At 41.7% G+C, this 126,351-nt stretch overlaps 1 protein-coding gene across 8 annotated transcripts; it reads left to right on the plus strand.

Annotated features, from left to right (window-relative positions):
* The first annotated feature begins 9,444 nt into the window (after positions 1 to 9,444).
* LCORL (ligand dependent nuclear receptor corepressor like) lies at positions 9,445 to 120,479 on the plus strand. Of its 8 annotated transcripts, none has more exons than XM_081960265.1 (9): positions 9,515 to 9,587; positions 60,376 to 60,441; positions 61,132 to 61,389; positions 67,589 to 67,668; positions 67,847 to 67,976; positions 71,494 to 71,748; positions 79,218 to 79,305; positions 87,659 to 92,292; positions 112,298 to 120,479. In XM_081960265.1, exons 3-9 carry the CDS (start codon positions 61,386 to 61,388, stop codon positions 112,420 to 112,422), a joined length of 5,316 nt encoding a protein of 1,771 aa, XP_081816391.1. In that variant the 5' UTR covers positions 9,515 to 9,587; positions 60,376 to 60,441; positions 61,132 to 61,385; the 3' UTR covers positions 112,423 to 120,479. The 8 variants fall into 8 exon arrangements, with proteins under 8 accessions (XP_081816389.1, XP_081816393.1, XP_081816395.1 ...); XM_081960266.1 differs by having other exon boundaries at positions 9,538 to 9,583; XM_081960263.1 differs by lacking the exon at positions 61,132 to 61,389 and having other exon boundaries at positions 9,445 to 9,587.
* Positions 120,480 to 126,351: the final 5,872 nt, after the last annotated feature.

Consider the following 126,351-nt stretch of genomic DNA (forward strand, 5'->3'; position numbering starts at 1 on the left):
GGAGGGGAGCAAAGGAAGACGATCGAGGGAATCCTCTGTTCTTGGAGGCAGGAAGGTTCCGAAGTGGTTTGCGGGGGGGGGGGAGGAACTCTAGTCGGAGGCAGAATCTTACTGTGTTGAGAACCCATGTGTCCAAGGTGATAGTCTCCCATAAGTCTGCAAAGAAGGCGAGGCAACCACCTATGGGACGACACACTGTTGAGTCACTTGCCCTGGCGGAAGAGATGGCTGCCAGTCCCACAAAAGGGCCGCTTGCCCTGGGATTGGAATCTAGACCTGTCCGGGATGGAAGTTCTATCCGACTGTTAGTTTGCTCATACCTGAAAGTACTGCTGCTGCTGAAAGTCATTATCTGAGGCATGAAGGGAGGGCCTACAAAAATATGGTGAGGGGCAGTGATCTGCCTGTCTGCTTCAGTTGTGGGTTCCGGATCCCGTCGCAACCAGTATGCTGCAACGGGGCTGGGGGTCCACAAAGTGCACACGCACTGCACGTGCATGCGCACCCACTGCCCGTGGCACTCCAGTTGCTTGGCGGAGTATTGCACAGGTGCCGTATGCTCTGTGCGCATGTGCAAATGGCTCAGTTGGGTCAAATACAGGTAAGGAGGGCAGGCAGGCGGGTAGGCCCTCCGAAGTACCATACCAGAACGGTACCTGGTGCTCCCAGCAGGCACCAGTATGTCTGTACTGGGATGTACCGGCCGTAACCCACCACTGGTCTTCAGAGTGGTGTCTGTGGAAAACTGGGTGGCTGCCAGCAACTTATTTATATCCTGCTGAAGCTGAACATTCTGAGGAGAAATGCATTCCTGTAATTGACATAGGCATAGCAAGGTGGTGCGATTGAAGAAAGAGGCCAAAGCAGCCACCTTGATGGCCCGACACGAACTGAAAGGTCTTACGTAGGGTCAGCTCTGATTTTTTTGTCTTCTGCCCTCAAATTGTCAGCAATATCCCCTGTTACTAGTGAGGAAGAAGATGCCAGAGCTGCCAGAGGAGCATCTATGGATGGTACCTGAAGGGCCTGGGAGAATGGGCATTGGTCTTACCTAGGAATGCTCTTTCTTATGACGATCGACGGGAGAGTCCATGATGGGTTATTGTAGCCTACTAGCTTGTTGACTGAATTGAAATACTGAAGACACGCCTCCTTACCAATGGTCCTCAGTCTTGAACAATGAAGACGAAGCGAGCAGAATCTTGTACTCTGTCCAGTCCACCATGGCTGAAGGTACAGTGCTTGGGTTGGAGGCTGTGGGCTTGGAGGAGTCTGCCATGGCAACTGATTCAACTGTGCTGGAGGCTGTGTCAGAGCCAGCAGGAGAGGCACCATTGGATGTAGGGTCTAAGGACCACTTGGTGGCGTGGAAGCCTACAGCAGAACCTCTACAGGCCGATATGGGCCAAGCCCATGCAGGGGATTGGTGTCTGGGCTTGCCAGTGGCTCAGGACCACAGAGGCTTACCACACCATGCTCCCCAGCTCACCTCTGACCTTTGGTCAGTTCGTGCCGAAAGAAGAATGCAAACTGCATTTACAAACCATTTCTGTGTTTGGCTGGTTTCATTAACCCTTCAGAACCTGACACATAAGGGATTTTGACCAAGTCCCTTGCCGATTTATGTGAGCCTTTGTGGCCAATTGTCTGTTAGAATCAATACATGACCCCCTGGGATCTACTGATGAAAGGCTCTGAGAGCTAGACATGTCATCCTCAGTTCCAGCCAGTTTATACTGTGATTCTTGGGGAGTTCACTGACCCTGGGCTAACTGATCTATGAAATGTGCTCCCTAGCCGAATAGACTGGCATCTGTCGTAATGGTCAATCTGTCCATCTCCCTGAACATACAACCTTTGGTTATGGCCCTGGACCCCCACCAACAAAGTGATCTTAATACTTTTGGTGGCACCCGCACTTTCGTTGGAGACATACTCCAATGTGATTTCTGGTATGGCAGCATGAACCACTGTAGTGGTCTGCTTTGGAACCTTGCCGCAAGAAAGGACACTACAGCAGTCATAATACATGCCAGTTACAAGTGTCTGAACTTTGATCATATGACCAAGGGGATGCTACAACACTCAAGTGTGAAAAGCAGTCATAAATTATTTTTTCAGTGCCACTGTAACTTCAAATGGTCACTAAAAAAAATGCTAGTACTACCTGTAAATGGTATAATTAGTGAACTGATGATAGATTATGTCACCTTTTGGACATTCTGTGCAACTATATAATATAACGATATTTAAATTAATATTGGAGGCCATTTCTATTCTGGAAAGAACTGAAATAAGATGTAAAATCCAATATACTTGGGCTTTAGTCTCCTAGGTATTAAAATAGACTGAATAGTGCTGTAACCTGAAGATTCAGCTTCACACTTTGGACCCCCCCCCCCCCCAAAATCAGTTGCAGCAAATAGACTCAAGTTCCCAGAAAGCAGATTCAGATGGGATATTAGGAGAAACGTCTTAATGGTAATAGTCATGTGATAGTAGAATCTATTACATTATGAAGATGATGGATTCCTCTTCATTGATGTGTTGAAGAAAGGTTGGACATTCTTCTGTTTGCTTTGAGCTGGATGCCTACTAAGGAGGGGGATGGTGGACTTAATGATCTATTCCAACTCCATGATTCTGTGAAAAATGGCAGAAAATAGTGGGGGATGGAGAAGGGTAATAGGGACATTATTTGGTTAAACATATAAACATGAATTGTGGCCTTCCCTTCTCCAGTGGTTAGACAAAGTTAGCTGGTATATATCATATTTTCCGAAGTATAAGACACACTTAGATTTTGGGGAGGAAAACAAGAGAAAAAAAATCTGCCTCTGCCTCCCAGCAATTTGCCTCCTTGCCCCAAACAGCAAACAGTACAGAAGATATACACTGTTTGTGGTGTTACATTTCAGACTATATTTGTACAAATGCTGTTAAAATTGATGTGACTTTCTGGAACTATATATTATTATCTGCTATTTAAAAGAAGATACAATAGCACTGGGCCTCTTCAGATCAAGCATTTATTTAAAAAATCTTCTTCATTTTGTTAAGTTGTCTAGAACAATAATAAAGCAGTTTTTAAAAAATAAGTCTAATAATTAGAACATTCTATAGGCATTTATAGTTATTGACTTACCTCCTTGCAGCAAACAGCCTGTTTCAGTTTAGCCTGATTAGAAGGGAAAAAAATCTGCCTCTGCCTCCAACAATTTACCTTGTTTCAGCAATCAGCAAGTTTAACTTTCAATTTCAGTTTAAGCACGGGGCTTTCGATCATCAGCTGTTTCAGGCTGCAGGGATTGCCATAGCCTATTGCCGCCTCCATAAGTCCCATTTTCTCTGTTTGCTGCATGGAGGTAAATTGCTGGGAGGCAGAGGCCAAAGGGTGGGTTGGTGTACATTCGGTATATAAGACACACCCAAATTTTCACCCTCTTTTAGGGGGAAAAAGGTGTGTCTTATACTCCGAAAAAATACGGTATATGCTTATGTACATATTCAGAATGCTTTCTCTCTCATATGGCTATCTTGGAGGGAAAGATTATGGCATTATAGGTTTGGGAATGAAAACATAATGATAAGGACTCTGTGCTGGCCAATGCCCATAATAAAGATTTGATTTGATGAAGTTATTATTCCTCTTAGAGGTCTAACCAGATCTGTTCTTGGATCTGAGAAATAGCATTTTTAAGAAGGAAACTCTTGCACCAAGCTAAAGTAGTGTGGAGTCAAGGGACCAAGGACGGTAGGACAGGACAGGACAAACTATTCCATGGAGTGCTTTTCTTTCAGCGCATTGCAGGGCAAATGCCATTCCTCAAAGCACTGAGGTAGCAGCATCTTCCCAAAGGATGTTCAGCACATCTGTTTCTTATGTTACTGAATGAACATAAACGGAAAACTTGTCTGCTGGGATTACTACCATTAATGTGGTGATCTGAAGGATCAGCACATTATTGCATGATGCATGCTATAAAAGTAGGTTTGGACATTTATGTTTGACACAAGAAATACAAGGGGTTTTGTTATTAACTGCTGGAGATGGTTTTATTCTGAGCACCTCCTCAGACTTTATTTGGGACAGTAATTTTACAATGGCAGAAGGAGGTACTCAGGATTGAAGAAACATAAACGCAGCATACAAGAACTGTCTTGGAAAGCAGCTTACGTTTTGTTGTTATTCGTAACATGGCAATATAAGAGACTTTGGTTTCTCCATGTGTGACTTTTACAGCTAAAATAGCTCTGTAAGGGGCATGAAGCTAAAATGAATAAATGAACAGGTTTTCGGATCTCTGTCTTGTTTTGACAGAAGTATTTTAAAATGGTTAGAATGCAATAAAAAGAGTGAAACACGGAAGATGATAAATGGATCCTCTTCAGTGTGGTCCTTATCGATCTCTGGTGATCTTCAAATAATCTCTTTGGTGGTCTTGAGTCCATCCTGAAACATGTGGTTCTTCAACCGTCAAAGGTGCCTGTGTTCCATTTGGTTTGCTTGCTATTACCTTCTCCATCTATGTAACTCCCATCACAGCCATTTCCCTGCTGGTCATTAGCCGATTTCAACTTCCTCTCCCCCAACATCCCTTGCCATGACAAATTCTGCATATTACCTCACCTTACATTTTAGGCTCTGGAAAAACCCAGCTCCAAGCTATTTCCCCAGACCTGTTAAAACCGGAGCACACCTCTTTGTTTTGTCCGCCTCAGCCTTCACCTCCGGTCCCTCTTCTTATTGAGGGAAAGCAACATTTTGAAGTTAAAGAAATCTTGGACTCCAGAAAGCATAGGGGTCGCATTCAGTATTTGGTCTCCTGGAAACATTTTCCCCCTTCCCAGGCTGAATGGGTTGACAAATCTCATGTTAGAGCTCCCAGACTTTTGCGGAAGTTCCACACCAGTTATCCTGATAAGACTTGATTTTATAATAGATGTATATGCTATATTGTTATTTTGTATTGTTTTTCCTCCCTCTTTTCCTGCAGGGATGATATCTCTTCCTGAAGGAGGGCAGGATGTCAGCCTCTATTTTGGTTACTTGCTTACGGCTGCTTTGCTATGCTTGCTTACCATTGGCTGCCATAGGAACGGGGGGGGGGGCATGGTATTGGGGAAGGGAATATTATTGTACTGGAGGAGTCTTGTTCTCACCATCTCCTGCGCATGCTGGTGGCTGATATTTGGACTTGGTCAAGGCCAACTGTCTCACATACCAACTTGATGAGGCTGTTTGAAGATGCACCCCACATGACACCTTAGGGAGTTGCAGATTGGACACTGGGTTGGGGAATTGGGGGGAAGGTGCTGGGCAAACGTTTGATATGTATATGTTCCCGCCTTTTTGGCTCAGATCTTGCTTTCCTTTTAGCTGCTTTCACTTCATATCTAGTAAAAGTACTTTATCTCTATTAACATGGAGTTGAGGTTTTTCTTTCTTGGATATTGAAGGAGGCATGCCTGACATGCAGCTTCATCTACAGCAGGGGGGTTAAATTCGCAGCCCACGGCCCAGATGTGTCATGTGCTGGCCATGCCCACCCCCCGTTTAGCAAAGGGGAAAAAAGTCACAATATATCACATGATGACATGACAATGTGAGTTTGACACCCCTGATCTAGAGCTTATTGTAGAGGTTTAATTACATGTTAATAAAGATAATAATTTCTGTTAAAAACAGAGCATGGGCACAACTGATGTACAGGTATTCCTCGACTTATGACCACAATTGAGCCCAAATGAGTTCTGCCCCATTTTGTGACTTTTCTTGCCCCAGTTGTTAGTGAATCACTGCAGGTATTAAGTTAGCAACATAGTTGTTAAGTGAATCTGGTTTCCCCATTGACTTTGCTTGTCAGAAGGTCGCAAAAGGGGATCACACGACTCTGGGACATTGCAAGCATCATAAATGTGAATTGGTTGTCAAGCATCAAAATGTAAATCACATGACCATAGGAAATGCTACAATGGTCATAAGTGTGAAAAATGGTCACAAGTTACTTTTTTCAGTGCCATTGTAACTTTGAACGGTCACTAAAGGAACTGTTGTAAGTTGAGGACTACCTGTACTAGGGTTCTTTAGCCATGGTTCTACCGGCTCCTGAGCAGAATGATGAGCCAAAGAAACCATTAAATCATGAACCAGTTTTATCAGTAAAATTGCAACTCTGTTCATGGCTAAATGTGGAATCAGAAAAGGGCAAGGGGACTTCTCTACAAATAATTCTGCCTCATCACATAAAAGAAAAGCATCCAATGGTTAATTTTTCTAGCAGTAGGTAACACTTAATAGGAAAGGGAGTGGAACCAGTGAATTCACTAACTGCTATTCTTATGTAATCTGCATCAAAGTTATAATAAGAGCACTGCTTGCTGGTCTCATTTGTGAGACAGATTAGAATTTAATTACAGGGGCAACACAATTTATGTCAGCACATCTTTCTGCTGACTCAAGGTCTGGAGGAATAGATGTTAGCATGGCCATTTATCTGTGACCCAAACCTCCTTCCAGATTCATTCCACTCCCTTCTTCCATGCCAGCAGATTAAAAAGGACAGACTAGAGGGAAAAGAAGAGTTTTGGAAAACATCTGTCAGATATTATGGATGACAGGTGGCTCTACAGAAAACTGATGTCTGGTTTCTTCTGCAGTCCAATTTACAATGACTATGGAAGGCAGCACCTAGAAAATGGAGGGCAGAAGGTATCCTTGTAATATACTGAAGTAACTATAGTAATATGAGCTGATCACAATGTTATCATTCATATCAAAAAAGAAACAGAAACTGGCATAGCTCAAACCCACTTTAACTGTCCTGCAATCGCTAGAAATAAGACAAAGACAATGTCATAAGGGCTCATTACAAAATCAGTTACTAGGACCTGTTACATAGGATTGTGAGGATGAGTCCCAATACTGTTTAAACAGTAAATAGTTTTACTGTTTACTGAAGCTAGAATTTTGTGCAAGCGAGAAGGTATTATTGCCAACACATCTCTGTTCTGACCCCCCTTCTTGTATATCAAAGCACTCCGAAACAAGGTCTCTGCAAGATGTTTTATTTACATAGTTTAAACCTTGGCAGCAATCCAGGTCCAGATAACACCTTGGCAGCAATCCAGCCTGCCGAGGTCCAGATAACACCTTGGCAGCAATCCAGCCTGCCGAGGTCCAGATTACACCTTGGCAGCAATCCAGCCTGCCGAGGTACGACACAGATTTGAGAGCGTCTCCAACTCTAATGATAAGTTGATTCCTGCAAAACAACTTTCAGAAAGTCCCTCCTTAAATAGCCTTAAGAGGAGCCTGATTATGATCACCTGAGTCCAATCATCTCTTGTAAATGCGTATATGTTCTCTACGTCTATCAGCTCTCCGTTGCCGGGCATCCAGAAACCACTCCCTTGTCTCCTCCCCACTGCTCCAAGGCATGATGTCAGGAGCACGCTCCCTTTGGCTTTCACGACTGCTCCATGCCTCAGGCGCCTCCTGGTGGCCAACAGGCTCTCTGATCCCTGCTCGGAGTTGGAACCCTGTCCAGGGTCCTCCACATCCTCCAGAGCCGAATCATAGGGACCCTCGCTGTCGGAGTCTGGTGGCAGCTCCAACGGCTCCTGCTGGGCCACCACACATCTCTATTATTGATCTAACTTGCCCTTGCTATTTTATAGTAATGGCTGCCTTTAAAAACTACCTAGAAACTGATGCAGAACATAGCAATCAGCTTGCTGGTTGGTGAAAGGCACTTAAGCTTCAAAAAATCAAAAAGTCTAGTTGCCTCTTGAAAAAGCAGTTTTGGGACAAACAAGAGAAGAGTTCTCATGTCAAAGCTACCAGCTTTAGAGCTGCAAGCAGTTGTTATGAATCCATTCCTTTTAGCTTCTTGGTTAACTTCATCCAGTGGTGCTTTCTGTTAGAGATTGATTTTTTTCCCTAATATTCAATCTCATCAAACAAGTGACCAGGCTCAAATTATCCTACTTTTGGACCTCATTATACACCGACTTAGCATGTCCTAGAAGAAATGAGAATATGATCAGCAGCAGCAAGGGAAACTAGTTTACAGCAGTAGTGAGTGAACCATTGGAACACACAAAAGACCAGATTAAGGATATATTATCCTATCAAATCTATGCCAGGGCTGTCAAACTCCCGGCCCATGGAATGCTGGATGCGTCATGTGCTGGCCACGTCCACGCCGTTTAGCAAAGGGGGGAAAAAAGTCCTGATAAGTTGCTGTGATGACATGAGTTCGACACTCCTGATTTATTGCATTGCAATTATTTTATTTATTTATATCCCAATTTTTTTTATTTTACAAATACTCAAGGTGGTGACCATATCCATCACATCTTCCTCCTGTTTTCCCCATAACTCCTGTGAAGCTGGTGAGAGAGAGTGACTGGGCCAAGGTCATCCAGCTGGTTTCCATGGCTAACATGGGACTAAAATTCAATGCTATTGCTCCAGGGAAGGCTCTAATGCTGGGAAAGATAGAAAAGGGGAGAGGATGACCACCAACAGCAGGGTAGATATATTCAGATACAGACACAATTAGGGCACAGTTGGAAGGTACGAAGGACCAGAATAGTGACAAATCATACCGGAGGAAAGCTAACTACATGGTCATTAAGAGTTGACCTCAAATTGATGGCATATAATCAATCCATAAGAAGTCTTAACTTTTTGGAGAAGTCCAAAATGCTGAGAAAGATGGAAGAAAGAAATGAAAGGGCAACTAGCAGCAAGGCGGAAAGATTCAATTATTGTGACCATAGGGCGTGTTAGGGACTGATTGCCTTGGACAAAATCCATGTGGTTGGTAGGTTACTAACACCAAATGACTTGGTGGCACATAATCAATGCAAAGAGCCAGCTCTCTGGGCAAGTCGACAGTACTGGGAAAGGTGGAAGTAAAGAAGAAGAGGATGAAGTGGATGGACTCAGTTACAGGGGTGATGAGTGCATTTTTGGGAGACCCGAAGGGCCAGATTAGGGATGGAGAAAATGGATCCCCTTGCTAAGAGTCGGCCACGACTTGACGGCACTTAAATCAGCACGGAGAAGCAGCTTATTTCCTGGGAAAGGCAGAAGGAAGGAAAGATGACTCACAGCAGGAAGGTAGACGGCTCAGGTGTCGCGGGCGATGGGGTTCACCTTGGAAAAGACTAGGCTGGGGAAAGATCCTCCCGCAGTGGCTGCGTCTACAGGGCAGGGAAAAGTCGTCTCTAATTAAGCGCCCCATCGACGAATGAAGCTTTCGCCAGGGTCTACCTGCCTCTGTTTGGCTCTCCTGCCAGCCTCCCCGGTCGTCGGCGCCAGCAGCCGGAACAGCGTCTCCCTCCGGGAGGGGGGGGGGGACGCGCGCGCTGGGCGGGGCCTGCAGGGGCGCGCGCGCTCCTGCATGCAAATGAGCGGGCGTGAGGTCAGCGGCAGTTGGAAAAGGGAACAAACGGAATGGCCGCCGCGGCTCCCGCTCCGGGCTCCTCGCAGTGCCGGAGCCCACGCTGCACGGCGGAGCGCCGGGGCGTCCGCCGCGAGCTCGACTCCTGGCGGCACCGGCTTATGCACTGTGTGGGTAAGAAAAGCCGGGCTGATCCCGGCGCGGGTGGGCGGACGCGGGCTGAGCATAGGGACTGACCCCCGCCGCCGCTGCGGTCATTCTCCGTAATCGGGCCGAGGAAGGCAGGCGGCCGTTGCCGATCCAGTCTACGCCACTCGGTTCGGCTGCCTCCGCTTGGGCGCCATCCCTTTTGTCCTGGGCGGCCGGACGAGAGTGCGCCGGCCCCTTTAAGAAGGAAAGCCACTCGGCGTTGACGGTTGGGATTTGAAGTTCCCCTCCCTCCCCTCCTCGGTGTTGCCATAACAACGGCTGTTCTCGGTCCTCGCCGTCCGCCCTCCCGCCAGCGTCCGGCGGGGCTCTTGCTCCTCCCTTCCCGCCGCTTCCAAAACTTTCCGGCCTGGAAGCGGATGGCGGCGGCAGCGGCGGCCCAAAGAAGTTCCTGTCCCGGCTCCCTCTCTTGCTATGCCTGCTTGTGTCTTCCCTAACGCGGGCGCGCTCTGGTCTTTCCGAGCGGTGGGGTGGGGGGAGGCTTTCCCCGAGTGGATGGTGGGCAGGCAGCCTAGGAAAGAGCCTAGTCTGGGTCGAGAGCTTCTGCAGAGACGAGCCGCGGGCATTTATGGCTCCCTTCCAGCCCACGGGCTTCAGAGCAAGTAATGAGATCGGCTGCAGAGAGCCGTCCCCGGATGAGAGGGAGAAAAAAAGGATCTGACTTGGTAAAGTTCCGGGTCCAGGGAAAACTTTTCGTCCAGCAGACTCGGCCAGAATGCAAGGGATGGGGAGCAGGAGAAGGCCACCGTCCTCGGTCTGTAACGACCGTCTCGGTCTCTAGCCGGAAGTCCGCTCTTGTTCCTTTCTTTTTCCACCTGCAGACTTTTCCCATCCCTCCAACACAATGGAGACGTCCCCACGCGCGTGGCCTGGGGGTTGTGTTTTCATCCAAACGCTCCCCAGGGCGTCCATCCTTGGGCTTATTTAATTGTAGAATGTAATCATGCCCAGCTGCATATTAGAGTCTGCCCTTCTTCTAGAGAGCATCATTATTCAGCACTCTGCCCTTGCCCGTTTTCAGAAAAGACATTTTTTAAGAGATATACCTTCCTCCTATATATCTGGCTGTGTAGGGTTTCTGGAATGACTTTATGTTGACAAATGGACTCTGCTTTGTAAAATCAGTAATGGTAGTACATCAATTATTTTGTGGCTAAAAACAAACATGCCCGCTTGATAGAATATTGGAAGGTATTAAAATAGCAATATGATAGGCATGGGGCAGAGCAGTGATCATCCTTTTTAGGGGCCTTTTTCAAGCTAACAAGTATGCAAGGTCTTTTTTTGCACATTTTGCAGATTCTGAGAGGGATTATATATGTGCCTAAAAACTCCAATATCCCAACTATTGCTTTTAGCATTTGCCTATCTAGTAGTCTTTTTTCTGAAAGAAAGACTACAGAAAGGGGGGGGGGGGGATTTTCATTCTCCAATCTGCTTCTGGAGATTTTTATCTCTTGCACAGTATGCTACTTAAAGATGAAAGTATAGATTTAGCATTAGAACCAATTCTGTGCAGGATGCAAATTTTACTTGATTTTTGTATATCTGACATTTTTATTTGAAGCTTTGAAAAGGCATGCTATTGTTATTTACAAGCAGAGAAAAACCATTTGTTTATAGTGAACTTTCTGAATGAGATGCCATATTCCTTTGACAAATGAGATGTGATGTGAATATAATTCACTATGTATATTCTACTACAGACTTCACAAATCTGGGAAAAAGTTCTAGTTCCAATTGTCTTCCAAGGAATGCTATATATTAACAGAAGATTTAGACTATATATTTAAAATATGTGTTGGATCATGTCATGATGTTTATTAAGTAAATGGGTATTTTTTCCAGTAGAGTGGAGGGAGGGGTCACAGAAGGGTTAACACAGCCTGATTGGTCCATTTGACTGAGAGAAAACTTCTTAACCTTCGCCTTCTCCCGTTGGTTCCCAGTTTCCTCTCAGTCAGGTCCAAGACACAGGTTTGGTTCCTAGTAAGAGTGTTTTATTGGGTTTTATTAGTCAGTATTAGTGTTGTTGGTACTTTGAATTCGGATTTTTTTATTTCAAAAAAAAAATTTTTTTGTAGTGGGTCCGCCTTGCAGGGCTGTTGTTCGGCTGCCCTCAGCAGGCTGAGATAGTCAGTGGGGGGGGGGGCGCTTCCTCCCCCCTCCTAAGGGATCGCTCCGGACTGGTGCCTGGGGTCTCGGGTGTGCCGGGCGTCCCTGCGTGCTTTAAATTACCTTTTAAAACTTTTCCTGTAAGGCTCGCAGCGCGCTGGGGCTTTTCGGCGCGAAAGCGGCTATTCGGCTTCTAATTCAAACCGCTAGCTTCCCGGGCCGGTTACAGCCCACGGCAGCAGCGCGGAGTCGTTTTTCTGGTATTGGAAGGCTCCTCGTGGCTTAGGAGCCCAGCAGTAATCTGGAGTGTTTGTTTGGAATGGCGACCATTGCAGCTTGCAGGCATTAGCAATTAAGGGCGAGATAGGCAGCCATTTTTAGGTGCGCTTTTGTAAGCTCCGCCCAAAGAAGCCGGCGGCCATTTTGAGTCACGTGTTTGGGGCTTGCAACACGGAGAGGCTGTGAAAAACGTGGCAGTGCTGTTTGCAACTTTGCCGGAGGCCCGGAGCAGGCGATTCTCACCAGCTGAAGGGCAATTACTACCAAAAACTTTGTTCTGGAGCACGTGAGTGGGGATGGCAGATAGAACTGAGTCCCAGCAGGCCGCGCCAGCTCAGGTAGGCGAAGATCAGGCTGAGCCCACTCCCCCAGTTAGGCCTCGGGTTTCTAGGCCTTCAGCTGAGGACAGGCCTTCGAGAGCTCTGCAAAGGGATGAGCTCAGGCGGTCCAGGGCTATTGAGAAGGTCATTGAAAGGGCTGAGAAGAGACAGGCCAGGGATCCTAGGCCCAGGTCCAGATCCCCACACGCGGTGGTTTCCTGCCCTCCCCCACCGGTGGCCAGGGGGTTCAGCCCTTCCTCTTCCTCTGCTTCTCCATGCAGTTCTGATAGGGGTCAGGAGCGGGGGGCGCCTCGCTCTCCTTCTGCTTCCCTGGGGACTAGAGAGGGAGATAGGGGGGATCCATTGGAAGGTACCTCTGCAGGTCCCGTTAGGGGTAGGAGATCCAGCAGGGCCTATGTGGCACCAGACTATGATTCAGAAGGTGATGAGGAGGATCTAGAAAACCTCCCTGAGAATCTCAAAAGGCTTATTTCTGCAGCCATTTCTAGGGGCATTTCCCAAAGGGATAGACCTTACCACCACAGTCGAGTTACTCCCTTTAGTAGGTCCAGATCTAGGGCTTCTTCTCCTTCCCTCATGAGTGAGGTCTCCTCTAGGGTGGAGGCACGGAGGGATGATTGGGGGTTCTCTGAGGAGGAGGATGCGGCTCCTGAGCCGCCTCGCTCTTCCAACCTTTTCCTCCAGGCCATGTTCAAACCATTGCTTAAGAAGGCTAGGAGGACCACCAAGGTGGGCACGGGGGACCCCACGGTCCCACCGCCCACGGATCCGGACATGGTCATGTTCTCAGCGACGGCCACCAATAAGGAGGAGATTCCTGCCCCTCCTCTTTTCTTAGAGGTGGCTACTAGCCAATGGGCCCGTCCTTCTAACTTTTCCCCACCTGGCAGCAACGACCGTCGTGCCTACAACATGGAAAAGTCCTTTGTGCAGGCTATTCAGCTTCCAGTTATAGATCAGCCCATAGCAGCTTTAGTCTCCTCTTCCCCAGTGGTCTCGGGGGACGCGGCTGACAAACTTAAGCCAGAGGACAAGAGGGCGGAGCTCACCTTACGTAAAAATTTTAAGGCCTCAGCATGGGCGGTGCGGGCAGCGGCTGCTGCCTCGTACTTCAACCGCACTACGGTCATGTGGCTCCGCCAGCTTCAGGATCGCATTCCGATCCAGGATGAGCGCGTACACCAGGATTTGGCTAAAATAATGGCAGCGTGTCAGTATTCGGCTGATGCGACCCTAGACGCTGTTAGGTTTGGTTCAAGTGCTTTGGCCACCTCTGTGGCCTCTCGTAGGCTCCTGTGGCTCAGGAACTGGCAGATAGACTATAAAGCCAAGTGGGATCTGGTAGCTGCCCCCTTTGAGGGTCCAAACTTGTTCGGGGCTTCCTTAGACCCGATTTTGGTGGAAAACAAAGATAAAAAGAAAGTTATGCCTACATCCAACAAGAAGGCGGAGTCCCGTAGTCATCCCTATCGCAGGCCCCAGTTCAAGTCCTGTGACAGGGATCAGGACCAGCGGTACCAACTGTACAGGCAGGACAGGTCATTCAATAGGCAGAGTTTCAGGACCGTTCTAGGTATCAGCCGCAGTCCAAGCGGCCCTTTCGTGGGGGGGGCGGCCGTCCCTTCCGCAGAGGGAAATGACTCGAACCCGAGTCATCCCATCGCAGGCCGCCTGGCACTGTATGCGGACGAGTGGGATCAGATCACGTCAGACGGTTGGGTCAGGGCGACCGTTCGCCACAGCTTAAGGTTAGAATTCCTCTCCAAACCCCCAAGTTTTTTCAAAGTTTTTCCCCCGGCTCGGGACCCGAAGCGACGTCGCCTCATGGACCTCGCGGTCGCCCATCTTCTAGAAATCAGGGCTGTGGAGGTCGTTCCGGAGCCGGAGAGGGGTCTGGGCTACTACTCCCATCTGTTCGTAGTTCCAAAATCCTCGGGGGGTTGGAGGGCGTTTCTCAACCTGAAACGCCTGAACCGCTACCTAGTATACAGGCGGTTCAAGATGGCGTCCCTGAAATCAATTCTGCAGGGCATTCGGAAGGGGGATTACATGGCCTCAGTAGATTTGACGGAGGCCTACCTCCACGTCCCCATCCTTCAGTCTCACCGGCGTTATCTCAGGTTCTCTCACCGGGGCAGGCATTACCAGTACCGGGCTCTCCCGTTTGGTCTGGCCTCAGCTCCGCGGACGTTCACCAAGGTCCTGGCAGCACTGGCGGCTTACCTGTGTTCCATTCCGGTGAGACTTCAGTGCTACTTGGACGACGTCCTCGTTCAGGCAGGGTCCCTCTCCAGAGCCAGGTTGGATCTTCGGCTGACGATCCGTTGGCTTCAGGCGTTGGGGTTTTCTGTGAACTTTCCCAAGAGCCACCTGTCCCCGTCCAGGCAGATCCTACACCTAGGGACAGTGATAGACTCCGAGTCAGGGAGGGTCCGCCTGTCCCCAGAACGCTTGTCCAGCCTCCGCCAGCTGGTCTCCTCCGTACAAAAAAGAAGGTCTGTTTCCATCCTGACCTTGTCTCAACTCCTGGGGAAGATGGTCTCTTGTATAGGGATTGTGCCCTGGGCCCGGCTCCACCTGCGACCTCTCCAGTGGGCCTTGATCCCGGTCCAGAGAAGGATGATGAACAACTCCTTGCGGCCAGTTCCTCTACCGGCGGAGGTGAGACTCTCGTTTCGGTGGTGGTTGTCCCCAGCGCTGCAACAGGGGGCTTGTTTTTGGGAGCCCGAGAGAGTCACAGTGACGACGGATGCCAGCCTCTTCGGCTGGGGGGCCGTGATGGACTCCGACATGACCCAGGGACGTTGGTCTGCCTCGGATCTCCGCCACAACATCAATTGGCTGGAGATGAAAGCCGTGAGACTTGCCCTACGGACCTTTCATCATCACCTGCGGGGGCGCCATGTCCTCCTGCTTACGGACAATGTGGCAACGAAGGCCCATGTCAATCGCCAGGGGGGCACCCACTCCCGTTCTCTCTGGCGAGAGGCGCAGTTGTTGGGCTTGTGGGCGGAGAGACACTTAGCCTCCATAGTGGCGGAGCACATCTCAGGAGTGTCCAATCTTCAGGCGGATTGGCTGAGTCGCACAACCCTGGACGATGGCGAGTGGCAACTGGGCCCGGAGTTGTTTCGGAAGATATGCAGCAGGTTCGGCGCACCTCGGGTGGATCTGTTCGCCTCCCCCGACAACGCTCAGCTGCCCCGGTTCTTTACCCAGTTCCAGTCTCCGTCGGCGGAAGGAGCGGATGCTCTCAGGAGCCGGTGGCCCCCGGGCCTTCTTTATGCCTTTCCTCCCCTTCCCCTCGTTCCCCGTACGATAGGGAAGATAGTCACAGAGAGGGCTCTCGTTATTCTGTTAGCCCCATACTGGCCGAGGAGACCCTGGTTCGCTTACCTGGTCCAGCTGTCGGTAGCAGACCCCTGGAGGATTCCCCCGGGGGAGGTCGTTCTGAGTCAGGGGGCTTTACATCACCCAGGGCCTCAGTGGCTTCATCTGACCGCCTGGCTCTTGAACGGAGGATCCTGAGGGGGCAGAGACTTTCGTCGGGAGTTATAGCCACCTTAGAGGTGTCTAGGAGGCCGTCCACGGTTAGGATTTACAATGCCACATGGAAAGCGTTTGCGAAGTGGTGTATTCCCTTGGGGTTGGATCCTTCTAGGGCTACCGTCCCAAACGTGTTGGAGTTCCTCCAGAAGGGGTTGGAGGACGGCTTGTCGCATAATACGCTCCGGCGTCAAGTGGCGGCTTTGGCCACCATTCTGGGGGGGGAGGGTTCCCCCACCCTTTCCCGTTCTCCCCTGATTAAGCGTTTTCTGAAGGGGGCGGCTAACATCCGTCCACCTCCGGTTCATAGGTTTCCAACCTGGGATCTGACCCTGGTTCTCCAGGCTCTGACGAGCTCCCCGTTCGAACCACTTAGGACGGTACACATGTGTCTGCTTACCCTTAAGGTGGTGTTTTTAGTGGCCATTACATCGGCCAGGCGCATTTCGGAGTTGGGGGCCCTTTCTTCACGCAGTGACCTGTGTGTAATACACCAGGACAGGGTGGTCCTTCGCTTGGATCCTTCGTTCATTCCGAAGGTGAATTCACAGTTTCACAGGGCCCAGGAGGTCGTGCTCCCGAATTTTTGTCCCAATCCTTCGAGGGAGCGGGAGTTGGTGTGGCATAAGCTGGATGTTCGCCGGGCTGTTCGCATATACCTGAAGCGAACTGAGGGCATTAGGAGGACGGAAGCGTTATTCGTTTCCTTTCGTCCAGGCTCGTTAGGATGCAAGGTGTCCTCTTCCACCATCGGACGATGGATTAGGTTGGCCATAGTTGAGGCTTACGGGGCTTCTGGGAAGATTCCTCCATCAGGAATCACTGCGCACTCCACCCGCAGTGCCGCTACTTCGGCGGCCTGGGCCACCAGGGCGCCCTTCGAGGATATTTGTAGGGCGGCTGCCTGGGCCTCCCCCACACCTTTTATTAGGCACTATCGTTTGGATGCTTATGCCTCGGCTGAGGCATCTTTTGGCCGGAGGGTCCTTCAGAGGGTGGTGGCCAATTTCTCACCTGGGACCCAGTCTGCCCGCCCGGGGACGTAGCGTGGGTATGTCCCTTCTGTGACCCCTCCCTCCACTCTACTGGAAAAAGAACGTTGGTCTTCCTGAACGTTTTTTTCTGGAGTAGTGGAGGGAGGGGTCACATTTCCCGCCCTAGTTAGTTAGACAGGGTCCGGGAGGTGTAGAATCGGGAGGCCCCGGGCGGGCTTGTCTTTGTTTGTGTTTAACTTGCAGATGCTGGCCGTGACATCGCGGAAACTGGGAACCAACGGGAGAAGGCGAAGGTTAAGAAGTTTTCTCTCAGTCAAATGGACCAATCAGGCTGTGTTAACCCTTCTGTGACCCCTCCCTCCACTACTCCAGAAAAAAACGTTCAGGAAGACCAACGTTCTTTCTGTGTGACTGGTAAATCTTAGTTTTGCAACAAATGATTCATAGCCCCTGATAAAAATATCTTTTGGGGGCAACTTGTCTGCTTCTCAAAGGAGGCTAGCAGAGCTTTTTTACAAATCAGAAATCAAGGCATAAAGTAATCTGGTTAAGCTTGACACCTGTTGATTACTATATATGGACTTGTTTGCTTGGTAACAATAATACCTTGATATTGCTAAAAATAGGAAGAAAGAATTCCATAAAGGGATGTACAACTAGTATATATATATTGCTGCTTACACAAATAATTGATGGTAATACGCATGATGAGGCTAATTCATCTTGAAATTCCAATAGGTCTTATTGTGACAGGACTCCTATTTCTGAGTGGTGTTTAATTAGAAAAGCATGAACTAGTCAAATTTGATTTCACTCAGTTTTTGTTTCTCTTCCTGTTAGATCATTTCATTGTATTTTTTTTTTTGCTGATAATAAAAATATTCCAAAATTCATTCACATCTTTGTAATAGTTATTGTCTGTATATGATTTAAGTTTGCACTTTTCCTAGGATGCAAGTTAGTTAAATTTGTAAACTGTCCCTATCTGTTTTGTTTTATATTCATTTCAGGGTGAATAAAAATCATTTTTAAAAAATCAGATTTTAAAAATTTTAATAGATTTTTAAAATTTTTATCAAATTTATTTTAATAAAATGCTTTTGGAGTAAAAATCTAAAGATAGATTTTTCAACATGAAATGGAGATTAGTTATGTAGCATGAGGCTGTATATTCTGCAATATTTACATTTTTGGTAAACTCATTCGATGAATGAATCCAAGCTCTGCAAGCTGAGATAACATGCACTGCATTGATGCATTCACACAATTTCACAGTAACTATGAGATAAAGCACAAAATAAAGTTCAGGAGCATTCCTTTATCCCATTGTTTTGCAAATTTATGTATACCACAAACTCTATGATTGTTTGAAGAGAAATGCATCTGTACCACCAGGCTCTAAGTGTGAGGAGGAAGGGCAAGTAGTAAAAATGAAAGTGAAACCTAAGCAGCTTATAAATATAATATTAAAGAACATAATATTAAAGAGTCATTTCAGATCCATCAGGGCAGCACCTGTTAGTGGCATCCACTCACCTGCTGCCTGCCACATCCCTCACCTTGTTGTTTCACTGCCACATAACCACCCATCCCAAGTGAATGGGTGAGTCAACAGTGGGTGAGAGGAGGAGCTGTTGTGGGACAGAGATGACAGTTGCTCTTTAAAAATTATGATTTAAACCGCGTTGATTTAAATCAAGCCTTTTTACTAGTGATTAAATCATGATTTAAATTGTGATTTAAATCCACTTGATTTAAATCAAACCCACCCTGATTCATTTAACTAATTGTTGTTTCTCATTTACCCCCCCCCCCCGCATTACTTCTTTTAACCCCTTCTTCATTTCCAATAGCTCAAGATTCAAATAGCTTTTCTTTCTATTTGAATGCCTCATTTCCTATGTATAAACTACCTTATAGTCCTATTTATCCTTTGCATCAGTATCTGTTGCCATTTTGTTCTTTCCTATCAAGGTGGTTTTCTCCAAAGTCCAAAGTCCAGAACTCCTTTCTCTTTTAGTCTGGAAACCTGCATTTCGGTTGGTTTATAAAGCTACACTTTATTTATCCCATAGTATTTTCTATAAAATATTTCAAATTGTGATTGAAGAGTTTGTGAATAAGATAACACAATCAATATTGGGACCTATGGTTTCATTTCATTCTACTTGTTCTCCAAGTAGAACTTATTAAATCTGTTTTATTGCATTATTTGCTTTTATCTGTCTTGGGGTCATAATGACTATGGTTGTCAATTCCTTATCTGTATTTGCTATATTTTTGCATATCTTTAACAGCTAAGGCTATAATAAGGAATTACATTTCTTTAAAATTAGAGTGGTATGCTGGCAGCTTATTGAATACTTCGGCTTTTAGATAAATTATATTGTTAAATTGAGCTTACATTAAATAATGGACTTGTTGCTATATTTGGAATCTTGAAACACTGCTCTTACTTTAATGCGTTTCTGCTAAATTTTCAGGAGTTTGAAAATTGAAATATTAGCAGAGAGTGCCATTTGATTAAACTAAAATATTGCAATTGTATTGATTTTTTTTCGCAATCACATCTTCATTTAGTATAATCTTTAATGTACACATCTCTAAAAATCCAAACACCAAAATAAACATGAACCACGAGAAGAAGACAATGAAACTTTGGGAAATAGAGATGTATTATAACAATGTAATTAAAATTTGCTTCACAGTTCACCTGAACACACACTGCACCTCCCCAAGGGAAGTACATCTCACATTTTGAGAAACCCTGGTTTAGTCATTGTCATTTTTTGTTAACATTCAGTCTTCATGGTCTCATGTTATCAAAGGTCCCCTGGTATAATGAGATTGGTATTATAGTAGATTCTGTGAATATGAGCTGCCCGAACCCTGATGCAGCAAAGCAGCTCCAAACTGTAACATTTCTACCACAATGGTTACTGTTGGTGTCAAGTTCTTTTGGTGAAATGCTGTATTTGGTTTTCACCCAATATATTCTATCTTCCTTGCTCTGGCCAAAGTATTGTTGCAGAAGTCCTGGTCTTTAACTGGGTATCAATGAGCAAACGTTAGTCTCTGGTAATAAAGCTTTCCTTCTGGCACACCTCCCATGTAGAATCTGATATGTGCAATTTCCTTCTAATAATACAGTCATGCATTTCAGCATCATAGTAGCAAAGCTACACATCATGAAATTCTGGGGTTCTGAGAGATTTATTTCTTAATCTTGCAATCTGTTCTTGGGCTGAATTTGCTGGAGTTGCTTGGCCTTGGAAAGTTGGCTATTTTTTGAACTCTATTTGCAGATAATTTTTCGGACAGATTGATATAATTTGTTTAGCAATATTGTTTGTTTAGAAGCAACGTTATTAATATTAATGTTGAGACTTTGAAAAAAGTGCAGAGAAGAGCAGCTACAATGATTAAAGTCTTGAAGATTAAAACGTATGTAAAACAGTTGCGGGATTTGAATTTGGCTAGTCTAGAAAAAAGGACTAGGGTGGACATAATAGCAGTATTCCAGTACTGTATTTGAGAGACTGATACAAAGAAGAGGGGGTCAACTTATTTTCCAAAGCACCAGAGGGAAGGACAAGAAACACTGAAGGGAAACTAATCAAGAAAAGCAACCTGGAATTAAGGAGAAGGGCACTAACTAACAGTGAGGACAATTAACCAGTGGAACAGCTTGCTGTCAGAAGTTGTGGCTGCTTCATTACTGGAGGTTTTTAAGAAGACACTGGACAGTCACATGTCTGAAATGGTATAGGGCAGTGATGGCTAACCTTTTTCGGATTGGGTGCCAAAAACGGGAGTGCAGGGGGATCGTGCCTGGGCGTGCCCACACCCATAATACTATGCGTGCGACCCCCCTGCGTGCATACGCACATGTGCACATGACCAGAAGTCTGGGTTCCCCGTAGGCCTGAAGCCTCCAGAGGGCGAAAAACAGCCCTATGGACAAACCAGAAGTCACTGTTCTGAACTTCCAGGTTGCCTGTACAGCTGTTTTTCACCCTCCGGAGTCTTTAGGAGGCTTCCCGAACTTCCGGTTTGCATGTTGGGTGGTTTTTCGCCCTCCAGAGGATTCCCTGAAGGGCGAAAAACGGCCGCAAAAGAAGGCTGAAGTCAGCTGGCCAGCGCACACATGCGCGCTGGAGCTGACAGGGCAACGCTTTGTGTGCCCTAACAAATGGCTCCGTGTGCCACTTGTGGCACACCTGCCATAGGTTGGTCATCATGGGTATAGGATATCCTGCTTGAACGGGGTTGAAGTAGAAGACCTTCAAAAACCAATCTCGTTGATTGATTTTTAAATCTGTTCCCAGACTTAGTGGTATTGATAGCCTTATTTGATCTAGACATAGTGATACCACACAGCGAAGGAGCAAATTAATGTCTGAGGTTTGAATTAGAGAAGTTCCTCCCAGATCCAGATCCTCTCTAATAATGTAGAAATCATCTACACCTGATATGTGCACCTCAATCTAATTCTAGTATTGGAGGTAGTAAAAATACAGCTATGTTCTTCTTTTTCCAAATGCAGCATTTGCATTTATATTTATAGGTAGTCCTCGGGTTATGACGGTAATTGGGACTGGGATTTCATCACTAAGCAATGAGGTGATAAATTGCAGTACCACATGACCACATCACTTGGCAACAGCAATCATGCCAATCTGAGTTGCCATAGTTACCAGTGGTAGTTAGGCAAGGGTCCACCTGATCTAATCCATTCCTACTTTGGTTGCTTGCAGCTCCAAGCTGCCATAAGGTGAGGGGCAACTTTCTCTTCAACTGCCTCCACATGTCTTCCTTCCCCATCTTTATCCTTTTGGGCATCTTGCACTTTCCCCCCCACTGCCTTTACTTCCCTCCACTCCGCGGACCTGCCACACCAGTTAGCCTTCTCTGTCTTCCTCTTGATATTGGTACACATCTGACTTGGCCCTTCATGGTGATTTGGACAAGTGTACATGGCCTTCAGAGAAAAGCCTGGCCCAGCCAGCTGCTGCACAGGAAGGTCCAAGCTATCCATGTCTTGTCGGCAGCAGGAAGAAGATGATGAACACCAGCTGAGGACAACAGGGCCAGTGGATCAGAGTGGCCAAATGGGCAGAGATGAGGGAGGAGATAGGTGGGGAGCAATTGAAGTGCCCCTGTAGTAATAACTGGGTAAGCTGCCAAAGCACCCAAATTTTGATCACATGATTGTGGGGATGCTTCAACCCCCATAATTTCAGGGACCAGGCATAACTACCATCTATTTGGTGTCACTAACTTTGAACAGTTGCTAAACAAAAGCTAGTTAAGTGAGGACAACTTGTATTTAAATTGCACAACGGATTACAAAATGTAAATAATGAATGATATCTCTCTATATAGCAACATTGTTGAAATGAAATCAAATATCTGCATGTAGAAAAAGTAAAAATCAATGGAGGTGGATTAACTTTTTCAAATGACTGGATGCAGACATATTTGTGTGCATGCGCGCACACACACACACACACACACACTTTATGATATAGTGTTGTGTTAAAGAGAAGTTAAGAATTCAACACTTTTATTAATTCTGTCCAAGAGTGGACAGGGGAGAGAAGATAGTTCCATGCAAGTGTGGACAAGCGTATGTGTGCAGCTCCATTTGTGTGAATGGTGCATGCCCATTTCTCGCAAAAATGGTGCGTACATGCATGCACTCGGTCCACTGCTCATAGAAATAGAGCATCTTTTTGTAGACTTCAGCTTGGCATTCAATACCATCATTTCAGAAATTTTTCCGTCTAAACTGATTCAGCTAACTGCCTGACCACACTTGTAGGTGGATTATAAGCTTTCTAACAGATAGAAAGCAGCAGGTGGAGCTAGGTAAAATTACATTGAACATATATTCAATTAGCACAGGTGCCCTGCAGGGCTGTTTGCTTTCTTCATTATTATTTTCTTTCTATACCAGAGATGAATAACCTTTTTGTCACATGCCGAAAGCGTGTGACCGTGCATGCGTTCCCACATCCATAATGCAATGTGTGCACGGCACAAATGCCTGTGCACCCTGCACATGTGCACGGTCCCTCCCGTGCAACCACCCAGTGCCCCGTTTTGGGCCTTGCAGGCCTCCCGGCAGCCTCCTGAGACCAAAACTGATGTGGGGGGGGGGCATGGCTCCATGTGCAACCTCCTTTTCCCCCATGCATGCATCTGAATGCGCCCCACCCCTTACACATGTGTGGTTGAGACCCAAAAATCAGCTGGCCGGCAGGAGGCGCATGCATGCGCAGCAAAACTGAGCTGGGGCAACAGCTCGCGTGCCCCAGAGAGGGCTCTGTGCCATAGGATCGCCATCACAACTGTATACTAATGACTGCATATCGAAGGAGCCCTCTATTAAAGTACGGAACTTTGCGGATGATACAACAGTCATTAGTTTCAATCATGCATATAGATGGGAGGTTGAATGGTTGATTGTGGATTAGCCAGAATAATCCAGAGCTGAACACTTAAATTATAGATATGTGAGTGGATTTTAGGAGGAGCCTTCCTATTCTACCACCTCTTACTATATTAGACAACACAGTATCAACAGTAGAGTCTTTCAGGTTTTTGGATTTTATAATCCCCCAGCATTTGAAATGGACACCAAACATTAGAATCATCATTAAAAAGGCACAGCAAAGAATTTTCTTCCTGTATCAGAAAATTCAGACTGCCCCAGGAGCTGTTGATAAGAGTTTTACAGAGGAATTATTGAGTCTGCCGTTTATACTTCTATAACTGCCTGGCTTGGTACAGCAACCAAACAGACTTCAAAAGATATTTAGGACTGAAAATAAATAAATAAATAAAACACAACCACCCTGTCTTCCATTGAGCATCTATGTACTACATAGATCAGAAAGAGATCTGAGAAAATATCTACAGAACCATCATACCTGGACATAAACAGCTTCAACCTTTCCCGTTGGGATATTGCTACAGAGGGCATTGCATGCCAAAACAACTAGTCCTAGAAACTCTTTTTTCCTTCATCGCATCACTCTGCTCAACTCCTAATTTCCATAATACTGTCTTATTTCTATTTATCCATGTAGTAGGCTGTATTACTGGGGTTTTTTTGTTTTTTTTACAAAAATACTTTTTATTATAATATAAAATGTAAAAGAAAACAGTAGGAAAGATGGGGAGGGAAAAGGGAAGGGAAAAAAGAAAGCAAAGGCGTTGATTTCCAACTCCATTTGTTGTAGTAAAATAAGATAATGACATCAAACCTCAACTTTGTACCTTTACATAATAGTATAAACCAGCCATTTCTATAACAAACCTATCTAATTGGTAAAACTCAAAACCCAAAGTTTCTTTCTTTTTTCCACTTCAAGCACAAAGTCCAGAAGTGGTTTACAAGTACCGTAGAAACAAAACTATTTTTTCTTCAGTCAAGGCAGTCAGTTTAGCCATCTCTGCTAACTCCATCAACTTTTGCAGTCATTCATCAATTTAAATCTTTCAGTTGTAAATATGCAAACCAATGGCAGACACATCCTTCTGATTCTAACTCCTCCTTAGACTTAAGGATAGGACCACTGAAATTAAAAGATATTATTTGACCATAAGTCCACCAGTCTGACTTTACCATTATTTCTTTTCTTAAAAAAGCTTCCTAGGGCAACACCCAAAGAGGCATCTTTACAGAAAGTCTTGTTTTTTATTTACTCCAAATTTGTAGATGGTACATGTAACAAAATAGTTATTAAAATCAACATTTACTTTAAACTTGTCATATCATAAATAACTGTGCCATCCAAATCTTAATTCATGACCCTTTAAGTCAAGTAGCCTCTTATTTTGGAGGTTCACCCACTCTTTTAGCCAGACCTAACAGCAAGCACCGAAATACAATTTCAAATCTGGTAAACCCAAACTTTCTCTTTCCTTTATACATAATTCTTGGGTATCCCCCCCCCCAATATAAATTTAGAAATATCCCTCTGCCATTGTTTAAATGGAGTGTCAGTTGCAAGTATTGGCAATGTATGAAACAAAAAAGCATCTTTGTAATACATTCACAGAAATTCTACCCAATAATGTTAATGCAGTAACATTAACATCCTTTTTTATATCATTCCAAACAGTCACATAATTATTTTGAAACAGTTTTGCATTTGTATTTGTCAATTTTGGCTTCAAGACTTTAACCTTTTCTCAACCTTAAACCTGACTTTTTAGTCAATATATCACTGTCCTGAGAGGTCATAACCTTAATAAGCATTGTTGTTTTCTGTTTATTTTAAAACCTACTAAAGCCCCAAACTCATTTGATTTCATCAAATATTCTATGTTGTATTTTGGGTTTTGCAAACATATAATCCAAGTCATCAGCAAAGGCCCTCAAATTACAAACTACTTTTTTTTATATTTATGCTATTTTCTCATCTTGCCTAATATTTCTGTTCGAGACTTCCAACATCAATGTAAATAACAAGGGAAATAAGGGGCATCCTTGTCTTGTAACCTTTTGAATTTCACATGAATGGGTTATATCTCCATTACCTTTGTTTGCTGTGATGTACAAACTACACTAACTGCTTGAATAAAATTCTCCCCAAACTAAACATAAAAGCTCAATTAAAATTGTCAAAGGCTTCTCTGCATCCAAGAATATTAAAGCTGCCTGTTTCTTGTTATGATTCTGTAAATATTCAATAATGTTGAAAACAGTCCTCACATTATCCCTTAACTGTCTTTTTGGCAGAAACCCAGATATATGAATATATGCCAAAATTTCAGCAAAAAGTTTATAGTTATTGTTTAGTAATGAAATTGGTCTATAATTCTTTATCCTTCTGATGTTTTGGCCAACCTTCAGTAATAACACTATATTAGCTTCTTTCCAAGTTGAGGTATTCCCCCCCCCACCCCCAGTAATATATCATTCATTATATCGTTTAATGGCTAAAGAAGTTCATCTTCAAAGCATATACAATATTGGCTTGAAAGGCTTTCTGGACTGGAGCTTTACCTGATTTCATTTTTTAATGGATTCTGATATTCAATAGGTAGTTATTGAATCATTCATAAGTTGGCTCTGAGTTTGTGAGAGTTTAGGTAACCACTGTCTTAACAAATATTCATCTACTTTAGACACATCTAGCTCTTGCTTTTTGTAAAAGTTGGAATTAGGGAAAGATTTTTTGATAAAGATTTGTTATATTATTACCTTCACAAATTTTCTCAATCATTCTCTTTTCCCTTTACAAGGTCCTCTTCGAACACAATGGATGAACAGCATTCTTTCTTAGTTTATATGCCAACCATTTTCCTGGGTTGTTGTTTTTTGTTTTTTGTTTTTTTGCAAACTCAAAATATCATTGCTTAAAATAATTCAATTTGGTTTCTATTTCTTGAGCTGTTAACATAGATAGTTGCTGACTTAGGAATTTAATTTGATGTAAGATTTTAGAGTCCATAGGGGTGTTTTGCAAATTCAATTTTTTAATGTTAAATTTCATCCAATATCTTTTAATCTCTGATTTTTTCTCCTTTGGGTAATTTGTATAAAATACCATGTTTTCCCGAAAATAAAGACAGGGTCTTATTTATTTTTTTACCCCTGAAATAAGCACTTGGCCTTATTTTCGGGGAGGTCTTATTATTTTTGAGGTGCAGGAGGCGGAGAATGTGGTCACCTCATGGCTGCTGCTGTGTTGCAATATTTTCGGGAAGAGCTTATTTTCGGGAGATGGCTTATTTTAGCGCATGCACTCAAAAGCCCGATTGGGCTTATTATCCGGGGAGGGCTTATTTTCAGGGAAACAGGGTAACCGCTTATAATTGCTTTGCTAGCATCCTAAACAGTTATTAAATTTGTCCCTTTGTCCACATTATTATCAGTATTCATTTAATTTCTTTTTACAGTCCTTTGCAATCATTTCCTTTTGTAAGATAAATTAATTTAATCTCTGCCTATAATTCAAATTCAAAATTTTCTAAGTACCAGGAGAACTAGATTATGAGCAGAAAAAGATTTAGGTAAAATATCAACCTTTAGAATTTTATTTGCAAGTTTTTAGAAGTCTATTTTATATCAATCCTTGAAAAACATTTACGTTGTTCTGAAAAAAAAAGTACATTCTCCAGCAAAGCCATTTCTTTGCCTATACGAATCCATTAGTGATAAATTATCCATCATCTAAAAAAAAGTGTTTGGTAGTTTACCCTGGGCAGATGTTTTATCCAAACTGGGGAAGTCACTCCATTCCAATCCACCAAAATAGCCGATTTTCTTAAGATAAGGGTAGTAATTATAAAATATAAGATATTCAATGGCCATAAGATAGTCAAAAATTTACTTTTATCATAATTTGGCACATAAAGTCAACTACCATTGATTTTATTCCATTAAGTTCAATTTCTACTGCTACAAACTTACCATGTTCATCTGATAAAAGTAACTTGGGTTTAAATTGGGGTTTTATATACAAAACAACTCAATCTTTTTTACACCAGCAGATATAAATTCCTTTCCTAATCTTTTGTTTATAAAATACTTTTTATTTTGTTCTTAATATGTGTTTTTTGAAAACAAGTTACATCAACATTAAGTTTCCTTAAATAATGAAACATTTTTTGAAGTGAAGTTATAAACTTAATCTCCATCCTTGGATAAAATAGTAAGTTTCTGTATGGACATCTCAGCCACATCTTCAGTATCAACTTTTTGAGATTGATTTACTTCTGAGTGCTTCCGGGAGAGTGCAAGAATGGGTTGTCTCATCTGTTCTGCCTACAGACTGAGCTGTCAACTTTGGCCATGCGCCATCGTCACCCTCTCTGGCCCAGGTTTGGCTCAGTCTAAGCCATAAACAGGCGTGTCAACTTGAACAGAACTTCTTGCACGGTCAGGAACAAGTTAAATTTCTCTTTTCTTGTGATTTGGTTCCATTGCAATAGCGAGTGGCAGCGGCTCACCGTTGCGCACTCCTTTCGCCTTGCTGGGCTTCAGCTTGTCAAAAAAGCCTCACAATTATCTCAGCGGCACATTGCAAAGCTACCTAGCTTGACAAGATCGCTGATTATTTCAATTAGTGCTGCCTGGCTCACCCAGTCCCCTGGATCAGCCGCACTACCTCTAATGCCAAATCGCGATAGCCTCTGGAGAGTCACGGAGTCCCTGCCTAGTTTCGGCTAGGCACACCGATTGTTGAGTGTCAAGACGCGACAGTATCCATTCTGCCAGACACTACAGCCTCAAGCCCTGCTGTCCTAAAAAGGCTCGGATTCTCTGCCTAGTCTCGGCATGCCCACGCAGCAGGCAGACCGCAGCAGCAGCAGCACCCATAGTTCTTTAAGCAAACAAAATGGATGATAGAGCTGCAGAACAGGGAGACAGGGCTCAGATCCCTGAAAGATCTTTCTCTTCTGTGGAAACTTCAGTTTCCAGAAAGGCAAAGCCTGTCTAAGGCACCCAATATTAATAAACACTCCAAGGCTTCTGAAAGGGATGCCAACGGAAGGCAAAAAGCTTTAGAAAAGCAATTTCTCAGGGCTGAGAGGGAACTGTCAGAACATCAAACACCAGACATCTTTGACAGAGGCTGCAACTTCCTGCCCTTCTCCTAGGCGCTGCTTGGAGTGTCCAAGCATGGGTTAACTTCAGCTTGCTGCCCAAGGACTGAGTTCAAATCTTTGTGCAGCCATGCCTCCTGTTCCCCTCAGGAGCTCAGTTTTAAAAACTCAGTCGCCCTAAAAGGATGCAGTTGGGTAGTTCCAGACCTTGAGCAGCAAATTGAACTCTCCGAACAGTTAGTGTAGCCTCTTTTCTTATTTTTGTGTTTAGCAGATAGTATTAGGATTCATCAAGGGCTGTGGCTTCAAATGTTACCACTCACTGTTTGCTGTGGTTACAACACTGGCAGGCAGACATGAAAGCTAAGTGGAAGCTGGCTTTGGCACCCTTCAAGGGTGGCAAGCTATTTGGGGAGGCCTTGGACTCTGTCTTGAGTGAGTCCAAGGACAAACGGAAGATTTTACCAGCGGTCACCAAGAAACAGGACCGCAAACGTCGGCCCTATTTTCGTAGGCAGTCCTTTCAGAACAATGACTCCCCTTCCACCTCGGGGAGCTTTGCCAGGTCCTATTCTCAATCACAGGACCGCACCCAGGATAGGGCGCCCTTCAGGGATAGACCCAGGCAGCAAGGGAACCGCAAATCCTTTCGAGGGAGGTTCTCTAATTACTCCTTCCATAGATCCAAGTGATCATCACTGGTCCCCTCCCATCGGGGGTTGACTACAGCTTTATGCCGACCGATGGGAGGAGACAATGACGGATGCTTGGGTACTGAACACCATCCGTTCACAGCCTCACCTTAGACTTCCTATCCCTTCCTCCTCGGTCCTTCATTCGTTGCCCCATCTCAAGATCGCCCCAAAAGCGACTAATGATGCAGGTGGAGATCCAGCACCTACTGGACATAGCAGCCATAGAGCAGGTGCCCCGGGGTCAGGAAGGCAGGGGGTTCTACTCGATCCTCTTTCTGGTCCCCAAAACATCAGGAGGGGTGAGAGCCATTCTGGACCTCAAGAAGCTCAACATCCACATAGCGTACAAGTGCTTCAAGATGCAGTCCCTCCAGACCATCTTGGGTTGCATCAGGCAGGGCGACTTCCTGACTTCAATCGACCTGAAGGAAGCGCACCTGCATGTTCCCATCCATCCAGCGCATCGCAAGTTCCTGAGGTTCCAGTTTGCAAAACAGCATTATCAATACAAGGCTCTCCCCTTCGCCCTATCTTCAGCCCCCAGGACTTTCACCAAGCTCCTGGCTGCTGTCACTACACACCTCAGGACTCGTCCGGTGAGGATCGTTTGCTACCTGGACGACATCCTGTTAATGTCGGCATCCAGACAGAGGGTGTTTCAGGATCTCAACGCCACCGTCCACGCACTACAATAGCACGGTTTCTCCGTCAACCTGGAGAAGAGCCACCTGGAGCCTACCTCCAGGATTCAACACCTGGGCACCGTAATCGACTCCAGAACTTGCAGGGTCTTCCTCACGCGGGAAAGAAAGGACAGCATCGCATCCCTCGTCCGCCACGTCAGAACATCCAGGTCAGCTCCCTAGGTGACTGTCTCAGCTACTGGGGAAGCTGATCTCTTGCATCTCTGTTGTTCCGTGGGCGCGGCTGCATGCACGAGAACTTCAGTGGTTTCTTCTCCCCATTCAACGACGCAAGGCCAGCAACTCCATGAGGGTAGTCACCGTCCCCCCGAGAGTGGTTCGGTCGCTCGGGTGGTGGCAATCCTCGGCACTGACGAGGGGGTCCCTCTTCAAGGAACCAGAGCGCCTAGTCATAACAGATGCCAGCTTGTACGGCTGGGGCGCCCACCTACAGACTCGTGGCGCAGGGCAGGTGGCCGCAGGCGGAGCTCGCCCACATCAACTGGTGGAGCTCAGAGCTGCCAGTCTTGCCCTGCGTCACTTCCGTCGGTTCATCGAGGGCCGTCATATCCTCATTCTGACGGACAACATCGCCACCAAGGCTTACATCAACATCAGGGTGAAAATCCACTTCTTATTCATTTTCTTCTTTCCCCCCATTCTCTTTGCTGCTGCTGCTGCTGCTGCTGCTGCTGCTGCTGCTGCTGCTGATGATGATGATTATTATTATTATTATGTTAATCTTTGGTGAGATTCACAGCCTTTGGGGCTGGTTGGTAGCCTAACAGCTCGAGTCCTAACCAAGGACCTAGGAACTGTTAAGGTAACGTCGGAGGATATAAGTTGTTGCAAGTAGTGTAGTTTTTTGTAGAGCAGTGACGTGCAGGCAGGGGAGGCAGAGCCTCACCGCTCTCATCATGAAAATAAAAAAAAATACTCTGGGAAGCCGCGAAAGTGGCTGGGAGAGGCGCGCGGCTTGGTTTAGCCTCCCTGGACATCTCAGCAGCAGCCCCAAGTGTGCCGATCTCGCCATTTTTTGCATTGGGCGAGCCCGGGATCCTTGCAAGGGGAATGGGACCACGTGTGCAGGCGGCTCCTCAGCAGCGCCCAGCCTCAGATTAGCACAGCCGCGATCCCCTTCCCCTGCACACATGGTCCCATTCCCCTCCTTCCTAAGCCAACATGAAGGGAACCGCGGCTGCGCTGATCTGAGGCTGCAGTCCCTCCAGGGCGGGGGAGGAGAAAGGAGAAGTTTCTCAGAAATGTCTTCTTAGTGAAGCTGCGACAGATTGTCTGTCCCTTTCTGACATTTCTGAGAAGAGAAACTTCTCCTTTCTCCTCCTCCTCCCTGCCCGTTCCCTTCTAGCACTGATGATGTTACCTAGGCATTTTTTGCATTGGGCGAGCCCAGGATCCTTGCAAGGGGAATGGGACCACGTGTGCAGGCGGCTCCTTAGAGCACAGCCTCAGATCAGCGCAGCTGTGGTCCTCTTCATGTTGGCTTAGGAAGGAGGGGAATGGGACCACGTGTGCAGGGGAAGGGGATCACGGCTGTGCTAATCTGAGACTGTGCGCTGCTGAGGAGCCGCCTGCACACGTGGTCCCATTCCCCTTGCAAGGATCCCGGGCTCGCCCGATGCAAAAAATGCCTAGGTAACATCATCAGTGCTAGAAAGGGGGGGGGAGGAGGAGAAAGGAGAAGTTTCTCTTCTCAGAAATGTCTTCTCAGTGGAGCTGCTGCAGCCTGCCTGTCCCTTTCTGACATTTCTGAGAAGAGAAACTTCTCCGTTTGGGCTGCGCCCGTGCGATCGGAGCAACCACGCGGTTTGATGACCAGCCTCACCAGTCATAAACATCACCGCATGTCACTGTTGTAGAGTCAGAATGTTCAAGTCAGGTAAATTTAGAATTTTCAAATAGCGAGGTAGCTCTTTAGGTATTGCTCCAAGGGCTCCAATTACAATTGGGACAACACATGATTTCTCTTTCCACAGTTGCTCAACCCCAATTCGCAAGTCCTGGTATTTCGTAATTTTTTTCTTGCTGCTTATCTTCAATTCGTGCATCACCAGGTATTGCAATGTCAATGAACCATATTTTTTTCTTTTCAATTATTGTTATGTCAGGTGTGTTGTAGGCCAAGTGCCTGTCAGTCTGGATTTTGAAGTCCCACAAGATCTTGACTTTCTCATTCTCTAAAACCTTCTCAAGCTGATGGTCCCAGTGGTTTTTGCTGTACTCAAATCCAAACATTTGGCACAATTTCTAGTGAATAATCTTAGCAACATGGTCATGGTGTTGTAGGTGGTCAGTTTGTGAAATTTTGCTGCACCTGCTGATCAAGTGGTCGACTGTCTCATCTTTCTCATTACAGAGGCGACATTTGCTGTTGGTGGTAACATGTTGAATTTTTGCCTTCATGCAGTTTGTGGCTAAGGCTTGTTCTTGAGCTGCCAAAATAAAAAGCCTTCTTTTTCTTTTTTCAGTACTCCTGATCTTAACCAGTTCCAAGTTAGTTTTTGGTCAACTTTGCCTTCAATATTTTTCAAGTATTGGCCATGCATAGCTTTGCTTTTCCAATTTTCAGCTCGCTTCTCAATTACTTCTTTCTTATATTCAGCTTTTAACTTAGTTGTCTTAAAGGCCTCCTTTATTTACTTCCTTAATCATTGGTTCTTCACTTTTCTGGATGTAATCATTCAAGCTGTGTCTTTCTTCTTCCACAGTCTGCTTTATTTGTAGGAGTCCTCGACCACCCTCTGCTCTTGGTAGATACAATCGGTCAACATCACTTTTAGGGTGCAAAGCATGATTCATTGTCATGAGCTTCCTTGTTTTTCTGTCCAAATTGTCCAGCTCCATCTGGGTCCAGTCAATTATTCCTGTAGAGTATCAAATTACAGGTGTAGCCCAGGTATTTATGGCTTTTATGATGTTTCCTCCACTCAGTTTGGACTTTAATATCTTGCGAATTCGTCGAATGTACTTGGCTGAGTTTAATTCCTTGACTTTATCATGCATTAAGTCAGTGGCCTCTAAAATCCCCAAGTACCTGTAGCCTTCTTCTGGTTTTACTGCCTTTATCATTTCTTCATTCTCAAGTTGTATTCCATCATCTTCTATGACCTTGCCTGCCTTGGTTGCCATTGTTGCACATTTGTCAATTCCAAACTGCATACCAATGTCTTGGCTAAATTCTTTTGTGCTTTCAATTAATAAATTCAGTTCAGCTTTTGTTTTACCAAACAGCTTCAAATCATCCATGTACACCAAGTGTGAAATTTTCAGTCCTTTCTTTGTAAGTTCTTATCCACAGTTCACCTTCTTCAAAATGATTGTCAGTGGTAGCATTGAGAGTATAAAAAGTAGGGTGAAAGGGAATCACCCTGGAAAATGCCTCGTTTAATTTCAACTTCACCCAGTTCTCCATTAGCCATAAGCTTTGTTTTCCAGAGGTTCATTGAAGTTTCCATGAATTTTTGTATGTTGCTGCTAATGCCAAAGATTTCCAGGCATTTCTTGATCCAGCTGTGGGGAACTGAATCAAACGCTTTCTTATAGTCTATCCAAGCAAGTCATTTCTTTCCAAGTATCCGTAAATTTGGTTTGCAATGATATCAGTAAGGAGCTTGTATGTTGTTGGCAAACAGGTGATTGCCCTATAGTTTCCAGGGTCCTTTCCTTTTTTTTTATCTTTTTGGATCAAAAATGTCCTTCCAGTTGTCATCCATTCATCATTGTCAGGTGTTTTTAAGATCTAGTTCATTTGGGCTGCCAATCTTTCGTGCATACTTGTAAGTGCCTTTAGCCAGAAACCATGTTGCTCATCTGGTCCAGGTGCACTCCAATTCTTTACTTTTCTTGACTGCCTTTGCATCATTTCTTTTGTTATTTTCACCTTCCATTTTATGCACTTTAATGGAATCCTCAATCTGCTTGATCCATGTTGCATTTCTGTTGTGCTTCTTGTTGTTTTCCCACAAATTCTTCCAGAACTTCAGAGCTTTCTCTTTATCAGGCTTTTCATTTGTTGTTACTCCATCTCCACTTTCTCTTATAAAACTGGTGCTGATTTTCTCTGAACTGTGAGTTTTCTTTGAACTGAGTTACTTGATTTTATACCGTTTAATCTTTTCAGCAATGGCAACAACCCTCTGCTTCAGCTCTTCAATTACTACCGCAATCTCCTTATTTTCCAAATCGTATTTTGCTTCCATTATTATTATTATTATTGTTATTATTATGTGATTAATCTTTGGTGAGATTCACAGCCTTTGGGGCTGGTTGGTAGCTCAACAGCTCGAGTCCTAACTAAGGACCTAGGAACTGTTAAGGTAACGTCGGAGGATATAAGCTGTTCCAAGTAGGGTGGTTTTTTGTAGAGTCAGAATGTTCAAGTCAGGTAAATTTAGAATTTTCAAATAGCGAGGTAGCCCTTTAGGTGTTGCTCCAAGAGCTCCAATTACAATTGGGACAAATACATGATTTCTTTTTCCACAGTCGCTCAACCTCAATCAAAGAATGTTGCAAAAACAAGCACTCCTTAAAAGTTGTCACAGTTCCAAAGTATATTTTCCTGTCGCCAAGGTCAGATTTCACAGCTGCACTCTCCCTTTCTTCTTTCACTAAGTATTGTAGTATTCTGTTCTCATCAGCAGATGGCTCTCTCCAATCCGCAATACACTGCAACAGCTGATTGTCAAAAACTGTCAAAAATCACTTTAAATCCACAAAAAAGAAAAGAAAAGAAAAAAGGAACTTTTCCCATGGGTTCTTTCTTTTTATTATTTTTAATGTCTTCAAGTCCAAATGTAAAAACAAGAATCTTCTAAGGCTTTAGTACTTTAACCTCCGTTGTATCCTTCATAAAATTTACCAAATGCCAATTAGCCACTAATTCAGCTCCGGGACTCTTTTTAAAAAAATTTTTTTAAAAATGTTTCAAAACAAACACAACACATCCTTCTTTACATACTATAGAAAGTGTATCAGTTGGTTACAAAAAGGCTTTCGTGCATCTCTTCCACAGTCAACAAACATAATTCATATTAACTCAGGTATTTTAACTCAGATATTTATACATGTTACCATCATCATACCTCCATTTTCATTTGACTATAATTGTTTAAATGTCCTTCATCATAAAATATACCAAGATTTAATACATAACCACATACTGGCATTTCATTTACTATTTCTAAAATCCTCCAATAACACTGAATCCTTATGTTCTATTCTAGCTAAACATCCATAATATTTAATAACAAAGTTTTCTAATCCTCCTTTCCAAATTACTGTTTACAATTTACATCCAATTTCCTTATGTTGTACTCATACCTGTATATACGTTGTTATTATTATCCCTCCTTTATTTAACTATATCCTGTATCATAACATTTCCCCCTAATAATCAAGACTTAAATGAATCTTAGTTCTTTTTAATGAACCTTTATATATAATCCAAAAGGATTTCTAATCTTCCTTTCATGGGTACCATTCAATATTCATATCCAATTATTACTTATCATAACACTACACATTGTATACATTATTATCATTATCAATTATTTATGTAACTATATCTATTGTCACTAAATTTCACTAAGTTTAGCTAGTTTTAAATTATACTCTTCCATCTATCAACCTGTATCTTTCCAGTAGCAAAACATTCTATTTGTCTGGGATGCCCATCTCCAGTTATAATGTTTAGGGTCATTGGACTCAGGAGGACCTGAACAACAACATCAATTGGCAGCACATTTGGCCCTTCGATGATTCAGGGATAAAATCCAGGGACAACACATTCTTCTTCTTACTGACAATGTGAGTACCAAAGCTCATATCAACCATCAGGGAGGCCCCCACTCCAACGCTCTAATGATGGAAGCAGAACAGTTGGGGATGTGGGCGGAAGTATACCTCCTCTCTCAGTGGAGCACATTGTGGGAGTAGCGAATGTGCAGGCAGACTGCCTCAGCAGGTCCACAATAGACCACTCCGAATGGAGGTTACATCCAGACCTCTTCAAGAAGCTATCCAAGAGTTTCGGTCAGCCAGTTGTGGATCTCTTCACCTCCCCGATGAATGCTCAACTACCACAATATTTCACCAGGTTTGCTACACCAGGAGCGGAAGGGACTGATGCTCTCCGCAGCCCGTGGCCCAGGAGACTGCTATATGCCTTCCCCCCTCTTCCCCTCATTCTAGGGATAATTCAGAAAGTACTGATAGAGAGGGTGGAGATCCTGCTCCTTGCTCCCCACTGGCCCAGACGTCCGTAGTTCGCAGATCTGGTAGGCCTATATCTTGGCCCTGGAGGATCCCTCAGGAGAGAATCTCCTTCAGCCAGGTTGTGTTATTCCATCCAGAGCCTCAGTGGCTCCAACTGACCGTCTGGCATTTGAGAGGAGCCTCCTGAGGAAGGGTAACTTCTCCAGGGTAATCCAGGCTATTCAGACCTCGAGAAGGCCATCCACAAACAGAATCTACAATTCTACTTGGACAGCGTTTACTAGCTGGTGCCTTAAAGCTGATTTTGTTCCCATTTCAGCGTCAGTACCACAAGTCCTGGAATTTCTCCAGGAAGAACTGGACAAAGGCCTGTCACACAACACCATCCGCAGGCAAGTGACAGCTCTTGCAACAGTTTTGATGTGTGGGGAAAGGGAATCTCTGACTCAAAGCACCCTTTGAGCCACTAAGGACTGTCAGCTTGCGTTTCCTGTTCTTCAAGATCACTTTCCTTATGGCCATCACTTTGGCCAGGCGCATTTCAGAGCTGGCACTCTTTCAGTCAAGAAAGATATATATATTCATCAGAACAGGGTGGTCCTCAGGATGGATCCCTCCTTCATCCCCAATGTGAACTCCTGGTTCCACAGGGCCCAGGAGATCATTCTGCCAGACTTTCGCCCAGGACCAACTCATGCCCTGGAGAAGAAATGGCACACCTTGAATGTGAGGAGGGCCATCCGGATTTACATCAGGAAGACATCCCCTACGAGAAAGACAGGCACTATTTGTAACTTTCCGCTTTTCATCGATGGGCTCCAAAGTAGCTCCATCGACAATAGGCCGTTGGCTGAGAGCTTGGATCACTAAGGCCTATGAACTACAGGCCTTACCAGCTCCCAGAGGTGCATTCTACCAGAAATGCAGCAACAACAACGGCATGGGCTACGCAAACGTCCATCAAAGACATTTGCAGGGTGGTGACATGGGCTTTTCCTTCACCCTTTATTTGCCATTACAAATTGGATGTATTTGCTTCAGCAGAAGCATCCTGTAGACGGAGGGTCCTGCAAAGAGTGTATGCAGATACGAGGACTTCAAACCAAGCGGCGTCCCACCCTTTGTCCATCGACAATAGGCCGTTGGCTGAGAGCTTGGATCACTAAGGCCTATGAACTACAGGCCTTACCAGCTCCCAGAGGTGCATTCTACCAGAAATGCAGCAACAACAACGGCATGGGCTACGCAAACGTCCATCAAAGACATTTGCAGGGTGGTGACATGGGCTTTTCCTTCACCCTTTATTTGCCATTACAAATTGGATGTATTTGCTTCAGCAGAAGCATCCTGTAGACGGAGGGTCCTGCAAAGAGTGTATGCAGATACGAGGACTTCAAACCAAGCGGCGTCCCACCCTTTGATCAGCCAGCTTTACCTTTAGATCAGATTGTGATATTTCGTTATTTTTTTTCTAGTTGTTTCTCTTCAACTTGTGCATTACCTTGTATTGCAATATCAATGATCAGAGTTTTTTCTTTTCCAAAATCATGATATCAGGGGTGTTGTGGGACAGATGTCTCTCTCTGTTTGGATTTGAAAGTCCCACAAGATCTCGACCTCTTCATTTTAAATAACTTTTGTCAACTTGGTGTTCCCAGTAATTTTTGCTACAATTGCACCCAAACTTCTGGCAAATCTTCCAGTGTATAATTTTGGCAACTCGTATCATGATGTTGTAGATAATCAGTTTGTGAGATTTTTGCTGCAGCCACTGATAAGATGATTCACTGTTTCATCTTTCTTGTTATATAAGCGATATTTGCTGTTGTTACTGACATGTTGAATTTTTACTTTCATGGAATTAGTCTGCAAAACCTAAGAGCTGTTAAGGTAGCATCTGAGTGTATAGGCAGTTCCGAGTAGGCTGGATTTTGTGAAGTCAGGATTTCACCCATAACAATTTGCCTTAACAGCAATTGTTGCACATTTGTCAATGTCATATTACATTTCAATCTCTCTGCTATACTCCTCAGTGCTTTTCAGCAATGAGCTCAATTCAACTTTTGTTTTTCCAAACAATTTAAAAACAACCATATAGAGCAAATGGGAAAATTTTAGCCCTTTTTAGCCAATCCATAGCCACATTTTGTCTTGTTCAAAATACTTGTTAGTGGTGCCAACAAAAGTACAAATAACAGAGATGACAATGAGTCACCTTGGAAGATTCCTCATTTGACTTCAACTTTACCAAGCTCTTCTCCACGGGCCAGCAACATACCATATTTTTGGCGTATAAGACGCACCTAGTTTTGGGGGAGAAAAACAAGAAAAAAAAATCTGCCTCTGCCTCCCAGCAATTTGCCTCCTTGCAGCAAACAGCCTATTTCAGTTTCAATTTCAGCACAACCTGATTAGCCTCCTGATGATTAGCTGTTTCAGGCTGCAGGGATTGGCATAGTCTATTGCTGCCTCCGTGCTCCCTATTTTTGGCCTCTGCATCCCGTTTTCCGCCTCCGCAAGCCCCATTTTCCACCCATTTCGAGCAGCGGGGGGATCTGAATGGGCTGAAAATGGGGCATGTGGAGGCCAAAAACAGGACACATGGAGGCCGAAAATAGGTGCGGTGGCCGAAAGTGGGGTTCGCAGAGGCGGCTGTAGGCAATGGGCAATTTCTGCAGCCTGAAACAGCTGATGGTTGGGAGGCAATGGATATCACTGTTACATGTTTCATCCATAGCCATGTAGTTTCAATGGCCATTGCCATATTTCGTAATTTTTTCCAGTTCTTTTTCTTCGATTCTGGCAGCTCCTGATACACTGATACACTGGTACACTGATATCAATAAACTGTATTCTTCGGCCCTTGACAACTGTGATATCTTGCGTATTGTGTTCCAAATGACTATCCATCTGTATTCGAAAGTCCCACAAGATCTTCACTGTCCCATTTTTGGTGACTTTTTCCACTTTGTGCTCCCATGACTTTTTGGATACAGGTATGTCGTATTTTTTACATAATGACCAGTGGACTAATTTAGAACTCAATCATGTTTAGCTTTGTAATCAGTTTGCACGTTTTTGCTGCACTCACATATTGTGAAACAGTTTCAACTTTGTTGCATAATCGGCAGTTTGGATTGGATTGATTTTTGTATCTTCACTTTCATGGCATTAGTTTGCAGTGCTTATTCTTGAGCAGCCAGTATTAAACCTTCCATTTCTTTCTTAAGCCATTCCCATGTCAAGTTGTTATCACATTTTCCTTCAATGTTTCTGAAGTGCTGTCCATGCAGAGCTTTGGTTTTCCATCCATTTAATCTGCCATCCTGCTGTTTTTCCTTATATTCTGTCTTTGTTTCTGTTGTTTTTATAATGTTCTCTGTTTTCACAGTATACAGCAATATTTATGTGCTTTGGTTCACATAATCATTCAAACTTCAGTTTTCTTCTTCTACAGTTTGTTGGATTTGCAATAGCCCTATGCCCCCTTTTCTTTTTGGCAGGTACAACCTGCCAGTGTCACTTTGTGGATGTAAAGCGTACATATTCAAGAGTTTCCACATTTTTCAGTCCAGGTTTTCCAGTTAGGGCCACAGTCCAGTTGATGATTCTACCTGGATAGCACATCACTGGCACTGCCCATGTATTAACAGCTTTGATTACATTTTTAGCATTCAGTTTTGATTTTAATATTTTGCAGACTGTCCTGATGTACCGTATTTTTCGGAGTATAAAACACACCTTTTTTCCTGAAAAAAGGCTGGAAATCTGGGTGAGTCTTATACACTGAATACAGCATTTTTTGCCTCCCGAAGCCCTGCCCACATCAACTGTAAAGGGGGCACACATTCCAGAGCACTCATGAGAGAAGCAGAACAGCTGGGCCTCTGTGCAGAGAACATCTTCTCTCCATCAGAATGGAGCACATATCAGGGACAACAAATGTCCAGGCAGACTGTGTCAGCAGGACCACAGTTGATCAGGTTGAGTGGCTCCTTCATCCAGAGCTGTTCAAGGAAATGACAAAGGTTTGGGTCTTCAGTCCTGGACCTGTTCGCCACGCCATTAAAGAGCCAGCTGCCAAGATTTTACTCCAAATTCATAACACCGTGGGCAGAGGGGACAAATGCACTCCGCATCCCGTGGCCAAGAGGACTCCTATACGTCTTTCTTCCTCTTCCCTTGATCATGAGAGTAATCAGGAAGGTGCTGGAGGAGAAGGTGGAAGTATTGCTCCTAGCCCCCCACTGGCCCAGGATACTGTGGTTTGCAGACTTGGTCAGCCTATCGATAGCCAGACCCTGGAAGATTCCACAGGAAAATATATATCTCAGTCAGGGGGTCCTAGTGCATCCAGAACCACAATGGTTGCAGCTGACTGGCTGGCATTTGAGTGGAGATCCCTGACACAGGGCAAGTTGTCTATCAGGTTAATCAGAACAATCCAGGCTTTCAGGAGGTCTTCAACTAACAGGATCTATGATTCGACATGGAAAGCCTTTTGTAGCTGGTACTCCAAGGACAGAGTAGACCCCATCTCAGTAACGGTGGCTCAGATTCTGAAGTTTCTACAAGATGGGCTTTACAAAGGTCTATCCCCAAACACCATTCACAGACAGGTCGCAAATGGAAAAGGCTGAACACTTCCTGAGGTTCCAGAATATCGAGGAAGGAAAAGGGGAAAACTTAGCTGAGTTTATGGTAGAGTTACTGATTCAAACTTACGGATAATGACACATGAGATGAGGGGTGAGATAGATGAAGTGTTCAGAATTCACACTAGCTATGCCAAAAAGGAGAAACTTCTAAGGGAGGTGGATGTAAGATTTATGAAAAAATCAACAAGAGCAGAAATTCTTTTTAAAAAAGAGAGGAATCCCTCAAATATAAAGGAAGAGAGTTCGTGGTTTTAAAACAAGAGCCCAGAACATTTAGAGACTTGCAAAAGCAATACCATACAACTTCAAGTTCTTTATTGGCCTGTGTTAGTCACTGATTCATTTCCTCCACTTTTTTCTCCACTTGTTCTGATTTCTCTTTAATTGTTTTAATCTTTGCTTCATTTTTGTCTAGCATTTGTTGAAAAGTCAAAGTATGGATGAAAGTTATTCATCCATAATTTGCATTTTCTCCTTGATCTCTCCCATCTCAGTTCTCATCTCATCCATCTTGGTCTTTATTTCATTATTGGTTCTTGGTTACGGCCACTTGTAACAATTGGAACAATGCTTGCATATCTTTCTGAATTGTATTCATGTTTTTCCTGCTGAATTAAACTTTTTATTGACCTTTGGCTTGAAGGGCTTGACATTACTGATGATATGGCAGATGATGATGCCGATGCAGTTCTCCCCCCCCCCCCTGATTTGTATAGGTTTGCATTTGACATTTTAGACTTTATCAATATATCAGCAACTTTAGACAGGGTGCCCCACGACCCTTCAAAGTTTGGGGGAGGTCTTATTATTTTTCAGGTGCAGGAAGTAGCAAGCCCACCGGCACCACCCTCTCCGTCCCACCACCTGCTATCCTGGGGCCTTAATGACCCAAATTCTCAGCGTGCCCTGGCCGTAGCCTGCCCTGCTTGGTGGTTGGCTGCCGAACAGCTGACGGCTCTGGCTCGTAGGGGCTCTTCGCCCTCCTGGCAGAACTGCTTCTCTATGAAGCCTCATGAGACACAGCATGCAAACAAAATAAAGCACCACAAGTCCGGGCGTCCTTTCCTTTTGTTCACAATTCCTCTCTCCCTCCTCCTTCCTTGGGAACTGTGCGTGGAATTCTGCCAGAGCCTAAAATTTTATGGCAGAAAAGATAGGGTGGGGGATTTCAAAGGCCCTGGAGAAAAAGATCAAAGCTCTTCTGTTTGCTGTCCAAAGTGGGTGCCAAGGCCAACCCTATCGGATGGAAGGAAACCTCACAACGGAAGGAAGAAAGGGAGAGTGAGTAAAAGATGAAACCTGTGTTTGTGTGTGTGTGAGACAGAGAGTACACCACTGCCAGAACGATCCAACTATCTGAGGTTGGATCAGATCTCTCTCTCCCCCTCACTCCCTCCCTCCCTCCCTCCCTCCCCCCCCCCTCTCTCTCTCTCTCTCTCTCACACACACACACACACACACACAAGTCCCTCACACACACCCTCCAAGGCAGCCACATCCCTTCACTAACTTGCTTTCCAGCTCCGTTCTCCACTAAACGTGTAGGACAAGAAAAGTAGTCTGTTCGACTGGTTTAAAAAAATACCAGAAAATACCTTCCAACTTCTTGCAAATGGCTTGAAAATGGGGAGAGGGATTTCCCTGCCTCTCTCCCTGTTCTGAAGCTCAACACAGACTGAGAACAGGATAAGAGAAAAATCCCCCCTTCACCTTTTCAAGCTGTTTTCAAAAACGCCCCATTCCGAGCCTTCAATGTGAATATGCAAGTGAGAAGCAATCTCCCATAGGCATGGAAATCCATACACCTGGGACATCAGAAGAAACTCTGCGAGGTGACACCACTGCCGAAGTGCAGGAAATCTCCCCACACACCTGCAGATGGTCCTTTCAAACAGGAGTTTCACCAGGACGAAGAGGTGGCTGGAGGCAACGTTTGTGTCCCCTTCATCCTGGTGAAACTTCTCTTTGAAAGGACGATCTGCAGGTGGGAGGGAGATTTCCTGCACATCGGCAGCAGCGTCTCCTCGCAGGGCTTCTTCCAATGTCCCAGGTGTATGGATTTCCATGCCTCCTTTTCCTGTTCCGTGGGCAGAATTGCCTGATGTGACTGTCACCGTTAGGTAAGGAGGGCATGAGGCACGTGGGTTGTATTGCTTGGCCTCCAGCTTCTTTTGCAGTCACAGTTGGCTGCAAAAGCGACCATGCTTGCTGGAGGCAGAGGCCTGAGCAGCACCCGCGAATCAGGTGTTTCATGAATGGAGCGCCTCAGCTGATCCAATTAAGGGGCCAAGAAGCCCTGAGGTGACTGGGGAAGGGAACGGCTGCCTCCTATTCTGGCCACACCCGCCCCTTCACTAGGGCTTATTTTCGGGGGAGGGCATATATTCAGGGCCACTTCAAAAATCAGGGTTGGCCTTATTTCCTGGACATGTATTTTGGGAGAAACATAGTAAGTGAAATGAGAAATAAGTGAAATAAGAACTTTGATAAATGAGGAAATAGATGCTTAAATATATGAATGAAAAACAGCAAGAACTGGATTTTGAATAAATGTAACATTTGGGGGGGCAGCAGATATTAAATTGGAAAACTTTTCCTGCACCAAATCAATTGAGTTTTAGCTTAGTGTATTTAAGTTAGATTTTAAGGTTTCATTTGCTTAAAATTATTATGAGAAATGTGGCTCTAAAACACCATGGTAATGAAGATCATGTATTCTAAATAAATACTAGCAAAGTGACAGCCTTGATTTTTTAATATGCACAAAGTGCTGTTTATTAAGCAGATGGGAGAAGTTGAACTAATTATAAAGTTGGACATTAAACATATCAAGAATCATGTAATCATGTGTATTTTTGAATAGATGGTCTTTTGCTTGTTTATTAAGGTAATAATTAGGCCATATGATTAAAATGGGAAATCCACTTTTTTTAACCAAGTGCATGCTATGTGCATTGTCTGCTTCTTACCATATATCTGATCCATATTTGTTGAAAGTATTTGGGTCTTTCTTTTACTGTTGCAGTTTAATTGGTTGTTGATACTTTAGAGCTACATGGAATCCAGTATGGTACAGCCCATCAGTGTGTAATACACAAAGCCTGATAGAAAAGCTACAGGTGTTGAATTCTTCCTAAGAATTGTTTTTGTAAAAAAAGAAGAAAAAAGTGTTGTACTTGAACATCTTGTCCTTATGAAGCCTTCACTGTTAAGCACAGCATAGCTCTTCTGGGTAGGGAAGTGATGTGTCCTTGGCGCGCTAAATCAGAGAGGACAGTATGTCTTTAAAACATGTTTCATTCTGTAGTTTGATCAGAATAAATGTAATTATTAAAAACTTTGAAAATGTAAACACAATTTTTCTTATGCTCTAGAGCAGGGATGGCTAACCTTTTTCGCCTCGGGTGCCAAAAGCACATGCACTCGAGTGCCCACATAACTTAATGCCCCCCTCACCTCCATGGACCGCACATTTTTGCACAAGGCTTCCCCACCACTCCCTGCTCTGGCTGCTTTCCCTTGGCTAACACCCAGCAGGAGGAGAAGTTGCTCTGCCACAAACAGGCAGAGGGTAGGGGTGTGTATGTGCTCACGTCTGATCCTGCGTCAAAAAAAACCCCTTCCCTTATCCTTCTCCTGTGTAAAGATTGGGCCCTTTTTACTCTGGCAGGTGTGAGTCCGGTTGCTAAATCCCCCCCCCCCCCCGGACACTACAGTGAATAGACAAATGAAGAAGAGAGGTATCTGCATGGGGGGAAGACAAGCAGCAAGGAAAAAAGAAAAAGCAGCTTTATTCCCCTCTTGCTGGCTGCTCTGTTTCCCCCCCTCCCCAGTGCTAACACATAGGATCCTGCCTGGTTGCTGCAATCCAAAGGGAAATGAGGAAGAGAGCTATCTGCACGAGGGAAAGACAAGCAGCAAGGAAAGAAGAAAAGGGGCTTCTTTCCCTCAAGGTGGCTGCTCGGTTGCCCTTTTCTCCATTTCAGCACCATGCCATGGAGCCTGCCCCACCCACCATCGCCCAAGGTCCTCGCTTCCCCCAAGCATTTCTTTGCCTACCAGATTTCCCCTCTGTCACATTTTTCCATTGTGTTTCTTGCCATTTTGGGCAAGAAAACAAAGTTTTTTGGGACTAAAAAAAACCTCCAATCAATCAATTCCAACTTCGCGAGATCTCTCCCCCCTCCCCAATTTGTAATTGATTGATTGAAGGTTTTTTTTAGTCCCACAAACTTTGTTCTCTGCACACAATGGCAAGAAACGCTATGGAGCTGGAAATCCGGTAGGCAAAGAAATGCTTGGGAGAAGCGAGGGCCTGGGCGATGATGGGTGGGGCAACCTCAATGGTATGTCACTGAAATGGAGAAAAGGGCAACAGCAGCCAGCACGAGTGAAAGAAGCCTTTTATCTTCTTTCCTTGCCACTTGTCTTTCCCCCATGCCAGCAGCTCTCTCCCTTTGGATTTTGGTGACCAGGCGGGATCCTCTTTAGTAGCACGGGGGAAGGGGGAGGAACAGAGCAGCCAGCAGGAGCGAAAGAAGCCTCTTTTCTTTTTTCCTTGCCGCTTGCCTTTCCCTTGTGCAGATAGCTCTCTCCTCATTTCCGGTTTGCGTTGGGGTGTTTTTCGCCTTTAGAGGCTTCAGGGAATCCTCCAGAGAGCGAAAAACCACCAAAAATTATCTGGCCATCGCATGCATGCACGCTGGAGCTGACAGGGCAACGCCTCATGTGCCCTCAGAAATGGCTCCGCGTGCCATCTATGACACCCGTACCATAGGTTCGCCATCACGTCTCTAGAGTTAGGTATGGCAAAATTAAAATTGAAACTTGAAGCCACTTTGAAGAAAATAAATTTTGATGAAAAAAATGGTTTTGTTACATAACAAACATAACTATTTAGAGCTTTGCCATATACTTTGAATAGTTTGGCACATATAGCATGAGAAGCTGTATCTATTTTTCAGGGTTTTTAAAAATGCAATGCCACTCCTTCCAGGGGCAAGTTGAGTATTTTATGCCAAGTTTATTTCAGTTAGGAAGATCAAATACACACCTCCTTTTACTTTCGGTCCATGTCACTGATTTTTTCTTCACCAGGACCTGCTAGAATACATATTTCAGTCCAAATACAAACCTCCCAGAACTGGTTGTTTTGTACCCAGAATGTTTTGTACATCCATATTATTTATATATTCAGATTTTTAAAACAGAGAATTTGGAAACCCTAACATTTTTATTTATTTTTATTTATTATATACTATTCAGGTTTATATGCTGCTTTAACACAACCTGCTTCTGAGTGGGATCTTTAGACATAATCCCAAGCATTAGCCTCAAAACAACCAATCAAATAAGGAGGTAGAGAGTAATGGGAAGGAAGAAAAACTCAAGATACAAATTAGGAGGTCTAGGAAGCATATATAGCATCAGCCATAAATGATTCAGATGCCTATACAACAATGCTCAAAGTTTGGGGAACAAACAGGGACGCTTGAAGTACTAGTACACAAGGGCACATATGATAAAGTTGCCATTACCGAAACTTGGTGGGATGAAATGCACAATTGGAATGTACTGATAGAAGCTATAAACTGTACAAAAGAAACAAATCTAACAAAAGAGGAGGCATTATGTGTAAGAGATCACTACATCTGTACAGAAATGCATAAAACCAAGAATGAAAGCCTCCTAGAATGCATACAGGTTAATATAAAAGGAAAAAAGAAGGCCATTGCCATGCCATAGGTGTATACCACAGGCCACCCAACCAAGCAGAAGTAGATGAATCTTAAAAGGGGAAAACAACTCAAGAAGCTTGGGAAACTAAAAATATTATTATAAAAGCCCAGTTCTACACAATACCACTGAAAAAGAAAAGAAATGTTGGTCCTACCTGAGATGTTGCTTCTCAGTGGGTTGCAGGAGGGTGCAGGAATGGGATTATGTCCTTACCTGCCCAGAGACTGAGTCATAATTGTAGCCACACCTCTCTGACTCTTTCCTTGGATCTAGTTTTGACAAGGTTGCAGCTGTGTAGAAATGACCTGGTAGAAGAACCCCCCCCCCCTCAGGTCCTGACTATGGACCTACTGTCTGTAGGGCGGGTTTGAACCCTCCTGCAACCCACTGAGAAGCAATGTCTCAGATAGGACCAACATTTCTTCTCCAGTATTGGTCCAGGAGGGTCCAGGAATGGGGCAAATGCATCTAGCCTACAGTGCCTTACAAAGGGCAATGGTGAAGCCCAGGTAGCTGCCCTGCAGATGTCCTCAAGAGCTTGTGTGGCCCACGCTGCTGAAGTCGCTGCACTCCTGGTAGAGTGGGCCGTAATCCCACTCAGCACTGGCAATCCCTGAGCCTTGTAGACTCACGCTATGATGCCCTCAGCCAGCGACCTGTAGTGGAAGGGGTGACACTAGATCCCAAGGTTGAATCTTGGAAGGAGACAAAGAAAGCCTCCGTTCTCCTGAGAGAAGCAGTCTGCTTTATATAGATACGGAACGCCCTCCTAACATCTAACATCTGCCACATTTGTTCTCTATCATGGGAAGGTCCCATGATAAAAGTCAGGAAGGATGATCATCTGAGCTCTGTAGAAGGGAGGATTGACCTTTGGAATAAAGGAGTCCAGACAGCACCACCATATTTGGTTGAAATACGCAAAGGTCTGCCCTGACTGAAAGAGCTCCTAGCTCTGAAATGCATCTAGCTCAGCGGTTCTCAACCTGTGGGTTGCGGCCCCTTTGGGGGTCGAACGACCCTTTCAGATGGGTCGCCTAAGACCATTGGAAAACACATAATTTCAATTGTCTTAGGAATCGAGACACCTGCGTGCCAGTGTTTGGAGTCAGGGGAGTGGCGGCAGCAGGTGCTGCCTTGCAGAAGAGAGGGGCTACCTGACGAGCGGCGGCGCAAGGACAGCCGTCGCCCAGCCAATTGCAACACGAGAGGCACCGGTGGGCGGATCGGATGTCTGCGCTTGATGAGGGAAGGGGAGGGGGGAGAATGGAGCACCCGAGCGCCGGCGAGGCAGTGCCCTGAGAGGTGGGCGGGCTGAGCTCGGTCTCCCATTGGGGAGGGGACGCCGGGAAGAAGGAGCCGAGAACTGAGGCGGGAAGGATGTCCCTTCAGTCCGAAGCCGCCTCCTCCTTGGAGATTCGGAAGTTCACGCGGGCTCTCTGCAGCAGCTGGCTCCAGCCATTGGGTGCTCCCTTTTTTGTAAAAACCTCTGTCCATTCACAAGGAGACCCGCCTTCATTTCCTTCCCGCAATATATGAATGAATGAGTGGTTGGAAAACTTGGGAGCAAGGGGATTCCAGGAGTTATGGGGTGGAGGGGACCAATGCCCTCTGCATCCAGTGGCCCAAGGGGTTGCTCTATGCTTTCCCCCCTCTAACACTATTTCAGTACCCCTGAGTTCAGAGGAAGAGGGGAGAAAGCATAGAGTAACCCCTTGGGCCACTGGCTGCAGAGGGCATTGGTCCCCTCTGTTCCTGGAGTTGGAAATCAAAAAAAGAATCTGGGAAGTTGAGCATTTGTCAGAGTTGCGAATAAGTCTTCGGAGTGGTAGAAGGGTCTTCTGCACCCTCAGGAGTGGTGTTCTCCCATGGGGGGGGAAGGGGGCTGATGTCGTGATGGCACGACGTGCGATCTTGGTGCTCCAAGATCGCAGTCGATATTTCTGCCGCTGGACGGTACATTCGGACCTAAACTGTCCCACAGAGACGGTGATTGAGAAGGGCACCTCCTGCTGATCTCAGGGACACCGCAAAGTCCCTGAAAGATCCAGGAATAGCCTTTTTTCCCGGCGACAGAAACAGCTAATGAAGCTCCTGAAGTTGGGATAGCTCCGGAACGGGAAGAAAGCGGAAAGAGAAAATGTGGTGAGGAAATTTAAAAAAAAACTATCCCCCCCAAAAAATTAAGTTAAATCAAAATTGAAGATAGAAGACTGTAAGATTGCTTACACCTATGGATTAAAATTTTCCTTTTTTTTAATAATGCTTGATTGGATTGTTTTGGATCTCCATTTAAGGGTTTTTTCTTTCTTAAGCTTGGAATATAAAGATTATAAGGATTATAAAGAGGGTTGTAACAACAGGAGGAAAAGCAGTTACACTGCAACTTAGAGGCTGGAGGCTGGATACATTGTTTTTTCTTCTTTCTCTTTGATCACTTGAGATTCAAGGTTCTTTCAGTTTGTTTACTAAGAGTGACAGTAGGAAGAGCACAAGTTGTTTATACAGGTGCTTTTTGGGAGTTCTATCACTAACTATTGGAGAGAAGACAACATTTTGACTTGAAAGATAATAAATGAACCTATTTGAAGTTTAAGAAAATAGCCTTGAATCTTATAGTGGCAGTGCCTGCAAAATTGGAACAATGGCTCAGCAGGAAAAAGAAACTGTAACATTGCAAATGATTATGTTTGAAATTCAAAATCTATTAGTTGTGACAGAGTGAATTGAAAAGAGATTGGAGAATATGGAACACAAAACAGAAAAATTAGATGGAAAAACTGAGGCTGTTTATCAAATGAAGAATGTGGAGTTCAAAAAATGGAAGAAAAAATGAGCAAAGAGGTAAGAAATCTGTGGATACTGACAACAAGTGAGCATGGTTGGTAATGGCAAGAGCGGAATATGGAAAGGGGAGATAGATGGATTGGAACTCTACCCCAGACTTCAAAGCACAGAAGAAGAAAAGAGAGAAAAATTGATGGAGATAAGGAGAGAAATCTTGACAGAAGAACCAGTGATAACCAAAGATAAGCTGATGGAAATAGCAGATGCTGGGCTTCGAGCTTTTATGAGATATGAAAGGAACAACATGTTGCGAAGGGAGGTTCAAACAGGATTTATTTAGAAAGTAACTAGAACATCAATGTTACAAATGGCAAGAAGTATAAGACTGCACTATCACTGGAAAGATACAGGTTGATGCAATGAAAATGTATAATAAAAACTAAGCTAAACTTAATTTACTAGTAGTATGTATAAAATGAAGTGACAATAGCTATAGTTAAATAATGATTAATAATGATAGCAATACATATAGTTATATTAGTTTGATAATATGAAATTTTATATAAACAATATATGGAGATTATAAGAGGCGGTTTAAAAGCTTTATCTAGAATATGTTATAAAGATGTATTGTGATTGGATGATTTTAGGATGATTTAACAGAATGTTATCATATAATCCTATTCTAGATTTTGAATATTATATATAAAAGTATGTAAAAACAATTATAGTCAAATTAAGGTTGAGATATAATAATCGTGATATACATGAATATATGTGAATTTAAAATATGCAATTTGATATGAAAAGCAGGTGATGACTATGGAAGAGATGCATGGAAATACTGTAACCAACTGATGCATTTTCTACAATTTGTAATGGAAGATGGCTTTTATATTTTTATGTCTGTCTTTGTTCAAAAATAAATACAAATCATTTTTTTTTAAAAGGAGTGGTGTTCTGCCATCTTGTGGGCTTGCCGATTGACTTGTGATACTTATGGCCCATCCGGAAACTCAAGGAACTTCTGAGGCCTGCTTCTGATAGTGCGGGTGTGCAGGAATTCAAATAGGGGGCTGCCAATGAAAGAGTGCCTCAAGCCTCTGCTCTCAGCCCACTGTCACCGAGGATGGCGCAAAGAAGGCTGACTGGGTTATTACTGAGACTATCCCCAATTCACGGGTTATCCTGCCTCACCGTGGACCTTCAAAGCGAATTCCTTACCTCTGCATGAAGGAATCCCATGGTGACTGCCGATTAACGGACGTCTCTATCCATTTCCATGTGGCTGTCGGTGCTTATTGAAGGCTTGTTGGAGCAGCCCTGGCGGCGCTCCTGGGCTAGCAGGTGGCCAGCGATGAACGTCCACCTCTACCAATCTTATAGGTGTAAAGAAGCCTTTCTGGTTTGTTGTTGGAGGGTCTAACAATGGAAATAGTCCTGAGCAAAAAAAAATTTTTTGATCTCTCTTGGGCCAGTATTAGTCAAAACTGGGGCCAAGGAAAGAGTCAGAGAGGTGTGGCTATAATTATGACTCAGTCTCAGGGCAGATAAGGACATGATAATCCCATTCTTGGACCCTCCTGCAACCAACAGTGGAAAAATAAATCCAAGAAGAAACCAGCACAAAGAACTCTGATAAAAGAAAAGATAAAAAAGACAAGTATAAAAAATGAAAAGGACACATAACTAAGGAAGAATACCAGCATATAGTTCAAATCTGCAAAGATGGTTGGGAAAGCTAAGACTCATAATGAAGTAACACTTGCGACAAATGTTAGTCATAATAATCTACACAGCTATGGATGAAGCATGTAACAGTGATACCCATTGTCATCGGGGCACTTGGCTCCATGTCCAAGAATGCAAGATACATTAACAAATTGCAGCTTCCTGCAACAACACCAGCGGAACTGCAAAAAACTGTGCTACTCGGAACATCTTATATTTTAAGAAGGTACTTGGTTGATACCTAGGACGCTGGCAGCAAACCGTATCAACCATTAACACCAGTCACTGGTATTTGTAATGCATTTTTGAATGTTCAGTTGTCAGAGTTTCATGTTTAATGGATAAAGTATTAATAATAATAATAAAAATAACAACAATAACAACAACAACAGACGAAACAAGAATACAGAAAAGATGTGATAAAATCAAGAATGGAGAGTTGGCAGAACAAAGCATTACATGGTCAATTTCTGGAAAAAATAAAAGATAAAGTGGACAGTGAAAAAACTTGGTTATGGTTAACAACAGGTACATTAAAGAAAGAAACAGAGTCACTAATCCTGGCTGCGCAAGAACAAGCTATCCGAACAAATGCCATTAAGGCCAAAATCGAAAAATCCTCTGATGATGCCAAATGCAGACTCTGCAAAGAAGTTGATGAAACTGTTGACCACATACTCAGCTGCTGTAAAAAAATCGCCCAGACTGATTATAAATTGCGGCACAATTCAGTAGCACAAATGATCCACTGAAATTTGTGCAAAAATTATAATATTAAAACAACAACAAACTGGTGGGAACATAAGCCTGAAAAAGTCACCGAAAATCAGATGGTCAAGATCCTGTGGGATTTTCGTATACAAACAGACAAAATACTAGCGCATAACACACCAGACTGGTTGAGAAAAATAAGGTTACAATCATAGACATCGCAATACCAGGTGATAGCAGGGTCGAGGAGAAGGAACATGAAAAAGTCGCGAAATACCAGGACTTAAAAATTGAAATTCAACGATTATGGCACAATCAGCAGTGGTAATTCCAGTGGTAATTGGCACACTGGGTGCTATTCCAAAAGCACTGGAATTACATTTAAAACAGTTAAAACTTGACAAAATCACCATCAGTCAAATGCAAAAAGCTGCACTGTTTGGATCTGCACGTATATTACGAAAATACGTTATGACGTCCTAGGCCCCTGGGTGGGGCCCGACTAGTAATCAATGCCAAATCCGGCGAAACAACTGGCCATTGTGATAGAATCGTAGTATAATAACAACAACAACAACAACAATAATACATTTTAAAATGTTTTTAAAACAGTGATACCCATTGTCATCGGGGCATTTGGTACCATGTCCAAGAATTTTATAAAACACCTCAAGAAACTGCAGCTTCCTGCAATAACACCAGCTGAACTGCAAAAACATCGTACATCTTAAGAAGGTACTTGGTTGATACCTAGGACACTGGCAGCAACCCACTGGTAGCACCAGTCAACAGTAATTGTGATGTGTTTTTGAATGGTCAGTTGACTGAGTTTCATGTTTAATGAATAAAAGAGATAATAATTTCTTTCAACAAAAAAGAAGAAAAAAGTCAAAGAAACAATTGATCCACTAATGGGAGAAGTTGGCAAGGAAGTGATGGGCAGCAGGGGAGAGCAAAGCTGCTAAATTCTTTCTTTACATCTATCTTCACATAAAAAGAAAAAATAACCCAAACTACCAAAGACAGAACCATAAAAAGTAGATTAGGAATTCAAATTAAAATAGGCAAGAAAATGGTAATAAAGCATCTGTTTACTGTAGATGAGTTCAAATCACCAGGACCAGATAGATTACATCCCAGAGTGCTGAAGGAGCTGGCAGAGGTTGTCTCAGAACCATTGAATCATATCTTTCAAAGATACTGGAGCACCGGGGGAAAATAGCTGATGAGGTCCACATCTTAAAAACAGATCCAATAAGCTACAGACCAATCAGCTTGACATTAATACCTGGGAAGATCTTGGAAAAGATAATCAGGCAACAGATTTGCAAACACCAAGAAACAGGCAAAGTTATAACCAGAAACCAACGCAGGTTTGTCAAAAACATGCCAAACAAATCATTTCATTCTTTGACAAAATGACTTAATTAGTGGACCAGCAATAAGTTTTGTACATAGTATATTTGGATTTCAGTAAAGCATTTGACAAAGTAGACCATAACCTACTTCTTGGTAAACTAGAAAAATGTGGGATAGACAGTGTCACCACCAGATGGTTTGTAACTGGCTGACAAATCACACTCAACATGTAATCCCTAATGGAACTGCATCTACATAGAGGGAACTAAGCATTGGGGTACCTATCTAACAAATGAAATTCAGTGTAGAGAAATCATATTTCAAATGTGACACTGGATTTTTTGCCTCCTAACATTACATCAAAAATTCAACCTCTTGACCAAGGCATAATCAAAACATTCAAAATGCATTACCAAGCCCAGCTTCTGCAGTGAGTCATTGCTAAAATACAAACCTATAGTCCATTTGCAGAAGCAAAATCCTAACCATAATCCTGACTCGGAAGCAATTTTCCATTCAGTACTAACCCAAGGTACAACCCAGCAGAAAAGTGCTGGAACCAACTGATGAAGCAAAAGAATTTAGCAAGGAGGACACAGAAATTATAGATATTCTGAAAGAAGAGGATGCCAGTCATTTGATAATGCAGTTAAAAGTCATTTGCCCTGGGAAAATGCCCAGGTATGCTGAGTGATATAGCAAGCGTTGTGAGTGCTTTCTCCACTTACCTTCATAACAAGAATACGAAATAGACTAAAATTGACTCTTTTTTTCAAAAAGGATGATTAAAATGGGAGAAAACAATACATATGTAAATATTGATTTTGTATGGTGCAGTATTGTATGAATGATTTTTATGTTTTCACTATCCATGTTTCTGTATGACATTCTTTAATAAAAGCTGTAAAATGAAATAAAATCAGGTATATGTAAATATCAATACAGTTGTTCAGTATGTTGACCACTTTCATTGAGTCCCTTAGGTGATCATCTTTCAGAGGTTTTAACTGTATTTTAAATTACACACCAATGCAAAATTCTATGAGGCAGCAGGTTTATTTAGGGCTTCATTGGAATCTGTAGGAATTATTCAGGACTTCTGTTACCAAATATAATATTTTTATGTCATGATTTGTTATTAGAAGTTTGTTGGATAACCGCAGTGGCTGATTTGATGCAAAATGTATCTATTAAATTTACATCCAGCCTTTCCAGGTATTATTCGAAGTACTCAGTTGTTTGATTTTTCCTCACACTATTATGTAAAGTAGTTGGACTGAGAAAAATAGTCAAAGGTCCAGAGTTGCCCAGTGAGTTGAACCAAGGGTTTTCTAATACTAATCTAACATAACACTTCCTCTTTTTGCAAGCCACAAGGTGCTCAGTTTATTCTTAAGTGACGCCCTCAAAGATGATTCTATAAAAAAGGCAAATTCTTTGACATTAAGTCAAAGGTTTAGAGTGCTTTGCAGGTAGAAGAGCATAAAAAAGATGCTGGACATCTGCATTTCTGGTTTATATGTCACTAATTGTATTACCATTTCCTCAGTATCTATCAATTACACAAGTTTGCAAATTTTTATAACAAATTTTAAGAGGCTGTTATTAATAAGTCATGTGTAATTCAATGTAATCAGAACAGAGATACTTTTATATAATATTACTGTATTTCCCCGAAATTACGACATGTCCTGATAATAAGGCCATGCCACATTTTTCTGGTGGGCAAAAATATAAGCCGGCCCCCGCAAATAAGCCCCCTGGACAACCCTCGACTTCCAGCGAGGCAGAGCGCCGCTCACCAACCTAGCAGTATCCCGAAGGTGCCAAGCCGCGGGAACCGGGGGGAGGCAAACATGATCGCGCTGCTTAGCAGCTTCGGGATACCGCTAGATTGGTAAGCGGCTCTGTGCCCAGCTGAAGAGGGGAGTTGCCGGGTGGCTGCTCTCTTGCGAGTGGGCTCCCAAAGAGCCGGGCACAGCCTCATGGGCGAATGGCTGTGTTGCGCTGTCACAGCAGCGCAACACAGCAGCCATGAAATGACCACACTCATGAGCAGCCACCCGACAAACCTTTTCAGCTGGGCACAGCGCCATTCACTGACGGGTATTGCGAAGCCGCATGAGCGCATGTTCAACGCCCAGTTCCCGCGGTTTGGCGCCTTCGAAATGGCAGTGAATGGCGCTCTGCACGGCTGGAGATGGGTTTCGTGAGCGGCTGTTCTGCTCTCACTCATGTGCCTCCCAGCCTCATGATGCCCTTGCCCGGCTCTCCCTGCAGAGCCAGGGAACTTCTGCTGCAGTTGCATGGCTTTTTCTGCAGCTTCCAAACCGAGTCTTCTGGCAGTGGCCACTCTGGGCGTATGCTCTATGGTTGTGGGCCAGCTGCCGGCAGAGCGTACAACCATGGAGCATACGCCCAGAGTGGCCACTGCCGGAAGACTCGGTTTGGAAGCCACAGAAAAAGCCATGCAGCGGCAGCAAAGGTTCCCTGGTTCTGCAGAGAGAGCTGGGCCAGGGCATTTTGAGGCTGGGAAGCCTGTGAGCGAGAGTGGAACAGCTGCTCGTGCAACCCCCCTCTCCAGCCGTGCAGACTACCATTCACTGCCATTTGGAAGGCGCCAAGCTGTGGGAGCTGGGCGGTGGCAAACAGGCGCTCATGCGGCTTGGCGCTACCCCAAGGTCAGTGAATGGCGTTGTGCCCAGCTGGAAAGGGGGTTTGTCGGGTGGCTGCTCATGAGTGTGGTCGCTTCATGGCTGCTGTGTTGCGCTGCTGCGTTGCACTACTGCGACAGCGCAACACAGCCATTCGCCCATGAGGCTGTGCCCGGCTCTTTGGGAGCCCGCTCGCAAGAGAGCAACCACCCGGCAACCCCAAAACAATAAACCCTCCCATCATAATAAGTCCCAAGCCATATTTTGTGGGTAAAAAGAAAATAAGACCCTCCAATGCCTCCATGGCTTATTTCCCGGCCCAGCCTCACCCACTGGACCCGCAGCCCACAAGGGCTTCCCTTTCACTGAGACGGCTCCCACCCCACTCCCATATGGGAAAGCCATGGCCAACAGCATTGCTGCCACCCTCTTGTCCTCCCCATGTCCCCTTCTTCTGAGCTTTCTGTCGGTCTCCTGTCCTAGGGGGCTTCCTGGCCTCCTGCTGCCCTCTCCCCCTCCCATCATCTCTTTCTACACACAAAAGACGGAAGGAAGGAAGGAGATGGGAATAAGAGGGAGGGAGGGAGGGAGATTGGAATGACTTGGAGGGAGGGTCTGAGGGAAGTCCTGTCTTAGCACTTGGCCACCAGCAGCCCTGCTGCCATGTCACCATCCCGTTGTGGTCTTTTCCGGTGGTCTCCCATCCTATTGCTGGGAATTCTTTGCTTACAAAGCTGAGTGTCCTTGCATATAGAGGGAGTGAGCCTCCCTCTGACCCACGCTCTTTTGCCCTCGCACTCATCATGAGCATCCTGGCCAAGGAGAGCAAGCATAGTAGCAGTAGCCTCGAGGAGGAGGTAACCGCGACTGGGCACCCCTTGGGCAGGCAGGGCCGGGCTGCAGGGTCCTGGTGCTCTGGAAGTTTGAGGGCCAGGCTGGGCGCTTGCTATCCACTGCCTAGGCCTCTGTTTAGCCCGCGTTGCCCTCTGACGGTCCTCAGCATGTATTGAGAGGGACAGTGAGGCTCCTCGGGTGGAAGAGACTTTGACACTCGCCCTGGTCTTGTTTTCCTCCAGTGGAGACCTCTGGATTCCCCCCCTCCCAGCCTTGCCTGGCCCCCACAGGAGGCAGAGGATGATGCTGCTGCATGTCAAAGTGCAGAGGAGAAACTTTGCAGGAAACAGTTTCCTTGTCAGGGTTCCAAATAGCATCCAAAATTAAATCAGTCCAAGGCAAAGTATTGCTCAAAGTTCCAATTTATTAAGAGAGCCATGTTGGCACATCTGGGAAAACCTGAATCTGAAAGCTTCCCGGTTTTCTCGACCCAGTTGAAAGTTTAAGATCTTGCCCCCACACCCAAAAGTCCATCACATGGTCCAATCTTCCACTGCCATGCTGACAGTCCCACCCATCCAGTTCCAGTCAGGTGCAGAGGTGCAGAGACAAAGGATGACCTTAGCTTTCTAGAAAGGAATTTTATTTTGGCTACATAGTATTTAACTCTCTACCATCTCTCCTCCCATTTTCCCACAATAGAAAAGGCATAGTAAAATAATAGAAAATGTGGCAGGCCAAAGATCCAAAAGGAATATGGCTGCAGGTCTGACACGCGGCCTCTCCTCAGAAGAAAAGTGTTTCCTTGAAAAGAGAATAATGTAGGGGTTAACAGGCAGAACTAACTACATCTCTCCCCCCCCCCCCCTGCAGGGGGACCCTTTGGCTTATCAGGAAACTTATCATGGAATTGTTTTACTAACTTATCAGCTTTTACATTCCAACTTTTACCCAAGTAGCTTCGGATAAAGGGTACCCCTTCCAATGCACTAAATATTGCAAACAACCTCTATACAACCTAGAGTGTAAAATTTTCTTCACTTCGTAGTGTTTTTCTCCTTCTATCACTACTGGAGGAGGGGGAGGTTGGGTGGACGGTCATAGGCTGGACCCAATCACTGGCTTCAGTAAGCTGCAATGAAAGACTGGGTGAATTTTCCCTAGAATTCTGGGCAGACTGACGTGAACCGTAACTGGGTTAATTATTTTCACTATTGGGAATGGACCTAGAAATTTTGGGCCTAATTTCTTGCTAGGCATTCTTAACTTTATGTATTTGGTAGACAAGAAAACTTTATCCCCCACATGGAAGGGGTGTTGGCAAGAGTGGTGTTTATCAGCTTGTTTCTTGTACTCTTCTGCTGCTTCCGCCAGAGCTTTTTTAGTATTTTCTCACCCCTTTTTAAGAGCGTCCACCCATTCAGACAGAGGCATGGAAGAGGGGGTTTTCTGGGCAGTTCAGGCATGGGAACAAATTCCATGCCACTGGTAACTTGAAAAGGAGTTAATCCAGTGCTGCTTTGGACAGCGTTGTTGAACGTGACTTCGGCGAAAGGTAGCAAATCCGACCAGTTGTCTTGCTGGTAATCCACATAACAACGGATGTATTGTTCCACCATCACATTGGCTTTTTCCGCTGCCCCGTTTGTGCTCGGATGAAAAGCCAAGCTAAGTCCTTGTGTGGACCCAATGGACCTCTCTTCAGAACTTGGCAGTGAACTGAACTTCACGGTCTTAGATGATCCTCCTGGGTACTCCGTGCAGGCGGTAAATGTGTTTAACAAACATTTTTGCTAGCTTCTTTGCAGATGGTAGTCCTGAGCAAGCAATGAAATGGGTTTGCTTGGAAAATAAGTCAATGACTGTCCAAATTACTTTATTACCGCTGCTGTCTGGGAGCTTGACAATGAAGTTCATTGCGATCTCTTCCCATTGTCGGCTGGGGTTGCCCATCCGTTGCAGTAATCCTGGCTGTATTTTCATGGTTGCGCAAGTGGCACAGCTTTTTACATAGTCTTCCACTTCAGCTTTCATTTTTGGCCACCAAAATTGATGCCTGATGAGGTGGAGCGTTTTTAGGAATCCAAAGTGGCCTCCTAACTTTGCTGCGTGGCTTCGCTGTAGTACTTCCAGCCCCAAGTTCGCAGGAACGTACAGTTTGGATCCTTTCCAGGCTAAGCCATCTGTCATCATCCGGATGTCCTTGTTGTCATTGAGCCAGGGGTCTGCCAACAGCGCCGATTTCATTGCTGCAGTCAGCTTGTCTTGGCTGAGGGTAGGCGGCTGGTTAGTCTGGCCTCTAGTGGTGACTTGGGCCACCTTTTGGTGGGAAGGGTTGCGGTTTTCTTGATAAGGCATCTGTCAGCAAGTTGTTCCCTGCGGGGATGTGCTTCAGTTCAAATTTGAACTTTCAGAAGCATTGTGCCCAGCGAATTTGCTTTGGGATTAGTTTTGGGGGGCTTTTGAGGTCTTCAAGGTTTTTATGGTCAGTCCAGACTTCAAATGGCACATCCCCCCCCTTCCAGGAAATGTCTCTAAGTGAGTAGGGTCCACCTGACCGCATAGGCTTCTTTCTCCCAAATGGCCCATCTCCTTTCAGTAGCGGTGAGTTTTTTGGAGGCATAAGCGCACGCAAATGGTGCCCTTCTTTGTTCTTTTGCAACAGCACTGCCGCTACAGCCACATCACTGGCATCTGTCTGGATTATGAATTGCTGTTCTGGGTCGGAGTGTTGCAGTATGGGCTCTTGGGCAAAGAGCCGTTTTATTTTCTCAAATGCTTTTTGAAGTCCATTGTCCACCCAATGCGTTGGTTTGCCTTTGGCTTTGTTGGGGGAGGCCCGGTTTTTAACAGTTCAGTCAATGGCAGGGCAACTTCTGCAAAAACCGAGATGAATTGCCTATAGAAGTTGGCAAATCCAAGAAAGCCTCACTCCGCCCTCTTTCTTCTCTTTGAAGAGCACGGGGGCTGCTTCTTCTGACTTAGCTGGTTCAATAAAGCCCTGCTTCAAATTGATGTCAATGTACTTCCTTAATTCTGCCATCTCTTTAGGAATCATGGAGTCCATTTTTGGCTTCGATAGGAGGGCTCGAGGAAAGAACTCTATCGCACAATCGGTGGGCCGATGAGGGGGTAGATTGTTACAATCTTCCTCACTGAAAACCCCTGTCAGGTCCCAGTACTCTGTTGGCACTTGCTGTTGGGGTTTTGTGTCTGCTGCAGGGGCTGCAGGTTCTGGGCTTTCTGCTTTATTGGGTTCGATAGTCCCCAGGTGTCCCTCTGGCTTCACAGGTAGTAGCAGCCCAAACCTTATAATCATTTTTCGAACACCGTCCTCCCACTTTATGGTAATTGTCCTCTTGTCCAGCCACGCAAGCCCCAAGATAATTGATTCATGCATTTTTGGAGCTACGATGAATCTGAGGAATTCATAGTGGTGCTCTATCTGCAACTTTACCAAGTCGGTAATTAGTTTGGCAGGGGCCCCTCCAATTAGCGTCCTATCCACTTGCTCAAACCGAATGGGATTGGCTAGGGGTCTTGTCTGTATGCCTAGCAAAGACAATGGGGAAGTCAGATTCACTTAGCAACCATGTTACTAACTTAACAACTGTAGTGATTCGAGAAAGGTGGTAAAATGGGATAAAACTCAGTTAACAAATGTCTCACTTAGCAACTGAAATTGTGATCGTAAACCAAGAACTTCCAAGAACTATCCAGAAACATTTCCTTTTCTGTAACAATGTGCTTATGCAGGGATTTTCAGCTGCTACATTTGTGAAACTATTTGATATACTGTACAGTAAAATGTTTAATTTTTGTTTTTTGTTAGGCTTTGAAAGTATTTTAGAAGGGCTTTATGGACCAAGGCTACGAAGAGACCTCAGTTTATTTGAAGGTAAATAATAACTATTTTAAAAACTAACATCTTAATTGTCGGTTAAATGTTTAAAACATTTTTAGCATTGAGAAATCTTACTGGATCATTTTAATGTAAATATTACAATTTAACATTGGTTCATGTTCACTTTCTTTCAAAGTTATTGCTTAAAACGGCAAACATGCAGTTAGATTTTTAATCTATAAAGTCCTTGAATTAATTAAGTCAATCTAGAATAATCTTTAGCATTTGGAATACTTTAACTCTTATGCCTTTCATTAGGAATCTTAGAAAATGAAATATAGTAATAGCATTGAATTGTGTAGAAAGTGATTAAACCCGAAAAGTACAATGATTTCATATCAATTTGCTCTTGTTTAATATGCCCTGCAATATAATTTATTTCTTTTTTTGGTAAAAGAATGCCATTTCTTTGGAACATAACAGGACAATTCTTTAATGAGAACTGATTTAGCTACCCAGAGTCAGTAGAATCAGACAAGACATTTTGGGGGTGGCTGAAACTTTAGAATTCTCAGTAGATATTTATATTTCCCTGGGATATACAGTTTCCCAGACAGTATCATCTTGATCATTAGTGGTGTATGGTAAAGATGATGCTCAGAGGCAGTTCAGAGAAGCACATATTTAACCTTTCAGTGCTAGTGCTAGTGTGTGATTTTGTTTTATTTTTGTTTTATGTTGCAGTTAATAAGGAGGATTGAGGTTCTTTCATCTCAAGTATCCCATCAGCTGTCACCAGAATGATAAGTGTCAGGATAGTGGTTCTGGTGGTATATGTTTTCTTCCACAATCCAAGGATCTTCTTGCCAAAATAGATATAGGTGCTCTTGGATTACTGCAGACGTGTGATTTTAGAGAATATTAAAAGCCAATTGATAAACATGCCTCATGATTTTATGACTCCCATGATATTTTTATGAGAGATACCTGATCTTTAGATGGGTAACTATGATAGTTCTTTTAACGTAGACAAATAAAATCTAAAATCTTTTTAGTTTTGCCAGGATTATTTTCCTCTATCTGAATGTGTAATAATAATAATAATAATAATAATAATAATAATAATAATAATAATAATAATAATAATAATAATAATAATAATAATAATAATATATTTATTTCTTAGCCGCACCCTCTCCCGAAGGACTCGGGGCGGCGTACAACGAAACATACGAAATAAATATGTAAACAAAACAAACATATAGCAAAGACATACACTGAAACATACACAAGGAGGAGGTCGATTGATAAAAACAATTAAAATACAATATATAAAACCCCTAGAAATTAAATGTAATTAAAATACCCAGTTAAAAACCCGTCAGGAGCGATATGGTTAGATCAAAGTTGAGCCAGGCCAGCTGCTTGGAATAGGTGAGTCTTAAGCTTAATACGGAAGGAGCGGAGGTCAGAGGTATTCCTAATATCCGGAGGGAGGTCATTCCACAGGGCTGGGCCCGCCACAGAGAAGGCTCTACTCCTAGGCGCCGCCCCACGACATTGTCTAGCGGAAGGCACCTGGAGGAGCCCCTCTCTGTGCGAGCGAATTGGTCGCAGGGATGTATGGGGCAGAATGTGGAGTTAGATTAGCTAACTCGGGGGTAGTGAACTATGGCTCTTTTATGACTTGTGTCAACTCTAAAGCAAACCTGACGGGGGCCATTTTGGAGTTTTCGGGGTTGCCACAATGCGAAGAGGGGATAGGGAGGGGGAACATAATTAGATGGGGGTTTTGTAGCTAAAACAAAATAGTTTTCTGTGGGAACCAAGGACATTCCAACAGGTGGCTGGAGAAGGAGGGGTGAAGTAACCAGGTAACCAGCCAGCACCTTCATTGGACAGTGTGACTGATTGTTTGAGGAAAGGGGGAACTTTCACCTTTTTAATCAGGTGAAAACCGCAGGAACTTTCAGAGTTATTTTCACCAGTTTGTGCCAATATGATATCTCCAATAAAACTTTTCTTTGAGGAACCTGTCTCGGAGTTCTGCTTTCTGTGGGGCTATTACTTAGAACTTTGACAACTTTTGGACTTCAACTCTAAAATTGAAGCTGAAATTGATGCTGGCTCAGGAATTCTGGGAGTTGAAGTCCACAAGTCATAATCAGATTCCAGTGGAATTCAGGGTTCTTGTATTACGTTTAAAACCATATATGGCAGAAGACATAGTTATCAAAATGCTCATCTGTCTCCCATAGAGTCTGACCATTCCATACAATCCAACAGAGTTGGCTTGTTTTGGATTATATTAATTAAACAACCAGGACCCAGGAAACCACCCTTCCCTATTGCTGCACCTGCCATCTGAAACAGGGTCTCCCTGGATACTTGTATAGCTACCCATGTTTAAATGGCCTTTAAATTTTGGCTCATCCCCCAGGCCTTGGGTTAGTGAATGGTTGGCCAATCTCAATTGGAGGATGGAGCAGATGTTCTTTTTAATTTATTCCCTGTGGTTGACTCCTGTTCTGTTCTTCTGTGATACTGTTTTCTATTTATTTTTAGTTGTGAACCTGTCCAGAATTGTCAGGAAGTATCAGGAGGCTTAGAAATTTGATGAGTAAATAACTAAATGGAGGCCTGTCTATTGAAAAGAGACGCGGGCTAACCAGAGACTTTGACATAGTCAATTAAAATTAAAGACTCTTGCACGAGTTTGTAATTATAATTTTCATTTAAATTCAGAAAAAAAAAGGATCTTAAAGGAAGGACAAACACACAATTATGCTTTAAAAAAGAATTTATTGTGGTCACTGAGCAGAATTGATAATAGAAATATACTAAAAATTAAAGTAGGAAAAATGACAAACAGAAAAGGAATACTTCAAATGGAACATTTTATACGTGTGATCTCCAGTTTGGAGTCTGAAATGGTAGACACTGATGTAAAATTCTGTTTAAGAGAGAAAACCAGAAATCCATTTTTTTAAATCTTACGTTTGCCATAAACTCATGGAAGTTATGCAATCTGGGCTGTATAGATGACATCAGAAAATAATGTCAAACTTTTTAGAAGTTTGGGAGAGTAATTTAAACACAGACTTTATTGTTTCTTTTAAATATGATATTTTGCAAACATGTTAATAAGCAGCATTTTAAATTCAGCTTTCATTTTTAAAGTCTCCTGTAGAAACTAGGAAGAAGCATTTGGCCTGGGTAATCTTCCATATGTCTAATCAATCTTGTTAATTTTTTATTTATTTTATTATTTATTCATCAAATTTTACAACTGCTCATCTCCCTCACAGAATACAGGTAATCCTAGAAAATAATAGAGCCTGTCAATTACATTCGTAACCTTAGAATTTGTTAATTGGATCAAATTAAATGAATGTAACTCCTCCCTGCTTTACCCAATGCATTCGTTAATCAAATGCATAGATCATTAAGTTCACATGAGGCCTGAAGGAGCCCGAGATTACACTTTGAAAGGTTTCTGTCCCCTTTGCAAAAGCTTTTGGTGTGGAGGACGGGGGGGGGGGGGGGGCTGAAGGAGCACAAGATCGTGCCCTCTAAGGCTTCTGTTCTTCGCACCAAAAGCCTTTTGCAAAGGGGACAGAAAGGTATATAAGAAGACAGCCACTTTTCTGCCACATGGCCCTGACTGCACATTTCGAAATGTAAGTGAGCAATCAGTGATGGGATGGGGGAGGGGGAATAGGCAGGGGGATTGTTGCAGCATCTCTGCAATCGGTTGTCAGGGTGAACAACTGCAGTGGTGCTGCAACAGTCATAACTTCAAAACTGTCATAAGTACTTTTGTGGGTGGTGGCGTAAATTTGAATCATCACTAAGTGAACTGTTATAACTCGAGGACTACCTGTACAGAGGAACTTATTTCCACATAACTATGCAAAATAATTTTTCAGTTTGGATTAATTCAAAAAATAGCTGATATAACAGAGATTATTTTTGAGTTAAGTGTTGAGACAAGAGCTTGAATCCCACTGTACCTCAGTGGGAAATCTTAACCTTTTGTTTGCTTCCATTGTAAGAATATAAAAGAAAAGGTCCTGGGGGCGGGGGGGGGGGATGAAAGGACAGTATTCCTATGTGTGCAGGCTAATTTTCAGTTATGTATATTTTGTTTCCTGCCTAGGCAGGGGGTTGGACTAGAAGACCTCCAAGGTCCCTTCCAACTCTACTATTGTATTGTATTGTTGAAAATGAGGTCTATATTTGTTATAGCATCTTTTTCAACAAAATCTTCAAAGTTATAAAGTGCTTTATGCATAAAAATATGTTTAGCATTAAATTTGCTGACTTTTAAATATCCACCAAGACCTGTTCATCATTGTTATCACATTTTATGTCTGATAAATGCTTAAAATTGTTCTTAATTACCATTTTGTTTACTACTTATCTGTTTCATTAATCTGCAGTGACATATTGTAATTTAAAATAAAACTGTAAAGATGTAATTTGCTTAACTGTACACACATATTTATTTAACGTGTGTGAATCCGAAATGAGACAGGTACACATTTCAGATGATTTATGTTGGAAAGATATAAATATGTCGTGTTCAACTTGCAGTTTTGAGATTTGGCATAATGCTTAGTATCATAAATACTTAAAATAGCAAATGTATCATACAGATTCCATCAGAACTAATTATACAATGACATTTATGTTTTCATAATTAAGGTCATACTAATGGACATATATGAGATTTGCTAGTGTGATACTGCACCATAAATTTCTTAACCACTGTATCTGTTTGGTTTTTAAAAAAAAATAATAGTTTTTGAAATAGACTGTAATTAATTCCTTTGGTTTTAGTATGTACCTTAGAATTACTGCAATCAGTAAAATGGTTAGTTAAAAGTTATTTCTGTTGCAGTATAACCTTTTACCTATATGCTCCTTTACTTCAACACATGGGAGTTTTTAAATTTCTACTTCAGTTTTTATTAATTTTTTTATTACAGTTCTATACTACCTTTAATTCAGGAGCTCCAGATGGGATACATAAAACTACTCCATCTGTTTTTCTCATAATAGCAACTTTGTGAAATAGGTTGAGCTGAGAGAGAGTCCCCAGCTTATTCTGCCATCAGAACATGATCAACCAAAATTCAAGTTATAATTTATGGAGCAGCTTGTTTCAACAATCACAATTAAAATTAAGCACTGTTTAATGTTTGAATATTAATTCAACCTGCAGTTGTTCTCTTATAGAAGCTGAGACTTCTATGGCCATGCCAGTTGACCTAGCTGAAATTCTGGATATTCCTATAAAATTAATCATTGTTCAGCAATTATCTGTGAAGTAATGATTCTTCAGCTTAGGTATTTTAAAGCAGCAGCCCCCAGCCTTTTGGCCATCTGGGACCGGTTCCATGGAGAGAGGTTTTTTTTCATGGACCGGAGGGGGTATGGTTTCATGTGCTGCGTGCATCCCACCGATGGGGCTTTGCTTGTTTACGCAACCTTGTTTCTGGCATGCTCCAGCCTGGTACCGGTCCACAGACTGGGAGTTGGGGACCCCTGTTTTAAAGGATTGAATTGAATGGAAGGGGAGCACCTTTAAAGGAGGAGGTGGATAATTCTAATAGTCAAATGTTGACTTTTTGATGTTAGCACTATTAACTATCAAGAATCATTGGAGATGTCAATATAAAAAAGTAATAAAGACAACCTAAGCCAATATTGTCAGTGAAAAGATCATTTAAGTTACAAGATGCAACAGTACTTTATTGGGATGGGAGACACTTTTAAACGTGTAATCCCATAGTAATATATTCACTGTACATTAAAAAATCTGTGTGTGTCTTATACACTGAATACAGCATTTTTTGCCTCCTGAAACCCCACCCCATTCACCAAAATGGCCATGCATAACTTGTAGGAAGCTTTTAGAGAGCTCCTGGGGCTGGGGACAGCAGAAATGAGCAAAAATGGCCCGTTTTTTGTTCAATTTTACCCCAGCCCCCAGGAACACTCTATAAGCTTTCTAAAGGCTATCTATGCCCTTTTTAAAATGAAAAACGGGATGTTTTTTTGCTCGTGTCCCCCCCCACCCCGAGCACTCTGCAAGCCCCCTAAAGGCTATTTATGCCTTTTGGGGGGTAAAAAATGGGCCAATTTTCGTGAAAAACGGGCCGTTTTTGGGAGGTTTGCAGAGTGCAAATACTTTTTTTTTATTTGCCTCTTCAAAACCTTGGTGCATCTTATACTCTGGTGCGTCTTATACTCTGAAAAATATGGTAATTGTAAGATTTGTTAGTCAGAATCATATACTTGATGATGGGCAGCCTTCAGTTCAGTTCAATTTAATAAAGGTTCTTTATTTTCTAGAAAGAGTTAATCTGGTACACCAGGAACGTTTTTTCACAGCATTTCTGACAGTGTTGTTGTTGTTTTTTAAAAAAACCTAAACATGTATGTTATTAGTATATGGAGAGATTTGTGATGGAGAACCAGAGCATTAGTCAAAGTTAGTAGATCATTACCCATTCTCAGGAATCAAATAGCTAGATAGCTTCTGTCAAGGCAGTTATTTTTCAAGCAATATATATGCAGAATCCACCAAAAAGCAAATTTATAGAAAAAATAATCTAGGATAATTGAGAAGTCCTAAAACCTTCCTACTAAGGTTGGAAAAGGAAATAAGATCTTAATGACAATGAAAAAAAATCTATTATTTACTAAGCATAGAAAAGTGAAATAAATCAATTTACAGTAACAGTAAGATGGTGTACAGAGGACCTTGCATTTGTGTTAGCACATGGAATGATAGTTCTTAGTTCTTTCAGTGTGTCATAGTTTATCTTATGAGCTATGCTGTGCTGCTGGTGTTGGGATGCCCCGCCTTCCACCAGCCAGCTGGTCTTTGAGTCACTTCTGCACCTGTGTGCATGTCCACGCATGTGCATGTACGCACATGTACACATTTGTGCATGTTCGTGCATGCATGTCCATGCATGTCTAAGTTCACGTGCGTGCACCTTTCAGTTTGGGCATGCGTGCACGTGCAGTTTGGGCACTTGGTTCCCAAAGATTCGCCAACACTGATCTAAAACATTTGCTTGGCTCATTTTTGGCAGGGGAGCAAATTTGAAGTTGTGGTTACAATTTAGGTGTTGGAATGATATTTAATTTTTGTCATCCTCTCTCTTCCTTTGCTCCTCATCTCCAGACTGTGAACCAGAAGAAGTGACTGACTGGTCTATGGATGAAAAATGTTCCTTTTGTAATTTGCATAAAGAAATAGTCAGCGTAAGTATATGATCTTTTAACTCTTTGACACACATCTTGTCCAAATTTCCAATGTTAGTTAAATTATTATGCTATATAAAACATTGATAAATATATAATATTATGGAACTTTTTTCTTGCTCACCTCTATTAAGATTGACTTTTACTTAGAACATTGGGTTTTTTAAATTCATTTTAGGATCCTACAGTGGTTCTTGGTTCTTTGCAGTCAACAGCTACAGAGGAGTTGTCATCTCAGGGCCAGTCCAACACTGATAAAATTGAGTGCCAAGCAGAGAGTTACCTAAATGCACTCTTTCGTAAGGAAGGTAAGACTTAACTTTATATTGTGATATATAGTGCTCAGCAGAATTCTACATAAAATGTAACTTAAAAAAAAAAAAAAACTTCTTCTCCAGCTCTAGTTTAAGTTCTGTAACTTAAGTTCTGCAGTTGAAATAGCTTTTCCCTAGCTGAGTTGTTGGTATGCATTTAGTTTATGAGGAAATTAATGTTTAAAGAGAGAAAAACTGATTTATTTCCCAATTTTTAAAAATCTTGTAACATTTCAAGTAATTTAAACTGAGCACTAGTTTAATATAATATTCTACATCTTTCCATGCTCATGTGCTGCACACAATATTTTGGAGTGCAGTGAAGGAAAATTTGCAAGACATCTGTTTTCCTACCTCACAGAATACTTGCAGGAAGCATGCATCCAGTTTTCAGGCAGTTGTTTTAAATTATCCCACAAAGAAAAAGATTCATTTTTGTGGGGTAATGATTAGTGTTCAAAGGTGAGGAAATATGAAATTAGTATTCTGTCTGCAAACCTGGTTTGGTATATAAACTTGTTTCTCTTTTAACTTTGAGAGGCAGGGTCCTTTATTGAGCTTGAGTTGTTAAGTCAAGCAACATTAAATTAGCTGAATTTTTAAAAGCTCCATTTTAAAATTGACAGTTTCTTCTTAATAGTTTCTACTTTACATGTTTTTAAAAAACTAAAGGTAATTTATGGACATAAATACTCAGAAGAGTATTTAAATTTCATTGCAAACTGCATGCACTATTAGAAGTGGGCTGGTTAGATTCTTGTGGTTTTCTTTTTTATATATAAATACCTTTGGAATTAATTTCATAGAACAAGATTATGGGGTTAAAAAAAATAAAACCAAATCTGTATAAATCATTAGGAAAAGGACATAGAATATTTATAGGGCTTTTAGTTATCGATTATACAGAATATTTTCCATATCTATTCCTGCATAACAAGCATCTCAAATTCAAATGCTAATACCCTCTCCCCTTGGAGGGTTAAAGGTGTAAAATTATATTCTTCTTAGCACCAGAAAACAACCCTATGTATTTACCCAGGAATTTTATATTTCAAATGTCAAGTTATAGGGTTAATTTATGTTAATTTACCAACTCTATGTAATTTTTTACATTCTGTTACGATGTCAGCTGGTTTGTTTTCTTCATAGTTTGCAAAATGTTTTGGTAGGAGAAAAATAGAAAAGTATTTTAAATAAAGAAGCATAAATAAAATTAATGCAATTTTATCATGAAAAGATATCAAGACTTAAAACTGAGTTGAAATACTTTGAGCTACATTTTTATGGCAAACAGGTAATATTATCCTATTTGCCATAACTGAAGTCAAATTCTTAGTTCAAAAGTTTTATTTTTATACTTTATGCCAGGGATCTCCAACCCCTGGGCAACAGACTGGCACCAGTCCACGGGGTGCCAGAAACAGGTCCACGCAAACAACAAAGCCCTATCTGCACAGGATGCAGGCAGCATGCAAAACCATGCCCCTTCCAGTCTGTGGAAAAGCCCCTCTCTACTGAACTGGTCCCTGGCACCCAAATGGTTGGGGAGACACTGATATATTTAAGATATACAGGTAATCCTTCTTTAGCAGTCATAAGAGGGACCAGTAATTCTAGAGCTAAGCTTTGCAGTTGGCAAACAAAAAATAATATCACAATAGGCTTGCAATCTCACTTCCCATTTAGTCATTAAGCGAGTCACTATAGTTGTAGACAAAATATTGCATAACACAAACTTAAAATTTCTTTACCTTACTCATTTATTTTGTTAGATTTTTATCCCACCTTTATTACCTTTTAAGTAACTCAAGAGGGCAAATGTACATAATATTCATTCCTCCTCCTATTTTCCCTACAATAACAATCCTGTAAGGTGGGCTGGGCTGAGAGACAGTGACTGGTCCAAGGTCACCCAGGTAACTTTCATGTCTAGAATTGTTCTCCATTAACTTAATTATCACAAGCTGGTTGGGAAGCATGCAAATGGAGATCAGGTGGCTGTGGGACACTGCAACAATTGTAAATAGAAAAACTGGTTGCAAAACTAGTTATTTTATTTATTTAATGCTATTGTGACTTCAGATGGTATATTTACAAGAAAAAATAACCCTCCAAAAAGTAGCCACTTCTAATATAGTAAGAACTTTTCAGTTGGACTCCACAGTTGTTAAATTGGACTCCTCTATTCCAAGTTGCTTGATAGGCTGAAAAGTAAGCTCTTTTTGGCATGCAATGCTTTAATTGTTGATGAAATTAGCCCTTGTGTTATTTTTGTTGTGCTTTTTGTGAATGGTCCTGAAAAGCACAAAAGGAATTATAGGAATAATTCAGAATGCATTGATAGAGATTTGCACAAAGAACTATCAGTTGTCCAAAACAAAATTAAACAATAAAATATCCAAAGAAGCTTCTTCTGAATTTGATGCAGTAAAACAGTTACATCTATGTTAATTTGGCTTTTTCACATGGAATAAATTATCATTCAGACTCAATGAAATATATGCCGGTGTATCACTAAAATTGTAGACCCAAGCTGAAGTGGGCAAACATATGGGGCTAAGAGAAGACGGCTACCAGGGGAGGTGGCAGAGACACAGTTCGCTGCTGCCACCGTGCGAACTCAAGCAAGCGATTGAACTCAGTGTGGTGAGGGTGTGTGAAAACGAGATATGTCCAATCTCCACTGCCTCCCTGCTGCCCACCTTACCCATCGCCCCTGAATGGGCCAAACAGTGCTGCTGCTGCCAAATAGCCCATGACAGTAGTGACAGAGGGTGTGAAAATAGGTAGCTCCTAGCTGCGCTTTGCACTCTGCCCACCTGCTTTCTCACCTACTTGCCAACTCTCCCTCTGTGGGAAGCTCCTAGCCATTGCTCTGAGGACTCGCCTGCTTGCCTGGCTCTGCCTCCAGCTGCCCATGGTGAGTTGTCCCCATAGTGAATTGGTTGTGTTGAGTTATCCTGCGACAACTTGGCAGTAGTAAATTGGCAGAGGAAACTTGGTGGTGGTGAGATGGCCGTGCCAAGATGCCTGCACTGACTTGTCCTAGACTTGCTAAAACATCTGAAGAACGGTTGCAGGATTCGATATGTCTAGTAGCGAAAAGAAGGAGTAGGGGCAACATGATAGCAGTGTATCAATATTTGAGGGGCTGCCACAAAGAAGAGGGGGTCAACCTGATTTCCAAAGCACCAGAAGGCAAGACAAGAAGCAATGGATGAAACTAACCAAGGAGAGAAGCAACCTAGAATTAAGGAGAAATTTCCTGACAGTGAGAACAATAAGCCAATGGAATGGCTTATTTTCAGAGGTTGTGGGTGCTCCATCACAGGAGGCTTTTACAAAGAGACAGGACAGCCATTTGTCTGAAATAGTATAGGGTCTCCTGTTTAAGCAGGGGGTTGGATCAGAAGACCTCCAAGGTCCCTTTTGCTATTCTGTCTTGTTAAAGGTATCGTGGAATAGTTTGTAGTTTAATGTGTATGTGAATGGTACTCTTTTCTTCCCACAGATCTTCCTCAGAACTGTGATCCTAACATTCCCCTAGTTGCTCAGGAATTAATGAAAAAGATGATCCGTCAATTTGCAATTGAATATATTTCAAAAAATAGTAAACTGCAAGAAAATCGAAATGGTTCGTCCTATGAAATGAGTCTGATATGTAAAGATTTCCAAATGAACCAAACCGAAAATCCACTTCAGGAAGAACAAGATAGCCCTCTAGACCTCACTGTGAATCGAACACAAGAACAGGATACTCAGCAAGGTAATCACTTTGAGTTATTCATTTGATATTGTTGAAGATGAATGTTATAATATATCTGAAAACAAGTGTTGAAAATTTTGGTATTGCTATTAGATTAGACTTGAGACTAGAAAATCTGTTTTGAATACCTATAGATTGCATTTAGTGACAACTAGAACCATATGGATATGAATTTGGTGTAGCATTTTTTCACTCTGCTCACTGAATCTGCAGTTGAAATGATGGATGATTTTAGCCATGGAGTGAATTATTTCTGTGACTTTGAAATAATTGCTGAAGCAGTGAAATCTCTTTTAAAAACAATTGCTAATAGTTTAGAACCAGATCCTGCAGAGGGGATTGCTGTTTTCAGTGCTTTCATTAGCTATACACTGTGCATAATAATTATGCACATATTTTGGATGATTAATTTTATTATTGAACAACTACAGTGCTCTCAGTCAATCCAAAATATTAGTAAACCTCAAACCTGAATATTAAGATAAAAGTGGGGTTTTGGCTTTCTTAGGAGAATATCTGCACAATTATTGGGCAACTATTAGTGTGCAGAATTATTATGCATCTAAATGAAAAATGAAAATTTGCACATCTCACTTGTTTATTTGCATATGTTAAAGTGAGAATAATAAACAAACAACTCAAAATGTACAAATAAACATTTCTGACATTTCCAAAAAAAGTGACCAATATAGCCACACTTCTTTTCAGTAACAGTCATAAGCTTTCCATTCATGGAGTCTATCAGTTTCTTGATCTGTTGATAATCAACTTTTTGTGCAGCATCAACCACAGCCTCCCAGACACTTTTCAGAGAGGTGCACTGTTTTCCTTCACCATAAATCTCCTGTTAAGAAGGACACACAAGTTCTCAATAGGGTTTAGGTCAGGTGAGGAAGGGGTCATGTCATAATTCTTTCATCATTAAGGCCTTTACTGGCTAGCGACGCAGTGGAGTATTTCGATGGATGCGATGGAGCATTGTCCCTCTCGGGGAGAGGGGGCGGTTTATAAATCTAATAAATGAAATGAATGTCCTACATAAAAATTATGGTCTTCTTGAAAGATGCAGACTTTTTCCTGTACCACTGCTTGAAGAAAGTGTCTTCTAAAAACTGGCAGTAGGTTTTGGAGTTCATTTTGAGTCTATCTTCAACCAGAAAAGGTCCAACTAGCTCATCTTTCCTACTAGTATCCACCTACCCTTGCATCTGCGTCAAATGAAGCTTGTAACCATTACTGATCCAGCCACCGGCCCATCCATCTGGCCCAACCAGTCTTGATTTGCTTCTTGACTTCCTAGATGCTCTTCTGGCAAGGAGTTAGAATCATTTAGATGTCTGCTCATGAATAATGCCAACAATATAGAGGCAAGTGACTGATTACAAGACTGAGATACAATGCTACTGCTAAATGGGCTGTCATAAGGATTCTCATTCATGATTCACCAAATGGTTGCAAGCATACCCCTTTTCAGGAACTCTTCCTTTGGCAAGATGATAAAACATCCAGAGAAGGAAAAAGGAAGAAATTGCGGCCATGGTGCTACTATGTTTTCCCCAAAATAAGACTGGATCTTACTTTCTTTTGGCCCCTGAAAAACCAGCTAGGGCTTCTTTTTGGGGGGGAGAGGTCCTATTCCCCCCCCCCATGTATCAGTATAAGGCAGGGGGTGGGGCGAGTGGTCTTCCATGCCAGCTTCTTGAAGAGTTGCAGCAGGTTCACGAAACAGCTGATTCACAGGTGTCACTCAGTCTACCGCCTCCAGTAAGGATGGCCACTTTTGCAGCTGATTGTTGCTGCAAAAGAAGCTGGAGGCCAAGTGCCTCCTGTGCTGGCCACACCCACCCACTTCAACAGGGCTTATTTTTGGTGTAGGACTTATATTAGGCCTACCCCCAAAAAATTGGGCTAGGCCTTACTTTTTGAATAAGTTGTATTTTCAGGGAAACATGGTAGTCTTACTTTTATATAGAGTGTTATAAGAATTGGCAACCTATATTTTTGCTTACTGCAGTCCATCATCATCTGAATTCATGACACAAAAGACCTTGGCCACAGGACTTCCAGTTGCTAAAACAAGTTTTACTGAGAATATATGGGATGCTTATATTTTCTGACAAAGTAGCTCACATTTTAATGAAATATGGAACATGATAGCATGTACTTTCAAATCCTTTGGGATTCATTGTTTGATATTCAAATGTCTGCTAAAATATGACTTTTATCATATTGTAGCTGCCATTAATTCCAGCTATGTCTCTTGTGAGCTGAAAACATTGACAGATTGAACGTGAGCAGAGTGCATTTGATAGAGACTACTACAACTTGTTCCACAACTATATTTTGAAAACATTGTCAGAGGATGCAGACTATCTTTGCTTATTAAAGCAGTTTACTTGCGCCTCACTGATAGCTAGAAAACTTCACTTAAGTTATACATTTCCTTTCCATATACAAAAAAGAATATTTACAATAGATTTTTTTCTTTAATGGTTTTTCTTTCAAATTAAGAAATATTATGATAGAACTTCATGTAATTAATCTAGTTTTAACCAAATCAGGTTTTTTTTCTCCTTTTAAGTGCTTTGGAATAAAACTACGGAGTTTTTTAGTGGACCCTGGCCATCAACAAATTGACTATTCCACCTTGTCTTATGAGTCAGTTTTGTTTTAAGAAATGTGTTTTAATCAAACTACTCCATCTTACTGATGTCAGTAGATTTGTATTGTTGCAAAGAAGATTTCCTATCTTATTTGCTCACCTTATTTGTAATCTTATTGAGAATTATTTAAAATAAGGATCAGCAGAACAAACATTCCAGCAAACTGCATCTTCTCATCTGCTGGTCCATCAAAAGAAGCGGTTGCTCATCCTCCTCCTTTTGGTTCCTCAGATAGGCAACTTGACATTTGGCACACTTTAGATCTGTAGAGATTGAGTTTCTTGGAATGTAAAGAGACAACCTAAAGATGGCTCTTTTACATGTTGGCACTTTCTCTGTTGGATCCTGCTTTTAGGAGGGGATACCTTTTTTCTAAGTGCTGTCCAATTCATTTATGATATCTGAGAATAAAAATAAACAAATCAACGTCTGCTTTGCAATTATGAAAATGTACATGTGCCTTGTTTATCATTCACTCTTAAGCAAAGTACCGGTAGACAGAAAAGTCAAGGCATGTGTGACTTTATTGAATTGGAACTACTTATGTGCCGCTATTGGTGTTATTAGCCAAGATTTTTGAGGTCTACTAATCCTAATACATTCCCTTTAAAAATCCTGTACTTTTTATTAATGTAGAGTTACTTTTTTGGACCTCTAATAGTATTTGAGCTCAAATTATTACTGTTCTAACCTTTTAATAAACTTCATCCCTAAGACTAGAATATCTTTTAATTCAACTGTTTCCATTTGTGCCTGCCCAAATTCTAAAGTCAGCATAACCATTTTATAGATGTTACTCTTTGTGTTTCCAATTTCCTGCTGCATTTGAATTTTTTTCTGTTAAGTTTTCTTTGCAGCATATTTGAAAGAAAAGGTAACAATACATATTATAAATAGCAATACATGCATTCTCTTAGTGTAGAAAAGCATGCAGAAAAATATGCAACTTCTCCTTAATATAGCTGAAAGGGATGAATATGTTCAGTAGGTAATATAAGGAAAAGCTGAGGAAGAAAGCAAATTGTACAACCCAGAACTGCCTTTGAGACCAAACATCTTACATAGTGTACATCTTTTATGTTAGTTGAGTTTGAATCCTATTTTATTTTTTTCCAATTGTGGTCAAAGTTAAGATTCATAATCATATTAGGCTTTACTGCCTAATCATATGTAAAATAAGTTGTAGAAAACTTCAGCTAGCATTAATATTGTGATTTTATGGGATATATTAGACTAGGAGTTATTTAAATTGTACCTCTTATTTAACTGAAATTATGCCAAGAATGGTTTAGATGATTATAATTTTAAATTTTTTGGATCATATACACACAAGAACACTATTAAATTTTCATTCTGTTTTCTAATTATCAGAAAAAAATTGGAAACATAGAAACAAAGTGCTCTTCCGTCAATGTTCATTTCCATCAAAGGCAGGGGTGGGTTCCTACCGGCTGAACAACTGGTTTGCTTCACGCGCGCTTTGCTGCGCGTACGTGCACAGTTTAGCAAAAATTGAACTTCCGCATTGCAAACAAGGAAAGGAGCAAGGAAAGCAGCTGAGGGGTGGCAATTCAATCTGTTGCCACTGATCAGCTGGGCTTCAGAAGCAGAAATAAAGGTCAGTATAACCCCGGGCGGGCGGGCGAACCCACTTTTACAGAAACAGAGAACCAGTTCGCTCCTGGCTTGCAGTCAGTTCTGAACCGGTAGAAACCCACCACTGATCAAATGAGAAGAAAGTGAAATCTTTTGCAGAAAAAAATCCTTGTTTCTGCTATATTGCAAAAATTACAGTAGTCCTTGAGTTACAAATGTAATGGAACCTGCCAATTACATTTGTAACCCAAGGTTTCGTAGGAGTGACTTGAACACAATCACCTCCTCCTTTTGCCTATGCATTCTCTAATCGAATGCACGGATTGTTAACTGCACACGAGGTATCTCAGAATGGGGAAGTCAGGAAGCTAGCAATGGAACAGGCCACCTGCTTTGGACCACCCAAGACCTCCCCCGATCAACTGAGATATCTTTTCCCCTCCTCTGGGGTCCCCACAAGTGCATCCTGCCATTCCGGCTCACTTATCTTATGAAGATCTGTCTCCTCTCCAGCCTCTCTGTTTCTTTGCCTGCTCCCTCCTTTTTCATCGACAAAGCACTTGAGGAGGCCTTCGGTGATGAAAAAGGAGGTCCAGAGAAATGTGTGCACCCCTCCAGGCCTCCTTTAGTGCTGCCAAAGCACTTGGGGAGACCTTTGGTGACACTTGAGGAGGCCTTCAGCAACGAAAAAGGCCTGGAGGGATGCACATACATTTCCGGGCCGCCTTTGTTGTTGTCAAAGTGCTTGAGGAAGCCTTTGGTGATGAGAAAGGAAGTCCAGAGGGACTCGCACCCCCCTCTGTGCCTCCTTTCTCTTGGAAAAGTGCTTGAGGATTGCATCCCTGTAGGCTTCCGCAGCCTTTTGTAAAAAGCCTTTGCTGGTAGGAACAGATCTTCGGAGGGATGCGTCCGCCCCTCCCAAGCTCCGCTGGTGCCGACAGGCATTTTGCAAAGGGTTGCCGAAGCCTCCAGGAATGCAATTTCCCTGTAGACTTCGGCAAGGAAACAGAGGGAAAGCCTGAAGGACCCAAGTCTTCCCTCTGTTTGCAAACATTCAAGCCTCAAGGTCTCAATTCTCAGAGAACAGAGGCCTAAAGTAGTGCGAGATTACACAAGATCAGTAGCACGAGATTTTGCGCTACTAGTGACGTGTAGTCAGGTGAGGCAAGTGAGGCACAGCCTAACCTCTCATCATCAGGGCAGCGAGTCATTCGATGGGAAACTTGCCTTTTGGGAGGAATGACCCAGCTTGGCTCCCGCTTTCGATCTGCCGCCCAACGACCGAACGGAGAAGCGAAGAGGCAGGAGAGACAAAGCAGGAGCCAAGCCGAGTCATTCCTTCCAAGAGGCAAGTTTCCTATCGAATGACTCGCTGCCCTAGACTCGAGGAGGGGGGAGAGGCTTCCTCCTCTCCGTCCGCTCCCCATCTGCACTGCCCTCGCCCAACAAGCGCGCCCCGGATTCCCCGCAGCTCTGGCAGGCGGTGCCGTGGCCGAATCCCAGGGTGGAGGGCGGCAGGTCGCAACTGAGCATGCCTGACTGTGGAATTCTGGCAGTTGAAGTCCACAAGTCTAAAAAAATTGCTGCCTCACCAGATATAAACCTCACCGCACGTCACTGTGCGCTACTAATCTTGCACAGAGGCCTCTGTTCTCTGTGAATGCACTGAAGGTCTGAAGCAACGAAGCAGGCAAAGAAACCGTGACAGATCTTTGCAAGGTAAGTGAGTCTCGAGAGGAGGGCTGGGGGGAATAGGCAAGGCAAATGTTGCAGCACCTCTGCTGTCATTCGTAAGTGTGAACTATGGCCATGGTGCTGCAACATTCATAATTTTAGGACTGGTTCATAAGTAGTTGGGGAGGCTAGGTAGTTACTTCAAACAATCGCTAAGTGAACTGTTGTAACTTGGGAATTACCTGTATATGTTATCATTATTATTATAAAAAATAGTATAGAACTTTTTCCTTGAGTTTTCTTTTGGTAATACCAGGAATTAACAATAATGGAAACTTACTAAACTATGACTTAATATAAGATTCTAATTCATTATTAATACCTGATATTTTACTGAGATTTTTTTAAAAAATTCTGCTTAAATAAACCTTCTTCAAATTAAGTTATCATCTTCCTCACCAAAGAGCCACTTTGAAAAATAAGAAATGTATACAATTCTCAGCTATGGGATTTGCACTATTGGTTAATAGGTCCTGTGGTAGTAAAGAGCCATTTTTCATTTTGGGCCTGTTGTTCAATCTGAGTTTCCAGTGTGTACTGTTGGTGGTTGTGAAAGATAACTACTGAATTTTTCGGAGTATAAGACGCATGTTTTTCCCTCAATAAAGGGTAATAATCTGGTTGCGTCTTCTACACTGAATACAGCATTTTTAACCTACCAAAACCCCGCCCCTTTGCAAAAATGGATGTGCAGAGGGTTTGGGGGGCTTGCAAAGTGCTCCTGGGGGCCGGAGCAAAAATCAGGCTGTTTTTTTCTTGTTTTTGTCCCCCCCCCTCCAGCCCCCAGGAGCACTCTACAAGCCTCTGCATGCCCCCCCCCTTTTGCAAAAAACGAGGAGTGCAGAGGGTTTGGGAGGCATGCAGAGTGCAAAACCTTTTTTTAACAATTTACCTCTTCAACATCATGGTGCGTCTTATACTCTGGTGCATCTTATAGTCTGAAAAATATGGTATTTACAATTATATTTCTCAATGCTTCTTTTCTATGATACATTGTTCCACATTAGCTGAACATTACATTTTGAAATATTACCCTATTGGAATATTCCCACAAGTACAATGTTTAAATCTTTTTAATTTTTAAATCCTGGAATTGATTTCACTATCCAGAAGTTTTTAAATATGGGGAACTGTTGAAAAAGAGCACAATGCTGTTCTAATCTAATTCAGACTCCACAATGTAATTCTGCTGGATAGGGTTTATCTACTTAGTGCTGTCCTCCTATTAGCAAGAATAAAGAAAGTCAAAAGGGCAACATTTGCAGGTACCTGCAGTCTTCAGAGACCAACTGAATTTTGTTTTAAAGTAATGGGTGTTTGCAATAATAGTACTGGCATCATCCTTGAGTTGCACAGCACAAGACATAAAGGTTAATAACAGAAATTGATGTATAGCATGAGAGTGTCTTAGCAGTTGCCCTTTGTTATTTTGTTATTGATAATAGTATATGTTTTCATGCTCCATTTTTATAATAGGGGATGGAGTGCTAGATCTCTCTACGAAGAAAACAAACTTGGAACAGTCACAGTATGATGGGTCATGTTCTGAAAATTCATTGTCTGGGTAAGCATAATAAGCATTACTCTGCTTTATTTTAAAGGGAGTAGGTGGAAGTAAGAGAAATGTGAAGATTTATTTTGGAATTGACTTATATAAAATGTATGTTGACGCACTCTTCTTCTTTGCTTATGCCAGGGTTTCACTCATAATTGTATGTTTGTGTATAACTCATATAATTCATTTTGTGTTTTTCACTTTTTTCTGTTAAAGAAAAGTTATCAGAACAATCACCAAACTTTAGTTCATGTTCCTAAAAATAAAATAAAATGCTTATGTACATAATGCAATTAGGAAACTAAGTAATAGAATCAAAACTATTTGATATGAGTTTAAACCTTTATCATTGGAAAAAGAAAAATATTTTACATTTTAATAGATTTTGGATATTAGAAGAAAATTAAAGGAACTGCAATTTTAGTACCCCAAAAAGAGAGGGCTCTTGCATTTTTATTTTACTATGGTATGTGATGACATGCTACCGAGATACCATTTATGAATGGTTAATATGCTGCTGTGATAAATATTTACTGAAATTACATTAAAGTAACATGTTATAATTCTGACATCTTTCCCGTCATAACAGTCACTTATCATTTGTATAATAGAATTATTCTTTTGGGGGAAAACCCCCCCAGAAAAACTGCTTGCATTACGTATCTTTCTTTCTATCTCCCTATCCCCCTACTAGTCACACACATTTCTAACTTTACTAGAAATTAGAAGTAGTATTTAGGACTTTTAATTGCATTTTTTACAAAAACTGGATATGTTAAGGTTCTTTTTAATAGTTATAAACAACGTTTCTATAAGGGGGTTGACTCTTTTATTACTTGTTTAGCGGTAACGTCACGTTTCTACTAACAAAACTCCTTTAGGATGGGGACATTCAGTGGATGTTAGATTGTGAAAAGAGAAGTTTTAAGTGTTATTCTGCGAGCATCTGTCAAAAGGGAATTGAAAACAGATGACAAAGTTGCCAAATCCTGAGCTAGGATTTAAAGTTCTTGGAAGGGCTGCTCTAGAAACTGGGCTATCATTTTCTCACATGGTCCTACCAGAACTCTAACATTTGCTATGGTAATCAATAGCTACTACAACTCAAAGCCTTAAAAGTGTCAGAAGCAGTGATGTTACCTAAGCAAGGAGTATAATAAAGGAGTGGACCCTTCCCTTCCATAGCTGTGTGAGAGTCTCTCATGCATCAGTTCACCATCGTTTCATTCCATCCATCCAGGAGACTCCACAGAAACAGAGAGGACTTTGTGGAAAGAAGTGCTGAGTTTGCAGATGGTTTGCTCTCAAAAGCCTTGAAAGACGTTCAGTCTGGAGCACTGGACATTAATAAAGCAGGCATCCTTTATGGCATACCTCAAAAAACTTTACTTCTCCACTTAGAAGCCTTACCAGCAGGAAACCCTGCACTCTTTAAAAACAAAACTCGAGATTTCAAGGACATCTGTTCTTACAAGGACAGTCCAGAGCCCTGTGCCGTGCTGCAAAAAGTAGCCTTGTGGGCAAAAGCTCAAGCAAAGTGCACAGAAAAAAATAAACTTAGTCTACTTGAAACCTCAGAATTAAGATTCCCAACAGCTTCCAATTACCTCCACCAGTTAACTTTGCAAAGAATGGTCACTCAGTTTAAAGAAAAAAATGAAAGTGTACAATATGAAATGTCAGCTCCAGCTGTGCAATTAAAAATTCCTCAACTGAGGATCAGTGCTGTTCCCAAACAGCATGAGAATGCTGGACTTCTGGATGTTATGTACCATGTTTCCAAAACCTCATCAGTCTTAGAAGGATCAGCTCTTCAAAAACTGAAAACTATATTCCCCAAACAGAGCAAAGTGGAATGTTCTGCATCTGTAACTCCTTCAAGTCTGGACACCTATTTTTTGCATGGGGACCTCTCCCCTTTGTGTCTTAATACTAAGAACGGCATTGTTGATGGCACCTCCGAATCCACAGAAGACGGCTTAGACCGTAAGGATAATAAACAACCAAGGAAAAAACGTGGTCGCTACCGGCAATATGATCATGAAATAATGGAGGAAGCTATTGCAATGGTAATGAGCGGGAAAATGAGCGTTTCCAAAGCACAAGGGATCTATGGAGTACCTCACAGCACTTTAGAATACAAAGTTAAAGAGAGATCTGGAACTCTGAAGACACCTCCGAAGAAGAAGCTCCGATTACCAGACACTGGGATGTTTAATATCACTGATTCAGGGACTGGCACCTGCAAAAATAGCAGCAAGCCTATGTAGTTAATTTGTTAGAAACACTGTGTTTGTATGTGTGCATGTGTGTGTGTGTGTGCGCGCGTGTGTTTGTGTACACGTGTGTGAATGTGTACGTGCGTGCGTGTGCAGGTGTAAGCATATATGCGGGAGAAACAAATGTTCACTTAGAAGAAATGAAATTTTGCAGTTCAGAAACCACATACATGCCTTTTTGAAGAATAATTTTATTCAGGGTTTTCACTGTGGACAATATGATAGAATTGATCACAATTGTGATAGTTTGTATTTAATATAATCCTTGTACAAATAAGTGAAAAGGATTCAGGTTTTATTTAGTTGTCAGCATAAAATGTTGGGAACAACTTCTATTTGTCATGTGAAATATTACTTTTTACTGTTGAAGATTGACCCTAGCTCAGTAATCCATCCTATTAAGGAAATACATGATTTGTGCTTTTAGGGCATTTATCCTCTCAAAATATTTTCAGAAGTCGCTCGCAACTGAAAATAAGCAAATCAAGGGAAGAGGACAGTTCTAGTTTCTTAATGTGGAAACTGATATGAAGTATTAGTTAAAACCAGACAATGGAAAAGAAAGTACATTAGAGCGTAACATTGGATATAAAGTAAATATTTCATTTTTAAAAGCGTGTTAGTAACAAAACTGGATTATTAAAATGTTATTGTTGGTTTAGCAAGAAATTGGTGTTTACAAAATATATGCTTGTAAAAACTGACAAATTTAGTTGTAGCGATAGAATAACTATGAAATGAGATGGAATACTAAAGGCATACATAAAATGGTTTTCCTTTAGTATAGAAAATAAGCTAACTTATAAGGGTTGAAGAGAAAAGTTGGAATGCATATTAGAGCATGTTTCATAATGTGCACAGTATGAGCTTGAAAATGGTTATATTGATTTAAGTGTGCTGGTAGTTAGTTGGTTTTATGACTACTTACATTTATTTAAGGATTGTTTAACACTCCTACTGAAAACCTCATGATAACAGTAACGTTTTCGCTGCTGTGACATTTCAAACCTTTTTCAGTTTATCAAAATGAATATCAGGTTTTCATTTTGGTGGGCCGATACATCATCATTTTGCTAATAACCAAATCTTGCAGTTCAGGGTCTTGATAGAATTACCGATTTAAAAAAACAGTAAAAACTGTTTTGAATTTTCAGTACTAGAATTTCTTTGTGTATTTACTATATGGAAGCTGGACATTTCATTTTATTTATTTTATAATATAAGAACTATTGTGTGTGTGTGTGTATATATATATATACATACACATATGTATGTACATACACACACACACACATACATACACACACACACACACACACACACACACATAATATAAGAAACCTCAGAGGACAGTTCTTTATAGTACAGTTTTTGAATGATCTTCAGATAACTCATAATTGGAAATGATCCTTCTCACAGAGAAAATCCAGTAGGATTCAGAAAGAAATGTGCTCACCTTACAAATGTGCTAACAGACCTTTGAGCCTCAAGGGGATTAAAAGGTTTGCATGCTTTTCATGTATTCCTAGGCAATTGCACTACTTACTAAAATTATACAAGTTCTGGCATTTGTGTTATCTTTATCAAATATCTATCAGGGTGGGAATTCAAAAACTTGCAGTTACTGACTGATTGATTGATCGATCAATCAATCAATCATATGCCTCAATGCATCTTTAGTTAGGGAGCAAAGGGAGGAATAAATTTCTCTGGAGCTCTATAGTAGTTTCACTGTGGGTAAGCAATTGCTTACTAGAAGGACCATACTCATTTGATTTTATATATTACATAACTTTATCATTTCCTACCATTTCTACATATGAATGAAGACATCAATTTTTCATTGAAAAAACTAGATTTTTATGGCAAAATTAATATTTCAAAAATTGTTATTTTCCCCATATATGGTTGACTGAATATGTTTAACTTACACTTAATATAAGAGTTCATTCTTTAAATTCTGTGAATTGTACTGTCTATAGTATATTCACATTTGATACTTTTTGAAGATGTCATTCAACTTGGTCATTTCAGAATAGACTAGGAAGAGATTTGAGCCTTAATAAATTGGGGTTACTTACAAATGAAAGCAACACAACCATGTAATCAATTCATTGAGAATTTACGTGATCTGTGCTGAATTTTCTTCAGCTCAACTGCATGGAAAACAAGCCCAAAAATTAAAAGTCATACCACAGATGAGATTAACATTTGTCAAGGTCATCCTTCATTTTAAAGAACTAAGCCATATGTTCATCAGGATTAAGATTATTCGTTAATAATATATTTCCCCAATAGAAAGCAAGATTTCAGGTTTATTTGGAGGACTGCTAGGACCTGTGGTTCATTGCTTGATGTGTGGACTTGGGATACTAAGCTTTTACATCCAACTTCCTGTTACAACTCCTTACTTCCCCCATCTTATTCCTGAAGGTTATGAGATAAGGATAGGATGAGCAGGGAAGGAGGAAGAATATACCCATTCAAGATTGGGACTTGTTTGTTCCCAGCCGGTTTTTTAAATGTTTTAGACAATATTAAATTCATGTCTATATCAAAGACAAATTGCAGTACTCTTTTAATATCATTTAAATGGTGGCCTGACCAAAAAGTAACAGGATTCATAAAATCAGGGATCATTTTGCTATTGACTTTAACTGTGGTAGTTTTGTATGTAATGTTACAATTAATTTTCAGCATTTTCGTACTTGTATTTATTTTTGGCCAGAAATAGTATATTAAAATATTTTTTGATAGTTTGTAGATAATGTTCAATCTGTAAGTTTTAAAAAGAAACGTTAATTATTTGTAATGAATAGGCTGAATCTTTGATTATACAACTGAGGAAAAGCAGGGAAATACATAAACTCCCCCCTCATCTGCCCCATTGTATCCATTCAAAAGGCTATTTAAATTATAATTTTAAACTACTTTTCAAATTCAGTTACCAGTCACTACTTAGAAATTGACAAGTTTTTGAAAATTCATATTTCAGTAGACTTTTAAATGAAGATGAAAGCAGGCCTTCTTGCTTTCTACTTATTTGAATGTTTCTCAAGTATTTTATATTAAAAAGAAAAAAACAGTGCCTCTGTTTTTAGAACTACTGCTCAGTAAATTAAACCATTTCTGGTAGCTAATGACTATTTTATATTAAATTAAATTGTATAATAACTTTAGTGAGACTGATTTTTTTTAGTTGTTTACAGTACAAATACCTGTATTTGTGTTTTGTTTTTGTTTTAAATTGCAGTATTTTCATTGTTGCAGTAATTTAGTAATACTCTGTGGCTGCCTTGATTTTTGACAGATTTTGTTAATAACCGATATCTAGGCAATTAGTTCTATTTATGCATAAATCAATTGCACTATAATTCATGAATTATTTATTACAATATTTTCTAATGAATTCCATGTATTTGTCTTGTGTTGTACATGTACTGTAATTCTGTTTCCTCTTTGTGTTGTTATATTTCCAGATCTGATTGTATGAATTTCTTAATGTGTTTCTATGTTGTAATTTTTAGTAAAGCACTTCAATGCTTTTGCACATAAATTTACAACACTGATGTGTGATTGATTCGTCATTCAGTAAAAGAAAAATGCTTCATGATGGCTTACTTGATTTACTCTATGGGCCTAATTTTATTGGTAAAATGGCAGTGCAGACTGAACTATAAAGCAAGGCACATTAGACACCAGGAAAGATACTTAATAGATAAAGTGCTGCTCTTTTGCACATCTACATATTTCTTTGTGCAGTAAGACGTCATGATTGTGCCCTTGGTTTGTTAAGTTTAAGGAATTGAATTGTAGCATTATAACTAATGCTAATGCTATAATTAATGCTAAATTATGTTCATAAATTTTCATTTGCAGACTGCATAGTTCAATTGAGCCTCAGTTTCCAGAACTTCAGAATTGTGTGACTTTTATGGTGCAAAATATGTTAATAAACACATTCTATTTAATAACTTTACAATTTTTCTATTATCATATAGGAGAGGAAAAGATTACAAAGTTTGAATTGTTGATACACACACACACACACACACACACCATAGTATATACATGTCTACTAAATGTGTGCACTGAGAATCAGCAAATAAACCTTAATAAAGATTGTGAAGGGACAGATTACTGAAGAGCTATAAGAGATATCCCTTTCTATACTAAATGCTTGCATACTGTGTGAACATATAGTTTATACATGCAGAGTTAAGAGCAAAATTTATCCTTTTTGTCTACAATATATTTACCAAATAGTTTCATCAGCCCTGCTTTGCAGAACTCTTTATGGTCAGTACTTCCATTGCAAAGAAACATTCATATTTTGTAGATAGAGTCTCCCTTTGAAGGATCACATCATTCAGCCACCTAAATGCTTATTCTCAGATTGGCAGTGACTTGTCAACCTAATGGGTAGAACCCCGAGATAATTTAGCTGGAGATAATGGATATTTAATATGATTTTACACAATTTCCAAAGACATATTATTGATGTTGCATCCTATTAACTTGTTTCTTCAGAAAGGCAGGAATGAAAACAGTCATTTCTTAAATCGATTAAACAGGAAACCTGATACATTATTATCATATGGTTGTAATTTTGGAGTAGATTTCACTATTGCTGGGATAGTGTGTCATGTTCAGAGTTTGGTGATCTGTTTGAAATACATTACTTTTCTGAAACAGAATTGTATATTACTTACATTTAAAACTTATTGATAGACATTAATATTTAAGGCTACATTATGCAATTTCCCCCATTAAATCACTATTTACTTTTTATTGTGAACAATTTTCAGTTTGAATTAATGACTTGGTAAGTAGTAACAATTTTTAATATTTTGTAGTTGGAATATTTCAGGCAGTAGGTGTTGTAGGTGAATTCTTAGTTGTATCTAACTTAACTGATTTACTTCTAGAGGAAGACACATATTTATACACATAATGGTGTAGTCACTGTGTGTATATAGTTTTTTTAATAAACTAAAATATATACAGATAAATATATATCTGCCATCTGAAAGCCACTATAATAATTAATAAAATAGAGCTCTGTATATAGTTTAGCTTACAAGAAAAGTATACATTATATATTACAGTTTGTTAACCTTGTCCCTCAAGGTCCTAGGAAGTCCACAGGTTAAATTCCAATTATACACAACAAGAGAAAGACAGGGCAATAATTTGTGGCAAAGACTTAAAAAGAATTGATTCTCTGAGAAGATACTTACTTTCAAGAAATTGATCAAGTTAAGCATATAGGTAAATAAAGTTAAGCATAGGCAGAATAAGTTAAGCTTTTTTATTTTTATTAATGTAATAAGAGAATTAAATATACTAATTTGCTTAATTGTATACTTGCCCTCTAAAATAAAATCATAAAAAGAAATTGGTTTTTATTCCATTGGACCTCTCATAGAAAAGCTTAAAAATGGCATTTAATTTTATATATATATATAATTAAATGCCATTTTTAAGCTTTTCTATGAGAGGTCCAATGGAATAAAAACCAATTTCTTTTTATGATTTTATTTTAGAGGGCAAGTATACAATTAAGCAAATTAGTATATTTAATTCTCTTATTACATTAATAAAAATAAAAAAGCTTTATATATATATATATATATCCCAAAATGTATATATATCCCAAAATGTCCTTTTAAGATACATGGGATTTCTTAATTTAAAGTGGAATTTATACAGAAGACATCTGAGTCCTTGTTGATTTCAATATAGTTTATGTATGATTAAAATATAGTTAGAATCACAACCATAATTTCTTTATTTAAACAGTTAGTTGGTTTAAAAAAAAATTCTTAAATTGCTCTTGAAATAGTAAACAGAATGCTACGGAATGCATTACATGGAAAAACACATCTTGCTAAGCTTTTTTGCTAAGTTTTTTTCCCTTTACAATGTGTTTACAAAATGCATTGAGCGGAAGTGTAACGTTTTTATAAATATAACATTTTTATAAGCTTTGAATGATACCATATTTTCATTAGGTTTTTTTATCATATGTTCCATATTTAATTGTAATTTACTTTTTGTTTCGATCTGCTTTATGTTTTCAGTTCAAGTACAGCTGCTGGTGCAAAACTAGAGGAAACAACTAAATTGGAAAGAGGAAACTCTACTCTAAACAAGGTGTTGACTTCCTTATGTTCATATCATTGGCATCAGACTTTAGCCATGTTGAAATTTTTCATCCAAGAATCATGTTATTCAGGTTGCAGTAGTCAACTGACTTACCCTAAATATTCTGAGAGAGAGGAAGATGAGATTCATATTCCAGGCTTCAGTTGTGATGACAACATGCTGATGAAAAGTTGCCGTTCACAAAATGTAAGACCAAATAAGGATTGTTTGACGTGCCACTCAATGGCCCCAGGCTTTGTTAACACAATAATGAACAAAGAAAATTCTTTGCTTTGCCATCCTCATGGGTACTGTCCCAAACAGCTACAACTGTGTAAGATCCATTCTATCCAGGCAGATTTGTATACATACCTCTTTCCAAGAGGTCAAAAAATTAATAGAGGTAGCCAAGGCCGCAGCCCTTCACCACCGCCATTGTCTCCTGTGGAAGCTGATGGGTACAATTCTCCAAAGGAATTGGCTGAAGATAGACCTGAAAAACCCTGTAACCAGCCTCCTTCACTATTTCCCGCTGAACACGCGAAAGATCAAACATATCTTGCAGAAGTGCCCGATAACCTGCAGGAAGGCATTGCAACTGTGACTCAAGAAAATAGACTTACAATTTCTGATAAGCTTGAAAAGCTTGAAAATGCTGATGTATTTCAGAATTTAATGGATCGAATCAATGAGAAGTTGAAATCAATAGAAACTACTGATACAGAAATATTGGCAAAATTACCTAAGAGCGATGGAAGAACAGAAACCGATTCTAAATTACGGAACTTCATTACATCTCTCTTACATGATGCTAAGACCAATGATTATAATTTTACAGAATTACTGAATCAACATGATAAGCAAGTGGAAAATAAAATTATCCAAACAAGATTTCGCAAACGACAAGAAACTTTGTTTGCAATGCATAGTTCTCCCCATTCATGTCTATTTAGACGAAAGTCTTTGCAAATCAAAAGAGAGTTGGCTAGCCTTGATGAAACTTTCTTAAAAAAGAAGACAAATTCACAGAGAAAAGTTAAAAAATATACAAAATATACAAAATACAATACATTAAAACAGCTTGATGTACAAGGCTATGAAAATAAAGATGGGACATTTTCTTCAAAGTCGAAGCTTTTGCCACTAGGTCAAGAAGAAACTATAGTACTACCTCTCATCAGCTCAGAAACCAATTATGATTTTGTAACATTTGCAGCAAACAGCTCTACAACCTCTCAAACGGTTTTGGCTAAAACACAATGTGGACTTGAACTAGATGTGGATCCAGCTGGTGTGAAAGGAGATTATGATAGAGGCCTGGAGAGAACCAGACATAATATTTTCTCTCCTAAATGGTGCTCTTTGTATGTAGCAAATAATTTTTTATTAAGGAAAAACATAAAATCAAAACCTGCTGCTAGCATAGAAGGAGATAAAATTCTCAAAGATTTTCAAGCTAAGTCATGTAGCAATGAAAATATAAATAAGATTATGCAGAAAACCAATCTACAGGTTGTTGTAAAGCGTTTGGAAGATACAATAAATATGGCTCAAAAGGCCACACAGCCCATGCGTAATGGTTATAAAATATTGGGCAAAATAAAAGACGTTCAAAATTCTGATGTGAACAGTAAATCTAAAAGTGGCCTTCTTACTAGCATGAGTGAAACTCGAAGTAAGGGACAATATGTGTTATCACAGAGTCATTTACCAGCTAGAAATAGCAACAGAAGTGATTGTATGCCAAAAAAAGAAAATGTATCTTATGAAGAAGAATATGAAAGACTTTTGAAACCCTCAATTTTAGATTCAAATATGTTGACCTTAAATAAGGAGGAATCCCAAGGAAATTCTCATTTGGGAGATAATTCATCAACATTGAATTACACTAGCCCTATAAAACTTATGTTCCTTTCCAAGATTAATAGCAGTGAAGGAGTCAAGTACACACTAACCTCTGTGAATGATTCATCCAAATTAAACATTGATCTTTATTCTCTTCAGGAGAAAACAAATAAGCTGTTGGGAAAACAGTTGGAGGCAAAGGATTCTGATGAAAAAGTATCTATTGATAAATGCAGCTATAACGAAAATGCAGATAAAAATAAAATGAGAACTGGTTTTCCTACAACAGTTTCCACTGTAACCAATCCTAAGCCTAAGGAAGAACCTGTGGAACAAGGCAACATTGGATCCTCCCTGAAAAGGAAACCTGGGAGACCAAAAAAAATAGGTCCTCAGGTTGTAAAACAAATTAAGCGTCCGATTGGACGACCTCCCAAACCAAAAGTTGATGTGAGTAATAATGGTAGTCATAGGAAGGACTCCATTGGTGTTGCAAAAAATGCCAACTCTAACATGGAATGTCTAGAGGAAGAGAACATTTACAAAAATATTACAGTGACTGTTGTTTTTGGAAGATCTCGAAGGATTAAGAGGTGTGTTTCTGAAGGTAACCTAAATATAGTTAAATCTGCACCAGAACCTCACAGCTACTGCAGTGTTGTATGTGACCTTGATCAAATAACACTGAGCTCAGATGCCCGGAACAACTTGCCAAAATCTAAAATTATGCAATATTCTACAACAGAAAAAACCTCTACATGTGGCTATGAGGATGTTAGACCACTAGAAAGCAGCCCTGTGCTACCATCCCATTGCAGCAATATCAGACCAAACCAAAAGCCTTTAAATATAATTAGAAAACCTGGCAGACCAGCAAAAGTAAAAATATCTGGCATATCAGTGACTGTTAATCAGATTTCATCTCAGGAAAGAAAAGTGTGTATCAACAGCTGTCTGCCTCCCTTAGAACAAGAAGCTTGTGAACCATCTAACAAGGATCCTAAGCAATGCAATAAAAGCAATGATTTTAAAAGCCTTTGCAATGATGAAGCAGGGAATTTTTCACCCAAGATTATCATTGCTTCAAAAAGGTCTGAAACTCATTTGAGACACTCCCTTAGAAGACCATCATTGCCTTTTGTACATTCATCAGCATCTTCGAGCTCATTTTCTTGTAAACGTGCCTTTTTGCAGAAACCGTGTAAACTCAGTTTGAAAAATGGACGCAAAGTAAAGCATTTAAAAATGCCACCCAAAAATACCTCAATAAATACAAGGGCAGACCATGCAAAAAATAGTTCGGAGAATAGTAAATCCAGATCCATTGGTGAAATTACTTTGGATCCTTTAATTTCATCCAATTCCCTGAGATGGTGGGATCCTTCCATTTCTAATGATTCTTTGTTAAAAGAACTAAACAGTAGATATGACCAGATAACTAAGACTTGGTTGCATGTGAGAATGGAGAATGGAGAAGAATATGAGAAATGGCCATATAATGGAACATGTCATGTTGAACAAGATAGTAGCATTGAAGTATCAAATCCTTTGGACTCCTGCATTTTGGAACTGGAAAATTCACCTATAAGAATGCTTTTCCAGAAAAAATGCAGCATAGATGACTTATGTGCCTGGTTTATGCAAACAACAGAAACACAATCACTATCACTAGTCAGAAAAGCAAATGCTCGTAATCCTTTTGAAGTAATCAATACAAGCCAATTCAAAGTGGGAACAAGGCAATATGATTGTAATACTAGTCCTTTGAGAAAGCACTTTAAAAAATTTGCACTGTCCACACCTTCAAAATCAACAGGAAAGCTGCAGCTTCTACATAAAATTGTCAGATCTCAAGTCTTAAGCAGGGAGCATAGCTTCACCTTAGCTAAATTGAGAACTAAATTTGAGAACTTGCAACATGATCGATGGCGACAAGTGAAAAAACTGTATAATCATGGAACATCTGACTGGAAATCAAAAAAGAAAAACCTGCGATTCTTCTGCCAAAGTCAGTGTTTGATTAATGCAAGTGGGAAACTTAACAAAATATGTACAAGCCTTGAGAATGACCCAGTAGAAACTCAACCAACAACTTTGTTGGAATCTTACAGAATCACTTCAGCAACTGGAAATGAAATCAGCGATGCATTTATTCAACAAGATGCACAATTGTCTGACCTCAGCACAAAGTGTGACTCAGTCTCAAACTGTAGGCCAAGTAGTAAATCCAAGTACAGCAATCAGCAAAGTATTGGACAAGCGCATGCCCCTAATGAATGTAATGAAAGTGCATGGAGAGGGCAGACTTTTAAGGATTGTCGAATATTTTTGAAGAAAATTAATCCAGTGGATAAACAGCATGTGTTTAATAAGAACTTTGCCATCTCTACTTCAGAATCCATGGAACATTGCAGCAGCCACATCTACTGCCCAGAAAAAAATGGTTGTCCTTTGAGGTCCCCCTGTGTTCAGCAGAGTATGGCTGAAAATGATGAAAGGAATGGAGGGGCTTCTAACAGAAGCAGGCATTCCAGCTTGCTCAATGAAGTCAAGAAGTCAAGCAAACGTGTCGCTTTTGAGGATGGCCCAATTGAGACCCCTAAAAAAATGAAGAAGCGGAAGAAGACACAATGCAAGTTCACTGAGCTGAACAGAAGAAAAAGGAATAAGAAGCGGTTATGTAGTCCTGGCCAAATATCAAACTGTTACCCAAAATACCACCTGGGTAAGTTTTTTTCATCCCCCTCTCATCCCTTGACAAAATTCTATTAACTTTACATGCACGTGAAATAATTCAAGAAAAAGCTAAATATAGGAAAATAGGTTTAACAAAACCAGGGCAATAGTCTAAAACTTCCCATTGCTGATCACGCAGCTTAAATAGTGTTTTTAAAATATTTTCTGTTCATTTTTATTAATACTGCATTCTGAAGAGTCCAGAAAAGCTATGCCAGGAAAGTGTAATACATCTAAAGGGGTGTCATTCACCCCAAAGTGTTTTTTGAGGGGGTAGAGTAGGCTTCCTTTCTGCCTCAATTGTCTGGGAGGGGGGTTAGACAATTGATTATTCCAAAAGTCTGTATTATGCAAAAAATGCTTTTTTTATTTAATTCATAATAATTGTTAATGTATTACCAAATTCTCCATTCTTCTGATCAGGGAAAGACAATGCCACAAGGCTGAAACATATTCCTTATTGAATTGCATATTCCTTATATTTTTTTGGCCTGTAATTTAAAAAGAGGGAAAGAAGTAGGCCAAGTGCCACATTGACTGACTTTGTGATATGTGTAGATGGGATGGAAGTTCAATAAAAAAAAACGGAGAGCAAACTTTAAAAACACTGCATTATGCCGAACTGGGAAAAGGACTAGTTGTTTTGCAATAAAATTTACATCTAGTAGTGATTAAATCGAAAGTAGAATATTCTGTCCCGTGTTTTGCTTAATGATGCTGTTAAATAAAACAATTTAAAACAGCAGTGCAAAACATCAGGTGGCTTTTGCCCTCCAGAAATAGAAGAAAAGAAATGCTGTATGGCAGGGGTCCCCAGTAGATCCTGGGCTGTGGCCTATTCGGAATAGGACCCCACGACTGGCTGGAGCGCATGCATGTGTATGTGCACACGTAGCTCATCTTGCACAAGTGGTGGGCACTCATGCATGTGCACACTGGCCTGCTGTTTTCACGTTGAGCTGTGCACGCCAGCCTGCCACTCATGCAATAGATGCATGTATTTGCATACACGCCAGCCTGCCATTTACATGGCCCAGTTCCCCTCTCTCCCCCCTCCAGCCGATCCGCCAAGCTGCAAAGGTTTGGGAATCGCTGGTATATGGAATTGATTGCCTTTCCTTTTTCTTTTCAGAAAAGCAGCAGTATTGTTTAAGCATGCAGGGTTATTAGAGGAGGAGAGGGATATTTCAATTTGGACTCTGTCCTTCAAATACCTTAAATTCAAATCCAACTCAGGATCCCCTGTCAGAACATGGAATGCCCATGGATTTATTTCTCATGTGTACAAAGAGCTCTCTCATGACTGTCTACTTTTTTCAAGGCTAGGATTGTTAGATTGCCACCCAGAAATGGAGCCTCTTTCATTGATATCCCTAACATTTCAACAGGATTCCAGCTCCACTTGGGCCCCATTGTATAGCCTGTCCACCCACTTCAGCAAAAGGAAGTAGGGGGACAAGAGACCAGCAGAGGCCCATGTAACTGCTACTCTGCTGCCTATATACTTTAAAATGAAAGGAGAGATGAGTGACTTGACCAATTTAGCCTTCACAGCAATCAAACAGAGCACTTCTTAAAAACTGATAAAAAAGAAGTTTAAGACAATTTGGCTTGGCAGTGCTTCAGATTTGCTCTCCCAGAGGTTTAGATCTTGCAACTTTGGGAGACAGTGCTAGGCACTGCACAAATCTATAATAGTCATGCAACTTTCAAACAAACAAATCCTGATAACTTTTTCATAGTTTTTCATTGTTTATTTCAGATTTTTGTTATGTTTTCTCTGTTGTTCAAAGTTTCCAGTACATAAGCATTTACAGAAAATATACCAACACTCAGTGGACAATTCCATGATAACCCTGCATTCGTTTTCTTTCAAAGCTGTTGTAGTTGTAGTTGCATTATTAAGAGTTCCTTTTCCTTTTCCAACAAATCACGAGGAAATGCCCACACTTCAGGGCAGTCTGTACAATGGATTCTTCAATTACAAGTAATTGCATGAATATAGCACATAAGAATGTGGTCCAAATAAGACACTTCAGGCATTACCATATGGAATCCTCTTACCAAATTTTCCATATGTATTTAAAGCAAGAGAGTTCATTCTTCCATATAGTATTTCAAAGCACAGGTGGATACTTTCTCAGGGACACCTTTGTTTTTCACATTTTTGCTTCCAGGAATTAACAACCACAGGCATAAGCTCTCTTTATTATTATTATAAACCTAGAATGCCATTGCATCTTAAATAAATAAGATGGACCTTGTACATGGCAGATCATAAGAAAGCACCACTGAGTTCAATAACACAGTTAACTATGTGTAATAAGAAGGAATCTCTGGATTTTAGCTAGCTTCCTATCCAGCATCCTTGAACATGTCATGCTGGGAAAAGATGCAAAAGACGAGACGCCAACTTGAATGTGCTGTCAGCTGGAACAGTCTCTCCTGTCCTGCAGAAGGAAAGTGAGTCTTGAACCAAGCGCATCAATGCTGACTTTCAGCATTGAGTCCCTGGTGCTACATCTCTCTTTCCCTCTCTAAACATCTGTATAACTTGTAATTTGAAGAGCAACAGTATAGTTGCAGTTGGGGCTTCCAATGAAGGACAAAATGACCTTGCTCCTATAGCATTCTTTTTTAAAAAAAAAAAAAGTCCCCATAACCTTTGCAAACCAATTCTTTGTTACGTGAGGCACTGCGGTGCTTATCTTCTAGGAGTTTTATAGTATTCGCCCCTCCAAAACTCTTTTTTTCAAAATGTTATTATAAATTAAAAATGATAACTTCAGTGGCTCTAAATCGTCGGTGGCAAATTCCATTAGATTTCCTGTCTTCCAGCACCCTCTCTAGTTCTCAGCTACATGAGCAATTTCAGCATGTCTTCTATGACATCATTTGTATTTCCAGGTTCTTACAACTGCCCAGTCTTGAGGGCTTGCTGCTGCTCTCTACTCAGTGTTTAGTGGAAAAGTATAAAATTTAACTCTATGATCAGGGTATGATTCACCAGTGTTTCTTGTGGGGTGGGGTTTTCATTGGAAAATAAATGAAATGAATTCACAATGTACAGTACTGATAGCAACCTTAGTGTTTCTGAAAAGAATGACTGTCCTGTGATTATGGACATACAACTAAATAGTTCTATAAGGTACAAGAATCATTTCTTTTAACCTAGTTTCTCCTACTGAGTTTATATTAGGCCATCTGACATCAAGCTTTTCTTTCAATATTTATTATACTGCCTTGGAAGATTACCGTACTTAAAAGTCCACTGCTCTTTTAGACCCATTTACACCACTGTCCTGCTCCAGCTTTCCAGCCCAGATGTCTGCTTGAGAGCAGTAGCCCCCTTCTGTTCTGCAGCAAATGTTATTTAGAAACCTGTCCATTGTGGTGCTTGTTAAACAAGTTAAACAAGTCACTATGGTTAAGCGAGCATTGTGCGAGAAGTAAATGCCAGCTTTCAGCTTTCATAAAACCCAGGCCACATAGCAACAGGAAACAGCCATAACTGCAGCCTGGTTGCTGAGTGCCCAAAGTTTGGTCATGTGACCCTGGAGGAGACTGACTGTCGGAACAGATCAGTCCTATAGATCCTTTGTAATTTGAGTGGTTGCTAAGCGACCGGTTATAAATTAAGGACTATATGTATACCTATTAGTGCTTATTCTAAAGATAGTAATCCATAGCTTGCTGACTTGATTGACCCTTGGGAAAAATGTATGAGGAAAATCCAGGAGAAATCAAAAAATAAATCTCAGGAGAAGGCAAAAAGGTCATAATATATACTATATCTATTTCACTGCTATTGATCCACTTTGAAGTGATTTTCTAGAATTCTTCATCCATTTTTATTTTATCACTTTGGATTAGTCCAAATGTGACAAACTTATTACACATCCCAAGTTCATTTAAAAAGTATAAAACCAAAAGCAAGAGCTGGAGAAAATTTTGTTTCTTCAGTCTCTCCACTATGAATAACTATCCAACTGTGCTTTTCCTTTCCACTTGCTGCTTTTACCAGCAGTTGTCCTCTCTTGTGATTGTGAAGTTTCTTTGAAAACCTGAGGTTATAGATTATGCAGACAACAGAGAGCAATAGTAAATTTTTGAAAGAAAAAGGCTGGAACTTAAGAACCAAGTACGAAAATAAAGAGTTTAGCATATAGTTCACTTAATACTGAAAACAATTCCTCTTTGTGAGAATAGACCTGTGGCAGAATTTACACCCTTGTGTCCTCAGACACACTCTTTATATTAGGCAAACACTTATGTTTAGTTTAGTTTTATTAAATTTATATACCGCCCCCCTCTCCCCGCAGGGACTCGGGGCGGTGTACAGACAGTACAAATAAAACAACAAAGCAAGAACAACAATACATTAGACAACCGACATAAACATAAACATACGGTCTGTGACATACCCAAACTCATTTCAAGTTAAAAACAGTCTAAAACCAAATTAAAACCCCAAATTTACAATATTAAAAAGCCATCCAGGAAGGGCAGTAATAGATTGTACTTAAGATTCCGATTAGGCTAGGCCTGCTAGCCGGAACAGGTGGGTCTTGAGTTTCTTACGGAAGGAGCGGAGATCAACAGTAGTTCTAATGTCAGGGGGGAGTTCGTTCCAGAGGGTTGGGCCCATCACAGAGAAGGCCCTACTCCTGGGCACCGCCCGCCCGCATTGTCTAGCGGAGGGTACCCGGAGGAGACCCTCCCTGTGTGAGCGGATTGGTCGTAGGGATGTATGGGGTAGAATGCGATCTCGCAAATAACTAGGTCAAATAACTTATGCCTAATATCTGCCTCTTTGCTTGCACCAGCAACATAGTGTTCCTTGCACATGTATGTATACATATGCACATCATTCATATTAGTTGGTATTTCTTTTTCCGTCTCATTCTGTTTCATCATTTGAAAAGAGATAGCAGGAATGTTCAGATGGTCTCAGACGTTTTTTCCTTTCAGATCTAAAATAGTTAGATTTTGGTATTTTGTAGAATTGAAAGTTTTTTTCAAAATCTAAAATTAAACGCTGATTTTCTGCCACTGTAAGAGAAGATGAAAAAATGTTCTAAAACATATTCCTGAATATGAAATGAAATGCAAAATACTTATTGTGACATTCACTAACAATTTGTTATGTAAATTATTTAAAGGAGATATTATTTATGAGAATTTATAAAAGGCAAACATGCACGGTGAAACAGCTAACCTTTTGTTTCTCAACAAATTCTTGCTTTTTAAGAAGTAAAACAGTACTTATGTTCTGCTGGAAATCAACATAAAATCAGGATACTTAGGGTTATTTCCAGAAAAGGATTAAAAAATAAATAAAAATAGGAGACCTAAGTCTGCAATTGAAGTTTTGCCCTTTAATCATTGGATGTGATTTCCCATTTTGACTTTTTTTTTTAACCTGAGACCTATAGTAAGTATATACTTGTTGTGAACTTGGTTTTTTATGCCAAGAAAAATACAAATGAAGCATTAAACTGTTGCTCAGTGAAATCCTTTCTGAGTACAGATTGAAACTGTACCAGGTTTCTTCATTGAGATTTTCTGAATCAAAGGTTTGGCCCTCACACGGAGTTCCAGTCAGAACCTTCCAGAGCTTTGAGATTTGGTGAGAGCATTGACCTACATGCTGGGGGTCCCTGCTTGATCATCCCGGATTTCGATGAAATTTTGTGTGAACATGCACACATGTCCCCAATGAAAATTGGTAAAAGTGTTACATTTGCTGATGCAATACTTGCAGAGATATAATCATTTGTTTGGCCCCATACTGCAGCCTTTTACAGTATGACTCTGAGGTTCCAGCAACTTTGAGACATAATATCTCTGGCAATATTTGTTGAGAGAAACAAAACTTGGCCATCTTGTACAACTTTTTGTTCTCTATTAAAAAAAAACACAATAAAAGCATTCTCATGAGCGATCTCCATTTAGATAATTTGGACCAAATTTGCCTGAAAATATTGCTGCTTGAAAAAAGGTTAAAGTTTGGCTTGTTATATCTCTGGAAGGAAAGGTATGATAACCGTGAAACTTTGTGTGTATTAACGTAGCAACACAAGCTTGTCGAATATAAAATTTCATTCTACTGCTTTCCAATAGTTCACAAATTGGGTGTAAAGTTGACCGTTTCTGTAAAAATGCCAAAATAGGATATTTTCAGCCCGCTTTTACAAAAAAAGACCACCTGGAAACTTTGTTAAATCATTCTCATTAGAAAGAGCATGTTTCAAAGCCCCTAAAAAAGTAGGGTTGGTTTTTCATTGCTGACTTATAAAGCCTAAAAATAGGGACAAAGGTGAGGATGTTGTATGGCAATGTCACATGCATTATATTATTGTTTTGTTTTGTTGGTTTTATATAGACATCGTTACTACTATTATATTGTGTTTGTCCATGGTGACATTGTCACTACCAGTTCAGGCACTTGTCCCAGCAACCCCATCGCCATAAGGGACTTGTCTAATAGCTGTTTAATACCAGCCACAGGTGGGTTTCTTGATTCAGGATCCCAAGCTTGTAGTTCTTCCTCGAGATTCCAAAGCCTTGTGTGGGTATCTGTCCAGTTCCCAAGTTGACAATTGGGCAGCTTATCCTAGGTCCCCAGGTCCAAAGTGGGTACCTTATATGGTTCCCAAGCCGAAGTCTGAACTGTTCGTATGAACTGCCAAATTCCAACAATCAGTTATTATTGAATTTACATGCCATGTTCTTTAGTGTTGCTTCTGGGAATTGATACTGTCAACCTGACTATGTAACTGAAGGCGCTGGAAGCACGCAAATAAGATGTGGTTCTGGAACCCAACAAACATCTTGTCTTTCAGGCCAATAAAATGAATGAGCAGATGAATAAATGTTACCAACGCATCATTTTGTTAGATCAAAATTTCCACCAATTGCTTACCCATCTTTTTTTGTCATAAATGCAGGCAACATAACAACCGGGAAATATGTCGGCCAATTTTTAATTCAGATTGACGGTATTGGACATTTTGGCCACAAAGTTGATCGTGTCATTTGAAACTTTGCTGACAGAAATCGAATTTTAATCAACTGGCACAAACTGGTAATAATTGTCTCTTATGCCAGCTATTGTGCTGCTAACTTTTCATCTTTTTTCTTGCAGCATTCTGCTTTCTTCGATTTCTTCCTTCGGAAAGTATATATATTTAATTCCAGGAATGTTTCTGTTGCAAAAGTTGAACAGATCTGTTGGTGTCAGTATTTGGTCGGTTGAGGGTCGCTAGAGACTGGCTCAAGCAGCCAAATGTTCAGTCATGCCACCAACGTCGTCACATGGTGATTTGCCATGACTCATGCCGAAAAAAATCCATTCGGCCACAATCTCAAAATCATGTTTGTGATTGCACAGATTGATGATTTTTTTCTAATTTTTTTATTGCACCGTTAAACTGTCACTAAAGTAGTATATTCTTGTAATCTTTGTTTTAGTTGTCAAAAACTGAGTCACCTTCCGAATAAACACGTGCACGGAAACCGTATTGCATATGATCAGAAATTATGCAACAGTTGACAATTTGCAGTGCACCATCTTTATTGCCATAATAAGCAATGAACGGATGCACTGTGGCTTGTGAATTCTCCCAGTGAAAGCCTTGAGCAGCATCTTGGAGAACAAATGAGTAATTCTCCGCAAAATCCATCAGTACAATCAGTTCGGTTTCTTTTAGGCCGCTTGCAACGACTTCAAATATTCACTTTGATGTTTTGAAACGAAGTGGGGGCCAGTCAGTTTCCACATTTTGCTAGCAAGATTTTTGACGAAGTCATCAACGGTGAGAACATTTGTTTCCAGCATTTTGTGGTCAGTATGAACCTATTGTTTGAATTCTATTGATTCTTCAGAATCCTAGTCCTCGAATATTTCATCCAAGTGTGCTATCAATGCCTCTTTACAAGGGCAGTTTTGGCATCACAACATACAATTTTTGGTGTTCAGATCGCAAACTGCCTTTCCCAAGAGCAGCTTGTAGTTCTCTTTAATGTTGGCACCTTCTAGCATAAGCTTAACATTTTGATGAATGGTGCAGACACAGACGGAATGTGTGCTTGTATTGTGGCCTGCCAGTGGCCAGCGAAGTTGGCAGCAGATTCGGACAGTGAGGAGGTTGGGGAGGAACATGGGCCAGTCCTGGAGTCAGGGGAAGGCTCTGATGAGGGCTCTGTGTTAGAGGCAGAGAGGGAGCCAGAGCCATATGCCAATCATCAGTTGCCTTCAGAGTCAGACATCAGTGAGGCAGAGGAACAGCTGGAGCCTGTTCCCAGTGTGCACATGCACAAAGTTGCCAGACAAAGGAAACAGCTAAAGAACAGGGGTTGACTTGGGAGTAAGGCCACAGGTGGACGATGAATGGCCCCTCCCAGAGGAAATAAAAGAGGAGTGAAGGGGGAGTGGAGTTTGCAGGAGACAATTAGTTCATTTAATTGGTTCGCAACTCTCCGAGACTCCTTGCCAAGTTTTGCAGATATCAGTCTGTCAGCTCTCCAAGCCAGATAAGGTCTATGACTGCAAATCCTCCCTTAAAAGACTGCTGGATGTGAATGAGCAGAATTCACAGTAAATTAATAAAAGGGTTTTTTGTCAGGACAAGGAGTTTGCTTCATGCTCTCCGGAATCCTCGGTCAGAACAGCCCAAGGCACAGATGGTGACACGTCACTTTGGTCTGAGTTCACAGAATTTGAGAAACCAATTTCAGCACCATATTTGTTTCGATATGCCACATAAAGTTCTTTCAGATTGCACAGTAGCCACTGCTTTTGTTTGTGAACTTTGACGCACTCAAGCCAAATGGAAATAATCCTTTTTGCCGGGGCACATCCTGCTAAATTCGTCATCCTTGCAGAAATCTCGAACTCTGTCAGCGATTTCCTTTGGCATCAGTTTGCCAACTTTTGCATCTGGTAGTACACAAATGCATCTCTCTCTTTTTATTTTTCTTGCTGTTTTAAACATACGTTCTGAAACCCCAAACATTTTTGCTGTCACCTGTATCAACTAACTCTTTGGGGCCAAAGTTAATTATTGAACTTTTGTCAAACTATCAGATATTTTCATTTTCATGTCTTCGATTAGGTCAGCGTAATACTGGCATGACTGGCATTCCTTAGCAGCAGACTCGCTAGTTTGCCCAATAACTTCAGCTGCTACTCCAACGGCTAACATTATTTTGTCTGCTACCACACGTGTTCAATTTTTTGTTTCACATAGCCAGCTTTATCACTACTGCTCAACTTCTAAATTTTTAAATTAATTGGAGAAGTCCCTAAATTGGTGAAACGTTAATTACCAGTGTCTGAAATGTCCATATCGTAATTATCCAACGATGACGAGTCTGCCATGCTTTAAACCCTGGAAACGTATTTGGCTTTACACTTGAAACAAATCTTGACCTGGCTTCACAGTTTTCGCCACTTTTGTTAAATCATTGGACATGGGTAGATCGACTTTCAACAGCCCATGTTTAGTTACGTGATTTTGTTTGTCAAATGGGTTGCAGCATGACTTTTGCTTCATGTCATACTTTTTCAGATACATCACTGCGATGCAAGCAGATTTGGTCATCCTCTGTGAGCTCAACATCCAATTGCCGATTATTAATAAAAAATTTTTCTTCGGTGAACAAACTGCACATAATGCAGCCCAATTTTTTTAGAATAAAATGAACCATGGTGTAAAGTTGACTTCAATTTTTCTCCAACAATGCTTTTGGGCAGAGTTGGATTGCTAGTTGACTCATTGACATCGATTTCGCATATTATGGAAAGTTGCAATAATATAAAGTGTATTACTGCAAAATCTGAAACATGCAAGTTTGATGCTAATGTTATGACAGAAATATGACAATTGCACCTGTACAGTTCAGAATCTTGTAGCCGCAACATGCTAACATGTGGCATCACTAAAGTACCGTATTTTTTGGACTATGACACACACACACACACACACACCCAAAAAAGGGTGAAAATTTGGGTGCTTCTTATACACCAAATGTAGCCTCGTCCACCCTCCGGCCCCCACCCTTGACCTCTGCCTCCCAGCAATTTGCCTCCTTGTAGCAAACAGCCTGTTTCAGTTTCAGCACAGCCTGATTAGCACAAGCAGCTGATTGTCAGCCTCTTGACCATCAGCTGTTTCAGGCTGCAGGCATGCAGCAATCCCTGCAGCCTGAAACAGCTGATTGTCAGGAGGCCTGTGCTAATGAATCTGTGGTAAAACTGAAAGTGAAACTCGGCTTTTTGCTGTTTGCTGCAAGGAGGCAAATTGCTGGGAGGCAGAGCCAGATTTTTATTTTTTTGTGTAAATCAGGCTGTGCTGAAACTGAAACTGGCTGCTGCAAGGAGGCAAGTCAATAACTATAGATGCCTATAGAATGTTCAAATTATTAGACTTACTTTTTAAGTCTGTTTTATTATTGTTCTAGACAACTGAATGAAGAAGCTTTTTTAAATAAATGCTTAATCTGAAGAGCCCCAGTGCTATTGTATCTTCGCTTAAATAGCAGAGAATAATGTATACTTCCAGAAAGCCACATCAATTTTAACAGCATCTGTACAAGTATAGTCTGAAATGTAACAGTATCCTGTTGTGTTAAGATAAGGCAGCTGAGTTAGATCTTGACTTAGTCATGTTTCGAGAAAATCTATTTAAATAATTGGGAGGAGTTAGAGTGACTACATTTAAGAAAACTTTCTGGCTTTAGTATACTGCCATAATGTACATTTCTCCAATTCTTTGCTATTTCTATGGGTCAGGCACACATGCACAGAAATACACTGCAAACAGTGTATATCATCTGTGCTGTTTGCTGAAAGGAGGCAAATTGCTGGGAGGCAGAGGCAGATTTTTTTTTCTTGTTCTCCTCCCCAAAAGCTAGGTGTGTCTTATACTCTGAAAAATACGGTACTTACAGCACATTTAACCGCTGTCATTAGTGTAGAAGCACCGCTAGTAAACTAACAGATTCATACAGCATGCAAGAAATGAATTACACACTTTAAACTCCAGGATAAAATGAAATAACAACGGCACAATATAAAATAATGCATGTTGATGTACATCTTTATCCCTATTTTTAGGGCTTTATACATCAGCAATGGAAAAATCAACCTTTTTTAGGGAGTTTGACCCATGCTCTCTCTAATAAGAATGATTTAACAGAGTTTCCAGAAGGTCTTTTTTTGTAAAAGCAGGCTGAAAACACCCCATTTTTGGCGTTTTTACAAAAACGGTCAACTTTACACTCAATTTGTTAACTATTGGAAAGCAGTAGGAGAATGAAATTTTATATTCGACAACCTTGTGTTGCTACATTATTACACAAAAAGCTTCACATTTATCAAACCTTTCCTTCCAGAGATGTAACAACCCAAACTTTAACCTTTTTTCGAGCCACAATATTTTCAGCCAACTTTGCTCCAAATTATCTAGAGGGAGATTGCTCATAAGAGTGTCTTTATTATTTTGTTTAATAGAGCACAAAAGGTTGTAGAAAATGGCCAGGTTTTGTTTCTCTCAACAAAATATTGCCAGCGATATTATGTCTCAAAGTTGCTGGAACTTCAGAGTCATACTGTAGAAGGCTGCGGTATGGGGCCAAACAAATGACTATATGTGTGCAAGTATTGCATCGGCAAATGTAACACTTTTACCAAGTTTCATTGGGGACATGTGTGCATGTTCACACAAAGTTTCATTGACATCCATGATGGTCGAGTGGGGCACTTTTCTGACATCAGACCACTTGACATGGAATGATCCAATCCCCTCCACTTTTCTTCATCCAATGCTGTATTTTTTGGTGTTGTCCAAAGCAGTGAGTTCTAAAGCAGTATTGAGTCACCTTATCGAGTTTCTGGTGTAACCTTGGCTTTATGGTTTTGAAGCCTCCTTCCACGCTAAAGTAAACTTCTCCCTTTCAGCAGACATAGTTTCCCTTTATTTGCATTTTTTTTTTGGATGGGGAGAGGTAGTGGATTCTTTCTAGAACTGGTAACCTAAACATCAGATTTTGGAAGCAGTCTTAAAAGCTTCTGTGCCCTTGAGTGCTTTTCAGGGGTATCAAATTGATGGTCCATGGCCTGGAGGCATCACACACAGGCCATGTCCAGCTCCGCAAAGTGAAAAAACATTGTAAATTGTCATGTGACAGCAACATGATGCCGCAAGTTTGACACCCGTGCTTTAGCTTATATATCTATGGCTTTTGTCTTCCCATTCCGCTTGCTGCTGTTCCAAAGTCCCAGACAATCACTGTTGGCTATTTTACAAGGTCCCTTTCAAACATGGCTGCGATACAGTGCCAAGAGTATGTCCTACTAACAGAAATAGAGTTGGTTGTCTGAAGTGATTAAAATAAATGCTTTGAAATGGAACAGCATATATGAAAGACATTTTTAAAACTTCAAACCAGCCATAGCTTTCTGCAGGCTCATGCAGTTGTTTGAACGCTACTCTATTTTGGCAGTTGTGTTCCTGCACATCTAATTTGCTACAGTAGGGCAAGCGTTCAGTGCTTTCAGTATTCAAATCAGTCCTGACCCAACCACTTTCTATTTTGATCAAGCCATCTGCCTTGGCCATTTGTCAATAATGAAATGAATCTACCCCCTTGACATTAAGATTGAAAAATCCTCACCATCCTCTCTAGTAAAACAAGACCAGCCAAGTCAAAGCCTTCCTCTACCCAGAGCTCCCTATCTTCAGAGACTCACTGAACATCAACAGCAGAGTCATACCATCACAATCAAATCCAGCACTATCACATTTTAGGCTCAATTTCAGATGCACCTAATATACCAATACCATATCTAACTGAACTCAAGCATGGAAAGGCCCCTGCTTTCTGTCTATCCTAGGATCAAGTGGTCACTACTATAGTGGTCTCATTTTTGCAAACTTCTAAAAGGTTTGTCCTTTACGCACCATTGCCTATGGAGGTTCTGACTACTGATGCCTTCATATTGGGCAAAATGTCCTCTGTCCCTCCATTTTGGATAGTTCTTGTAACAGTCATATCAACACATACAAGCTCCTTTTCAAGATGGCATTGCAAAGGTATACTTTACTTCCAAACTGTAGCACTCTATTAACAAACAGGGTAGTACAAAGTTGGCCTCAGTACTGCAATTCATCCTTCAACCATTGAATTGAAGTCACTGTTTATCAACAAAAATATTTTAGGATGTGTGGGAAGCAATGAAGTAATGGGAATTAACCTTGTCCTAGCTCTCTGTTTGACAACTCATGCATCTTGCCTGCTGATTGTAGGTATCTCCAAACAGAGATAAAAATTTAACGATTGCACTGGCCCCTCCATATTCTTTGTTGGTATTGACATGGAACTTCTTGGTCATTTTTCTAAGTTGATAATTTACCCATTTGAGCTTCTGAGCTGCTTCACTCCAAACATTCAACAACCTCTTTTCCATAGGTATCATAAAATATGACCTTACAGATGAATGGGGGGGGGGGGGGTTGTGCATTGCAATCAGCCCCTTACCTCTCCTTGACTATGTATAGAGGCAGGTTGATTTTTGTGCCCTGATGTATCCTTTTAGTCCAAGGTTGTTTTAGCTTTTTTTTTAAATCTGCCACAGTAGGCTTTATTCACAGGCTTCCTTTGTGAGAGCAACCATTTCCTCTATGAAAGCTGATATTTTCCAGGTAAGCAGCAAATTGATCATATTTGTTATTGCCGGAATTGGCATTAAAGAACTGGTTACTTCTATGTCATTGAGCTTCTTTAAGTGCAATTCAAGGAACCTCTTTCTTATACTCACATTGCTCTTCCATGGTCCAGTGGCTCCTATCATATTCCACACATAAGAGGTGTGAAACATTAAGGATACTGATGTGTCACACCTAGGTGTATATTCACAAGGGACCAAACTTTCACTAAAAAAAATTTAAAACCTTGGAAGTTTCTGATGAACTAGGGAAGACCCAGAGCCCACTGGAAGAATCTCAGTGGCAGGTAAGAACTTCCGCTTTCCTCACCCTTCTCCACCAGTGTTTCTCTACCTTGGCAATGTTGAAGATATATGGACTTAAAATCCCAGATTTCCCAGCCAACCATGACGGAGTCCACATATCTTAAAATTGCCAAGGTGGAGAACACTATTCTACACCAATGAGGACAATCGAGCCTGGCAGTACTAATGACATTTGAATTGTCCTTCGTTTGCTGTTAATAAGGCTTATGAAATGATGCAGTCTGCTAAGAGGAATTAGACATGTTGATTTAATGCAGTCTTTGCTGGTTCTTTCTGCCAGGAAGGGCTATATTTACAAGAAAAAAGTAAACACAAATTGCAAATCATTTCTTTGGATTTTCTGCCAAGACCTAATGGCATAAATAAGTTCTTTTTAGAGCTCCTTCTGACCTTCACATTAAGATTCCATTGGGGAGAGTCTCCCCATTTCTACACTAGTAATTTATACCCATTTATTTAGCCATGGCTGAGACAGTCTAAAATAATAATAATAATAATAATATATTTATTTCTTAGCCGCACCCTCTCCCGAAGGACTCGGGGCGGCGTACAACAAAACATACGAAATAAATATGTAAACAAAACAAACATAAAGCAAAAACATACACTGAGACATACACAAGGAGGAGGTCGATTGATAAAAACAATTAAAATACAGAATATAAAACCCCTAGAAATTAAATATAATTAAAATACCCAGTTAAAAACCCGTCAGGAGCGATATGGTTAAATCAAAGTTGAGCCAGGCCAGCTGCTTGGAATAGGTGGGTCTTAAGCTTAATACGGAAGGAGTGGAGGTCAGAGGTATTCCTAATATCCGGGGGGAGGTCATTCCACAGGGCTGGGCCCGCCACAGAGAAGGCTCTACTCCTAGGCGCCGCCCCACGACATTGTCTAGCGGACGGCACCTGGAGGAGCCCCTCTCTGTGCGAGCGAATTGGTCGCAGGGATGTATGGGGCAGAATACGATCCCGCAAGTAACTAGGTCCTAAGCCATGGAGCGCTTTAAAGATAGTTATCAAAACCTTGAAACGCACCCGATAGACCACAGGAAGCCAGTGCAGCTCGCGCAGGAGCGGTGTCACATGGGAGTACCTAGTACTCCCCATAATTACCCGCGCGGCTGCATTCTGGACCAACTGAAGCCTCCGGGTGCATTTCAAGGGAAGCCCCATGTAGAGAATACATCTTCATTTCTGTAAATGGCACTGCCGTATTCAGATCAGTAAATCTGGCCAGAATAATTGTTCCTAGTAAACATAGAGGCAAATATAATACCTTGATTCTTTTAGTTGGTTGTGTCCATTTGCTCTAGTTGGGCTCTCAAAACTTCTAATCCAGATTCACATGGAACCGATTATAAATGAACTCAAATCTTTATTTTATTTTGATTGGCAATACTCATTTTCTCAATAGAGTCAAGTCAATAACCTTTTTTATGGAGAGTTGATGAATATACGGAGAGAATTCAGTTTGACAGCAATTGTACCAAGATTACAGCAAGAGATCCGTCCGTGTAGCTCCTTATTATGTTTGGTTAAATAGGTTAGAAGACACTCATTCTTCCTTGTTTTGCTTCCCTTCACCAAAAATGAGTCTCCCTGTTGGATACATCTCATTTTCTTTCCCTCATTTTCTTCTGCTCATGCTGCATTCCATGACAATAAAAGAGCCTTAGCTTCAGGTATCTGTACTTTATATAAAGTGGGCATAGATAAAATTGTGCTGACTACATAAATATTAAGGAAATTGTTTAAGTATTAAGTTTAATCCAGGGAGATGGGTGGTTTAGAAATAGAAAATAAAAATAAATATATATCACTGAATTCAGAGGGATTTATTCTACATAACTCTATTTAGGACTGAAGCTTTTCAGCATTTGAGGGTTCCAGATATTCATTTTCTGGACAGTAATGTAATCTATTTGATGTTTCAGATGTTCTGAAAAAGCGAAGTTGAAATCTGATACTGATCAGTTTACCCCAATTCATATTTGATAATTGCAGTCAGCAGGAAGTTGAATAGAAAAAACTAGAGACATATGTCAATTTGACCCATCATTCAATTCAGTTTATCATTGATTGTATATAATCTCTTACTACTCAGGACATGTCTGCCCCCCTTATTGTAATACTTTTTTCTCTGTTAATGTAATTTCTTTTTTAAAAAAGAAATCATGCCTCATGATACACTTTCAAAAGATACCTGATAATAATAACCATTATATCACTGTATAAGCAGTGTAAATTGCTTGGGGCCTATGGAATTCTCTTTCCCATCTAATTACTTTTTCAAAGATACCCTTTTCATTTATACAAAGAAAACTGACCTGCTGATTAGTTTCCTTCCATTTCTCCTTGTCTTGTCTTCTGGTGCTTTGGAAAATAGATAGATCCCGTCTAATTTGTGGCAGCCCACTATATATTGGAACACTGATATCATATCACCCCTAGTCCTTCTTTTCACTGGACTAGACATACTCAATTCCTGCAACCTGGCCTTCATATGTTGTGGTGACCAAAACTGGATGCAATATTCTAAGGCAGCGGTTCTCAACCTGTGGGTTGCAACCCCTTTGGGGGTCGAACAACCCTTTCACAGGGGTCGCCTAAGACCTCTAGGGCCTAAAGTCAATAACTGGAGAGGGGAATTAATTCACCTGATGTTAGCCAACGGAAGCATTCTCCAACCTCGGTGTGGAAAGGGAGGTGTTTTGCAGTGATAGCCTCCGCACCGTAAATAGTTGGTTTCCGGTGCTTTCTGGGAAGTGTGGTCTTAAGGCACTCCTTTCGCCTGCCAAGATGCCGCTGGCTGCGGGATTAGTCGGTCACGTGTCACCTGCTCAGCTCTGCAGTGGCAGCCCTTGGATGTAGTAGACATATGGCGGCAGGGAGCGTGAAGAAGCAGGTCCGCTTTGCCTGGTTGGAAGAAGGAAGTGTGAGTAGAAGCAGGAGCCCTTGGGGACGCCGCTGGGGAGGATGCGGCCACCGGAGAGTCGCTGCCTGGAAGCTCAGCGCCGCTCACCCTTCAGCTGATCGTAAAGGTGGGCGATGGCAGCGGGCGAAGAAGCCGGGCAGGTGGCGGCCTTGGCGCAGGAAAGCTGGTGGCAGTGGCAGCTTCCCAGCAGGCACTGAAGTGGTGCATTTCGGCTGCTCTTTGCTCCACTTTCCTGGGCCTGGTAAGGAGGTGGGAAAGCCAGGTGGACGAACAAGCCGGGCAGCACGTCGAGTGACAGTCGGCTTTGCTCTCTGACAACTCCGCAGGTGCTTGCCCTTATGGCCCAGCCTGCAGCTTCCTGGAAGCTGCGAAGGAAGTCCGGGGTTGGACTCTTCCCTCTGGCGCCCTTGAAAGTGCAACAGTCGGCAGACCTGATTGAGCTGCCCCGCTGGTGAGAGATCCGGCGGGGATCTCTCTGACATCCTTAAGAAGCAAATATTGCCCTGCTGGAATAGGGACAAATTGAGACCCTTCGCCTCTTGGCCTGTTTTTGTTCAAGTCTAGCATACAGGTACTCCTCAACTTACCAGCCCACACTTGAGCCCAACATTTATGTTGCTAAGTGAGAAGTTTGTTGTGGGTTTTGCCCTGTTTTACCATTTTTCTTGCCACATCTGTCAAGTGAATCACTGCAAGTTAAGTTAGTAACACTATTGTTAATTGAACCAGGCTTAACAATTCATAACAGAAGCAAAATTACAGTTATGAAGTAGCAACAAAAATAATTTTATGGTTGGGGCTCACCACAACATGAGGAACTGTATTAAAGGATCGCGGCATTGGGAAGGTTGAGAACCACTGTTCTAAGGCTTTATAAAGTGGTACTAATATTTCATGTGATCTTGATTCTATCTCTCTTAGTGCAACCTAGGATTAGGTAAATATGAGCTGTTGGCTCATATTTAAGTGATTGTCCACTATGATTCCAAGATACCTCTCACAGTTACTGCTATTGAGCCAGGTTTCACTTAATCTGCACTTGTACATTTGGTTCTTCTTGCCTAAGTGTAAAACCTTACTTTTCTCTACATTGAATTTCATTTTAACAGAATAACAGTTGGAAGGGACCTTGTAGGTCATCTAGTCTAATTCCCCGCTCAAGCAGGAGACCCTACACAATTTCTGACAGATGGCAATCCAGTCTCTTCTTGAAAACTTCCAGACATGAAGGTCCCATGAATTGGTTGATTGTTCTCACATAAAATTTCTGCTTATTTCTGGGTTGAATCTCTCCTTGATCAGTTTCTATCCATTATTCTTTGTCTGGCCTTCAGGTGCTTTGAAAAATAGTTTGACACCCCCCCCCCCCTCAAATAACAGCCCCTGAAATACTGGATCACTGCTATCATGTCTCTCCTGGTCCTTCTGTTCACTAGACTAGCCTGTAACCATTCTTCATAACCTCCAGTCCCCTAATCATCCTCTTCTCTGCACTTTTTCTAGAGTCTCAACATCTTTTTTTATAGTGTGGTGACCAAAACTGGATGCAGTAGTCTAGCTGTGGTCTTACTAAGGCTTTATAGAGTGGTATTAGCAGCTCACTTGATCTTGATTGAATCCCTCTGTTAATGCAATTTAGGATTGCATTAGTTTTTTTGGTTTCTGGTGCACATTGTTGGCTCATGTTTAATTGGTTGTCCACTAAGACTTCAAGATCCCTGTCACAGTTACAGCTATTAAGCCTGTTTTTCCCACTCTAGTATCATCTGCAAATTTGATAAGTTCCCCTTCTATTTCCTCTTCTAAATCATTTATGAAGATATTGAAGAGAACTGGACCTGAGATGGAACCTTGTGGTACCCCACTGCTTACTTCCCTCCATGTAGATGTAGTACAGTTAACGATTACTCATTGATTATGATTACAAATCCATCTGATGGTGATGCTATCTCCCAGTTTTTTCTAGCTTACCAAGAATATGGTATGTTGTTAGATATGGCCCAGTGTTCAAGTGTGTCAAGATCCATCTGGATTTATCTTTAGTCTATCTTCTGGGCTGTTGGCTATTCCTTTCAGTTTAGTGTCGTCTGCAAATTTGATGAGTTCCCCTTTTATTCCCTCATCTAAATCATTTATGAAAATATTGAAGGGTACTGGGCCTAAATCAGAACGTTGGGGTACCTCACTGCTTACTTCCTGCATGTAGATGTAGTTGCATTAAGGATTACACATTGAACGAAGTTTGTCAAACAGTTACAAATCCATCTGGTGGTGAAGCTGTCTATCCCACATTTTTCTAGCTTACCAACAAATAGTTTGTGGTCTACTTTGTCAAATGCCTTACTGAAATTCAAGTGTATAATGTCCACTGCATTTTGCTGGCCCACTGATTTAGTCAACTTAGTCAAATAATGAAATAAGATTTGTTTGATATGATTTGTTTTTGACAAACCTGTATTGGCTTCTGGTTATAACTTTGCTTGATTCTAGGCATTTTCATTAGTTACCCTCTATAGTTTCCCTTTTTAAAAAAATATTCTTCCCCATACAACATTGTTCACTCAGAGTACAAAGCAAACTATTTAGACTTTTTATTTAAATTCATTGTGATTTAAGATGAATTGTACTTATATTCATGCAGATTAGTTAATAAACAGGTGGCAATTATTCTTGGCATCATCTTAACAGTTTTATAAATATGTCCAATGGGAAAAAAAGTTTTGGCCATCTAGACAGGTTTTGCCATTGATGTCAGTAGGATAAATAAAAACATGCTTAAATTTCTGATTAAAACCTCTGGATTTGAAAAGGTTGGGACTCTGCTAAATTGCAACCTACATTTCTTTAAGAAAAACCAGCATTGAACAGAAGTTATAAATACATTATTCTCAATTAAGCATTATTCTTAATTAAAATTATAAATACATTATTCTCAATTTGTATCATCTCACCTTTTTCCTGCCAGATTTGTAATGTGAAGATATTGCAAATGACGTTATCATGGAGTCTTCCTTTCTTTTAGGTCCTCTTAAACCTGTTGGGCTGTCTTTGCTGGGTGGACTTGCTAGCAGAGCTGTTGAATTCTCCATGATCCCATTCCAATTGCCTCTCCATGGAAGCTCTCAAGTAAATCCCATGAATTGTTGAAATGAATTCATCTGTCATCATCCCAGAGAAGCATGCAGTACTGTGAATGATTGTCAAACTGAGCAAGTCATTGCTGTACTAACTAAACAAAACTGCTTTGAAGAGCTAAACACTCAACTTCCTTTCTGGAGGCTGCATTTAATTGAAATTGTTGCAAGATGGGCTAAGAGTTATTTCTGTTGATGCATAAATTAGTGACAAGCTTGCATATAGGATGGTGGCCGTGTTGATGTGAAGGATCTAAGGACTGGTTCCTTGGGACGTGCCTATCAAAATATCTTAAGAATGCTAACCATTCCAATCATATAGTTGCATATTGGCTTCCAAATGTTATCCCCACACTCAGTGAGTAATAGTACAATGGAACTTATTTTCTCTTTATTTGTGCAAGTTGCATGCATGTTAAGATATCCATCTTAAGATTCAACAAATAAGACTAAAAGGGAATCCACCTAGCAGAATATACCGGAGCAAATTCAGAAAACTTGACATAGCCTTATTTTTCCATTATGTGTTAAAAATGGCCTTTTAATTTGCAGAGTGTCCTAAAAACTGCCCCTCTGGTGGCCAGCACAACTGATCATTTGTCCTTGAGGCCCTGCTTACAGGAATAATGAGTTACCAAAGGCAAGAAAGGCATTAGCATTCTGAAAAAAAGAAAGAAGAGAAAACTAATATAAGGCCTAGAGTGTAGAGAAACATTTAGCACAGTTATGGATGAGGTTTCTCCAGCCTAAAGTTCAAGCCAAGAGATTAAGTGACTTCAAATGAACATCATGATAACTTTCCCTTGGTGTGTTAGTGGAAGCCTGTTTCTATTTCCAGATTTCTCTTGTTACATCAGGGTTCTAGAAAGTATAAGATACAATCAGAAGGCACTAGATTAGATGTTTCTTAAATTATTTTGTCTTAGGTGTATGGAGGCTGATGATATGTACCACTTGAAACTTGTAGGGTTTATCAATGATATTTCTAGTAAGAAATCTGCCTCTAAATCTAATTCCTAGTCATATTTTGTACTTTCTCTTGGTTAAATGATACCCTTTGGTGGACTGCAAAAATCTCCAAAGAAGGTAGCTTTGGAATATATGGTTTAGGCACAAGGGAAAAAGGAGTGTTGCCATTGTGGAGGATGAAAGCTAACTCTATTTGTCCTCTCCAGAGACAGGTCTGCCAGACTGTCATCAGGTAGCCAGTCATTTATACAGAGCTTCATTGGTGTTGTACTTTGCAGAGGTCTTATTCTTCTCTCCTGAGATATTGACATAGACGCATAAGAAAGACTAGAGCAAGAGAGACTAGCACACACATATATTTCTTGGATAGTGCTCAAGGCATTACAAGTTGCCCTCGACTGATGGCCACAACTGAGCCCAGAATTTCTGTTGCTAAGCAAGACAGTTAAGTGAGTTTCCTCCATTTTACAATCTTTCTTGCCCCAGTTGTTAAGTGAAACACTGCAGTTGTTAAGTTAGTAAGTGAATTTGAGTTCCCTATTGACTTTGCTCCTCGGAAGTCACAAAAAGTGATCATACAACCCTGAGACCCTGCAACTGTCGTAAATATCAATCAGTTGTCAAGTTGTCCAAATTTTGATCATGTGAACATGGGGATGCTGCAACAGACAAAAGCAAGAAAAATGGTTGTCACTTTTTTCAATGCTGTTGTAACTTCAAATGGTCATTAAATGAACTGTTGTAGGTCAAGGACTACTTGTACCTATCAGAATATGTAGTCTATCTTCCCTTAAACTTGCAGAACATGATTGAATTACGTTATGAATGAGGTTTCACATTACATGTAGTCCTCGACTTACAACCATTAGTTTAGTGACTGTTTGAATTACATTGTCTGCTTCTCAATAGAGGTGGAGATAGCATCCATACATGGGTTGACATTGTCCGCCTTCTGATTGGACTGAGTCTGATTAAAGTTAGTTAAGACATGGCCCTTATTGCTAGCCTTACCCAGCTTTTCGACTCAGTCCACTTCAGGGGTGGTCGTGTCATCGCATATCTCCTGAAGATATTGTTTTTCTGTGTATTTGGCAGAATTAGCTATATTCATTTGTTTCTATCTTGACTGTTGAGACTAACATCTGTAGGCTGACCTGTCAGTGAAGGCTGGAGCAAGAGCGCTGAGGCCCATAGCTCGCCCTGTGAGGCCTTTGCTTGCCCTGAAGGCATTGACAGAGTGAGAGAGAGCGCAGCACTTTTTGAAGGGTCACTAAGTGTGCCCCAGACCTCGCTTATCTCCGGCGCGAGAGTTAATTGCAGCGTTGCCGCGGCTCTACTCAGGACATTGACAGCTTCAGCACTGAGGCCTTTGAAGTGCTGCACAAGGGGCAGCTTGCTGCGCAGTGGCGTCGGCGTTCGTTCCTGTGGCTGCTGGAGCTCTTCCCAATCGCTATCTTCCTGAGAGGCGCGGCTATGAGTGGCATGGCTGTCAAATTGCCACCGCGCTGTTTCTGAACTGAACTGTGGCCAGAGAGAGCGGAGGAAGGCACGACTGTCAGATCTCTGCCGCCCCACTTTGGAAACTGCCAGAGCGTTGTTTGCGGAGCCATGCGGACAACAGCACCAGCCCTTGATTTGGCGGAATTGGGCTTTGTTGTCAGCGCTGCCGGAGCGCTTGGAGAGGCCTCAGAGTTGCAAGGAGGTAACGCGCTGTGAGGGACAGGCAAGTGAGCGCTTCAATCGGTCGGTTCCTTCTCTCTGCCACCATCTGCCCCAGAGACTGTTTGAAAAGGGCACGAACCGCCATTTTGTTTGACTCAGACCTTTCTAAGATGGTGGAGGCTACTGCTTCAGTCCCAAGCACTGAGGAACCTATGAGTCCGGGCATGGCTAGCTCTGCTCAAGGGCTCTTGATTGTGGTGGAGGCTTCCACCCCCCAGGCTGGTTGTGATCATAACAGAAAGAAAAGGTCTGACATGGAGGCTGGCCATTCCAAGAGCAAGAGGTCCTCCAAATCAGACTCCCGGTCTGACAAGGACTCAGATAAGACAGACCCCAAGGCATCTTGCAGGTGTCCTCTTCTTCCTCCAAAGGGACCAGGTATCCCAGGCCAGTGGCAACAAATCTGTCCAGCCCTCCCCTATTTGCCTAGAGCAGACCGACTCCTATTCACCCTGGCGCCTTTCAGTTTTCTGTTCCCTATAAACACTTCTGGGCTATGGGGCTCAGGCGCTGACTTGCAGGGACATATCTTGCATGATGTTCAGTTTGGGGCGGTGGGCAGCAGACCTGTGACAACCACATTCACTCCTACAACTGTAGGGCTCCACCCAGATATTCAAATGCCCGCAATGCATTCCTAACATCCAGGACATCATTTCTTCAGCTATTGGCCAGGGCATAGCGGCCGGCCTGCAGCAGATGCCTGGGACTGTTCAACCACCTCCTCCTGCCGCTGATCCGCCTGTTCTGATGGTCCCATTAATGCAGCAACCTGTGTCACTGGCTAGGTCTCACAGGAGCCAGTCTCCCATTTCGGAAGATGGGGAGATCAGGGACGCGGACTTCTCGGGGGATGAGAAGCCTGTCCTGGAAAAACAATAATTTTCAGGTCTCTTCCAACTGGCCCACTTTAATATCTTGTTGACTAAGGCCAAAGCATCTGCTACCTTTGCAGCATTGCCGATTGTACAGGCGCCTGTGGCAGCTTCTACTTCAGCAAACTCTTTCTTTATCGAGCAGACAGTGGAAATGGACACTGTCCTGGCCCCAAAATTGTTTCTGGATGTGGTGCAACGCCAGTGGGCGTCCCCAACATCGGGTCCTATACTATCACCACAGACAAAAAATTCTATAACGTGGCCAATGACCTAGGACAGCTCCTCCAGGTTCCAAAGTTGACGCCCCTGTAGCGGCTCTTCACTCGGCGACCACCATCCCCTGCTCCCAAGAGGAGGTCCTCAGGCCGGAAGACAAGAGGGCTGATCTCACAATGCAGCGTGGCCATCAAGCGGCAGCTTGAGCGGTCCAGGCTTCCACCTTGGCATCGTTCTTCTCCCGTTCATTCTTGTTTTGGCTACAGCAGCTTCAACAACGAATTCCTGCAACCAACCTGAGGGCCCATCAAGACCTCAATAAAATAGTGGCTGCCGTCCAATTCACGGCTAACGCCACGCTTAATGCCACTCACTTTGCCTCTAGGGCCATGGCCGCTTTGGTTGCCTCCCACCACCTGCTATGGCTATGCCAGTGGCAGGCAGACATGAGGTATAAGTGGCGGCTAGTATCCGCCCCTTATAAAGGGGGGGGGTCCCTGTTTGGAAAGGCTCTAGAGCCGCTTCTTATTGAGGACAAGGACAAGTGAAAAATCTTGCCATCTGCTTCCAGACAGACAAGCCCTCATGAATTCGGCTATACAACATCTCTGGACATCAGGGCGATTCAGCCAGTTCTGGACGACCAATTACATCAGGGGTTTTATTCTATTGTTTGTTATCCCTAAGGCCTCAGAGGGTTGGAGAGCAATTCTAGACCTAAAGCGCCTAAACTGCCAGTTTAAAATGCATTCATTGCATTCCAGTCCATTCTGGCAGGGGTACGGGATGGTGACGACCTTGCATCAATTGACTTAACGGAGGCTTACCTGCAAATCCCAATTCTGCCCAAGCACCATAAATTTCTAAGATTTTGTTACGGGAGGCAGCATTTTCTGTACACGGCCCTACCATTTGGTCTTTCGTCTGCCCCCTGGGCATTCACCAAGGTGCTGGCGGCATTGGCTGCATATTTGAGGCTCTTGCCCGTGCGGGTCCAATGCTACCTGGATGACATGTTGTTGCAATCTAGGTCAGCATCTGGAGCAACGCGTGACCTTGACATTACCATACGTACCTTGGAGGGTCATGGCTTCTCAATAAACAGGGAAAAAAGTCATCTCGAACTCTCCACCCGCATATTACATCTAGGGGCATGGATCGATTCCATCTCAGGTCAGGTATTCCTGTCAGGGGATAGGCAGGAGAGCATTAGACATCTGGTTGGGGAAGTGTTGAGTCAGCACAGGGTCTCCCTGGCCACCTTATCCCTTGCTGGGGAAACTAGTGCCAGCTATTAACATAGTTCCTTGGGCACATCTCCATACTAGAGACTTTCAGTGGTTTCTTTTACCATTCCAGAGGGTTCGCAGGAGCACATCACGGCTGAAGATCACCATTCCAACGGACATCCTCCGATCTCTCCGTTGGTGGAAGCCGACTGTCATCACCAAGGATTGCCACTTCAGGGTGGTTCACAGGATGACAGTCACCATGGACGCGAGTCTTAACGGCTGGGGGTGCTCATCTGCAGGCGCAGATGACCCAGGGACAGTGGGACAAGGTGGACAGGACTCACAACATAAACTTATTGGAACACCTGGCCCTCCAGACATTCCTCGCCAGCATAGCCAGGCAACACGTGCTAGTCTTGATGGACAACGTAGCTGCCAAAGCCCACGTCAACCGTCAAGGCGGCACAAAGTTCAAGACTCTTATGAAAGAAGCCAGGAAACTGGGCCTCTGGGCAGAGAGGCACTTGGCTTCATTGACTGCGGAACACATCTTGGGGGTGGGGAATGTTTGGGCCGACTGGCTCAGCCAGGCCAAGGGTCATCAGCATGATCCAGGCCTCTGGGATGCCTTCCACGGTCCGCATATATGATGCTATATGGCATATTTTCTGCAAGTGGTGCGTCACGAAGTCCATTCATTCCCCAACTGCCTCTGTACTCCAGGTATTGGAGTTTCTCCAAAATGGGCTGGAGAATGGGCTACCACCCAATATGCTGAGACAGCAGGTAGCCGCTCTGGCCACAATTCTGACTTGTGGGGGACAGCCTTTATCACACCATCTGGCTGTAAGGAGGTTCCTAAAAGGGGCGGTCTCCCTGAGACCACCAGTGGTTCACCGCTCTGCCATGTAGGATTTGCCCAAGGTTTTGTCTGCTCTAACAGGAGCCCCCTTTGAACCCATTCATTCTGTGGAACTACAGCTTCTTACATGGAAGGTGGCATTCCTGGTGGCCATCAACTCTGCCAGAAGGATCTCGGAGCTGCATGCTATGTTAGTAAGGGAGGATCTTTGCATCTTCCACACCGACAGAGTGGTGCTTCAGTTAGACCCTTTCTTTACGCCAAAGGTCTCCTCTTGGTTCCATAGGGGGCAGGAAGTAGTTTTTCCCAATTTCTGCCCCTCACCTGCTGACCCCTTGGAGAGATGGTGGCATGAGCGGGATGTGCAGCAGGCCCTTAAGGTCTACATCAGTCACACATCTGAATTTAGGAAGTCGGAGATCTTGTTCGTCTCCTTTCAGTCCGAGACCCTAGGTAGGTAGGTGTCTGCCTTGACTATTGGCAGGTGGATCTGTAGTTGCATAGCCAGGATGTATAATTCGCAACATCAGCCAGTACCTAGGGGCATAACGGCGCACTCTACGCACTCTTCTAATAGGATGGAGATAGCATCCATTCCCTCCCTTCTCTGACTGATCTGGTTGATGTACTGTTACATGCTATAAGGATACGTCTTACATGATATGAGTTACAAACAGGGCTCTGTGTTTAACATGTTATTGTAAATACTATGGTTCATTTTTTTCTTGCTTGAGACGTTTGTTAACTAAATTGTTTGTGCGATGACACGTTGAGTCTATCTTAAGTTCTTCTTCGCCGAAAAGCTGGGTAAGGCTAGCAACAAGGGGCGTGTCTTAACTTTAATCAGACTCAGTCCAATCAGATGGCAGACAGGTAAGTACCAACGCCCTTTTTCACACTTAGAAGCATTGCAGCAGCTCTGTGGTCATGTGATCAAAATTCATCTGCTTGACAACTGGCGTGTATTCATGACTGTTGCAGTGTCCCAGAGTTATATGATCATTTTTGCGACCTGACAAGTAAAGTCAATGGGAAAGCCAGATTCACTTAACAGCCATGTTACTAACTTACCAACTGTGGTGATTCACTTAACAACTGTGGCAAGAATAGTCATAAAATGGAGCAAAACAACTGTCTTGGTAAGCAATAGAAATGTTGGGCTCGATTGGGGTTGAAAGTCGATGATTACCTTTAATTTCCAATACCTGTCTCTTGGCGGGGAAGAGGCATTTCTCCATGTTTACACAGTCCATATCCTGTGGGTTACATTGTGTGCTTCATTAGGTTTCACTGACCACCAGGAAGTGATACGTGTCTATTTTCATCCTCATTGGGAATCATCAGACCTATGGAGCCCAATTATGATAGGGTTCAAAGCCTTTACGATATAGTAAATACCATATATCATTCTGATAGAATCTCTTCTGGTCACACAGCTGAGCAGCAGAATCTGGATGATAAGAGGGTCTAGATGATAAACCACATGGTTAATTAAACTAGGTATAATTAGTCTAACGAAAAGAAGGACTAGGGGTGACATGATAGCTGTCTTGCAGTATTTGAGTGGCTGTCATACAGTGGGGCAAAAAAGTATTTAGTCAACCACCAATTGTGCAACTTCTCCCACTTAAAAAGATGAGAGAGGCCTGTAATTGGCATCATAGGTAGACCTCAACTGTGAGAGACAAAATGTAAATAAAAAGACCAAACAATCAAATTGGCTGATTTGGAAATAATTTATTTGCAAATTATGGTGGAAAATAAGTATTTGGTCACCTACAAACAAGCAAGATTTCTGGCTCTCACAGACCTGTACCTTCTTCTTTAGGAGGCTCCTCTGTCCTGCACTCATTACCTGTATCAATGGCACCCGTTCGAACGTGTCATCAGTATAAAAGACACCTGTCCACAACCTCAAACAGTCACACTCCAAACTCCACTATGGTGAAGACCAAAGAGCTGTCAAAGGACACCAGAAACAAAATTGTAGACCTGCACCAGGCTGGGAAGACTGAACCTGCAATAGGCAAGCAGCTTGGTGTGAACAAATCAATTGTGGGAGCAATAATTAGAAAATGGAAGACATACAAGACCACTGATAATCTCCCTCGATCTGGGGCTCCACGCAAGATCTCACCCCGTGGGCTCAAAATGATCCCAAGAACGGTGAGCAAAAATCCCAGGATCACACGGGGGGACCTAGTGAATGACCTGCAGAGAGCTGGGACCAACGTAACAAAGGCTACCATCAGTAACACACTACGCCGCCAGGGACTCAGATCCTGCAGTGCCAGACGTGTCCCCCTGCTTAAGTCAGTCCATGTCCGGGCCCATCTGAAGTTTGCTAGAGAGCATTTGAATGATCCAGAAGAGGATTGGGAGAATGTCATATGGTCAGATGAAACCAAAATAGAACTGTTTGGTAGAAACACAACTTGTCGTGTTTGGAGGAGAGAGAATGCTGAGTTGCATCCAAAGAACACCATACCTACTGTGAAGCACGGGGGTGGCAACATCATGCTTTGGGGCTGTTTTTCTGCAAAGGGACTAGGACGACTGATCCGTGTACAGGACAGAATGAATGGGGCCATGTATTGTGAGATTTTGAGTGCAAACCTCCTTCCATCAGCAAGGGCATTGAAGATGAAACGTGGCTGGGTCTTTTAACATGACAATGATTCCAAACATACTGCCCGGGCAATGAAGGAGTGGCTTCGTAAGAAGGTCCTGGAGTGGCCTAGCCAGTCTCCAGATCTCAACCCCATAGCAAACCTTTGGAGGGAGTTGAAAGTCCGTGTTGCCCAGCGACAGCCCCAAAACATCACTGCTTTAGAGGAGATCTGCATGGAGGAATGGGCCAACATACCAGCAACAGTGTGTGCCAACCTTGTGAAGACTTACAGAAAACGTTTGACCTCTGTCATTGCCAACAAAGGATATATAACGAAATATTGAGAAGAACTTTTGATACTGACCAAATACTTATTTTCCAGCATAATTTGCAAATAAATTATTTCCAAATCAGCCAATGTGATTGTTTGGTCTTTTTTTTTACATTTTGTCTCTCACAGTTGAGGTCTACCTATGATGCCAATTACAGGCCTCTCTCATCTTTTTAAGTGGGAGAACTTGCACAATTGGTGGCTGACTAAATACTTTTTTGCCCCACTGTAGAAGTGAGTTGACCTATTCTCCAAAGCAGGACAAAAATCAACAAATGGAAATTTATCAAATTGAAATGAGAAAATTCCTAACAATTGGAACAGTTAATCAGTGGAGTGACTTACCTCCAGAAGTTGTGGATGCTTCATCACAGGAGGTTTTCAAGAAGAAACTACAGCCATTTGTCTGAAATGGGATGGGTTTTCCTGCTAGAACAGGGAGTTGGACTAGAATACCTCCAAGGTCTCTTCCAACTGTTATCCTAGGTTCTATGTTCTAATTCCAAACTGATGGATTATATGCAATCATCTAAAGTGCAAAAGTCATTGAGTTCAATTACGTGAGTGTTCCCTGACCATTCTGAGTTGGCAGCCTGGCGTGTGTGTGTGTGAAGAGGGGCAGGTTTGCACATATGCCCATGCACAGCTTCATTTGTGTGAGCAGCGGGTGGGTGCAGGCGCTTCTCATGCAAGTGAAGCTGTGAGCACTGGCACCTGCCGTGCACGTGAGATTGGCTGCGAGTGCCAGTGTCCACTGCTCTCGCAAGTTGGACTGCAAGTGCCAGTGCCTGTCACTCGCGCAAGTTGGGCTCTGCGTGTGTGCACCAGCCTGCCACTCACATGGCCCAGTTGCAGATACGCCACAGCTCAGTAGTGGGCCATAGCCCACAGGTTAGGGACCCCTGCTTTATTGAATAAGTTCTGGCTTTGTCTGATGTTTTCTAATGAAAAGGAAACTCATTCCATGGCAGTCAGTGTAATACACTTTTACTTTTTCTATTTCTTGGGTTCTATCATGGGCTTCAATTGTACAGTTGTATAGGCATACTATCTGACATCCCTGAATTAGCACTTGAATAATTCTCTATATATAGTTGATTTATTTAAAGATGAGGCACCAAAACCAATCAGCAAAAACCAACTTACTGGTCACTTGTTCTCTCCTACAAAAGTTCAGCCATACAATGGGAAAGATATGAGGCTAGTTATTATTGAGGTATAATTAATAAAATTGCAAATTGAGCAATTGTCAAGCACCAGTAAAATCAGGAAATCCAGGCAGTTCAAATGGGTGTAAAATTTTATTGCAAGCTTAAACATCTCTACAAGAATCTGAACTACTAATGCCCATGCAAATTGGCGGTTGGTAATAGTCACAGGAATTCAAGGTGGGCTAGACTTGGATCTCTTGGGGGCATGAAGGGCTCAGCCTGATCATCTATACAGCCATTTAGTCAGATTTTAGAGTTAAAAATGCTGAGAACAAAATATATTTGGTAATTTATGCTTAACAAAGCAGATTGCTTCGCTCCTAAGAACTGTTGACAAATTTCTTTCCCCTTTACCTATAAAGCTGCATTAGAAAGAATCCCTTGAGGAAGTAAAATGCAGAAGATCTTAGATTGGTTTTGTCAAACTTATTTCATCCCTGTGCACTTGGTATATTTTGGAGCATTTGGGGAGCAGGGAAGGAGAGGTTGGAAAACAGTTATCACAAGCACTCTCATTTGTGATTCTGTAGCTCCAGTGAACTGTCCAGTTTGCTGGGAGGGGATGATATATAAACACACAAACCTGTCCCTTGCCCTTTTCTTCTGCACCTTAAAAGAGGTTTGCGAATCTGAACTTGTGAAGAAATTCACACCCATTACTGTTAGGATATATACATAAGGCCAAAGCCTTGATTAGAAGGTACATGGTACATTTATCTTGTTGAAACTAAAAGACTTGTGGGCATCCAGCATGGCCCAGCCTGAATATCATCATGCAAGAGAAGCAATGTGTAGGCATGAAAACTATTGGAATGTGTAAAAAGAATCCCAAAAATTAGACATAACTTTAGAGACGAGTATTTAAGTTTACTGAAAATAAACGAATCAACTTTTGACTAATAAAGAGCATTCCTGTATCAGAGATTGACTAACATTCTCTCTAGACATACCAAGCTTTAGCTTTTTCTGCTTCAAAATTAAAAAAAATTAAGCAAAATTGTGACTGCTGTTTAAATAGGTATAAAAAGAGGCCACACTTTTTTTCCAAAAAGAAATTATTTGTAATATAATTAAATGGCATCTGTGTACTTGATATGGTTTACTCCAAATAGAACTATGTTCCAACAAGGCTAACATTTGTATAAGCCAACAGCATTTTTATTATTAACAGTACACTAACAGTCAGAAGATGCATCTACTATGTCTTTACAAAATAATTTATTAAAATAGCATTCCTTACCCTGATTGGTTTCTAAAAATGAAAATGTAAAACTGGAACATATTTGACATAAAGAAACAACCAACCTTTGAAAATGATTATGTGCCTTAAATCTACCTGTGGAGTAAAAGCAAAGTTTCACAGCAGCATCTTTGGTCAGATGTATAGTTTTTAACCAAAAGCTCAAAAACGAAGAGAACAGTTGTTTGAAGCTCTTCTTGCACTATTGTTTTGTACATTATATGGATTTCCCCCCTGTTAAATAACATTTTGATCATGAAATAACATGCTATAGTTCCATATCACGAATATTGATCACTCGCTGTATTCTTTGCATGTAAATACAAAAAGTATCTTCATTCTAAGATCTGTATGAAGCAGAAACTAACAGTATGTTGTATTTTCCCATCTTTTTGTCGCTAATTATATATTCTCTAGTTTAATTTTGCGCACAGATGTTAATATATTTATGTAATGTGATGTGTAAAAGTTATTCAGAAATTGAATAGTTTACCTTGGTGCAGAGCTGTATAAAAATGCAAAGGGTTTGTAAAATCTTTCAGATGATGATGAGAATGTATGCTACGCTTTCTAAATCATAATTTTCATTTATTGTATGAAATGTCTTTTTTTTAATGCTGAAAGGCCACTGATTGTAAAGAAGACCCTTTGAGTCACTTAACCAGCCTTCACTTTATCGACATTTTATTAAATATTGGGAAGCGGGGTGACATTTTGTGGGAAGTTAGACTACACTCAAGATTAAAATGGTTGCAACCTATCTCCTGCTTTTTCTTTTCTGAATTTGTTGTTTACCATTCCAGTTGTCCAGTTTGCTTTAAAAATAAGCCATCTAATCCTATATATCACTTATCAAAATGCTCTGAAAGACATCAGAATGCCAATGGAGAAAAAGGTTCAGTTGAACACTAATCGGATTCATCCTAATTTGCACTTGTTAGGAAGAAACTTGTGTAGTAACAAGTTCTGCTTTGATCACTTTTGGTAGATTAAATTTATAACTGAAGATGTGGATGTATTTGATAGTCAGCTGATGCAGAATACAGGTACCGTATTTTTCAGAGTATAAGATGCACCTTTTTTCCTAAAAAAAGAGGCTGAAAATCTGGGTGCGTCTTATACACTGAATACAGCATTTTTTTGCTTCCTGAAGCCCCGCCCCTTCACCAAAACGGCTGTGCATAGCCTCATGGAGGCTTTCAGAGAGCTCCTGGGGGGCTGGGGAAGGGCAGAAATGAGCAATAAACAGGCTGTTTTTTGCCCCCCAGCCCCCAGCAGCACTCTATAAGCCTCCATAAACCTATGGATGCAATTTTTTTGATGAAAAACGGGCCTGTTTTCGCAAAAAACACACCGTTTTGGGGAGTTTGCAGAGTGCAAAAACTTTTCCCCCCTTTTGAAAAGCTCTTTAACTGATTGATGAGAATTACATTGATCAAGTGCTGTGCCAGCAAAAACAAAGTCTTAGGTGCTGCAGATTGTCAGTAATTTCCTTTTCCAGCACATGGATAATACACCTGGAAACATCTACCTACCTACTCTCCCTCCCTCCCTCCTGTATTTCTCTCTCTCTTTAACTCTCCTACCTGCCTTCCCTCTCTCTCCCTACCTATCTACTGTATTTCTCTATCCCTCTACCTACCAACCTACCTACTCTCTCTCCCTATCTACTGTATTTCTCTTATCTCTATTTCTCTCTCTCTCATATATATATATATATATATATATATATATATATATATATATATATATATATATATATATATATATATATATATATATATATATATATATATCCCTTTATCTACCTACCTACCTACCTACCTACTCTCTCTCTCCCTACCTACCTATTGTATTTCTCTCTCCTCTATCCCTCTACCTACCTACCTACTTTTTTTAAAAAAATTGCCTTTTCAAAACCTTGGTGCGTCTTATACTCTGAAAAATATGGTAGTTCTTGACTTATAACTAATCAAGCCCAGAATTAATCTTAAATTGTGGCAGTCATGATTTGACCATGACCAATGTTATCATTGAACCACCATGGTGGTGGTTCAATGAACACTGCAGTCATTAACCAAATGCAGTGGTTATTAAGTAAACACCGTGGTCCTTAATGAATGCATTGTACTCAATGGGTGTTTTTTGCTGGAAGTCAAAGATAAATCTGATATTGTGGTCATGTGACCGTAGGATACTGCAACTGAGTAATCAAGGGCAACGGGTAACACAATTTCTCCTGGTGCACATTGTCTATGAATGTGACTCATGCAAGAGACCCAGGAATATCTCGTAGCAGATAGGTATATTCTAACAATGAAAGTATCGTATTTTCCACCTGACTATAAGACACATTTAGGTTTAGAGGAAAACAGACAGCGACAAAGTTCAGTACTGTAAAAGGACCCCGCCCATATTTTTCGCTCCATAAGACACAAGATATTTCCACTGTGGGGTTTGGGACGGGGGGGCAGAGTGTATTTATGGAGCAAAAATACAGTAGTTTAGTACATAGAATAATAGAGTTGAAGGGACCTTGAAGGTCTTCTAATTCAACTCCCTTTACATTTTCATACATGGATGATACAAGTTTGTAAACTACTGGCACTCCAAGACATGTTAGGACACATGGTTCTGAGGTGCTATTAAGAGAAGCAACGCCTATCCAGT

The sequence above is a fragment of the Natrix helvetica genome, assembly GCF_964273705.1.
Source record: "Natrix helvetica genome assembly, chromosome: 7".
Lineage (NCBI taxonomy): Eukaryota > Metazoa > Chordata > Lepidosauria > Squamata > Natricidae > Natrix > Natrix helvetica.

What these genes read in the sequence shown, in the direction of transcription:
- LCORL (XM_081960263.1), top strand. Translation starts at nt 9,467, where the DNA reads ATGGCCGCCGCGGCTCCCGCTCCGGGCTCCTCGCAGTGCCGGAGCCCA. An exon ending in AGAACAGGATACTCAGCAAG is followed by an intron (nt 71,749 to 79,217) that starts GTAATCACTTTG and finishes TTTTTATAATAG; the next exon opens with GGGATGGAGTGCTAGATCTC. An exon ending in TTACCCAAAATACCACCTGG is followed by an intron (nt 92,293 to 112,297) that starts GTAAGTTTTTTT and finishes CCTTTCTTTTAG; the next exon opens with GTCCTCTTAAACCTGTTGGG.